Source organism: Dasypus novemcinctus, chromosome 2 (assembly GCF_030445035.2).
Source record: "Dasypus novemcinctus isolate mDasNov1 chromosome 2, mDasNov1.1.hap2, whole genome shotgun sequence".
NCBI classification, from domain to species: Eukaryota; Metazoa; Chordata; class Mammalia; order Cingulata; family Dasypodidae; genus Dasypus; species Dasypus novemcinctus.
The window spans coordinates 86,541,314-86,685,492 of NC_080674.1; the positions used below are offsets into that span (position 1 = coordinate 86,541,314).

General features: G+C 36.7%; 1 long non-coding RNA gene across 3 annotated transcripts; it reads right to left on the reverse strand.

Annotated features, from left to right (window-relative positions):
* Positions 1-18,832: 18,832 nt before the first annotated feature.
* Positions 18,833-97,450, reverse strand: LOC131273270 (uncharacterized). 3 transcript variants are annotated; one of them, XR_009180440.1, is made up of 3 exons: positions 97,219-97,450; positions 47,035-47,163; positions 18,833-25,128 (listed from the first exon to the last, which is right to left on the reverse strand). It is a non-coding gene; the product is annotated as an uncharacterized lncRNA (long non-coding RNA). The 3 variants fall into 3 exon arrangements; XR_009180439.1 differs by lacking the exon at positions 18,833-25,128 and adding an exon at positions 44,958-46,352; XR_009180437.1 differs by lacking the exons at positions 18,833-25,128; positions 47,035-47,163 and adding exons at positions 88,776-89,882; positions 93,256-93,373.
* Between the last annotated feature and the right edge of the window lie 46,729 nt (positions 97,451-144,179).

Genomic DNA, 144,179 nt, shown 5'->3' on the forward strand with positions numbered 1-144,179 from the left:
AGCCTCTCTCTCCTGCCTTTTCTTTTCAGGCTGTAACCCTCCCTTTAGTATTTCCTGTAAAGTTGATCTTTTTGTTATAAATTTTCTGTTTCTGCTTCTCAGTGAATATTCTAATCTTGCCTTCATTTTTTGAAAGATAATCTTGCCAGGTATAAAATTCTTAGCTGGCAGTTTTTCTCTTGCAGTATCTTAAATATATCATACCACTACCTTCTTGTCTGCATAGTTTCTGATGAGAAATTGGCACTTAATCTTATTGTGTATCTCTAATATGTTCTGCATTGCTTTTCTCTTGCTACTCTCAGAATTCTGTCTTTGTCTTTGGCATTTGACATTCTGATTAGTATGTGTGTCAGACTTGGTCTATTTGAATTTATTCAGATGGGAGTACATTTTGCTTCTTGAACATGGATATCTATGTTCTTCAGTAGGGTTGGGAAAATCCCCACCATTATTTCTTCAAATATTCCTTCTGTCCTTTTTCCCTTCTCTTCACCTTCTGGGACACCGATGACACATATGTTTGTATGTCTCTTGCTGTCATTTAGTTTTCTGTGACCCTGTTCCATTTTTTCCATTTTTTCTTCATCTGTTCTTGTGTGTATTTGCTTTCAGAGGCCATGTCTTTGAGCTCACTGATCATTTCTTTTGCTTCCTCAAATCTGCACTTACATGCCTTCAATGCATTTTTTATTTCATTTATTGGACCTTTCATTCCCACAAGGTTTGTTATTTTTCTATATATGCTGTCAAATTCTTTTTTATGCTCCCAAAGTGTCTTATTAATATCCTTAATTTCTTTAGCCATCTCATTGAATTTATTAGGGAGATTTGTTTGAACATCTATGATTAGTTGTCTCAACTCCTTTATGTCATCTGTAAGCTTATCTTATTCTTTTAACTGGGCCATATCTTCCTGTTTCTTGGTATGGATTGTAATTTTTGGTTGGTATTTTTGCGTCTGGTTTGCTAGATGTATTTACCTGAGTTCAGTTTCTCCCTTTAATTTAGGATTTTCTAGGAGTGGAGGATGTAGATGGAGGTGATGCTAAGGAGGCTGAGGCTACCTATGTTGCCACAGGAATTGATAAAGCTTCTTCCACTTTTTTCCTCTGCCAGGGGTAGGAACAGAGTTGCAGCCATGTATAACGATCCAAGTTGGGCAGGACAATATTGTCTGTAATTGCCTGAAGAGACTGATGAAGCTTCATACCCCTTCCTTGCCTACCTTGGGTGGAGATGGAGCTATAGTTGTGGGCAGCAATCTATGCCATGTGGGTCCAAAATGAACACCGTTGCCCAGATAAACTGACATAGCACCAGACTCCTTCCCTGCCAGGGGTGGGAATGGGCATTCTGGAGTGCCCACCAATCTAATCTTTGTGGGACCAATATGCCTGCAGCTGTCCTGAGAGGCCGAGGGAGAACTGACCATTTTTCCCTTTTGGGGGTGGGAACAGAATAACCAACACCCAACAGTTTAGTCCCTGTAGGCTGAATGCACCTGCAGTTGCTCAAAGAGGCTGAGGAAGCACTATCCTGCTCTTATCCTATTGGGTGGTGAGGATGGTTCTACAGATGCCCAACAGTTCAGTCACTTTAGGCTGAAAATACCTGCCATTGCCCAGACAGGTTGAGGGATCAATAACCCCCTCCTATCCTAAGAGGGGACAGAGGTGAATATAGACTTGAAGGCACTCAGTAAACCAGTTTGTGTGGGCTGAAAATGCCTGACATTGCCTGGAGAGGTTGAGGATACCCAGCTCCTCTCCTATCCTGTTGTCATGTAAGGATGCAGCCCCAGGTGCCTGAGTATTCAGTCTGTGCCATCAGAGATCATTTGCAGCTGCCTGGAGAGCCTGGTGCTGGTCCTGCCAGCTTCCTCTTTGCTGGAATTGGGGCTAGAGCCTAGGCTAAGGCTGCAGTCCAATCTTGGTGGAAAGAAGCCAGTTTCCTTACTTCACTGGATTTTCAGTCACCGAGGCTTCCACTCATGCTGGGGGTGGCATCAAAATGGCAGCTACTTTTCAACTTGGACAGGCTCAAACCCTAGCTGTTTCTAGTATTATACTTTAGGCAGTCGACTTTACTAATCAGTAGCTGAAGTCAGTGCTACACCATGTCTTTCTCCCCTGCTTGTTGGGAGATGGAGCTTCCAACTCCAGCCATGGAATAACTCTCAAGGCAGCTTGTGCCATTGGCACTGACCTCTGTGGCATAGAGGGCTCTACACATGATAGTCTCCTCCTTCCATACTTTCAAGGATGTTGCAGGATACTCTTCTGGTTTCCTGGGGCCCCCAAACAGGTGCTTTAGATAGCTTTGGGTGATTACTAACTGCCCTGTAGCATGAGCTGACTCCAGGAGCTCCTTACTCTGCTACCATCTTGCCTTCCCCCTGCTATGATTACATTTTGAAATGGTATTTTGTTTTTACATAAAACAATATTAAAAGATTTTCACTTATTTACTGTTTACTTTTTATAGCGTGGCTTCAAAGAATTTAAAATTACATATGTAATTTTACATATGTATGGCTCACATGATATTTCTAATAGATGGTGCTGCTTTAAGTGCAGTAAGAGCTCAGAGAAGGGCTAGGCTCACATCTAGGCAGAGTAAAATCCAGCAGGAAATTCATAATTGAAAATTATTCAGGATAAGAGGTTGAGAAGAGAACAAGGTATTCAGAAGGCAGGGAATGTGACGTCAGAAATTAGGATATAAGAAAGCCTCATATAAGTTACACTGGAGGTTGGTTAGAGCACATAGTTAATGCTAAGATTTGGTGTCTGACCAAAAACTTTTTGTTTGTTTCAAGTAACATGGATTCCCAGAACACTGGGTAAATCCATATTCAAATGTGAACATAAATACTTTGCAATGAGGCACTGGGAAACTGTGTCGCTTTTTTTGTGGTATCATCTTGCTGTATTAGCTCTCTGTATGGGCAGTGCCACTCCTGGGTGGGCTACCCTTTTTCTGCATGGGGCGGTTCTCCTTGCAGGGCACACTCCTTGTGTATGGGGCATCCCTACGCAGGGAAGACACCGGCATGGCACGGCACTCTTTGTGCATGGCAGCACTGTGTGTGGACCAGCTCACCGCATGGGTCAGGAGGCCCTGGGGATCAAACCCTGGAGCCTCCATATGGTAGGTGTATGCTCTATCAGTTGAGTCACAACTGCTTCCCTGAAATATTATTTCAAAGGGGGAAAAAACCACATTGCTAAGTGGTATCCCAACATAAAACATTTCAAGTGCTGTTCTCTGGTAATTAGTAATAGAATGATAGCTGTTCTCTACTTCAATTTAAAATAACTATCTGTTGAAGCTGACTTTGACCTTACAAACTGATGCATAAGTTTCTTCTGGTGTGGGCTTTGCAATTTGAAGACAAAAAAACTTTGGAATTCAATCAATATTATGAGGGTCCATTTTGACCAGAACTCTTTATTAGTACCCAGAAAAGAGAAGAATGAAATGGTAAGTTAAGGCTTAGCCCACCTAATTTTGTAATAGGTCAACTAATTTATGAATTTCTTATGAAAAGAACAGAAGAGGGAATAAAGTTATGTGGATGAATGAGAAAGAAGGGGTATATGTGGCTCCAGAGCCATTACCATAAATAAGAGAAATGCCTTTTAGAGTTCTTATTACTAAAATGTGGATTGCATAATAAATGGAGTTAGCACTGAAATAGTAGCAACGGATTGGGCTGAAGTCAAGGTTCATCAGGCCCTAGTAACAAATGGCAGGAAGGGCCAGAACAGCTTGGCCTTCGATCTTGCTGTGGAACTGGAGAGTTTTTATAACTTCCTTGTGCAAGATTCTGTACCCACTGTTCAACCTAAGCAGGGGCGTTTGTACCATAAAAAGAGAGGGAGATCCAAACTGATAAGGCAAAGTGATTTATCTTCATCATAGATGTGTTTTCAGTTTTCTCAAAGTGTCTGATCCACAGAAGGATTGGTGTCCTAAAGAGAGTAAGAATTCCAACTAAAATTATAGCAAGAACTTGCCGAATGCCTTCAGCAGCCATTTCTCAACTTGTCCAACCTTAAAATATGCACCTTTAAAATGTGTGACAATCTTTAAGTGTTGCTTTGAGGATAAATAGAATGTGAATATAATGTGTAAACTTTTAAGTATTATATAAATGAAAGGAATGAAAATGATAAATCTAAGTGTGTTACCACTTCTCATATATGCAAATATAGTATCTTATATGGCTAAAGTAGTATTGCTGAATATCTCATTCATAATCTTCTATTCATAAAATAGCATGTGAAATAAATGTAAAGGAACCTATGCTTTAGTATGGAAAAGGCTGATTTCATTTTGGTTGAAAAAAAGTGGCATAAAATATTTTTCTTTTCCAAAGCAGCCCATGTTCCCCACATTTTTTACAGCAGTTCCTGGTAGATTTTATCAATGCTTCACAATGATGTATCTTACTATGTTAAAGATTGGTAAAATAATCTAAAGTTGAATTTGAGATTCCTTGTGCTATCCTTAGGTTTAATGGCATAAAAAAATAATAAAACTTAATCTATGGATTTATCTATGAATAAATAATGGGATCTTCAAAATGGCTGCATATGGTGAAGTTTTTAGTGACTTTTATGGTTAATTTAACTTGGTGTAGCCCTACTGCTTACATGGAATGTGTGTGTGTGTTTGCTGCAGATATTTTTAAATAAAGAAAACATTACAAATTCTGTTGAGGCCTTTTTTTAACCCTTCATGATCACATCTTCTTGAGAGAAATTTATTTTATCACTTTCCAAAAAAATACTTTGGTGTTCTTGATATTCTGTATTAATTCTACTTATTATTTTATATATTTGTAACTTATTTCAAAATATCTTATATGCTGTGTATGTAGAATAGGTAATACCTGAAAATTATATAAAATTCAAAAGGTACACAATGGTATTCGGTTAAATGTGTGCTTTCTTTTTTCCCTCTCCCCAGCTACTAAATTCCCTCTTCAAAGGCAATCAGTTACTCGTTTCTTGTTTACCTTTCTAGAGTTATTTAATACATATGCAAACATGTATTTTTTCTTTAATTTTTACACAAATGGCATCATAATTATGTCCCTTATTCTGTACCTTGACTTTATCTCTTAACTGTACAGCTATACTTAGTACACTAAAGCCCACAGGTCAAATTTAGCCCATCTCTGTTTTACTGGAATATAACCCACTCTCATTTGTTTCCATGTTATTTAGTTTATGATTGCTTTCTTGCTACAATAGCAGAGTTGAATAGCTTCTTCAGAGACACTATTGTCTCTTGAAACTAAAATATTTAACATTTGTCCCTCTACAGAAAAAGTTAGCATATCCATGATCTAGAAGGTCTGTCAGTATCCTCATGTTTTGAGGTACTTTTAAAAACAGGCTTATGGGGCATTTTTAAACAAATTTGTAATAACCCAGTGGGAGAAGATAGACAAGGGAATCTAAAGCCACCTTTGTGGCTGTGGTGGTTTGAAGCTGAATTTACCCCTGAAAAACATGATCTTAAATTTAATCCATTCCTGTGCGTGTAAACCCATTATAAGGAGGACTTTTTGATGAAGCTACTTCAGTTAAGGTGTGACCCACCTCATTCAGGACAAGTCTCAATCTTCTTACTTGAGACCTTTATAAATGGAATGAACATAGAGATAGAAAAAACAAAATTGTGGAAGCAAGAAACTGAAATCAACAAAACCTAGAAGAGAAAGGAGAAACAAACAGACGTTGCTGTATTAGTCAGCCAAAGGTGTGCTGATGCAAAATACCAGAAATCTGCTGGGTGTTATTGAGGATATTTATTTGGGGTAGGAGCTTACAGACACCAGGCCATAAAGCATAAGTTACTTCCCTCACCGAAGTTTATTTGAAGCAAAATGGCTGCTGACATCTGTGAAGGTTCAGGCTTCCTGGGTTCCTACGTTCCTGGGGCTTGCTTTTCTCTGGGTTCAAGATTCCTTTTTTCCAGGGTCTTGCTTCTCTTTTCTCTGCGTGCTGACTTCCTGGGGCTCCAGCTTAAATCTTCAGTATCAAACGCCAACATCAAAACTCCAACATTAAAAGCCCTCAACTCTGTTCTTGGCCAGGCCTTTTATCTGTGAGTTCCCACCCACCAAGGGGTGGGGACTGAACACCCTAAACATTACTCAGTCATGCCCAGGTACAGATCAGATTACAAACATAATCCAAAATTTCTTTTTGGAATTCATCAATTATATCAAACTGCTACAGTTGCCATGTGTGTTGGCATGTCACAGAGGGGCTGAAGCTCACCAGTAGCTGGTCTTTGGGAAGAAACATTACCTTGATGATGCCTGGATTTGGACATCTTCCTCAATTGTAACCATATGTGAGTAAATTCCCATTGCTTAAGCCAAACCATTTCATGGTATTGCTTTAAGCAGCTTAGGAAACTAAAACATTGGCTATAATATTATATAACACCCTTAATAATATTTCTTTAGACTGTATCAGTTGGCAGTTCTTTATGAACAATAATGGAAGTAGTATAGACCCTGACCCTTGCTTCTTAACTCTTTCCTTCTACCACCCTATTTTAATTGATTGTATTTTTCCAAAGGTTTTTCATTAGAACTTAATGTCTATATTTTACTACATTTGTTACCAGCATATGAGAACATTTGACTCCAAGTTAAAAAGTATACATATATTGGTGTGTTTAACTATCTTCTACCTTCTATTCCAAATCTCTTTATAAAATTTCTAATTGTATAATATATATATATAGTCTGGATTTATAGCACTTGCATTCTTCTTTGAAAACATACTCCTCCATTGCCATACATTTAGCCTTACAGTAAATGTGAATTAGTGCTTATTTGTCAGTATGTTGCAATAGTACCTTCCTCTGGAGTTTCCTTCAAAAAAACCAATAATTACATTCTCTGGTATCTTACGTGTTACAATAAGTTTCCAAAAAAATAAAGATGGCAAATAAACTTATGAAAGGTTGCTCAATATCACTTTATTTATGAAATGCAAATTAAAGCAACAATGATATCATGCTATTTACCCTATTAGAATGGCTAAAATACAAGACACTGACAATACCAAAATGCTGGTGAGGATGCCAGACAATAGGAACTCTCACTTATTGCTGATGGGAATGCAAAATGGTATAGCCACTTTGGAAGACAGTTTGGCAATTGTTTACTATATGATCCAGCAATCACACTGCTAGGTGTTTATTCAAACAGTTGGAACCTCATGCCCACACAAAACCTGCACATGAATGTTTATAGCAGTTTTATTCATATTTCCCCAAAATTGAAGCAACCAAGATGTTCTTTCATAGGTGAATGAGTGAACAAAGTATAGTACATCCGTACACTGGAGTATTAGCAATAAAAAGAGATGAGCTATTAAGACATGGAGGAAACTTAAATGAATATTGTCTCATGAAAAAAGCCAGTCTAAAAGGCCAAATTCTTTATGATTTCACCTGTATTCCATATTAGAAAAGACAAGACTTACAGAAACAGTGAAAAGTTCACCAGTTACCTAGAATTCAGGAGAAAGGGAGAAGAATGAGTAAGTGGAGCATAGGGAATTTTTAGGGCAGTGAAGCTATTGCGTATGATCATGTAATAGGAGCTACATGACATTAAGCATTTGTCAAAACCTACAGTACTGTAAAATACCCAGAGTGAACCCTCAAGTAAGCTATGGACTTTAGTCAATAATAATATTATGATACTAATTCATGAATTTTGACAAATGAACCACACTAATGTAACATGTTAATACTAGAAGAAATTACATATGTGTTGGGAGAGTATTTAGGAACTCTGAAAAATTTTTCTGAAAAGCTAAAACTGCTCTAACAAAGTCTATTGAAAGAAAGGTTTCTTGTTGCTTTTATAACTTAATTAGAATTAAGTATAAATTAAGGAATTTCCAGTGTGGCTGCACCATTTTACTTCCCATCAGCAGTGTATAAGTGTTCCCCTTTTTCCACCAATAGTCAGCTATTATCTGACTTTTTGATTATTGCCATGCTAGTCAATGTGAAGTGCTATATCATTGTGACTTGATTTGTACTTCCCTTAAGACTAACGATGTGGAGTATCTTTTCATGTGCTTATGGGTCACTTGGATATCTTTGGAGAAGTCTTTGTTCAAGTCTTTTCCCATTTTTAAGTTGGGTTTTGTGATTTTTGTTGTTGAGGTGTAAGAATTGACCTATATATTCTGGATACTAGATTGACCAGATTTATGATTTGCTAATCCTTGTTTCTATTCTGTGAATTGTGTTTTGACTTTCTTGGTATTGTCCTTTGATGCAGAATGGCTTTTAATTTTTATGAATTCCAACTTATCTATTTTTTTCTTTTGTTGCTTTTGTTTTTGGTATCATATCAACGTATTCATTATCAAATCCATAATCACAAAAATTTACCACTAGGTTTTCTTCTAAGATATTTATAGTTTTAGATCTTACATGTAAGACTTGATCCATTTTGAGTTTATTTTTATATATTTTGGGAGTTAAGGGCTCAACTTCATTCTTTTGAATGTGGATATCCAGTTGGCCCATACAGTTTGTTGGATAAAATATTCTTTCCTCAAGGAATAGTATTGCCAACCTTGTCGAAAATCAGTTGATGATAGATTATATGGATTTATTTCTGGACTTTCAATTCTATTCTATTGACCTGTATATTTCTCTTTATGACAGTATAACAGTGTCATGATTATTGTAGCTATTTATTAGGTTTTGAAATTGAGAAATGTGTGTCCTCCAGTTTTGTTTTGTTTTCCCAAGATTGCTTAGCCTATCAGGTTCCCTTGGAATTCTATAAGAATTTTAAGATCAGCTTTTGTATATTTCTGCAAAAAGACATTTGGAATTTTAATAAAGATTATATTAAATGCATATATCAATATGGGGAGTATTATCGTTTTATAAGATATCTTCTAATCTATGATCTCAGATTCCTTTTTATAGTTTATCTCTCCTTATTGATACTCTCTATTTGGTAAGATTTGTTCTTTTTTGCTTCAGTTCTTTGTACTTCATTTCTGTTAGCTACCACATATTTAAAATAACTGATTTAAAGTCTTCGTCTCTTAAGTCCAACAGTTGGCCTTTTTCTTATTCCCATGTATGGGCCATACTTTGTTTCTTTGCATACCTCAGAATTTTTTAAACATTGGACATTTTGAATATTATAATGAAACAACTGGAAAATTAGATTCTTTTCTTCAAGGTTTATTCTTGGTGTGTTTGCAGTTGTTGCTTGTTTGTTTAGTTATGACTTTTCTGAAGAATTTTTAAATGTCTCTCTCTTCATTATGTATGTAGCTGCTAAAGTTTATTCTATTAGCTTAGTCATCAACAAGTTATTTGAAAGGTATTCCTTTGTTTATCACTTTGTGCCTTAAGTATTAATACATATTTTTAAAATTTTAACAAAATTTCTAAGATTTTTAAAAAGATTTATTTATTTATTTCTCTCCCCTTCCCCCCACCCAGGTTGTCTGTTCTCTGTGTCTATTTGCTGCATCTTCTTCTTTTGTCCACTTTTGTTATTGTCAGCGGCATGGGAATCTTTGTTTCTTTTTGTTGTGTCATCTTGTTGTGTCAGCTCTCCATGTGTGTGGCGCCATTCCTGGGCAGGCTGCACTTTCTTTTGCGCTGGGTGGCTCTCCTTACGGGGCACACTCCTTGTGCGTGGGGCTCCCCTACGTGGGGGACACCCCTGCGTGGCACAGCACTCCTTGCACACATCAGCACTATGCATGGGCCAGCTCCACATGGGTCAAGGAAGCCCGGGGTTTGAACTGTGGACCTCCCATGTGGTAGATGAATGCCCTAACCACTGGGCCAAGTCTGCTTCCCAATTTCTAAGATTTTAATTTCATCTGGAATTAATTGTTCTGTGTATTGGTTTAATTTTTTTGTCTTTCAAGACATTATATTTCTTCTTGAGTTTTAATTTCTGTTTATAGGCTTGTCTCTCTCATTCTTTCTACAGAGAGACTCAACATACCCTCTGTTGGTTCTACCATTATTCTTAACTGCTCCTTTTGTACCCCAACCCCCTACCGGATATTTTGTTGACAGATTAGTGCTCCTGCACTGCAATGAAATTGGAGAATTTTCTCACTTGATTACTCATCTCTGTTTGATGTTCAGTGGTCATGAGACTGTCCTTTCCCTCTTGTCTTCCTAGGCCAGCAACCTCTTATAAGATATATTTTCAGGCAGAGGTTTGCAGCAAATTTCATTACCCTTCTTTCTTGAACCCTAGATCCCCATTACCTTGGCTTTAATCTCAACTTAACTCTGAACTCTTGACTTGCAGAGAGAAGATTTTATTACTATTACTCAGAGAAATCTTCAGCCTGAGTCCCTCTACCTGCTTCCAAACAACCACCAGCACAACAGGCCTTCCATTTTATCATTCAAAACTCACGCTTGGTATTTCTGTTCCATTTCTGGACTACTGAGAGATGAATATTTTATAAACTTTTCATTAAAAAAAATAACTATTACTGCTTTGTATCTAGGAACAGAAGAAGTTGTTTAAAAGAAAGACCTTGTAAAAACAAACTTCAATTCTGCAATAAGAAATATTATTAATATTATGTAGAAAATTTGCTAAACCAGGGAGGTCAAGCATACTGTCCCTGCCATCTCTTTTATTAATGAAACTCTACCATCTCTTTTATTAATGAAACTCAATAATTTATTATTCTACTCTTTTCTGTTCTATATGAATGTGGGATTAGAGTATTTCTTAAATAAAAATCAGGGTTAATAAAATAAACAAAATTTATTAGACATCCAAATAAATTAATATTTTTGTGTAATACATAATTTCAATGCCCATTCTTAATTTTATTTTCTTTAAAATTTCTACCTCTTCAGGCCTAATGCTTGACAATAGGTCAAGAGCCTACCTGAGCCTACCTTTCCCAGCCAAATTTTATGTTTTCCTGTTGGAAAAAAATGGTGTTCACTGGGACACGGACACTGTTATGACCACAGGCAGAGAAAGAATTTATTGAGAAGCTCTCCCAATGAAGGGGGTTGGAAGCATATACTTCAGTGCCCCCACACCAGCATGGTGGGGTTCTGAAGAGAGACTTCAGCCCACTCCTGGAAGGGGGGAATTTGAGTTTATACAGTACATTCCTAGGTAGGGAAATGATAGTTAGTGGGAGGAAGGTTGAGGGTCCAGGTGAGGTACAGAGACCAATAGGAAGCCCTAGAGGTGAAAATTTTCCCTGATTATGACTAGAGAATAGTGGATTAGGGAGTTATGGTTTCTTGGAATGCTGCAGGAGCAGATGTTTCTTTTGATCTGTAGTGATTAAAAGGTTTATCTCCCTTTGATATGTAAATAGAGAAGGTTTCTATCACCCTCTGATATGCAGGTAGAGGTAGTAAAGATCTCTATCTCCTTCTGCTATGCAGATGGTGAAGACCTCTATCCCCCTACTCCTGTCTCTATGTGGTTTCTTTGTTTAACCTGTGGGAATTGCCATGCCCTCAGACACAGGGAAGGGGATTCACCTTTTCCCAATGTGTATTAGGAGAAACTGAACTACAGCTTGTTAATTATTGCAAACCTCTAACACCTTCTACAACTCCCCCTGCTCTAATCTATCAAAATCTAGTTATTTCCTATTGTATTTCCCTGGAATTTACCTTTAAAATCTGCCAACTAAATAAAGTAATCTATAAACAAAATTAGGTAAAATAGAAAAATATGCCATCCTCTCAAGATAACATATTTATGAAATAGGTATCATTTGAAGATAATGCTCTGAACTAGGTAGTTGAAGAAGGAGCCATTATTTTGAAAGAATGTATCTTTTTTTGCCCCTAGTATCAAGATATTTATAAAATTCTTTCTATATGTATATACATTAATATTTAAATCTATTCCCAATTAAGCATTCAAATTCAAATTCTGTGATTTCCCCTCAACATCACAGCAAAACACAAAGCAATTTTTAAAAAATTTATTTACAAATATTGTGATTCCCAGTAATTGTGGAGAAGCAACATTATTTACCTATTTAATAATGGTTAGCTATTTAATGCTGATATATATGAATACTGACACTGTTTACTGATATGTATTAGTAGAAATCTGAAGAAAAGGCATTTGAATATTTTACAATATGTACATTGTTGCTCAGATTCTTAGTAAAATATTTCTTCTAGAAGATTAGACTCAAGATTCGTCATTTAAGTAAGATACTAAGAGGACTTAAAAAGCAATTTCAGTTAATTTTAATGTGCTATCTTCTACAAATAAATAAATTTAAAAAACCACAATTTATTTCTTGTGGACTAATTGATGCTTCCTAGTTTACCCTAGTCTGAGGGTAAAAGGTTTATCAACCACATCACTAATAACCCTCATGGACCTGTTAGAGACTCTACTTTCATGGAAATTTTTCACAGGTAGGTCTTAGGCTCTCCTGTGAGTAATTCTCTTAAGTAAACCAAGGGAACTCAATCTGTAACCTACAAGGATGGGGTTTTATATTCCTCTTTATTAAAATCTGTGCCTATCTTTAAATATTGTCGATGCAGTGGCAGATTGTTCCCAACACCTTCTGAAACTTCCACTTTTTATGATATCCAGAGACCACGGCTGCCACTCCTGATGCTGCCAGTGCCCAGGGTCCCTAACAGTGAAGTTAGAAGCAGTTGAAATACCATGATTAAAGCTGTGTTCATTATCAGCAGCATACTTACTCACTCTGAGTTGTAACGTCCTTTGGTGGTCAATATTCCACAGAAATTTGAAGAGAGAGAAAGAATGATTTTTTAGTTCATTAAATCCAAATTCCTGGTTTAGACTCAAATTTATAGCACCTATTGGTAACAACGCTGAGAGATGATAAAATCAACTTTCTCTTCTGATGAGTTCCTCACTTGCTTAAACCAAACCCAGGAGTCTTTCTTCTTTTCTGCTTTACCGCTTTACTTTCTCCGCTAGCTGATTAGATGTATTCACACATCTAGGTCTCAGTCTGGGACGACTGATTGGTTTGCTATGTGGTGTCAAAAGTTTAATAGACATTATTTGGAGACAATTTCATATTATTGGACAAAGACAAAATGGTTTTATGTCAAAAATTCGTTCTTATATTTCATGCTAAAAAAATAAAAATATAGTTGGGTCCTCTACAAAATGATTATTGAGAGAACACTATTCTGGTTTTGATTTAGTGGACTTTATTCTTTAAATTATTGAAATGGATATTACACTAAGGTAGATAAATTATTGACTATAAAAGCAAAGATAATGATTTGAAAATGCATAATGCTTGTCAGTCTAAGGAGTGTGAACGATAAGTAGGAACAATTACTTTTTCTCATAAATTTTAATGGTATTAAAGTTAATTTCTTTTCAAATTTTGTATCTGTTTAGAACTGAAATGTTTTTATTGGTAAATCATCATTGGAGACTGCAGCTGCTGAATAGAAAGTTATTCAGAAAGTGGGTATAATGATGTGTATTTTCTAATTTCTGAAAATAAATGCCTTGAATGTAAAATGAGGGGTAGTGTGTTTAACTACAAATCATTGACATCACTCCCAGAAGAAGGTGCTTCTCAGTGACAAGGGCCACTGTAGAATATAAAGTATGCATTTCACAAAAGCTATTGGGTGGATAACCTGGTGCTGCTTATCTAGATGATCTGGAAGAGCTCATTAAATTATGAGTTTCACATTTTATACTATGCTTGATTTCTGAAATGTTAGAGAATTAAATTCCAGTAGTCCACTGCTTGTCCACCTCATTTGATTCTGTCATCTTGGCTTTGAGTGGTTGATATAAATCAGTACCTTGACAGATAAATGGCATTTGTTTAATTTAAACGACACTTGTCATGATGCCTTTTGTTTTAAAGCACTCTAAGGTTAACTGAGCAGGTATGAAAAATTAGCCAGGCTAAAAATTCCTCTGCTCTAAATCAGAATTATTAATCCACTGGCCTTAATTTAGAGCTTCTCCATTTTCTATAATTGACTGAATCATGTGCACTGTTTAAAGGAAAATGTTAAAGTTAAATTTTAATTTTGATGTGATTAGGAATTTCAGCCTAGCCAAACAACAGATTTCAAATTCTAGCCATGGGAATATGGCTTTTATATCTAAACTATTTATGCCATTATGTAGGAGAGGAAATATTTGAGAGTAGGTCTTATCAGTAACTTTTAATTTGCAAGTTAGTTTATCACTTCAAAACCATTTCAAACTAACGCTAATCTTAGATTTTAAAAATGCACAGGGCTTTTCCATTTTATGTAGATAACAATGTGCTTCAGTCTTCGTATATTCAGTGAAACAATAAAGGCCACATGTATTGTGTTTTTACACAATTAGTAATTACAGAGATGATTTGAGCGTTTCTGTATAGGATTAACTTAATTTATCAAACAGTGATTTATAGAATAAATGGTGCAGAGGCATCTATCCGCTCTGTAGTCTATCCTCCTCTACCTATAGGGCATAAATGGTATGCATAGGGTGATTTACATAGGACAGTGCACTCCATGCCCCATAGTTTATTGCAGTCCTTAACGCAGCAACAACCAGGGAAGACTAGGAGTCATTGTGGGGAGAGAAAACCACCTTCTATTGCATCTCCTCCAAGTGAAACCACTTCTTTCCCTTCCAATATCCGGTTTTCACGTACAATAGAAACATCTTTAGATATCTTTTGTAGTCAGGATTCATCATTAAAATCCCTTAAATTTAGGGATATGGGACATAGATTCTTGAATGCTCAAAAAGCAAAGTTTAACCTCTTACGGTGTTAATATGCATAATTTAATTTATTTATATTAATGTATTTTTATAGTTATAATTATACTTTTTTTCCGGTGAAAATTTTTTTCTCAGTACCAGAGTTAATGATTTCTGCAAGATAAGAAATCTGGTACTTATTTCCTTTGTAATTATAACATAGGTAACTCCTACCTCACCTTTTTAATTACATCTTTAGTACTATAGAGTTCTATTTTTAATGTATATTTGCTTATGATCATCTGCATTTGTAGGTTACCGATAGGAATGGCACAGATCCTCAAAAATATGGGTTGGCTCCTTATCTCTGTCCATTCAGTTGGGGCTACTTTAGAAAACAATCATGCATATGACTCATGAACAGTTATGTTAATTCAGCTACAGACAATTTGAGCTTACTGTAGGTATTATGAAAAAAAGTGCATAGTGAGTTCTGTTTACAGGTGCTAAGTGACATTCAGGAAGTATTTATAGTGAATATTCCTATAAGGACACCTAGGCTTCTTTGAAGCTATTGGTATGAATTCATACAGACAATTAAAATGAGTGGGGACAAAAAGAACACTGGATAGAGGGAAAGAATGACATATGTGTCGTTTGTACAGATATCCTTTCTAACAGTATTAATTTCTTCACTCGTTGGAAGTTTAAAAAAAAATAAAGCAAAATCAATGTTTTCCTTATCCAAGGACTTATTTTAATTTTGATTAGCAATTGTCAGGCCTTTAAAGCCAACCAACCCAGTCAACTGTTCTTTTCTTAAATTCTGGTTTAGTTTGTGTTTGTGAGTCCTAATTAATTGTCTACATTGTGTATTTAGACAATTATCTTGTAATTAGAAATTATCAGTGGTACCCAATAGGTGAAAATTGTAGAACTATGGGAATATTTTCCTTCTTCTTTATTTATTTATTTTTTAATATTTATTTAATACTATGGTAATTTGATTCAACCAATGTCTATAAAAAATCACTATGATAGATATGGTAATAGAGACAGAAGTAAATCATGAACTCTTTCCTCTTGAAGCTCACGATCCAGTAACAAATGAGGTAGTGATAAAGCTAGCACTGACCATTTCTTTAAGATGTCCTATCAATAAATGAAAAGTGTCACTATTTTTAAAGATTTGCCTCTATTTATAGAATCAGTGGTCATTTATTTACGCTGTATCTAGTAGGCAGAAAATCATAAGCACAAGTTCTACTAAAATGATTTCAAAACCCATGTGAAAATATGCTAAAACTAAATTCCTAGATCAGATAATTATGGTTAAAATAAACAATACAAGAACTTTTTCCAGCTCCAAAACATTTATCCTCCCACATTAAACAACTAGAAAACCAGACAAAATATATAAAACAAGGGCTTCCCGGCATTGGATACCAGGCAGACTAGGACCACGATAGCTAAGGAAAAGAAACACACACATGATAAACCCTGCAAGAGCATCAGCTTCCATGTCGACGTAGGCAAGGAGAACCCAAACAAAGCCCGGTAGTCTCTTTGAATTGAAGATATAGAGAAGATAAAATTTGTAGGCTAGAGTACAAAGAAGAAGAGAGTGGCAAAGTGAGAGAACTCTGGAGATCAACAAAAAGGTCCCCTCAAGTCCTTGGCTTGATTTGCATATGATTTGCATACGAGGGAGAGAAATCTACCCAAGGTCAGAGTTAAAAACCACCAGGAAGGAGTATATAGAACAATTACCAGAGGTCACACAGGGCTGGGAATAGTTCATAATCCCATACCCCAGTTAAAAAAAAAAAAAAAATCTAACAATATACAATATATTGTATGGGTCTCAGAAGGGTACTACTCCCTTGTAGTGCAGCAAAATTAGCTCCAAACTAATGGCTGCTCTGGACTTACCCTAACAAAACAGTCCTCAAAAGGATCCAAACTGATTTCGACTAATTTAACTCTGTGCTAGAACAAAATGCAACACTATAAAGAAATACAAAAAATTTAAGCAGCCAGCAATGCCCACAATGGCCTGTGTTGCAAATTCTTAGTTGCAAAAAGCAAGTAACATACAATAGATAGGCTTAAACTCTGGACATTTATTGGCTCACAGTTTTGAGGCTAGGAGAAGTCCAAAATAATGGCATCAGCAACAGGGTGCCTTCTTCCTGAAGACTGCAGTGTTCTAGGGCTGCCTTCTTTTAAATACATTTTAATCTTTTCCATGTGAAAAAGAGAATTCAAACATGTAATCCATTTTAATACACTATATCAACTTTAGAACTTTGTTAAAAGTATCAACAAAGAATTTATTGATCCTCTTTTCATAGAATTTGATATTTTTTTATCCCTACGTATTCAAGGGTATATGAATACACACCTGTATATTAAAGGAAGAGTCAAAATATTTTTGTTTGGGAAATTTTTGAAATTATTCACCTTGTAGAAAAAAATAACGAAATCAGAAACACTTAATTCTATAAACTGAATAAAAGTTAAGCCATTCTCTAAAAGTTGAAAACAAACTGAGTAAAATTAATTTAATTATATATCAAAGTGGCATATTGCAAGAGATTTTGAATATAAAAGTTTGTTCAAAGTGCAATAACCATAAGAAAAAAATATGAACAAAGAACCCCTAGATTATATTCACTGCCAAAATTAGAAATCTTGGAAATGCTATTACAGGGTAAAACAAATAAGCAACTATATAATTAAATGAATGTTGTTATGAACCAAGATTAATGCATAACAGGAAAGAACTAAGCATTTATTTTACTTCTCTTATACAGACTATACTTTAGAGTTATGGAATGGAGTTGATATGGGAAAGCTCTTATTTATTAAAAAATGGTTAGCAAATGCAGATGAAATTATAGTAGTAAAAATAATAACTTTGCAATTCATGGAAATTATAATGGACAGATTAGATTGACAACACCTAACCCACTGATCAATTTTAACATCTATAAATATAGGACAGTCAGACATATGTATCTCCTGATATGAGGTAGTGCCTATAAAACACTTTTGCCAAACAAATTCAGTTTGAATATTACAATGCCACTAGATCTAATGATCAGTTTACAGACAATGTAGAGGCTAAAGAACATTGTAACTGGAGACATGAGAATACTCTGCCAAGTTCAGAATGTGAAGGAGCCTACAGGACTAATGAGCTAGTTTTTAACAAATAAATGCTGTGAAAAATAGACTGGTGGGCATTACAATTTTAAAGAAACTCAAGGACAAATGCAATATGTGGATGTGATGTGGATTTGAACAAAACGAAAGTAAAAGAAAAAATTGAGATAATCAAGGACATTTGGACACAGGTATTAATTAGCGTTAGGGAATTACTGTTAATTTTGTTAAGTCTAATATTGATGTTATGGTTAGTTAAAACAAGAAATCCTTATTTGTTAGTGAAGTATTATATATATAGGAGGAATGATATGATGTCAGAGTCTTGCATTAAAATACTGAAACAAAATGGTAGGAATTAGATTAAATAAGATTGACAAATATTGATATATGCTGAACCTAGTAGGTGCTCAATGTATGGGGAGTTCATTACACTATTTTCTTTATGTTTTGTATATTTGAGCATTTCCATTTTATTATAAAGATGCAGATAAGTGCTTTTATTATAGAAATGTTCAAATATACACCTAAAACGCAGTGCTGTTGAGTCATAACGTCATCATTGTAGGCCAGAGTTAGGAATGATGTGACTAATCAGAAACAGCAGAGTCTACACAGCTGCAGAATATGCCTGTGCTATGAAAAGCAAAGGCAAGCCCATGAGAAAGCACTTTTATTTTCCTTCTAGTTGCTTGAAAGAGTTGATTAGAAGTGTGGACAAGAGATGCTATTCTAAGAAGAAAGTTATTGTTGGAAGGCAGAGCAGTGGGAACACTGATTAGAAACGGGCAACTCTGAGAACAGAAGCAAACCAGGTAGATTCAAGACCTAGTTCCAACCGAGTTAAATCATGGCAAAGAGAATAAATGTGTGAAAACAAGAATGGACAGCAGTGTCTTAATTTTCATATTAATCCCACTTTTATTTTTGAATCTGCTACACAATGACCAGCATTTCATAGATTTTTAACAAAAGAATATCCATACTCATATAGGACATGTCCAATTGCTATTGGATAGTGTAAACATAATTTTCAACACAATTTTTCACATACATATCCATCTATATTCCATTACAATTACATATGTATAAGTTGACGCTTCATGTCAATAAGTCTGCTGATTGATGTTCAAAATTTTAAATCTTCCTAAAGTAAATAGATTGTTCATTCTTAAATATCTACTATATTAGGGGTACTTGGCTTAGAAAAATAAATATTGCATCTAAACACTTCCAATACCTGTAGCAAATTAAGATGCTCAGCCTTGGAAAAGGCAGGGAGACTGAGACAGACTGTGAACTTGCAGTCTCAAGGCCCCTTCTCATTTCTGAATGTCATCACAGGCAAAATTACCAGCACTTAATTATTTAAATTATTTCTTTCTTTTTGCTTCCTCTATCCAACTCTTCTCTGTTCTTCATCCACATTTCCTCTCTCTCTCTTTCTCTCTCAGAGTATTAGAAATCTCCTGATGAAATTTCTTATATGCAACTCTTATTTCTTCTACTATCCTTCAGTCTTGAAGATCAAGGCTTGATCTGAACTATATCTTTATTTTCCCAAATGCTTAGCAAAGTGCTTAGCAGCAAAGATACTCAAAAGATAGCTGTAGAGTAAATTCATACTTTCTGATTGTTAAAACAATAGTGGTGAAGTTATTTGCATTAAAATTTTACTTGGAGTAATTTTAGCCTCAGAGTTCTTAAAATTAAATCTTAAAAGAAAATATTAAAACACAGATGGAAGTAGATCTGTAAGGGTTAAAAGAAGTTTGGGATGGGTACTGGAGCCCAGCATGATTGTTCCTGATCTCATTTTACTCTCATTTGGAGGCCCTTAAAGGGGAACTGCAGAACTCTTAAATGTCAGGAGAGAAAGTTTGAGAGTCACTGTCTTAAAGTATTTACTTGTCTGTATACTAAGTATTAGAATATTGCAAGAGTACAGAGAAATGTGAAGCCTTAAGACTCCATTTGAGGAATCAATAAAAGGTAAGGGGAAGGGAAGCGGCTGTGGCTCAGTCAGTTGGGCTCCCGTCTACCATATGGGAGGTCCTGGGTTCGCATCCTGGGGCCTCCTTGTGAAGGCAGGCTCGCCCGCACACCGTGGAGAGTGTTGGTGTCAAGCACCATGGAGAGCCGACTCAGCAAGGTGGTGCAACAAAAAGTAAAAATAGAGAAGAGCAAGCAGTGAATGGACACGGAGAGCAGACCATAAGCAAGCCACAAGGGGGAAATAAATAAAAATAAATACAGACACACAAGAGAACGCAGAGTGAATGGACACAGAGAGCAGACAGCAAGCAAGCCGCAGGGGTGGGGGTGGGGAATAAAAAAAAAGGTTAGGAGAAGCATTTTTAAAATTATAAGAGATGAAAGTGAAAAAATAATCTATTTTCTAATTCAATTTTCTATTACTCATCTTATATTTGTTCTATCACCACAATTTCAAATGGTACATTAGTGTTTTTTAGCCTAAATTCCCAAACAAATATCTGTGACGTGCTTTATACATAATCCGTGTAGAAATGCCTGAGATTTGAATGATTTGGGAATGTATCAACTATAGCAAAAAAAAAAAAAAGATGCTATTCTAGGAATAACAGAATATAAGAAGTTTCCTATTGCATTGCATGTATTTATAAAATAATAATTGTAGGACATATTAGAGTAACATATCTCCTATAGAAAATATTATTGTTTAACATCTCTAAGCCTCAAGTTTTCTTAGAAAAAAATAAGGAAAATGGTATCTATTCTGAAGTATTTCTATGAGCATGAATAGAATGCAGAACAGCTGATCTATTACTTAGCATTCACTGTATAAGTGAAATTGTATATTTTAAGTGACACCATCATTTTGTGTATGTGTGCCCTGGCTGGTGAGGCAGTTGAATGTGCATTCCCAATACAGAGGTAAAAGGTGAACTGAACAAAATATATTATTAGGTGAGGAAATCTTGACAGTTCAATGCTGTATGTAACAAAATGCTTAAGGAAGAAATTTCTTCTATTGGGAAAAACATCTTCATATGACTTAAAAAGTCATGGTCAGAGCAGTCCTTTATTTTTCTTCCTGGTCAGAAAATAAAATAAAATCTAATAAAACAGAAAATTAAGCAATTCTGTCCCAGGTTGCCCTTCCCTTTAGGAATTTAGTAAAAAGCATTAAGAGACCAGGTAAAGTGAGTAAATATAAGTTGTTCATTGTCCTGAGGTACAGCGTTTCTTGCTACCCATATTAGTTTTGCTAAACTGATGCTTGGGATTAGATGTATGTGGGACAGCCAAGTTGAGTTATGCTTCACTTGTAGATTGGGAGCTGGCTAGTTTGACAAATTCCTCAGCACAATGAAAAGTGTTTCTCTTCTACAATTGCATATTTGGTGCTGAAGAGCTATGCAAATAAGAAACCTAGCTCAATGAATAAGGATCAGAAAAACTGAAAAAGAAGATGTTGCAAATAAGAAGCCAGTTTATTCAAGAAAAAAGGCAGCCTGAGAAATTCAACACAAACACGTTAGTAAGAGAAAAGTCTGAAAGAACATCAGAGATGAAGTGTTTTTTCCAGATAATGTGACATTTGTTCTTAAGCAAGGGAAAAGCTTAATATATATGCAATATGTTGAGAGAGCAGGGCTGATACAGTGCCATCATAAAGCAAATAGATTTCTCCCATACCAGTTTTTGAAATCTGCTCTGTGGGGATAGATTTATCCTGCCCTGGGATAAAATCCCCAGTTAGCTCCTATACTTTCTTATTCATATAAGTTGTCAGGTCACTTTAGTCACAAAAAAGTTTCGGTTCTACAATTAATATTTCCTGTCCAGTATAATAATCAAAATTCTTCAAAGATAAAGTTTTTCAATTATTCAAAGATAAAGTTTCTCCCCTCACCCAGCTCAAGTCTGGAAGTGTTTGGAAGTGGGAAAGTGAGGAAGGGGCTGTGCTCAACTTTTTTTGTCTCCTTATAATCAGGAAAGGAAGGTCTACTTTATTGTTTTGAGCTAGCGTCACTGTTCAGTGGGACTGAAGTACATTTAAACCTTTTTCTTTTGTGAAGCGCACAATCACTGGAGTAGCCTATTGAAGCTATTCTCATTAAACCAGAAGTCAGATATTAGAATTTGCCACCCTCCTCCATGATGACAAGGGAGGGTGGAACTTCCTCTAAATTCCCTTTGTTGTCTCCAATGAAACTCTTTTATATTTTAGACATCTCCTTTGCATGCCCCAGATAAATGGTTTAGAACCTTAGTTGGAAATTGGTAGTATTTTCCACAAGCTGGTCATTTACAAAATACTCACCCCTTACTGTCTGACATTGCTCAAAGATCACCCTTAAAATATATAGGCTTTCTGATTACACTGTGCCATCAATTACATTTTTTTTTCATTTTAGATATTTCTGTTTCTCATTCTCTATTACAATGATTAGGACAATAATGAAGTGATGAATTCTCCTTCCTTCTGTGCTCTACAAAATGCTTGCTCCATCTGCTTATAAGAAAATCTTCGAAATACCTGTTACAGCTGGTGTCAAAGTGACTTTTGAGACCCCCTTTAATTGAGTGAAAAAAAGAAAACCAAAATTTTTCAAGCTGATTTTTACCTAGAAAATTCTCCTGGTCTATGGTTGTTTCTTTTCTTCTTGTATCAGATACCACCCTTCTGAAAAAGTTGGGAATAAAAGTTTTTCTCTCTCCTGCATTGTTTGGATTTTGTTTTCTTACTTAGGATTGTTTAAACTTTAGGTTCGGGTATGTGCAGAGTGAATAACTTGCTTTGAAATTCTCTAAGACATAGAGAAACAGTCAATTATCAGTTTTTGTTATTATTTGTGAAATAAAAGGAAAATTAATCCCTATGCCTCATTCACCCCTCAACTCACTGCAATCTCTTTTCTGTTTCTACAGGTTCCAGAAACTGTTCTCATCCACACAAGTTGCTCTCAACATTTCTGAATCTTACCCTCCTTGGTTTCTCTATGCCAGGTGACACATTTGGCAAGTTGACCATCCTCAATACCATTATTCTCTTGACTTCCATGCCATATACTCTTCTCAGATTTGTCTTGAAGATTCTCTTTAAAAACATAAATTGTGTCCCTGTTCTCTGTTCACCTTGATTTATCACTGTTACTCAGGGAGCTATTCTGAACAATGTTCCTCTTTCTTTCTTTGATTCAAGAAAAGTTATGGGTGAATTCCTGTTCCATCTTAATTTGTATCCATGCTGTCCCAACCATCACTTTAGAGTGATGACCATTCTGATGCTCTTGTGGAGTGGAATTGCAGCATCTTTTGAACTCTAATTTAGTAAGCCTTCCTGTATTGTAGATATTACAAGTTAAATGCTACATTTCTTGCAGCTAGATATATGAATGTGACTAGGGATCTATCAAATAGTTGTATACACAGACGATCTAAAACAGACTGAAAGTATTAGTTTTATATTGCCACCACAACAAATTACCAACAAATTTGGCGGCCAAAATAACATGAATTTATTATATTACAGTTCTATGGATTGCAAGGCCAACATGGGTCTTATTGGGAAAAATCAAGGTGTCAGCAGGACTGTGTAATTTCTGGATGATCTGGAAGAGAATCCTTTTCCTCTTGAAACAGCTTCTAGAGACCAACCTGCCTTCCTTTGTTCATGGACCCTTTCCATCATCTTCACAGCCATTAATGGCAGGTAGTACCTTTTTCACATTGCATCTCTCTGATCTACCACAGCTGGAAAATTTTTCTTTATTTTTAAGGACTGCAGTGATTAGATTGGGCCCACCTGGATAACCCAGGGTACTCTCCCCATCTCAAGGTCCTTGCCCTTAATAGCAAAGATCCTTTTGCCATGTAAGATAACATATTCACTGGTTATGGGGATTAGAGTATGGGCAAATGTGGGAGATAATAATTCTCCCTACCACAATAAGTTAAGAGGCAGGCTGGGTAATAGGCATCTGTTTGGTTTCTCTGAGTGGTGGCTAAAATAGCACGGTTTTATAGTTGGTAATCATGGTGACAGCACCTTAATCAATGCAGAGGTAATGTGGTTTTATTGTTAGCAGTGGTAAAAGTAGCTTCCTAGTTCAGCTGTTTCCTGATCTAATAACGTAACAATTTCCTTTCCATAGAAGTCAACAATTCTAGTCTATTGCCTGAAACCAAGCTCGATTATTTTAACTCCCAAATCTATATTTCCAGCCAGGGAACTTCCTGAGAAACATTGAAAGTCTGCTTATCTAGGGAATATCTACTTTTGAGATTTCCCCAGGGACCTCAAAATCAGTATGCAAAAAACTAAATTCATAATTTTATCCTCAACTCCTCCTTCTTGTTCCCTATATCAGACAAAATCTTGATCCAATTTTCCAGTTAAAACCTTGGGATTTATACAAGAGTAAATTTCTGACACTTCTTATTCACTTAAGAATCAAATACTATTGAGTTCTCTTCTCCACATCCTTCAAATCCATCTCTGCCTATTTATTTCTTCTGTTCATGCTTTATCAACACTTAACTAGATTACTACTGACACTTCTGAACTAATCTCTCAATCACTAACAATCACCAAAGGTTCTTTCTGAAATGCACATCAGATGTCATTCTTTTGTTAGAAATCTTTCAAAGGCATTATTTCCTTATACCAATTTATCTACTTGTTGCTTATTTTTTGACCCTTGCTGACTTCAACATTTAATTTTCATCATGGTTCCAAAGGCAGCCCATGCTCAAGAGACTCTAAACCATATTTAGTTTCCTGAAATGCCATGCTCCCTTTTATGAGTTTAGACAGGCTATCCCCTTTATTGTAACTTTACTCATACATGCTCCAGCTCTCTGACTCTTCAGATTTCAGGCATCAAGTTCTTATTGATGTATAGCAGAATCACTTGTTGAGTTGTTGCTGTGTTGTTGGTTTGGATTTGTTTTTCACTATCTCAAGCCCAAGCACAATCTCTGAGAGCTTTCATTCAGTTGACTTAGGTCTAGGTAATTATTACATCTGTACTAAATCTCCCAAAAGTGGTTTTGATTCACAGCTATGGCAGTGGATTAATACTAGGGTGGTCAAATAGATCAGATTATGGACTAGACAGAATTGAGTTCAAATTGAATCTGACACTTCTTAACTCCATGATTTTGGACAAGTGGCTTCATCTCCAGAACTTTAATTTCTACATCTGCAAAAGGAGAAAATGGTCTATCACAAGTTTATCTAAGAATAAAATAGATATTGCATTATTATCATAATAATCACTTAATACTGAATGCTATTTTAGAATTCTGCAGGTTAAAGTGCAAGACCTGCTTCTGATTTTGAAAAATAACCCAGAATCTCTGTTAACATTCCCTAGTATAAGTAAAATATTTGGTACTCTATATTGTGAGCTTTTTTTCTTTTTTCAAAAATAAACCTTTATTTAAACAAGACTCAGCTTTACCTAAAAATTTAGGAGCCATTTCAGAGAGTTCCATGTACCCTGTGCTCAGTTTCCCTTTTTATTACCTACTTATTTTGGTATGGTGTTTTTGTTACAATTAATGAACCATTACTGATACACTATTTTAAAATAAAGTCTATACTTTAGTCTGATTTCCTCAGTTTTACCCATTGCTCTTTTTCTGTTCAGGACCTAAGATACCACATTACATTTAGTCATTGTGTTTCTAAGCTTCTCTTGGCTGTGATAGTTTCTCAGACTTTCCTTGTTTTTGGTGACCTAGACAATTTTGAGGAGTACTGGTCATATATTTTGAAAACTGTCACTCAAATGGGATGTGTGTGTTGAAGTTACGGATTTTTGGAAGAAAAACCACAAGATAAAAAGTCTTTCTCATATCATATCAAGATGCATACCATCAACATTACTTAGCATTGCTGATGTTGACCTCGATCATCTGGCTGAAGTAGTATTTATCATGCTTTTACATCATAAAGTCAGCTTTTTTACCGTTTTTCTACACTGTTCCCTTTGGAAGTAAGTTGCTATACACATCCCACACTTAAATAGGTAGTTATTCTCCATCTCCTTCAGTGTAGAATATCTACATAAATTATTTGGAATTATTCTGCCTAGGAGATTTGTCTCTTCTTCCCAAAATATTTAGTCAGTGATTAATTTATATTGGTATGGACACATGAATATTCATATTATACTTTATTGTATAATCCAGTACTACTTTATATATTTTTGTTTGCTCAAATGATTCTGGCTTTGACTATTGGGAACTCTTTCAATTGGTTCTTGTGTCCTATTGAGCTCTTTCTTACTTTCTGGCACTGTAAAATGCTTGAAACTCATCTTCGCAGAGGCTTCACATTCCCTAGTGTTATTCTTATTTTCCTCCCCTGTTACTTTGGACATCTCTAAGTACGTCTCCTCAGAGAGTCTGTGTCTTCCTACTCTTTCAGCTGCAATCCACTGCTATTACACAGAAGTGCTGTTGTGGTGGTAAAAAGGTACAGAGAGGGGAAACTTTATATAAATTTGTGATTAAATCTCAGTATGTATCCCTGGGATGTAAACTTCACAACCATTTGTTATCTTCACCACTCCTCAGGTGAGACAGACAGGCTAGAAGGGCATAAGGGGATGGGGGTAGCAGGGAAGAGAGGAAGGGATGCCCTTCTCCCAGGTCAGAGAAAGCTTTGGTAGTCTTTTCACCTGGAAAATTCGTCTTTGTTTTGGAGAATATTCTGGGAAATTTTCACATTTACTCTCCCCCCTCCCTCTGCCAAAAGCACAGATTATCTTTCTTGGTGCTTCATCATGAGAACTTTGCGGAACTGTTGAAGGTAAAACCCATGAAAACATAGGGAGCCTCCTTAAAATTGTGTTCCCAATAGTGTTCACTCTTATGGAAGTCAACAATCAACCTCCAGCAATTTAAAAAATTGTTATGTAATAGTATTCCTACCAGTTAAAGGCTCCACTGGTTTGTGCTCCAAGTAAGCAGATCTTATCCATGATCTCAGGCTGACAACTTGTCCTGCAACCTCAGTGCTATGATGGTCCACAAAAATTGTTGATTTTTAGTTTGTTCTGGTTTATCTCCTTCTAAGAACAAGAATGATGACTTCCAAGGTTTGTTATGTTAGAGCTAAACTAGAAGTCTAAATATAGAATTATAGAATTTATGTCCCTTTTCTCATCTCCTGTACTTTACACAGTGTTTAGCATGTTCTTGGAGTTTAGTTAATTTTTGGTAAATAAATGAATGAACTTTGGAATCATAAGTAAACATAAAAATCATATGGTCTGTACTTCAATTTATGGATTTCTGACAATGTGACAGAACATACACCATAAAGGAAGATCCAAATATAAACAATTAAAACTCTGTGCAAACTGCACAGAATTTGTAAATAAATAATGAATCCTCAGAATATACAAGTAAAAGCAGCTACTGAGAGAGATACCCTTAGTTTTTATCCTAAAACCATTTACACTTGAATTTCAGGTTTTAATGATATTACAGTTTTTAATGTGACTCTAATATGGAAAATACCTCAGACTATGCCCAGAACCCAAAGCCTTCAGAGTAAGCACACATTAAAATAAGTACAAATTTTGAAACCGTAATAATTTGAATCCAAATGCAAATATTCATACAATTTGAGTTCTGAATTCAGATCTCCAATAGAGTCTAAGTAAAATAAGTGAGAATTTATTTTTAAAGTGGTGTTAAGTAAGTTTAGTATAGGAGCCTGGCAAAAACAAAAATTAACCAGGTATAAAATTACAAATAACATGATCTCATAGTTAAAAAAAAAACACAAAAAACAACCACAACTCACCAAAGAAATAAAGCAATATGAGGGAGAATGAGCAGAAAACAAGTTCAAAGTTTAGATTTACCAGATGCAGAATATGAAATTTGCCTTTTTGAAAGCTTGAAAGACATAAAATGCTGGTAAAAGCCAAACTTGGTCATTCAGACCAATCCTCCCAAGAAGGAAATCTAGAAATTCTGAAAATTGTATTTTGAAAATTTAAGGTATTGGATAGTTAGCCAATTATTTAATAATTTTAAGGTTGGGGTATAGAACACAATGAATATTTCAAAATTTATAGTCAATATTTGCCATGAAATACTTGCCACTTTCTAAAAGGTCAGCTGAGAGGCTGAGATATTTTCTTTGTAGCTGGCAAAATTGGAGTCCAGAATGAGTCAAAGATTAGGATTTAGGGTTGCTGGTTGATGAAGTGTAACTTGGGAGTAGGTATAAAATTGGGCAAGATACCCTTAGAATCTCTGAAACTAGTTTCAAATAATTTCTTTCACTAAGATAGGACTATGATGATCCCAAGTTTCCAGTGAATCCAGGAATCTTGCATAAACTAGTTATACACACATGCGTGTGCTCCCCCATTCCAACATCTCTGGAGTAAGCTGGCATAATTCTAGGCATTGCATTACAAATTTCTAAAAATAATTTTAAAAATTCGGCACCAAACATAACAACAAAACTAAGCAGTCACATAAAGAGACAATATAAAATACATAAAAACAATGGAAACAATAAACAGCAGAACTTATCCACAGGGAATCTAGATATTAGCATTTTTCAGATGCAAATTGTGAAATGAATGCTTCAATTGTATTAAAGGAGACAAAAGACATATTTATAATTTAAGAAAAGTCCTGGAAAAATAAAAATAAAAATAAAAAAGACATCAAATGGAAATTTTGAAAAGTAAAGAAAAATTAAACTAAGCCTATGGCTATAACAGAAGATTAGGCACTGCTGAAAAGAAAATTAGTAAGCCAGTTGTTGTTAGAAAATATCCATAATGAAGAAAGAAGAAAATAAAGGGAGAAAATTACAGAATCCATGGTGAGATAGAGATGGAGGATAGTATGAGAAAGCTAAGTTTCATGTTTAACTGGAGGACTTGAAAAAGGGAGAAAAGAAGAGAAAATGGGGTTACACATTAATCGAATAGATGGTGCCTGAAAACTTTGCAAATTTTTTAAAAGGTATCCAAACCACAGATTCAGGAAGCTCTGACTGAGCATCCAATAAGATGGTAGTTTTAATTTAATATATATATAATTATATTAAAAATAAGTGAAGTCTCCAATGAGAGATGGAGTCTGTCACACTGTATGTAAACCTTAAACCAAACAAAAATAATGTGTTATTTACAAGAAAGTAATTAAAAGACAAGCGTACAGAAAGATAAGTGTAGATGGATGGAAATAATGTTTGCAATACTATCCAAAAGATGCCAATAAAGCTATATTATTAATAAGGTAGAATTCAAAAATAAAAATATACCACATATGAAAATGAACACTTCCTTTTGATAACGAATTAATTAAGAATGATATATAACAATTCAAAAGCTATATGCATTTATACCATAATATCAAAATGTGTAAAGTAAAAACTGGTAGATCTAAAAGGAAAAACAGATAAACTCACAATGTACAGAAGAGTTTAGTTATTTATAATATACATAGATATATCTTCAAAAATAATGTATGCATTTTGAACAGCATCATTAATAAGTGACCTAATTTATGTATATAATAGAATTCTATATCTAACAACAGCAAAATGAACATTTTTTCTAAGCACTAATACATTCTTTACAGAAATGACCCCATGCTAGCAAATTTCTGCAAAATTTAAAAGACTTAATTTAAACAGAGTATGTTCTCTGAATGCATGGATGGACATTAATCTAGAAATAAATTTCTCTTATGTTTTGAAGTAAAAAAATTATACTTTATATTTCATATAGGTAAAAGAAGAAATCATAGTGACGATTAAAAACTGTTTTTCCCCAGCAGAACACCAGTAAGTCCACTCTGCTGGGGAAATATTGTGATTAGTAAGGGAGGAAATTTTATGTAGCGATGTGGAGAGGGTGGCCACAGTAGCTGCTGATGGTAGGGAGTCTGAAGACAAGATATGGGCGTGGGGGCATTTTCAGGATTTGGAGTTGTCCTGGATGGTGCTGCAGGGATGGATGCTGGATGTTGTGTGTCCTGTCATGGTCCACTGGGTGGACTGGGGGAGAGTATAGACTACAATGTGGACCACTGTCCTTGTGGTGCAACGGTGCTCCAGAATGTATTCACCAGGTGCAGTGGATGTGCCGCGATGATGGAAGAGGTTGTTGATGTGGGAAGGGTGGGTTGGTGCGGTCACCAGTCGGGCTGAAGTGTGGTTTGCTGGCCTGGCGGGGGAGCAGCCGCGGTAGGCCAAGCCGCTGCCCCCATAATAGGGTGGCTGGTCGGACTCACCGCCACCCCTGAAGGGAGCTCGGCATGGGCGCAGAGTGCCCTCGGGTCTCCCCTTCTCGGCAGCCATGCTTCCGCGGCCGCCCCTCCTCCCGGATGGCGCCACCCGATGCCTGTGGGGCAGCACCCTTCTTCTTCTTTCTCCCTGCGCAGGCGCAGGGCAGAAAATTCCAGTCTGCCCTTTTCCCCTCCCCCGACAGCAGCAACAGCCAGGTGTGGGCGGAAAAATCCAGCCCGCCCTTTTCCCTTCCCCCGACAGCAGCAACAGCCAGGCGTGGGCGGGAAACTCAAGTCTGCCCTCCACCCCAGCAACAGCAGCCACCAATCCCTAAACCCTGCCCCTTCCCCCAGCAACAGCGACAGCCAATCCCTAACCACCACCCCTCCTCCGTCCAGTACCGCCCACTGACCTTTCACCGGCAACCAATCAGAACAGGGCGTGGCTTCGACCAATCAGCCTTCCCCAGCCCCTATAAAACTGTTGCCTCTCCCTCAATAAAGTTGGACTTGCGTGTTTACCTTGTCTCCGCGGTAGTTCTTCTGCCGTGCGCCCTCCAGTCCTGAGAGCCCCCGACAAGGGCCTGGCCTCCCTTGTCCCCAGTTCGTCGCCGGCTTCGCCGGGCGACCCCGTCAGCCGAACCGCGCAACCCCTTGTGAGACCGATCCCTCGTCTGCTGCCGGACCGACCCCTCGTCCCAAGTGGGACCGACCCCTCGTCCCAAGCGGGACCGACCCCTCGTCCAGAGCTGGACCGACCCCTCGTCCGCAGCCAGACCCCACCTCTACCGACCGAGCAAGCCGCCGCAGGTTGGGTGGGTGGGGACCCATATTTTTTTAATGTAACATTTAAAAGAAAATAAAGAAGGAAAAACAACAACAACAACAAAGAAAAAATTGTTTTGAACTGAATGATAATGAAAATCAATCATTTGTGATACAGCTGATGCATCCTAAGATGGAAATTTATAGTCCTGACTATATTAGGAAATAAAAAGGATAAAATAAATGTGCCAGCTCAGGAAAACAGATGAACAAAAATGAATACTATTCAAGGAATGTAGTGGTAGGAAAATAATGAAGAGTAGAGGCTAATGAAATAGAAAACAAATATACAACAGAAAAGAGTGGTCAAGACAAAAGAGATCCTCTTGACATAGAGATGCAACGGACACAACCAATCCAAGGTCCACAGAGAAAAGGTGGCATTGGAGTGAGAAAAGTGGACATGGTGGCTGATGGGTATGGGGAATGGCAGGAAGAGATGAGATGTGGAGGTGCCTTTGGGACTTGGAGTTGCCCTGGACGGTGCTTCAGGGCAATCACCGGACATTGTAAATCCTCCCAGGGACCACTGGATGGAATGGGGGAGAGTATGGGCCATGATGTGGACCATTGATCATGAGGTGCAGAGATGCCCAGAGATGTACTTACCAAATGCAATGGATGTGTCATGATGATGGGAGTGAATGTTGCTGGGGGGGTCGTGGTGGGGTGGGGGTGGTGGGGTTGAATGGGACCTCATATATATTTTTTTAATGTAATATTTTTACAAAATCAATAAAAAAAATAAAATAAATAAAAATAAATAAATAAATAAAAAAGACAAAAGAGATAAGGCACAAATAGCAATTTTAGGAATGAGAAGAGAAATATTACTACAGATTCTACTTATTTTTTAAATTCTTAGACAATATCTGTTTTAAGACAATAAATTTAAAAATATACATGAAATAGGTTAAACACAAGAAATGTTAAGCTTTAGAAAAACAGATAAAGATATAATAGAAATGTATATTACCCTATTACTATTAAATAAATTAATTGTTATTTTAAAAAGTCATCTCTACCATAGAACCTCTAAGTTTAGATGGTTTCATTAGCAAATTCAAACAAAAATTTGGAAGAAAATGTCAAAACGTACCATAACTTTCTGAAAATAAAATAAGAAGAAACTTTAAAAAGTGCACCCAGCAAAATCTTTATGTCAATACTTGAAAGGAACATTTCCAAAAAGGAAAATTATAGTGCAATGTCATTAACGAATACAGATGAACAGATCTTAAAATATTAGGAACCCAAATCCAGAAAAGATAATATATGAGAAGCAAATTGGAATTATTTTACTAAATTCAATTTAACATTAAAAGATCAATTAATGTAACTTTCAATATTGACTGTTATAGAAAAAAACAACATATGACCAATTTAATAGAGGCAAAAAGCTTTTGATAAAAATAAACATGTAAAAAAATAAACACACATTTATGCTTACAAATTAAAAAAAAAAACCTTTGTAAAATAAGAGTAAAAGAGACTTCCTTAATCTTAAAAAAGTAATCCACAAAAAAGGTACCAAAAGCATCTATTAATTTAATGATAAAATCTTGAAAAATTTTCCTTTGGAACGGAATAGAAGAAAATCCTGCTTTCTCTCACCACTTTTATTCAAAATTGTTGTTATTAGTCAGCACAGTAAGACAAGAAAAATAAATGTGGTAAATATGCTAAAGATTAGAAAGGAAAAAGTTACCAGAAAGACTAAATTTAAAAAATTGAAAAAATGTGTAGGCAAGAATGTAGCAGAATGCAAGTCCTCATCCACTGTTGATAGGAATGACAATACAAGTAATTTGAAGAATAGTTTGGCATCATTTAGAAAATTGAAGGACCATATATCCCATAAACAAGCAATTTTACTCTTGGAATTTAACAAAAGGATTAATTATGCCATCTGTTTTAAGTGGTATAACAAGAATTTTCATTTTGATATTTTTGTAATAGCCCCCATACTGGAAAAAAATGCAATGTCCAAAGAGAATAAAATGTATAAATGAAATGTTATATTTGCACCATATTCTTAATCATAATTCAGTAAAAATGAAAATATTCCAAATAAACACAACAAATGGATAAATACATTTTTGAGTGAAAGAACATGAAACCAAAAAGAATCAGTCTGTGTATGTTCAAAAACAATACTAATTTATACTCCTTGTGGGGGTAAAAATATAGTCTGTGAGGAAGTTATTTTTATAAAATTCAGAATAGAATAGCCATCACTTTAAAAAAATATTTTAATAAGATATTTAGATTGCATAAATGTTACATAAAAAAATATAGGGGATTCCCATATGCCCCGCACCCCACACTGCCCACATTTACTCACATTAAAAACATCCTTAATTAGTGTGGTACATTCATTGCAACTGATGAACACATTTTGGAGCATTGCCACTAAGCACGGATTATAGTTTACATTGTAGTTCACAATCCCACACAATTTTGTAGATTTTGGCAAGATATATAATAGCCCGTATCTGTCATTGCAATGTCATTCAGGGCAATTCCCAAGTTCCAAAAATGCCCCCATATTACACCTGTTTTCCCTCTCCCTGACTTTAGAACTTCCAGTGGCCACCACCCCCACATAAATAATATAAGATGTTCCCTTGCCAGAATCATAATTAGTCAATAGTAGAAAACCAGTAAGTCCACTCTAGTCCATAGTTTATTCCCCAATCCTAAGGATTCTGGGATAGTGAAGCCCACTTCACCTCTAATTAAGAGAGGGCTTCAGTCCTATATGAGTGATGGATGGGACTTTCTTATTTGCATTAGTAGATTACCTCAGTTCCTTGGTGTCGGGGTTGTCTATCATTACCTTCTCATTAGTTGTCCTGGGTGAGTCCAATGAACTGGAGAGTAGGTACTGCAAGTCCATTAAGGCTCAGGGTGCAGCTGGCACATGGATAGCCCAAAGATTCAAGTCTCTTGGACGTACACATACCAACTCCAACACCAATTTATAGGTTCAAATAGAAGGGACAGAAGAGTCATGTGCAGGGAAATCACAATTGAATCCAATTCTGTCACACTGGGGAGTACAGACCCCAAAGTAGGGCCAGTTGGCAAGGTAACAAATTCATTAGCTATCTGCCCTGACCATAGTGCCTGGATATCTCCAAAGCCCCTAGGAGCCCCACTATTTGGGGTAGTGTCTAATTTGGCAGTGAATGAGAAACTGCAGAGATGTGCATAAGCATAACATCTGTAATGACCTCCTGACTCACTTTGAAGTCTCTTAGCCATATAAATTCATTTGTCTTTACCTTTTCCCTCTTTTGGCCAAGGTCTTTTTCCAGTTGCAGTGCTAGCTGATGCTTGGTAGTAAACCCTGTCTGCCAGAGAGGCTCATCGCTGAGAGTTATGTCCCATGCTGGGGGGAAGTTATTGCATTTATATGCTAAATTTGGTTTAGAGAGAGGCCACATTTGAGCAATGAGGAGGCTCTCATGAGGTAGTGCTTAGGCACATTATGATACTAGGGTGTATTTCAATTTCAGGAGTATAGGTTCATACGCAGTCATCAGTATCAAGGGTCCATCAACGGACCATCCTCCTTCACTAGCCATTGCCTCTGTCCTTGGAGGATTCTTGCTGTTCCATTAGAGAATGTGGCAGAGCTCCCCAGGGTGAGAATTCAATATTCTTTCAATTATTGTGTGAATCTTCACCCACTGTGACAATGCCCCATGAGCATTTGAACACCTTTATTTGCCCTCTATATATGCCCAGGTTAACCTCCTCCCATGTATCATGCATCACTGACACCCCACACCAGTCATCCTCCCCTGCCACAGTTGTAACCCTTCTGTTATCCAAAATTTCTTCAAAAGTGAAGCCATTAAAATAGCCATTATACACTTAACAAGTAAATGAAATAATAATGGTAGTTTTAAAAAGAAATAAAATACACAAAAATTTAAAAATTAAAAAATTAAAAACTTTAGGGTATAAAAATAATGAAAAAAATATAAATTTTTTTGACAGTTTGCCTTTCATCACTGTAACATTTGTTGTCTTTTATATACAGTGACATTTTCTTCCACTTATCCCCCAATGACTTACTTTTTTCATTTTGTCTTAAAAGAAATTTTAGGTCACTGTAAAGTCACATACAGAATGTAGTTGACTCCCATATATCCAATATCTTCTCCCTTTTTCCCCCTTCCCCTATTATTAACATTTTATGTGTGGTTGGCACATTTGTTACAACCCATGTACAAATATTGAAACATAGCTACCAACCATGGTCAATGGTTTACATTATGGTTTACATTTTGGACCATTCACTTTTATAAGTTTTGATGAAACTGAACATGGCCTGTATCCATCATTGCAAGGTCATGTAGAACACTTCCATCACCCTCAAAATACCACTTGTTTCATCCTGAATAGCCTTTACTTTTAGAGGGTAGGGAGGAAGTTATGATTTGAAAAGGCTCTCTCTTTGGTCTCTGCCTCAGTGGAAATTATGCAGATGTTTACTCTTTTTTTAAAATTTTTTTATTAACAACTATATTTCAAATTCACAAAAATAAAAGAACAGAAAAAGGAAGCTTAACAAATATGGAAACATTACTCCTAAAAAAGTTCTGTCAAAGCACTTTTATGTCATCCAATTCCAATTCCTAACTCAGTCCTCTAGTGTTGAGAAAGATAAGTAAAGGAGCACAGATTAGTTAAATTACAGTCAAGTTCTCCTTACTAATGAAAAAAAATTAAGAAGAGAGGGAAAATTCTTAATCATACTCATATTTCACAAAATCAAATCTACATTCTGCATCTTATCCCCCTTCTCATCCTACATTCCACCTCCCACCAACTTGTATTTCATTGTCCAACTCCATAAGTCTACTCATTGTATTTAGTTCACATCATTGATACCATACGATATTCATCTTTTTGTATCTGGCTTATTTCACTCAATATAATATCCTCAAGGATCTTCCATTCTTTCATGTGCTTCCCCAAATGGGTTCTTCTTAGAGCTGAGTAAAGTTCATCACATGAATATACCATATCTTGTTTATCCATTCATCAGTTGACAGACACTTAGGTTGTTTCCATCTTCTAGCAACTTTAGTTAATGCCACTATGAACATAAGTGTGCAGGTATCTATTCACATTCTTGCTCTCAGTTCTCCTGAATATACTCTAGTAGCTGGATTGCTGGATCATATGACAGTTTCATATTTAGTTTCCCGAGGAACTGCCAGATTCAGATAGTCTTTCACAGAGGTTGCATCATTTTACAGTACCACCAACAGTAAAAGACTGTTCCTATTTCTCGATATCCTCTCCCACACTTGAAGTTTCCTGTTCATTTAATAATGGCCACCTTATATGTTGTGAAATGATACCTCATTGTAGTTTTGATCTGCATTTCCCTAATAGGTTGTGATGTTGAACAAAGTTTCATGTGCCTTTTAGCCATTTGTATTTCCACTTCAGAAAAATATCTGTTCAATTCTTTTGCCCATTTTTAAAAATGAGGTTGCTTTCATTTTGTTATTAAGTTGTGTGATCTCTTTATATAGCATGGATATCAATCTCCCATCAGATAAACAGCTTTGAAGATTTTTTCCCATTGAATAGGCTGCCTTTTAACTTTCTTGACAATGTCTTTTGAAAAACAAAATAGTTATCTTTGAGGAAGTTCCATTTATTTATTTTTTCCTTTGTTGCTCATGTTTTGGGTGTAAGGTCCAAGAAACCACCACCAAGCATAAGATCTTGAAGATATTTCCTTACATTTTCTTTTAAGAGTTTTATGGTTCTTGAATTTATATTTAGGTCCTTGATTCATTTTGTATAAATCTTTGCATAAAGTATGAAATAAGTGTATTCTTTCGTTCTTTTTGATATGGACAATCTCTTTAAAATATTATATGAGGATACTATGAACAACTGTATGCCAACAATCTAGACAAAATTGATGGACACATTTCTGGAAACACAGAACAAACTACACTGCCCCTTGAAAAAATAGAAGAATTATACAAACTAAACACAAGTAAAGAAATTGAAACAGTCATCAAAAATCTCCCCAAAATGAAAAGTGCAGGATCAGATTACGTTAAATATGAATTCTACCAATCATTTAAAGATCTAATACAAATCTTGCTCATACTCTTCCAAAATCTTGAACAGGAAGGAAGGCTAACAAACTCATTCTATGAAGCCAACATAACCCTAATACCAAAGCCAAATAAAGATTTTATGAAAAATGAAAATTGCAGACCAATTTCTTTAATGAGTATTGATTCAAAAATCCTCAACAAAACACTTACTGACTGAATCCATAAATACATAAAAAATTTATCATCATGATCTAGTGGACTTTATGCACAGTATGCAAGTATGGTTCAACATAAGAAAATCAATCATTGTAATATATCACATTAATAAACTGAAGAAGATTAATCACAAGATACTTTCAGTTGATGCAGAAAAGGTATTTGACAAACTACAATATCCTTTCTTGATAAAAAACACTCCAAAGGATAGGAAAAGAAATTTTCTCAATATGATAAAGTACATAAATGAAAAACCTACACCTAACATTGTACTTAATGGTGAAAGACTGAAAACTTTCCTACTGAGATCAGGAACAAGATAAGGATACCCAATCTCCCCACAGTTATTCAATATTATTCTAGAAGTTCTAGTTAGAATAATTAGACTAGAAAAAGAAATAAAAGCCACCCAAATATTAAAGAAGAAATGCTACCTTCATTATTCACTGCTGAAGGATCCTATGCTTAGAAAATCCAAAAAAATACGCAGCAAATCTATTCGAATTTATAGACAATTTCAACAATGTGTTTGATACAAGATTAATATACAAAAATCAATAACATTTCTATATACTACTAATGAGCAATCTAAGGAGGAGGTCAGAAAAAAATTCCCATTATAATAGGAACTAAAAGAATAAAATATTTAGGAATAAATTTAACCAAGGATATAAAGGAGATACATTCAGAAAACATAAAAAACCTTGCTAAAAGAAACCAGTGATGATCTAAATAAATGGAAGGATATTCTGTGTTCATGGGTTGGAAGACTAAATATCATTAAGACATCAGTTCTACACAAACTGACCTACAGATTTAACACAATCCCAATAAAAATTCCAATATACTTCTTCGTAGAATTGGAAAAGCCAATTATCAAATTTATATGTTAGGGGAATGACCCTGGTATAGCCAAAAATATCTTAAAAGAGAAGAACGAAGCTGCAAGACTCTCACTTCCTGACTTTAACATGTATTATCTAGCTACAGTTATAAAAACAGAATGGCACTTGCATAAAGAATGCTCGGAGGGGAGGGTCTGATGCAGGACGGGCTCCTGGGGAATGTCTAAATGCTCATTCTGCCAGAGTGGGTGACACCATGGGGTAGAAACCCAAGTAGTGAGAGTGGGGGTGGACCCACATCCTGGGGAGGACTAATGCCATCAAATAGAGGGAACTGTATCCCTCGAGAGAAAGGGTAGCTCCCAGGGCATTGGGGCAGTTGAGCAAGTTAGGCCCTGAACACTATTCCATCTATCTCTGGAAGTGGCTCCTCAGGAAACGGAGGTTGGCTGTCACTGTGGGCACCAAGGTGGAAGGGAAAATGGACGTTAAATGTGTGGAACCAAAGTAAATGGGGGGTAAGAGAGGAGTTTCTTGAGAGTACACAAGGATGGATATAAAACATGCAATATTACACCATAACATATAGGAGATGACAGACTGATAATGTAAACCATAATGTAAAACATAGGATAACTAAGAATGTAAAGAACTGTGTATCCTAAAGTATGCACCATAATGTAAGCACAGATGTCACCTTGTTAGAAAGCTAATGTCTCAGACTCTGTACATCACTTTAAGTAAATATGATATGAATAGGGCGTAAGAGTATCACTGTGGAAGGGAAAAGGTTTTCTGGTGGATGTGTGGGAGTGCTTTATATTATATATATACATTGCTGTGGTCTAGGACTCCTGTGAAGAAAAGCTGAATAATTAGGGGGGGAAAAAAAAAAAAAAAAGAAAAAGATAGGGTGTGGAATTTTTTCAAGTCAACATTCTTTATCTAAGCTCTTTATCTAACTTTATCCAAGTTCTTTATCTATCCTTTAAACCCATCGCTATATGCCATTCCCTAGTAAGGGGCCATGACATTATATTGGGCTTCAAATTTCGGGGAGTTCTGGATCACAGAGTGTTTCAACAATGGCAATGGAGGGATACTGGTATGGGATACCAATGACAGGTGATATATGGCTGACAGGGAGCTGTACAGAACATATGTCCAGGGTGCATGGTAATGTTTGGATATACTCATAGTGGCAACAATTAAAAACCACAGCAGGGGGGGTACTGGGTTCCTGGCCAGTGGTGCTCTGTCGTGGTCCCTAGGGGAGCAGCGACAGTCTCCCAGGTACAGTGGCGGGGACCGGGAGGGAGAGAGGGTTCAACAGTGAGCCCCTGATGCTAATGACTATGCTTGTGAGCTGATAAACCTAAAATAAGAACAAGGCCTAGAGCAACATTGTGCCTGGGAATTTCCTCCTGTCAGCCTTCATGTTACTCAAATGTGGCCAGTCTCGAAGCCAAACTCAGCATGTAAATGCAATGCCTTCCCCCCAGCGTGGGACATGACACCCGGGGATGAGCCTCCCTGGTAACGAGGGACCACTATCAACTACCAACTGATGATGCAACTGGAAAATGACCTTATACGGAAGGTTCAATGAGGATCAGCAGAATATCCATGTCTACATAAAATACCATGACTTTAAAATGCTGTTTGACCTAAAGTAAGGGGGAAATGGAAAGGAGAAATGAGTTTATATGGCTACGAGTTTCTAAAAAAGAGTCTGGAGGCTGGCAGAAGGATTGCCCTCATGCACAACTGAGCAGAGTCAGAGAGACAGATAAAGCAGATACAACCCCCAGATATTGGTTCCTTTGAGGGCTAAAGAAACCCATGGGAGTTATGGTCATGGCCGATGGGGTTAACTACCAGGTCAGATGGCCCCTCTTTGGAAATGGTGTTTATGTGTGATGAATCTGGACTCAAATGGGATCTCCCTTCATAAGACTTTCATGCTAATGTGCTGGAGGTGCAGTTAATGTTGGGGTTTAAGATATATTTAGGGGATTTGAATCTCTGGACTGACAATGTGATAGCCAGGTCCTGAGCCTCAACAGACTCCAGCACCTACAATCTGATCTATTGGACTTACCACACTCAGCTAAGATGGAGTTGAAGAAGGACAACCACCACACCATGGAGCCTAGAGTGATTACAACTGAAAATGGGAGGATTGCATCCAGCATCCATGTGGAATCTGAGCCTCCTCTTGACATAGAGGTGCAATGGACACAACCAATCCAATGTCCACATAGAAGAGGTGGCATTGGATTGGGAAAAGTGGACATGGTGGACGATGGGTATGGGGAAAGGCAGGAAGAGATGAGAGGTGGAGGCTTCTTTGGGACATGGAGCTGCCCTGGATGGTGCTTCAGAGGTAATCACCGGACATTGTAAATCCTCACAGGGCCCACTGGATGGAATGGAGGAGAGTATGGGCCATGATGTGAATCATTGTCTATGAGGTGCAGAGGTGCCCAAAGATGTACTTACCAAATCCAATGGATGTGTCATGATGATGGGAATGAGTGTTGTTGGGGGGGGCAGAGGGGGGGTGAGGGGGTGGGGTTGAATGGGACCTCACATATATATTTTTAATGTAATATTATTACAAAGTCAATAAAAAAAAAAGATTGATAGGTTGACCAATGGAATAGGATCAAGAGCTTGGAAATAGATGCTCTCATCTATGGTCAAGTGATTTTGACAATGCTGTCAAACCCACTCAGTTTGGTCAGAATAGCTTATTCAACAAATGATGCTGGGAAAACCAGATTCTCACTCTTTGATAACTTATCAAGCATTACATTTATATTTTCATCACTTTTCTTCACATGTATTAAATTGCACAATAAGGAAATCTTAAAGCACTTAAGATGGGGGATTTCCAATGGAAATAAAGATCAAAAAACAATGAACTACAGAAAATGACAAGATAAATTTGGAAAAACATTACTTCAAGAAATGAAAATGATAACAATATTTTAAGTTTATATGTAATTACAATAATAATGAAGAAACTGTAAAACAGATCCTGAAGAATCTGTCCATAATGCAGCACTGAGTAAGATAGAGATGAAAAATATGCAAGACAGATTAAAAGAATACTATGGGAAGAATAGGAGAAAACAGGGAATATATGAACTAAAAATTGCCAAAAATAATTAATGAAATGAACATTACTTTCCCAGTACAGGAATCCCAAGTCGTTAAATAAAAAAGAAATCCACATTTAGGCACATTATCATGAAATCTTAGTATATTACTGACAAAGAGAAAAATCCTAAAACTGTCCAAAAATAAGGGGAATCACAACTATTACTATACACTTATTGTTTATGTATGTTTATATATAAGCGATATACTGCAATAAATTAAAAAAAATAAGAGTGTTTCACCTACCTCTTCCTTGCTCTCTCACTCTTATATATGTATATATAGAGAGACTGATAACCAATTTCTTAATAGCTAATGATTATTTTACAGGAAACATTCAAACGTGTGTCATTATAAGTATAAAGAAATGAATGCAAAAAATATACACAAATCTCTGTATAATCATATTCTCTCAAAAGTGAGTGAATGGATGTCCAAGGGGCTCACAGGCAATGGGTATGATCTATTTCTTAACTTATGCTAGTACATGAACATTTATTCCAATGTTTTCTTGGCATGCAAATATATTTTAAAATACTCTTGAATTATGCAATAATTAACTAAAATAAGTATCATCTGGTCTGATGTCTTCATTTTTAAAAGATTTCGAAGCTGTGAAACATTGAAAAATCTGATTTGTGACAGGCTCAAATGTGAATTCAGGGATTGTGACCCAAAGGTCAATACTCTTAACACTCCATGGTGTCTCTTTTAATGTAGTCTCAACCTAAATTATGTAGAAAGACTGAATTTGAAGATTTCAGTGGAACTTGTCTGTTCTCAAATTATCAAAGGTAAACATCAAAAAGAACAAATATGACACCAGTAGTAATTAGAAGCTCTTTCTTGAGGGAACATGGTAAGAAATCAATTAAAGTATTTCTAGTATTAGAAGTAATCTGAGCTATTCGTAGCAAAGTAATCGTTTCTACAGATACAGAAAGCAAATAAAAAATGATTGTGTAATAAGAGGCAAGTTGTGTTACAATTTAACCAATAAGTATTTCTTAGAAGTAATGCATTAAAAAGGCTGGAAAAGCTGAGAGAATATATTGTCTTCAGGAAATTTTCTACTTTCTAGCCATCTCTGTTGACCTTAGAGTCACTATTCATGTTAGCGATATTAGTTTTCTTTTTCCTTTTAACTTCCTTTTATCACAGTTTGAAAATAACTAATACATTCCTCAAATTTAACTTTTGCTGTTTTCAGTGTTTATTTATTACTATAGTAGGCCTGTAGAGTGAAGAATTTTTCTTCTAACAGCTAAATATTTACATATGAAGTTTCTAAATAGAAGTGGGAAAAGTGTTTGGGGGAAAATTTGTAAGTACAAAAATATTAAAAGAATGTATTCTAGTTCTTCAACATACAAGGGAAGGGGGCAGTTTTTCATTTTAATGTATTAAGGAGATTAGTCAGAAGACCAAAGGCAGTGGACAATAGGGCTAAAGGGAAATTGATAATTAGAGAAAATTCTGAAACTCTGCAGGAGTTTGTGGAGCTTGCTAATTACCCAAATTCAGGATTGAATAAATTCAAATTAATTATCTGGATTTATCAGATAAATACTATTGATTTGTTAATCACAGGTTTATATACCATTATGATGAAGCCAAAATGTTTGTGGAATGAATGAGAGGGTTTATCCCTTTCATGCGATCTAGGCCATGCTGTCACTCAGGAACCAAGATTACTTCCATTTCAGTGCTCTGCCATTCAGTAAGACGTTTTCTCTTTTCTACATGATAAAGGCTGTTCATTGCCATGCCCATGACTCACCCTTCAGGAAAAGGAAAGGAAAAGTAGGTTTTTATTAAGAGCACCTAGAAGTTTCAAATGTTTTCTGCTGACAATGCATGGCAGACACTTAGATACATGGCCACAACCAGCCACAAGAAATGCTGAGAAAATTTTGCTATCCACCAGCTGCTAGCCAAAATTTGACATGGGGGGTAAATATTGCTAAAGGAAAATAGGGAAAACTTATATGGGCTCAGATAGCAGCAGTTGTCACAAAGGGAAAATATTTAAAAGGAATGTGAGCCTAAACATTATAGGCTTATTTCTCTCACCACATGTGACCTGAGCAGAATCTTATATCTCCAACCATATTTGTTACCATAATAAACTTTATCTCCTGTAACAAACTCAAAATCTCAGTGTCTTATAAAGCTTTACTTCAGGTTTACTTCATAGTCTAATGCAAATCAGTAGGAGAGCGGACCGGTGGTGATTCTCTTCCATGTAGTCATTCAGGGGTCTAGGCTACCACCATCAAATGGCTTTCTCATACTTAAAATGTAGGAGTTTCCTGCTTAATCTTCTATATCCATTTTGCAGCAAAAGAAGAGAGAAGGTGTGGTGATTTACACGGACATTTTTGTGTGTTAGTTTTAAAGGTGTTATATATCATGACCACCCTTATTTCATGGGCCAGCACTCTGTTGTATGATTCCACTTGCAAGGCAGGCTAGGAAACATAGCTGTGTGTATACAATTAAAACAGAAACAGCTTACTGCCCAGCTGGTCAGTTTTTATTATATCCACATTTCAATAGTGCATAGTTTTCAAACTATGCTAATAGTGCTGGAGTTGCAATATCATAGTCTTGCTTGGGGTTTACATAATAAGTAATAATATCTTAAAATTAAATTAGTCCCACTTTATACTGAGGTAGACTTTAAATCTAAGAATTTTACACTGTGCCTTTTACAGCTACCAGTGTTATTTCTAAAAGGTAAATGTTTAAGAAATGATAATTATCTCTTTAATTTAATTCACTCTAAATAAAGTGAAGTTAGGAGAGCAAAATCATACCTACTATAGCCAAAATGAAAATAAATTCAACTACTATCACCAACAATATGCTATAAAAACAAGTTTTGTTTGATTATGTTCATGTATTCTTTTACCTACTAATTAATTGAAATGTATTACAGGTATTTAATAACCTAGGAGAATTTATTCCATTTAAAATATTCAATATAGCCTTAAAATTGCAAAATGTATGTCCTTATCAAATACAATTCCACTACTACAGAGAGTAAAAAATTTCATTAAATGAGATGACATTGTGCCTCTTCCATTTAATTTAATAAAACTTTGACAATAAATGTCACTCTGAAAAATGTTTTCCCAATAATTAGTAATATTGCATATAATTATCAGAACATTGAGGTTCCCAAATGATAAACAAAAATCATTAGAATATGAAAAGTAATATATAAGAAGCAAATAAACTGTGTTTTTGATTGCTGAAATATAAGCTAAAATATGATTATCCCATTTTCTGAGCTTCCAAAAAATAAAAGCATAATAAAAGGAAAGATAGTTACAATAACTTTACTGTATTCTTTCCTTATAGGAAAACTTGTTGAGTTTCCTTTTGAATTGATGTACAATATTTACTTCTATTGCTGACTCCAGCAGTTTGTTCCATCTCATTAATTCAAAGAGTAAGAAACATCAAGGAACATCAGGAACATCATTAATCCAAAGACCATTTCTGCCCATGCCTAAGTGAAGCTATTAAAGATATTTCAAGATCTGACTAAAATGGTTATTAAAAAGCCTAACCACTATGTCTCAATTTATTTTCCTAGATAATTGTAACATCTTTGTCTTGGGTCATGGGTTGATATATGATTTGGGTTTCATTCACTTCATTATTTTCAGACCAAGGTGAACAGAAAATCTGAGCTGCAACCAAAAACATTTTTTTAAAATTTCAAGCTAAGCATAAGTATCCTTTCATATATCATGTTGCAGTTCTGGGAGAAGGCATACATGCTTTACTAGCTTCATTAGATAGCCTGGTGTACTCTTTCCTCTTTTCTAGACTATATTAAGCAGAAAATTGAGTTGTCCTTTCATATATTCTTTTTTTAAGATCATACTTATATATCATAACTTGAATAAAAAATTCAACAATGAACCAAAGCTATATATGGTTGCAAACAGCACCTACTTCTGAATCAACTTTTCTTGAACTGCCTGTTATGTTTTGTTTTAGGTATATTACTTTACACCTCATTGGCAATTTTACATTTAAAAGTGTGATTGTTTCAATACTTGTCTATCTTTCAAGACTAACAGTTCATGAGAGCCAAAGACTTTAGGTCCATTTCTCCACTTTTGCCCAAACAACTAAACTAATCCTTGGTAAACACTTGTTAAATATTCAATGAATTTAAAATAAGTCAATCAAATATACTGATAGCAGTTTTTTTTTTTTTGGTTTTATCCCAGAAAACATCTTTTCTGTCCATCAATGACTAATTTTGCATGGTAGTAAATGAAGGTACACACCCACGCCCACACAGGCAGCAAATATATACATACATACCCTTAAAAACTTATCAGTTGTGGAAAGAGTCGGAAATAATTAGGTTTATAATAATGGCTCTTACCCCATCCACCAGTTATTACAGCACACTGACATTTAAGTCAAATGGATTCCTTTTTTACATTTAGAGTTTCTGAAAATCCTTTTTCCTTTTGTTTAAAGTAACTTCCCTTATATGGCTCAAAGCATGAGCATTGCCAGGGAATCACCAACGGCTGTATAAATTATGTCTATAAACTAGACAGATATTTTGGTTGCTACTAAGTAATTAGCCACTTTGAGATGGAATGGATGCTTGTATTACTAAATTTAGATCCTAGACTTTCAGTCCATTATTTCTCCCCTTAGGAATTCTTAGCGCAGTTGTAATTGCCATCTCATATTTTCCCAAATCTTCATCATAAAAATCACTGAAGCTCATTTCCCACTAAGGACTTCACAGACCCTACATCTAAAATATTGTTCATGGATCCATCCTGGCGGGGGTAGAAGCCATCAAAGGCACTTTGAATCTGGAGGCAGCATGTTATAGAAGAAAGGGAAACATCGACTGCAGTTGTTGTAACACCTGGAGTTCATTTCAAATTTTGACCTTGAGAAGCTGTGGAATAACCATGCATGGTCTCCTGACTTTTTGTTCCTGGGATTTCTCATCTGTAAGTGATGATAATTCCATATTAAGAAACATAATAATGCTTACTTTACTGATAATTACATGCTATGTGCATGTAAGTTATTATTCACAAAAGTCCATTTCTGCCTATAACATTAGAAGGGTTAATTATTAGCTGAATGCAAGACTGTTTTTAAATGTAACATAAGTACAGAGTTACCTGGAGAAGAAGATATTAAAAGAAGATGAAAAATGTTACCAAAAAAAATGTTTTGCTTAATCAAAATTTTCTAAGAGATTATTCTGGTTATAAAAATGTCACCACAGCATAACCTTGCATTAGATTTACTTATTTAAAAATACAGCTGGGGTTGATATATCATGTTCTTCTCAAAGACAGGAGAGTTCCTGTTATTTCTAAACACATAGTTCCTAATTTAGGGCATAAAAACACACTCAAAATATATTAATAAAATCCAGAGGTGAAAGAAATATTATAGAACACCTAGTTCCAAACATTTTTTAAAAATTAATGATGTAACTGATAGAGATTAGGAAACTTTTTCTCACAGTCTTAGTCTAAGAAAATAAATCTCAAAAACGCGTCAACACTTTGAGCCGGCTAATACTAACCACAATATAGGAGCTAAGGTCTCGCTTCCTTCCACTGTCCAACTTCTGTTAAAAAATCCCAAACTCTCAGTTCTATCACCAAAATAATACCTTGCAACATTCCAGCGACTTGGTCTTTTCCAAATTCAGAATCTTCTTGCAGTGGAAGTACCTACATTTCGATCTAGTGCTGTGTGTTTTCTGCTTTATCAAGACATTTGCATAAGCTTTGTCTTTGATCTGCAAAGACCAAGAAAGAAAGTGTGAGTATTAATAATTGCTGGAAGAATTTGCATATAGCCTCTGGTGTGAAAGGACTGGAGTAGATGAGAAGTCCTCTGACAAGTAGAAGTCAGAAAGTGGGTAGAGACTCCACTATCCGCCAGCAGTTCCCACTAGTTTAGTATTTATAATCCAATCTACTGAAGTTTATGAAGCAGAAGAGTGAAAACAGTAAGTCTCTGCTTAAGGCGAAAAAAAGAATAGTTCCTCATTCAAACTTGTAAGACTTATAGGCCAATAAAGCTAATATGAGAAATACCATCCTTTAAAAATGAATACATGTTCTATGAGTTTGAGCTCCAAAAATGATCTTGCTTTGAGAGATAGATTTGTCATTTTCAGTTACTTGTATTTGGTTACATTCTCTACAATATATTTATTTGATGTTGGGAAGTATAAAATAACCATCAAACTAGTCATCAAATCTAACGGATTTTAGATATTGAAAGGCAATGTCATTTAGCACTGACATGTTACTGATGAGATGACTCTAAAAAACAAATACCATATCACCCCTGAAGGGCAGTCTTTAGAATTACTGAATTTCTTTTGAATTGTGTCCAGTAAGAGATTCTAGAAATGAGTCAACACTCCTTTCTCCATTGCAGAAAAAAATGATAGAGATTGATTGCAAAATGAGACCAGTTTGGCTTGAAAATGTTGTGATCATATCAACATTCTTATTTTAGCAAGAAACTTTTGAAAATTTGACAGACTTTTTTCCTGATAAAAATGCATGTGTTTATGAAATATTTAAAAACTTTGAAAAATTCTGGAAATTACTTTTGGAGAATCAGATCTTAATTTCATGTAGTTATGTTTATGTGTGTGTGTGTTTTATATATATGTATGTATATATATATGTATTTATGTGTGTGTAGGATTATATATAGTATAAAAAAACTGGATGGCTTAAAGCAACAGAAATTTATTGTTGCACAGTTTTGAAGGCTCTAAGTTTGAAATAAAGGTGTTGGCAGTGTCATGCTTCTCTGAAATCTGTAGGGAAGAATCTTCCATGCCTCTTCAAACTTTTCGTGTTGGTTTGCCAGCAATCCATGATGTTCTCTGTCCTAGTCTGTTTGTGCCCAAATTTCTTCTTAGAAGGACAGCATTCCAATTGGATTAAAGGCCCATCCTCTTCAGTATGAACTCATTTTAACTTGTCTGATTCTATTTGTAAAATCTTTATTTCTAAGCAAATTTCCTTTCTGGATTAGGACTTCAACATGTTTTTGTAGGGAACACAATTCAATATATAATAATACATTAAATAAGTAATAAATAATAAATAGAGGGAAAGGAGAGAAAGAGAAATAAATAAATAAATAGAGGGAAAGGAGAGAAAGAGAAAGGAAGATTCTACAGTGCATTTAATATTTGACAAGAAATAAAATATACCAAAATTTCTGCCCTTGTGAAACTTTTATTCTGCTGCATACAATAAAAAATAAATACGTGAAATAATAAATATAATACATTATTAAATGTATGGTTATTTTGAAAGTGATAAATGCTATGCAACAAAAGAAAAAAATAAAGCAAGGAAGGATTTGGGAGCAGTGGCCTTCTGAAGCCAGACTCTCTTAATTTACAAGAACCCATGGTTAAATTTTCAGGATTTTGTGAGCTCTTTGTTAAAAACTGACATTATTAAAATTTAAATTATATAAACTTGCAATTGAATAAATTTTATTAAAAACAAAGAAAATAAGTATTTAAAACTCATCACTTCCTCAGTATTTAACTACATTTTACTATTATACATGGTCTTGGAATTATTTTTGGCTACTGAATCAGTATGGTCAGCATATTATGTAATGGTGTGTTATTTCACATACCTTCCTTTCAATATCAATTCAATGGTGTCCTTTTAATGATTTGAGATAGGGCATGGAAATTGGTGAATATTACACATCAGTGACTGTTTTGTTGATTGTCTCCATTTAAGAAAGTGATGGAGATCATTTGATAATGCACATAAAATTTAAAACGTCTTTAGTTCTCATAGCATGAAAGGCCAAAAACATTGAGGATATTTTCTTCCAGTATTCCAAAACTATTATTTGATTTACCAAAGAAATCACTTATACCTTTGACCAATGACAGAAGCTCTGATGTATCTTGTTTCACTTTTGTCTTATTCATAAACATAAACAAAAATATCAGTCTGTATTCATGTTGGAACTGTACTTGGCTGTCAAAGATGTGAATGTCTACTTGGCTGATTTGGACAGTGAGTAAACTTTTAACTTTGAGATTTTATTATTGGCAAAAGAAATATTAAAATATTGGATTTGGGAGAAAGTGTCAAGTCAACCTGAAATTATAAATGTGTGATATTTTCAACAAGAAAATAGCATACTTTATTATTTTTTTGCAAATTGCATATTGTTATTAATAGCAGTAAAATTTGCAATAAACCAATATATGTATGAAATCATGTACCTTTTTTTCCTCAGAGACCCAATTTTTAAACATTTATTAGGCCACAATATTCGTGAAATGTTTAAAGCTTTAAAACTTCTGGAGACTTGCCTTTGGTGGAAAGGAAATGGAAAATGTTCAAATAGTTCAATTTGAGAGGAAGAGAGAGAGAAAGATAGTGAGAAAATGTAATACCTTAGACATTATAGAGTTCATATTCTGGTTGGGGACTTGCCAGACAATAAACAACAAACATGATATCTATTGAAGTATGTGGCATATTTGATGGTGATAACTAATATCTATGCAAACAAGAAAATTGTAGAATCTATAAGAAGTTCGGTAGTGATGGGGGTTTGCATTATTAAATAGCATGATCAGAGTAGACCTCATCAAGTAGGTGACATTTGAGCAAAGACTAGAAGGATGTGAAAGATTAGTCATTTTGATATCTGAGGAAAGTACAAGGCAGGAAACACAGCGAATAAAGGCAGGACAGTGTCTGGCATGCGTAAAGAATACCAAGGATCCTCCCGTGCCTGAGGGAGTAAGCACTGGGAGAGCAGTAGGCACAAGGTTAGACAGGAATAGGTCAGAAACTGTACTCCATATAGGCCAATGGGAGGGCTCTGGCTTTTCTGTTTAATTGAAATTTTTATGGATATAACTATAGGTTCACTTGTAATTGTAAGAAATAACACATAAGTTTTTTCCCCAATTGTAACCTTTTGCAAAACTATAGTACAATATCACTCTCGGGATATTGAGACTGATATCACACAGCAATCTTGCCCAGATTTCTTGGGTTTTACTTGAAGTCATGTGTGTGTGTGTGTGTGTGTGTCTTTAGTTCTGAACAGCTGTATCACTTGTGGTTCATCTGTCCACCTCCATGATAAGATACAGGACGTTCCCCACTAGCATCCCTTGTGTTGCCCTTTCCTAGCCTCACCCACTTCCTTCCTGTTCCCCACCTCATTCCTAACCCCTGGCAACCACTAATCTGGTCCTCTCTTCTAAAATGTTATTAATTTTAAAATGTTAAATAAATGGAATTATGCAGATATATCCTTTTAGGAGTAGTGCTTTTCATTCAGCATAATTCCCTGGAGACTCATACAAGTTGTTTCACAAAGCAACAAGAAACATGTTTTTTTATTGTTAAGTGGTATACCATGGTATGGTTATATCACAGTTTGTTTAAAAATTCACCTCTTGAAGGGCATCCGAGGTGTTTCCTTTTTTCTTTTTTTTTACTATAATGACTAAAACTGCTATGAACATTTATGTACAAGTATTTATATGAACATAAATTATCCTATCTGGGATAAATATCTACAAGGGCAATTACTGACTCAAATGGTATATGTTTAGTTTTATAAGAACTTGCCAAACTATTTTCTAGAGTTGTCTTATCATTTTTTATTCTCACCAGCAATGTATGCGTGATTTAATTTCTTCACATTCTTTCCAGCATATGGTTTTATCAATATTTTTAGGTTCAGTCATTCTGATAGTTGTGTAGTGATATATAATTGTGGTTTTAATTTGTGTTTCCCAGATGACCAGTGCTGTTGAGCATTTTTCACGTGCTATATTTCCATGATTTTATCTTATTCCATGAAATGTCCCTTTGTATCTTTTGACCATTTTCTAATGTAATTGTTTGTTTTTATACTAAGTTTGAGAGTTATTTATATATTCTACATTCTAGTCCTTTGTCAGATATGTGGATCACAAATATTTTCCCACTCTGTGGCTTGTCCTTTCATCTTCCTAATGGGGTCATCACAGAGCAAATGTTTTTAATTTTCACTAGGACCAGTTGATAAATTTCTCCTTTTATGGATCATACTTTTGGTATTAATTCTGATAATTCATTGTCTAGTCTTAGATCCTGAAGATTTTCTTCTACATTTTTTCTAAAAATGTTATAGTGTTATGTTTTCATTTAAGTCTGTTATCCATTTTGTCTTAATTTTTGTATAAGTTGTGAGATTTAGGGAGAAGTTCATTTTTTGGCTATGGATGTCCATTTTTTGAAAAGGCTATCCTTCCTCAGTTGAATTGCTTTTGCATCATTGTTATATATGGGGTTCCATTTCTGTTTTTCCTATTCTCTGCTATTGATCTGTGTGCCCATCCCTCTGCTAATAACATACTGTCTTGGTTACTGCAGTTGTCTGGAAAGCCTTAATATTAAGTTGAGTGATTCCTGCCAGGGTTTTGGCTTTGATCTGAATGAAATGGGAGCTATTACAGTTTTGAATAGAGGAATTGCAGGTCTGTCCTACAGTTTAAAAGAACCATTCACTTCTACCATGCTGAGAATAGACAGGCAGTTCTCACCAAATATCCCTTACCCCTGATTTTTAGATAGGCACATATGGCAACAAAAAAGTACATTCCCAGACAGTGTAAGTAGTTGTCTTTGGACATATGATTAAAATCTGACCAATGGTTATGAATGTAAGTAATGAGCACAGTATCCATATCATGACCTTAAAAAGGAGATGGATTTTAATATATCTCTGTTTTGCAGATGGGAAAACTGAAAAAGATGAGTTTAAGGAACTCGCCAAGTTTCACAAGTCATAAGTGTATCTATGTATCATTGATAAACTTGAAAATTTAAAAATATATATGCCCACATGATGATTTTCCTGCTTACATTTAGTTTGCCTAATTCTCATTCAGCATTTTTTAAATGGTTATTCAAAGTCTCAAGAATATTATTCAAAATCATAAGCAAATAACTTAGTTGGCTTTGTTTATGGAAAAATATAAAAGGATGTTTGGAACTATTCAGTTAATAAAAACTATTAGAGTACATGAATTTTTCCCCAAAACATAGAAAACAGAAACAAACATGGATCTTGACTTCTTGGATGATAATAAGTGTCTCTGAATTCTAATTTCTTTACATTTGCTTTCTATAGCTTCAGCATAATCACTGTCAACATTTTGAAAACATAAAATATGTCAAGAAACTTTCACAAACACTGTCAATAATTAAATTTGTAGATAAGATGAAACCAGAACAGTTATACTTGACATTTTAAAAATAATTCTATATTGTTATGTAATGACAAACTCTAAAACTTAAAATATACATTAGGAGAAAGTTTTAAAATTACTATGGGTATCATACTTTATTTTATTTTATTTTATTATCATTATTATTTTTAAAGATTTTATTTATTTATTTAATTCTGCCCCCCCTCCCCTGGTTGTCTGTTCTCTGTGTCTATTTGCTGCGTCTTGTTTCTTTGTCCACTTCTGTTGTCATCAGCGGCACGGGAAGTGTGGGAGGCGCCATTCCTGGACAGGCTGCACTTTCTTTCGCGCTGGGCGGCTCTCCTTATGGGTGCACTCCTTGCGCGTGGGGCTCCCCTACGCGGGGACGCCCTTGCGTGGCACGGCACTCCTTGCGCACATCAGCACTGCACATGGGCCAGCTCCACACGGATCAAGGAGGCCCGGGGTTTGAACCGCGGACCTCTCATGTGGTAGACGGACGCCCTAACCACTGGGCCAAGTCCGTTTCTCCATACTTTATTTTAATGTGTACCTCTGCTGCCACAAATGATTTGACAGGGTAGACATAGATTTGCAAGCCTCTTTTAGCATCAGAATATCAGTGAAGAATAACTCACATCAGCGAAAGTGTTATTGAAGTACCCTCTTTGTAAAATTTAAAATTGGATGGAAAAATTTGAGGGAAGAAGAATTCATTATTTCTCTAAAGCACTGAAACTGTTTTTATAAAATCAATGAAAAAGTGGAGCACAGGTCCTATGAAATATAGTAATGGGAAAATACGTGAATTCCTATGGAAGCTGGAAAGCAATCTTTGCAAGACAGGGCTATTATGGTATAGGGTTTTAGGAAGTTGCTTCGGGAGTCAGATCCCATTAAAATCTTGAATCAGTAATTGGAAATAGGGCAAATTGCTTAGTCCTCCTAAGTTTTATCTAGGTAATTTTAAGTATTGATACAAATTACAAGCAAAGTAATTAACAAGTCTTCCAATACATAGCCAAAAAGCCCACCATGCTGAAATTAGTTAAATTTGATATGGTACTGTTGAAATATTGTTTTTGAGTTTATTGAGAAATAAAGAAGCTCTTTGAGAAATAATTTCTTCAAGAAATACTAATAGTTGGGGATCTTCATATATCTATTAACATAAAGCACATTTTATTTCAGGATGCCATTTGGGCTCAAATATAGAATACACTAAAGATTCAAAAGCCTTAGTAATCACTGCAGTTGAATCATAAAGCCTACTCAAACGGTTATGAGATTCTAGGTTTAGGTCTACTATACAAATATAGGTGAAATGATAATATGATCATTTATTAAATATTTTTATTCTCAATTCATATTTCTACATGTCCTATGGCTACTGACCTGAACGTTAGAAATATGGGCCAGGCTCATAGAACTGAGTTTGTCCAGGCAGTATTTTAGAATTCATTAGAGTCCTGGTGTGTGGAGAAAGAATCTCAGGCCTACAGGACTGGGCATGAGGGAAGCATCAGTGTCCAGGGATGTCATCCTTACGGTTGACTTCAATATGACCGGTTTTGCTTGCCCTTATAGTTTTCCAAATAATATCCTTATATGACTGTCTTTTTTTAGGAAGTTTTCACAAAAATATTTGGATATATAGCCCTATCTTGCAAAGATTGTTTTCCAACTTCCATAGGAATTCACATATTTTACCATTACTATATTTCATAGGACCTGTGCCCCACTTTTTCAATGATTTTATAAAAACAGTTTCAGTGCTTTAGAGAAATAATGAATTCTTCTTCCCTCAATTTTTTCCATCCAATATAAAAAATGTGGACTTCTTTTTTGTTTGTTTTTGTAACTTACTTGTTTCTCTAGCAATTTCACATAATTCTGTAAATATATGCCTGTGTGCAGGCACACACACACACATACACACACACAGATGGAATACGTGGGAAATGCCAAAGAAATAAATGAAAAAAATATCGGAAGTGTATTCTGATGCAAGCAAAAGGGAACATAAGAATATAAATAAGGGATTTATTTATCTCACACAAGAAGAACAGAGATATTAGAAGTCCAGTGTTAGGAGAGTGAATTAATTTCTCAGGACCCAGGTCCTTTCCTTCTTCTGCTCTGCTACCTTTAACATGTGACATTAATATTTATGGTCTACTAAAGTAAGGGGGAAATGGAAAGGAGAAATGAGTTTATATGACTACGAGTTTCTAAAAAAAAGAGTATGGAGGCTGGCAGAAGGATTGCCCTCATGCACAACTGAGCAGAGTCAGAGAGACAGATAAAGCAGATACAATCCCCAGATATTGGTTCCTTTGAAGGCTAAAGAGACCCATGGGAGTTATGGTCATGGCCGATGGGGTTAACTACCAGGTCAGATGGCCCCTCTTTGGAAATGGTGTTTATGTGTGATGAATCTGGACTCAGATGGGATCTCCCATCATAAGACTTTCATGCTAATGTGCTGGAGGTGCAGTTAATGTTGGGGTTTAAGATATATTTAGGGGATTTGAATCTCTGGACTGACAATGTGATAGCCAGGTCCTGAGCCTCAACAGACTCCAGCACCTACAATCTGATTTATTGGACTTACCACACTCAGCTAAGATGGAGTTGAAGAAGGACAACCACCACACCATGGAGCCTAGAATGATTACAACTGAAAATGGGAGGATTGCATCCAGCATCCAGGTGGAATCTGAGCCTCCTCTTGACATAGAGGTGCAATGGACACAACCAATCCAATGCCCACATAGAAGAGGTGGCATTGGATTGGGAAAAGTGGACATGGTGGACAATGGGTATGGGGAAAGGCAGGAAGAGATGAGAGGTGGAGGCGTCTTTGGGACATGGAGCTGCCCTGGATGGTGCTTCAGAGGTAATCACCGGACATTGTAAATCCTCACAGGGCCCACTGGATGGAATGGAGGAGAGTGTGGGCCATGATGTGGACCATTGTCTATGAGGTGCAGAGGTGCCCAAAGATGTACTTACCAAATCCAATGGATGTGTCATGATGATGGGAACGAGTGTTGTTGGGGGGGGGAGAGGTGGGGTGGGGGGGTGGGGTTGAATGGGACCTCACATATATATTTTTAATGTAATATTATTACAAAGTCAATAAAAAATAAAAAAAATAAATAAATCTTTAAAAAAAACAAAAAAAACACAAAAACAAAACAAAACAAAAAAAAAATATTTATGGTCTAAAGTGGGCCACCTCCAGGCAACAGATTCTCTAATCCAGGCAGGACAAAGAGGGAAGGATAAAGAGGGGTAGAAAAAAAGGCATGCTTGTTACCTCTGTCTACTTTTAAAATATTTTCCCAGGAGAACCACCTAGCAATTTCTGTTATGGTTCACTTTCTAGAATTTAGGTCCTAGGTTACCTGCACTGCAAGAGCATGTGAAGGTTAGTATCTTAGCTATTTGCAACCTTACAATAGAGGAATCCAGGGCTAACATGGGCTGTGAATGATTTTGGATGGCCAGTCATGGTGTCTGCAACCATAAATTCCTAATTTATTTTTTTTTACTTTTTTTTTTTACGTAAGTTACATCTTTTGGTAACTTTTTTTTCTATTATTTTTTCTTCTTCTTTATTTTCTTTTAAATGTTACATTAAAGAAATATGAGGTCCTCATATACCCCCCACCCCTTCCACATCAAGAACCTCTTCCATCATTGCAGCACACCCACTGCACCTGGCCAATACATTCTGGAGCACTGCTGCACCACATGGACAGTGGTCCACGCTCTCCCCCAGTCCACCCAGTGGGCCATGACAGGACACACAACGTCCAGCATCTGTCCCTGCAGCACTACCTAGGACAACTCCAAATCCTGAAAATGCCTCCACAGCATATCTCTTCTTCTGTCTCCCTACCATCAGCAGCTACTGTGGCCACCCTCTCCACATCACTACTACAATTTTTTCCCTTACTGATCAGAATAGTTCCCCAATAGATCACCAGTAAGTCCATTCTAATCCATACTCTATTCCTCTATCCTGTGGACCCTGAGATGGTTATGTTCAGTCCCCCTCTATATCAAGAGGGGGTTTAGATTCCACATGGATGATGGATGCAATTCTCCTGCTTGTAGTGGTAGGCACTCTTGACTTCCTGGTGTGGTGGTTGACTCTCTTCACCTCTCTGTCAGCTGGCCAGGGTAAGTCCAAGAAACCAGAGGGTAGGAGCCACAAGTCTGCTGAGGGCCAGGGCCTGCCTGTCACATGGACAGTTCAGAGATTCAGGTCTCCTGAGTATACACTAACCCAAACGCCAACCACAGGTCCAGTAAAAGTAATAGAAGAGACGTGTAGAGAGGTCATATCTGAGTCCAACTCCATCACACTCAGGAAAACAAACTCCAAAGTAGAGCCAACTGACATGACCCTGAACTCCAGAGCCATCTGCCATGACCATAGAACCTGTGGGTCTCTGTAGCCCTCAGGAGAACCAGCACCTGGGTTTCCATCTACCTTGGCTGTCTCTGGTACCCTGCTGAGGCATGCATAAGCATCATCCCTCTGATGACCTCCCAACTCTTTTTTTGGAGACTCATAGCCATATAAACTCACTTGCCTTTCCATTTCCCCCTTTTATCCAAAGTCAAAAGTATTTTTCCACACCTGATATTACACATAGGCTGAGATATTTTGTCAGTCTGAGTTGACCTCTTTATTCAAGGTCTTTTTCTAGTTACATCATCAGCTGGTGCTTGGTAGTTATCTCTTGGCACCAGGAAAGCTCATCCCCAGGCATCATGTCCCACGCTGGGGGAAAGGCAATGCATCTGCATGCTGAGTTTGTCTTAGACAGTGGCCACATTTGAGCAACATGGAGGCTCTCAGGAGGCAACTCTTAGGCACCCCACAGCTCTAGGCCTAGTTCATATTTTGGGCACACAGGCCCATAATTGTAACCATCAGTATCAAGGGCTCATCGTTGGACCATCCATCTTTGTTGGTCTTTGCCATTGCCCTTGGGGGATTGTTGCTGTTCCATTGGAGAATGTGATAGAGCTCCCCTGGCCAGGAACTCAGCACTCTCTCATCTGTTGTTTCCAACTGAAACCACTATGAAAATATCCAGACATTTCTACGTTCCCTCTATACATGCCCTGGAGAACTCCTTCCCAACCGTTTGTCCCCTACCAATAATACCACACACAAGTACTCCTCCCCCACCATAGTTGAACCTCACTATAATCTAAAACTTCTTCAAAAAGGAAGCCCAATATATTGCCAGGTTCCATTAATAGTAAAATGGAATATAGTGATGGGTTTAAAGGTTTGATATAGAATACATAGTAATTTAGAAAAATTAAATAAAAGAAAAATAAATTGGGGTATCACAAAAATGAAAAAATGGAAAAGCTTTGTTTTTGACATTTTGCCTTTCATCCCTGCTATAGGTGTTGCCCTGTATGTATAGTGGCAAGACAATTTCTTCTATTTCTTCCTCAGTGTCTACCTCCTTTCTTTTTTTTTTCTCTAATTATTAAGTTTGTCTTCACATAAGTTTTAGATCACAGTAATTCATATATACACTATATGGCACTCCCAAATATCAAGCATCAAACCCTATGTCCCTTCCCCAACAATGATCTTTTTACATGTTCATATTATATTTGCTGCAACTAATGTACAGATATTGAAACAATATCTTTCAAACATGGTTCCATTTGGGTTTACATTATGGTTTATATTTTAGGCTATATAATTTTCTAAATTTTTAGTTATCTTATGTTTTACATTATAGTTTACATTTTAGCCTATAGACTTTTATACACTTTTGGTGTAATTTAACATGTCCTATATCCATCATTGCATGATCTTGTGGAACATTTCCAGCCCCACAGTTACACTGATTCTATGTATTCAACATCTCTTTCCCCCTCCCCTTAGGACCCACCATGACAATCAATCTTCATTACTTGAAGGACCATATTCAGAGATAGTTGTAAAAATGTTGAAGACTTGACAAATACTTAAAGGTTTTCATGAAAGTGTGTCATTACATATTCCTTGAGAAATGATGTACACAAACTGTTTTATAATAGTTTTTAGCACTAGTATAATTTTTATATTGAATAAAGCATAAAATTAAATGAAAGGAAGAAAATAGATAAGGGTATTTTCTTGTTTGTAAAGTGATTCTAATTCCCAAGGGCCATTTGTAAGAAACTTTAATATTTGTGAAGTAAGCTGATTGTAATATATTTTTTTAGAAAATTAAAAAACAACTTTTATTTTTCGTTATTTTTTTAGTAATTCTATAGTCCAGTTAAAGAAGATCCTTAACACTTATCTTTGGATAACTTATAGTAATTGTTCAATTTCTTTACTGTACTTGCATCTGTCAAAATATTTAATAATGTAGAAAACGTTAAATGCTGATCTTTTCATCCAGTGTGGTTCATGGCTAAAAGTTCCCATCTATGGCATCTCCAATCATTTATATACACTTCTCCCAATTACTCAGGAAAATTATGAAGTTCTTGAATTCTCTTTGAGACTGACTAGGTCACTGATAATATCACCACTGCTAGCATTTACTATTTTTAACATTACATTTAAAGTTTACAAGATGAAGAAATAAATAGTGAGTATTTTATGGTTTTCTCATTTGCTCCTTTCATTAATAAATAAATTGACTATATTTTATGAAAAGTGGTGGAGAAAAGGTTATTTAACCAACCTAATTCTTTGGAATAAAAACTTGATAAATTCAACTAATTGTTATGAAAAATAGCTTCTAAACTTCTGTGCAGAAGGACATGGGAGAGGATGTGTTGCTTTTGAGAGGGCATGGGGAGACACATGAAAAGATAATGAAAATAAATTAATTTGAGAATGATATATTTTCTTACCCATGTGATAAGCTGAATAATGATTCCTCAAAGATGTCCATGTCCTAATCCCTGGACCCCATGAATATGTTACTTTACATGATTTTGTACATGTGGTTCAGTTAAAATCTTGAGATGGTGAGATTATCCTGAATTATCCATGTAGTACAACATAATCACAAGAATCCTTGTAGATGGGATGCAGGAAAGTCAGAGTCTGAGAGAAGATGTGAGAATGGAAGCTGAGGTCAGAGAGGAGAGAAGATCCTACAAAGGCAGCTTTGAAGATGGAGGAAGAGACCACAAATCAAGGAATGTGGGTGGGTAGGTCTCGTGGAAAAGGCAAAGAAATGGGTTCTCTCCTGGAGCCTCCACAAGGAACACAGACCTGCCTCTTACTTGATTTTAAGACTTCTGGCATGTAGAAGTATAAGATGAACTTGTGGTATTTTAAGCCACTAAGTTTGTGGTAATTTGTCATAGCAGCAATTGGAAATTAATACACATAGTGCCTTGAGACTATGTAGAACAGTAAGAACTAAGTTCTGGGTGTAGTCGTCTTAGATCTCAAAATTTATTTATTTTCTTTACAACTCTAGGTGCACATGAATTATGTAACATTTAGAAGAAGGGTTTTCTTACCAACATAAAACATTCGCTTCCCTCAAAACATGTACTTATTGTCATGATGTGGCAAATCATTTGCTTTTGTTTTTAAGGACGTACCAAGGATTGAATTTAGGACCTTGTACATGGGAAGCAGGCGCTCTACCACTGAGCTTCATCCACTCCTCAGTAAGAGCTGGGTTTTTTGCTGTTTGTTTTTAGGAGGTACCGGAGAATAGAACCTGGAACCTCATATGTGGGAAGAAAGAGCTCAACCACTTGAGCTATATCTTCTCCCCAGCATTTTCTTTTCAGGAGTAACTGAATCCTTTCTTAATTCTTATTCCTTGTTTTGCTTCCTAACTACTACAAGTACCCTATTTTGAATACCAATGGTCATAAGTCTGTAGGAAGTATTACTCTGTTTTTTATGGACTAGCCAAACACGGGTTTATTGTATTTGAAAGGTTAGTGCACAATTCTTGGAGTTACTAATTGACTTTAATTTTTTTATGGGAATTTCAAAAACTCATCGTATTTGTTCAGTCTACATGTGCTATAAAAATAATTTAACAATTGGCAGAATTTCAAAACTTTTAAAGAAAATGCTGCCAGGAAGAAAACAGTGGTGAACTGTGAAATGTTCTGTCATGATTAGGTTTCATCTAGAAAGTGATGAGGAATTTATATGTTGTAGAACAACTCTGTTCCAGAACTAAATAGAAACAAAGGAACAGTATGTGTAGTTGCTGTAATCTCTGAACAAAAGGTTTCTTTGGTGATTTTATTTCTGCCATTTGTTTGTCTTTAAATAAATTAAAAATATAACAGAGGAACTATACCACTCTAAATTAATGTATATACTATATTCTTTATTATTTATTGATAAAACATAGATGTAGCAAAATTACATTATATCAAAATATGTTTTATGAAAGTATTTCTCTCATTTTCTTCTGTCCTCTACCTACAGTTATTATTATTTTTTCTCAACAGCTTTTATTATTTACAAACTTCATATGAGATTCTAGCCAGGAAAACTTTTTTTCAAGTTAAGAGATACATACATCATTTCTCACCATCATGAAGATACTTGTAATTACTTCACTATTGTATTTGTGAGTGTTTTTCTTCTTTCGTGACCACAAATAACTAAATTTATAAAAGAATAATTTATTTTAGCATTTAGGGTCCAGATTTTTGAAGTGATTTGGAATCTATTAGTTACTTCCTGCATAAATGTCTATACTTTTCCCACTGGTGTTGTGTCTGATCTTTAATTTCATTGCTATATCATTACTGAGGTAAAATTAAATTTAATCTGGGCAACATTTTAATTTTATGGCATGGTATTTGATCAAGAAATTTTGTATTTATTTTAATATATAGAAACAGTTCTATATGCATGTATACATAGATGTAATATAGCCTATTGTGCTTCAAATTTTCAATCTAAAGTCCATATATTTGTATGAACAAACCCACAAACTATAAATATGTTATTTTCACTAATGACCTGTAAGTCGGTTAATGACATATATATATATATCACAATAATTTCTAAATAACATTCTCTAATGTTTTGTTTTTATATAATTATAAGAAATTAAGTTAAATAATAAGTAGTAACTACTTTTTAGGCTGCTCTTTCAGTAATTTAGAGATTATAAAATTCAAAGATTCTGTATTTATGAGGGCCAAAATCACTTCACCCATCCACTGCAAGCTCAACAAATAATTAGTAGCAGGAATAAATAAGCCCTCTGTTGTTTTTGATAGGAAGCAATCAGAATATTTGCACTCGTTTCACTCTTAGAGAGGCAAAGTAAATTAGGCATATGCAGTATTGTGGTAAAAACCAAGGTGAAGGAGGTCATTGGGGTTTATTGATACAAATAAAAAGTATTAAGTGTGGTACATCCAGTCATGAAAAACGAATCTGCTCATGAAAATATACAGTACAAGAGGGAAGTAATGATAATTTTTCAACTCTATTCTTAGTAATTTAAAAAGCATTTTATTTACATTGCCATGTTTAATGTTCAACAACAGCCCTATGAAGTTCATTATCTAACTTAATGGCTTGGAGAGGTTAAGTGCATTTTCTCAGTTCACTGATCCATTAATTGGAGAAGTATAAACTTTTTTATGCTGGTGCTAAGACCCTTGTTCTTTCTGGCTCTACATTACTGACCCAGATGCTCTATTGAACACTGGGCTTTTCTTTTACTTGGACTTTCTTCCAAATCAAGACATGATCTTCTACGCTCCAAAAAAGTCATGGGCCCACATATTCAGATTATCCTTTTGCTTTTCAGTCTTTGTTAGCTCCTTCGAAGACTCTCTACTAGTGAACTCACTCCCTCTGTACATGTGTATATAACAAAATCAAATGAACCGTGACTCAGCACTGCTTATTAGAATGGTTTGCTGAGGCCAAAACTACAAGATCCATCCAGATGTGCTTAGCCAAATTGTGCACTAACTTACATCGTCATTAAAATGTCATTAAGAAACTCTCTATACTATACTAATTTGTTTACTTAGACCCATGGAGATAAGAACCTAAAATGTGTTCGTTACAGGCAAATATGTAATTTCATTAAGCAAATTATATGAAATGTAATAAGAAAGGATAGGGACATAGATAAGGAAAAAGTTGGTACTGGTAAGTCTAAGTAAGCCTGAGGGTATTGGGGTATTTGTTGTGGAGAATGGCTGGATTCTCACCATACCAGTTTATTTGGTTCAGAGTTAAGCTTTATTTCCCAGCCCCTCTTGTGGTTGGCTGTGGCCAGAGAACTGAGTTCTGGCCAGGGTTAGGTGAGCAGAAGCGATGTGCAGCCCTTCTATGTGTAATTGTCTCTTAGAAGATAATGTGACAGAAAACAGCTTCTTTCAGTTTTAGATCCTTAGTAACTGAAAGAGGCAGAGTACTCTTCCCTTTCCTCCCTGACAAGAATTGTACATACTATGAACTAGAAAGAAAATTTTAATATGTAAAACTCCAAGACTTCAAGGTGTTTATTATAATTGCTAGCTCCCTTAATTATACATGTAACATATCAGAATTACTGAACCCTCTACTTTGAACAGAATTTGAATTGGTTCTGGAACATCATACCCTCCTTGTTTTCATTGTAAATCTTTGGCCATCACTTCTTGGCTGACTTTGATAACTCCCACTACACTTTCTGTAGTGTTAACTGTTAACTGTTGGAGTTCTATAATGTTTAATCCTTGAACACAAACTCCCTAAATGAGCTCATCTGATTCCAAGGCTTTAAATACTATCTATATATTTTTCACTTCTGACATTTTATCTCCCATTTTAATCATTCTGCTAAAATCTAAACTCATGCATCCAACTTCCTAGTCATCATATTCACTTGGAAGCTTAATAGGCCTCTCAAAATAATATAACCACAAAAAGAAAAAACACACCCTTCCCTTCCTTTCCCCACATAACTGCTTCTGATCAGTTATTCTCCTTTTTAGTAATATCACCACTCACCCAGGAGCGCAGGTGAAACTTCAGGAAATCTTGATTCATGTCTTTTCCTCATATCCTATATCAACTTTATTAGCAATTTCAATTGTGTTATTCTTTAAAATATATCTTATAGTTCACCACTTCATATAACCTCCACTGCTAAAAGCACGGTCTAAGTTAATGTAAGGATGGATATTCCCAAAGACTCCTTTTTATTTTTTCATTTTTATAGAAATATATACTGGGTAAAAAGCATAAACCTTAAGAATAAAACTTGATACATTTACACACACACACACATATACACATCAGATGAATATACAGAACATTACCAGTCCTAAATGTTTCCTGTGGATTCTTTATTACTCATTATTCTTTCTGAAGAAATAATCATTATTATTATTATTTTTTATCACCATAGATGATTAGTCTTGTGTGTTTTATCTCTGTATTTTCAGCTTTATTGAAGTATAATCGATGAGTGCTAAAGTTCACATATTTAAATTGTACAATTTTGTTAGATTTGGCAAAGATATACTCCTGTGAAATCGTCCGCTCAACAAGCTAGCAAATATTTCCATTATCCAATTTTGCCTGTTTTTCAACTATAAAATTAAAAAAATATATAAAATAAAATAAAACAATGCAGTGTATACATTTTTGGGAATGTATGTTTTCTTTAATTCTTCATTATATCTGTTAAAATCACCCTTGTTGTGTCCAACAGTAATTTTTTTACACAGTTTCCTAAAGTGATTGCAATAATTTACAGTGCAGGAATGTTCTAATTACTCCACCTCCTTGCCGGGATTTGATACTTTAATTTTTCACAATCATACCCAGTCTGATGGTTGTATAGTGTTATCACATTGTGACATTAATTTGCTTTATCTTGATGGTTCATGATGTTGAAAACTTCTATATATACTTATTGGTCTTTTCATTCCCCACCTACTTAATATCTTTAGTTTATATCTAGAAATGCCATATATTTACATTAACATCTATATAAATACTAATACTATATATTAAATACTTAATAACTTGCAAAGATTTTCTTTCTGTAAGCACAAACTTTTTCAGCATCCTTTTTTTTCCCCTGTGTCTAGAGGCTACAATTTTACTTCTAGAAGATAATATATTGCTAGATCATTAATGCCACATAATTTGTAAGGACAACAGAAATTTAATTATTTATGTCTATGGAGATACTTTAGTTTGGTATTATAAATAACACTAAGCACTCACTTGAATCCTAATCTCTTGCATTTGTGATTTCTAGTCCAAAATATATGTTTTCCAGTGTGACCTAGATTCTGCTCTAATTGCATTTGGTGACCTCAAAACCTACTGAGGACACCGAAAAATCTAATCAAACTAATTCTATTAAGATATAACTTCTTTCATTGACTAAACACCAAGGAAGATCTAGCCCCCAAAATGATTACATCTCAGAAGAGAACTTGGACCTAGAATTATTGTGAGGTTATTGAATATACCCACCCTGGAACATTCAAGTAAGGAAACGCCAGTCATGGGTAGGTTCTTTGCCCTTCCCTTAATTAAAAAAGCACAGGGCTGTGGTTGATTTAATCTTACTGCTTTCTATTCTATACTTTGTCTATACCAGCTGACCAGAAGAAATACAAATGCCCATCTGCTATTTGTGTCTCAGTAGTCTCAGCACTGACAATGCTTTAGAATCACTTGGGGAGTTTTTAATATGTATAAGATCCTTTGCCCCATGCCTAAATTATTAAATAAATTTTATAGGGAAGGGACTCTATCCAGGCTTTTTTTTTTAAGTTACTCTATTGCTTGAGAACCATAGCAAAATTGGTGAAACTAATTAAGTTTAAGGGTATTTCTCCTCCAAGACACCATCAATACTAAATAAACCCTATCTCTCATTCCTGTTTCCTTCCTCTCCAGGCAATGACCAAGGCTTTAGTATCATTTATATACTCCCACAGTCCATATTTCACAAAGTGTTGCACTTTTGTTCCATTGCCCTAAATTCCTATGATTCCTTTCCTCCCAAATATTTTGCTGTAAGCCCTAAAATTCCTATTATGTGAGGAGCAAATTACTCTCTACTTTAAACTCCTTCTCTGAATAAATTCTTTCTTTAAAATAAATATGACTGTCTCATATTGATACAACTTGGCCCATCGCTGCACTTCATTGGCTGTGAAACAAATTTTTCGATCAGAAGCAATGCCATGTAAAATACCATGATGGTGTATAAGGCATTCTGTAATTCCACGTATGGTAGCTTAGGCGTAAGTATTGTGGACAGGAAAGAAAATCCACATCCAGAGTAAATATCTATTCAGTTCAGGAAGAACAAAGCACTGCCCCTTCTGTGTTGGAAGCACTCCAAAGTAATCAACCTGCCACCAGGTAGCTGGCTATTCACCTTGGTGCCATATCTTGGGGACTCAGAATTAGTTTCTGTGGCTGTCAGATTTGGTATATAGTCACTATAGCTAGGTCAGCCTTGGTGAATGGGAGTCCATGTTGCAGAGTCCATGTATCACTCCCATCCTTGCTACTGTGGCCATTTTGTTCATAAGCCCTTTGGGTAATGCCAGGAGGGGCTGGAGAAAAGGTTTACTAGTATCCAGATAAGAGATCATTTTATCCACTTGATTACTAAAATCTTCCTCTGCTTAGGTCATCCTTTGGTAAGCATTTGCATGGGATAAAAATATCTCTAGATTCTTTGTCCTTTCAGATGTCTATCCATATTCCTGCTACGCAAATGTCCTTGTCACCAAATTTCCAATCATATTCCCACCATGACTTTTTTAACTATCTAGCCAAAATATTGGCCACAGCCAATGAACTGGAATATAATCTCACATCTGGCCTGTCACTTTCTGAGTAAAATGAACAACCAGTTGCACTGTTCAAAGTTCTGCCTCTGAGAGGAATTCTCTTCACCCCCATCTTTCAGGGATGTCCTAGAAAAGGACTATAGTGCTGAAGCTATTTGGATCAGGTCTAAATTATCAAGGATTATCCCCATCGCTTAAATTAATTTCATTCTATATGTTAATTACATCTACAAAATAATTTCACAGTAATACCTAGATTAGTGTTTGATTGAATAACTGGGGACTAGAAGCTTAACCAATTGACATATAAAACTATTACAACAATTTTAAGGAACATAAGCAAATATGGTGATTCTTACAGACTTCACTTTGGTTTAAAATTAAACTTCATACAAGATATATAATATAAAATGCAAGTATAATAAAATGTGTGACATTTATTTAAAAGCTGTGCATTGTGTTTGGCACTGTGTCAACTACAATATGTTTTAGGCAGAGTCCATGTGGTTGTTTAAGGAAAAAGAAATGTATTACAAGTAGTCAGAATAACTGGACTCTAAAGCCATTAGAATCCAAGATAAACTCTTCCATTAAAATCTAAGATAATACTCTTATGTTTTATTGGGATTGATTACCATACTCCACTAAAGGCTTGCTCAGGTCCCAACCCCTGATTTTGTGGGTGTGAGCCATTATGTGAATAAGACCTTTGAAGATATTATTAATTAAGGAGTGCTCAAACTAAGTGAGGGTGAGCCTTTATGTAACATGGCTGATGGCCTATAAGTAAAGAAAATTGGATACAGAGTAAACAACCACAAGAATCAAGAAAATGGAAAGCCTGAAAGAGAAAGATGCATCTGCCATGTACATTGCTATATGAAGGAAAAGCCAAGGTCCAAGGGCTATCAGCAGCCAGCCCCAGAACTCCACAGTTTTCTAGGAGAAAGGAAAGCCTTGCTAACACCTCGATTTTGGACTTCTAGCCTCAAAACCATCAGCCAATAAATTCGCATTGTTTAAACCGAACCATTGTTTGGTATTTGTTTCAACAGCGGGAAAGAAACACTTGGCATTATATGGTCTTTCATCTTTGTTCACATTAAATGTTCCTTTGGTGTTTATCTGTGCCCTTTGGTTCTCTTCGTTTAACTAACAGCACACATGGTCTCCTAAAGTTTGTTGAATTAATTTTTGTCCTCCCAAAAGATTTGTTCAAGTCCTTACCTCTGTTCCTATTAGTGTGATCCTACTTGAAAATAAGATCCTGGAAGATGTTACTAGTTAAGATGAGGCCAAACTGATTTGGGTTGGCCTTAATACAATATGACTCATGTCCTTATAAGAAGAGGAAATTTGGACATAGGAAAAGAGAGAGACAGGGGAGAATGCCATGTGATCACTGAGGCAAATAGCTCTATGCAAGCCATGACAAATGCCAGCAGAGAGGCCTGGAACAGATTTTCCCATACAGACTTTGAAAGAAGCATGGCCTTGTAGAAAGAGTAATTTCATAATTCTTGCTTCCAAAATTGTGTGACAGAAAATTTCTATTGTTTTAAGCCACCTAATTTGTGGTACTTTGTTATGAAACTAAGACACTCGCCACCTTAAGTTATATGCCCTTAGAAATACAAAGTCTACTCCTGAGTCCTCTGTTCAAATTTTTAGCCAGATTCACCCAACATCAGCCAAGTGTCTGCTCCTCTATACAGTTTGTTGTGTCCAACCTGTCATGTGGCTCACTGTCCAGCCAGGAGTGACTGTGAAAGCAAATTCTTTGAGGAGAGGCATTGGGATGGCAGGTAAGGTAAAATTACATGCAGAGTTTGCATACAGAATGTAAATAAGGTATTTACTGCTCCCAAACTCTAGACTATCTCAGAAAGAAACTGAAAATCATGTTTATAAATTAATATTTTATTCATGTATAATAAATTTCCCAAGAAAGACATTAAATGGTTACAGGGGTTAATAGGACAAAGGGAGAAACATCCCTTTAACAATATGTTCTGGATAGAGCACAATTTAAACTGATAAATGCAGCTATTGCTTTTGGCCATAATCAAGACCTCAAGACTATATACTCTCCAAGTATTTTGAAATTAAGTGGGGTTGAGCATTTCTTTTTATTCTCTTCCTTTTGTGTTGGACACAATTTGACCAAATATTGTGTAGTTAACATCATATAGATCCTGAAAAAAGTAGCAAGAATTGAAAATCATTGGTTCCTAATTTTATTAAAGTAATTTTTCAGTTTGAGAATTATTCCATTCAACCTGCTGAAACAGTTAGGCAGGCTTCATGTTAAAAAAAATTCTTTCCCTTCATGACAGTTTTATTAGAAAAAGACTTATGTCCAAAGCAAAATCTTGCACCAATGATCATATCTTCCTATTTGCAATTGACCCAATATGAGGTGGCCAATTAATAAATTTTGGTATCTTTAACAATTAAAATGGATCATCACAATATCGCTTCAATATCATTTTCATGGCTGTAAAATGAGTTATTAGGATCTACTTGAAATAGATATAGCCTTTTTGCTACTATTGAGAGGTGGAGGTTTTGAACCAATAAAGAAAAGTGAATAATTCGAAATTATCTTACAATATTACTTTTATTTGCACTATAGTGATTCACAATAGTGACAAAAAATTCTTTAAAACATTTCATGCACTTCATACTTACACAGTAATTTTGAAAATGATGTAGGAAAAATATAGAATGGACAAAACTGATAGGGAATACACTTGTGTAAGGTAAAAATATATCATATATCAAACCTCATGATTTTCATTGTTCCAATAAAAAGACACGTTTACAGAGTACAGCAAGTTACATAGGAAGTTAAGGGGAATGATTTATTATGAGTCTCTTACCAGCCTTTTTTCTCCTCCTGCCTATCTTCACATTTTTTTCTCTTAATGTAGTAAAATGATAAAGAAAAAAAAGAAGCTAAAAGCTAACATATACTATAATCCTAAAGTAGCAACCACTTAATTCTGTTTATTGCATTCCAGTCTTTTTCCACATGCAATCTATATTTTATGTAATTGAAATTTTGCATTCCCCATTTTTTAATATCATAAGGCTTGCAATTGGAATAGCTTATCAGATATATGGAGGTGTGATAATGTTCTTAGTTTTGAGGCACTGAAGTGAATCACCAAGCAAATGATGGAATTGATCTTTATCAGAAAAAACAAAAGAAGAGAATCTGTAAGAAGACTTTCATGCAAAAGGGAAGTAAGTCCAGGAAGTTCACACTGGGGCATTTTAAACTGTTGCAATCACCTTGTTAAAATCAGTGCCAAAGGAACATCATTCATTCAGGGTCTATTTAATCACCCTGCATCTTTTGCATCCTTTTAGGGTTTGGGGGAAGTAAAAGCACACATATGGCAATTTCTTTCAGGATTGCATCTTCTCCTGCTGAGGTAGCAAAGAATCTAACCACATGCAGATGAAAATACTGTATTGCATTTGTGACAGCTGAGGTATATAAATGCCTGCATTTAAATTCTGTGCCTCACACTTAGTAAATGAGTGATATTGGACAATTAATATCTTTTTTGATGGTCTATTTCATCATCTGACCAATGAAACAGTGTCAGCAGTTTATACTCAATTTAACTTTCCTTATTTAATCTTCAGAAGAATTCTTTTGGGATAGGATTGTTCTTGATTTTTCCACACTAGAAACCCAAGCATAAGAGTTGCCTAAGCTATGTATGAGACCCCTGTGTGATGTTATGTATGTTTATTTTGTAAGATCACAATCTTTACTATATACTTATTGTTTATGTGTGTTCATGTATGAATGATATTCTTTAATAAAATAATAATAATAAAAGAATTGCCTAAGGTTACACAGCTTATAACGTAAGACTGAGGTTGGAATCCTGCTGGTTTGCTCTTAGGGCTAAAGCTGTTATGTTAACCTCTATACTATTTCACTCTTGACTATTTTATATGGCTGCCTAAGAATCAGATGTGATCAATGAAATCACCTTAAAAATAGTGAAGTTTTTACAAATATTAGTCATTTTACTTTTTATATAGAGTTGAGAGTAATTACTTGAAAAACTTGCATACTATTTTTATTAAACTGATACCAAAGTTGAATTGGTCACACCCTTATTGGAGACATTGTTGTATTGTTTTGCTTAGCTTTTAGACTTTTATTATGAGATTATCTTATTATTATGTATGTGGATACATAGAAGCTTCAGTTTGTTTTTCTTCAGTTGAATTATTTACTTCAGATCAATTCCAATGTCAAATGATATGAATATTTAAATTCTCTTCATATATATTGACAGAGTATTTCACAAAATATCTACAAGCATTTACAGTATTGTTTTCTGTGTTTAAATGTGCTGGTTTCATCACATTCTGAGCAACATTGTATACTACACAATTTAAATTTTTTTATTTTTAGGGGCAGCCTATTTAAATATATTTTTATAATATAAATTGTATTTAAAGCCTACTATATTTTAATTTCCTTGATTATGACTGTGTATTTAATTGTGTATATATGTATTTATTTTATGCTTTTTCAGTTTATATCTATGTACATATTTTCTTTTTTTTTTTGTGCGCAAGTCTGATTTATTCAGGAAGTACAATATTTTCTTTTTTTAAAAGATTTATTTATTTATTTATTTATTTCTAACCTCCTTCCCTCCCCTCCGCCCTGGTTGTCTGGTCTCTGTGTTCTCTGTGTCTATTTGCTGCACCTTCCTCTTTGTCCACCTCTGTTGTTGTCAGTGGCACGGGAATCTGTGTTTCTTTTTGTTGCGTCATCTTGCTGCGTCAGGTCTCCATGTGTGCGGCGCCATTCCTGGGCAGGCGGCACTTTCTTTCGCGCTGGGCGGCTCTCCTTACAGGGCGCACTCCTTGCGTGTGGGGCTCCCCTACGTGGGGGACACCCCTGTGTGGCAGGGCACTCCTTGCGAGCATCAGCACTGCGCATGGGCCAGCTCCACACTGGTCAAGGAGGCCCGGGGTTTGAACCGCAGACCTCCCATGTGGTAGACGGACACCCTAACCACTGGGCCAAGTCTGCTTCCCTATGTACATATTTAGTTCTTTATTCCTTATAGGTATTGACTCTCTCATATCTGAGGTTAACATACCTGAGTGAGTGTTCTGTTAAATTTAGTTTTGTTATTTTCATTATACAAAATTAAAGCTTTTTATTTATTTGAATTTGTCAATATTTTTTTTGCAGAGTTCATTTAATTGCATCAAATGTGAGAATGTTATCAAGTTGTAACTCCTCCACTTATATTACAATTAGTCTATAATATTTTATGCTTAACTTGATAGTCCATTTGGAACTTTTGTAACAGTGTAATTCATTATCTAATTTATCATGTATATGTACTATTTTCTAGTTTGAAACACATTAAATAAAATAATGCAAAATCTTTTCCTAATTGGGGGCAGGTGGTACTTTCCCTTTTTATTCTATTCTTTTGTGCTATTCTTGCTTGCTCCTTTTCTTTTTTGCATTGATTTAATTATATTTATTTATATTAATTTAATTTATATTTAATTATATTTATTTAATTATACATAGATAAAATTTGTTTTAATTTGTACAGTTAGATATGGCTAGAGCACCCTCTTTTGTCCTGCTTAAAACTGTTACTGGTTCTGATTACCTGTACGTGCTAAGAAAAAGTTGGTTCTAGGAAAAATGGGCAAAACTTTTTAAAAAGTAACACATGGTTTCTCTTCCACAGACTGATTTTGTGGGAGTGAAGGCCTTGTGGATCAATGAGTCCTGTGACAGTTGGTGACTAACAAAGGCTTGTGTTCTCCTAAGTCAATGAAGTAAAGTATGGCAGACAAGGTGGATAATTGAAAGAAGATCTTGTTATAAAAATGAGCAGGATATGTTCACATTTGGATGAGAAACCAGAATATGTATATGCTGGTTTAAACAGCTTAGAGGAAAACAATTTTCAACTACTTTATAAGGACCCTAGAGTTTAAGAAATAGCCTTTGTTAAAATGAAGAACATGTGTTCTTTCAACAACTGCTATGAAAATGAAAAAGAAAGCACAGAGTAGGGGAAAATATTTGAAATGATTATCTTACAAAGGAATTGCATTCCGAATATATAAAAATGTCTTATAGTTCAATAATAATGAAAATAACCAAATTTTAAAATGAACAAAATATTAAACAGATATTTCACAAAAGAAGATATATAGCTGTCCAAGAAGCACAGGAAAAGTGCTCAACATCATTAGTCATCAGGAAAATGCAAATTAAAGCGTACCCCTTAGAATGGATAGAATTAATGAGACTGACAATGCAAAATGATGATGAAGATTGGGAGCAACTGTTAATCTCATACTCATTGGTGGAAATTTAATTGGAATAAACATTTTGGCAAACTATTTAGCAATATTTTAAAATGTTGAACACACACCTACAGTATGGATCAGTCATTTGACATCTACCTATTTACCCAAGATAAATAAAAACGTACTTCAATGCAAAGACCTATTCATGAATGTGCATTTGCTGCTTTAGTCACAATAGCTCAAAACTGGAAACAAACAAAATATCCATTAGTAGATAATTTAAATGGTGTAATTTTATCTAAATAAAGTTGATAAAAAATATACTGAGCACATTCTGGCTTGTGCTATATTAAAATGAATTGAGAACCAAACTCTACTCATACGATCCCAGTGAAAAGGATGAAGTAAAGGAACAATGTTTTTCCTCCGGTTTCTCTTATTAAAAATATTTCATAGCATAATCCCAAAAGACCATGCTTAATAGTCTCTCTGCACAGACTCAGACAATATGCATGCCAAAATAGGTGAAAAGTTTTCCAAATACAATTGGCTCACAGTTCGTGATTCAGTACATGAATTCAATTTGATTATATATCTCAACATATGATTGTGCAAAAAGCTGTAAGAACTCAATTTGTATGTAAGATAATATACACGCTTATACTACAAAGACCTGAAATGACTGAAATGTCTATTTACCTATGTCTAAATAACTTGTTTTCATACACAGTGAGATTCCTATTAAGTTCTTTTCCTAAAAGAAGTTATATTTTGATGCAACAATTTCCTGCTGCTTTCTCATATAGCTCACTTTCCTGTACCATTCTATTTGAAACTGCATCATTACTGTTGCAGAACATGAACTTATGATATGTGATGATGCTTTGAGGTAGAAGCACTGCAAATGAGAATTGTAAGTCATAATACTTCTTTATCTTTGTTTTCAGTTTCAAGCATGAACATATTCTTTCTCTCTTCCCTTCCATTTGTATGTGGCTATAAAGCACCTCTGTGTTTGGGGCTGGGATCTTTATTTTTTTCCTAAGAACTGATAATTGGAAATACTATATTTTCTTTTCTACTTCATTTTCAAGGTTTTTCTCTGCTGTAAAAATTCAGGGTTAAAATTTTGGTTGAATGCAGAGTATTTTACAGACAAAAGAATGAAGTAATATAAGTATCTCACATGAAAAATAGTCAGCAATTTCTTCATAGCTTTCCTGAGAGAAAGGAGCATTTCCATAAAGGGAGAAATACTAGAGAAAATTTCAATAAAGGCCATATCAGAAAATAAAATTGATATCTATAGTAAATCACTTTCAGTACTCCAGTGCCAAAAACTGCCTTGACTAAAACTGGAAGGAATATTACCAGAGTGCTCCAGCGTATAATAATTTTGGTATTTTTGCTCCATGTATAGCACTAAAATCCTACTGGTATTTGAAATTGTACTCTACATTTTTCCATGTGAGATAATGTAGTCTGAGCTTTTAAAAAGTCAAACAAGATTTTATTTTCTTTGCACTCATCAAAATAGAATAAAAAAGAATAGTAAAATTACTAGTTATTTGATTGGTATCAAAACAATTTCACAATAGAACAATTTTCTTTTTAGGCTTCCATGTATCTAATAAGATGTAGAAGTACAACTTTCTGATTTTGTAGCTTTTGGAATGGCTAAGGTATATAGAGTTGCTTACTATTGGATGTGCATAGTTTTAATTAACAAATAATGCTAATTGGACTTTTTGGTAAAAAGTGAATCAGCTTTCACAAACTAAAGGAATTCAATCTGGACACATATGACAGATATTTAGATTGAATTGTTAACATTTATAATATCTAAATTAATCATGAATTTGATAATTACACATTGCTATTACTAATACCGTTTATAGTGGTAGAAATTGATGCTTAAAGAGATGCCTAATGAACTTGGACACAATCATAGATAATGTATGAGGTGGAGCTAAAATTGAAATCCTAGTTTTATCTGATTCTAGGACTCAGAAAATTTTTGGTTGCTAATTTTATGTGCAAGGTTTCATTTGTCCCTTGAGATCAATACACTTCTTTCCAGATTTATGTGGCTTCCAAGAAATCCTCTGGCTGCCTATGTCCCTGAATGAAGTACTTCTCAAGAGTGTCTTTCTCAAGGACATGGACATGGCTGTGGAGACATGCCTCCTTCTATGGGGAGAATATCATTGATAGCCTCTGATTTCCCTCTATTTCTCAGATTCCCATTCTCCATGGATATCACTCCAAACTAGTCATGCATTTATATGGACTGGTCACTATAAGATGAGGACAAAATGTCTCCATTTTCTTCATCTATCAAAGTTTCTGAGGTAAAAATAAATGCAACTGCTATTTAGAGAGTATTACTGTGTGTAAACTGAGGCATTTGGGTTCTCTTGGTATTTAAATAATGTCTGTAATTGCTGTCCTTATAACTGATGCTTTAAGATGAATGAATTCATCAGACTATTCAGTTCATCACTGCATAAAGCTGTGAGGCATCAGGATATTAAGGATAAAGTTGCCTAGTACTGAAGTTCTTAGTTTACCATGCAGAAGACAGTGACATTATTTCTGCCAAATATCCAAATTCTGTGAATTTATTAATGCAGACAAAATTTTCTTAACATTTTTTAGTTAAGTTGTTTTATCCAATATATATTTAAATAAATTACTTTCATAAACACTGTAAGATCTGGCATGCATGACCGAATTGTAATTTGATCATGTTTACATCTTATCATCCTTGTCTTTATTATTTCTATGATCACAAGTTTTCACTTTTGTTCATCATCTTTACCAATTTCTTACATTCTGGTTTTATCTTTCAGGTCATGAAGTACATCTGTTACTTAAATAATGTAACAAAAACCACAATAACACATTAATATTTATTTGAATCTGCTAAATGCTTTAAAGATATATTATATTTAATTTGGTTCTCAAAACTATCTTATTATTTCCAATTTAATAATAAGAAAACCGAGGTTTTGATAGGTGAAACACCCCAGGCAACATCACACAAAGGGGAAATGTTATAGCTGGGAAGTCATTTGAGTTTATAAGATGCAAAACCTTAGCCAGCTTTCAATCTGTAAGTCTCTGTTACCACAGGCAGTTATCTGGTGAAACTCTTCATCCCACCTTTTCCCCATTAAATGCTGTGGATGAGAGACTCCACTCTCAGTCTGACATCCATGTTTTTACTTCTGCTAGAAGACCATTCAGGTATATGCCTACAATTTTGTTTTCAAGAGGCAGTATAATATAGCCCATAAAGAATGTGGGTCAGGTAGGATCAGATGGACTTGGGGTTGAATCCCATCTTCCCCTACTAGCTAATTATTCACTGGAAGTCATAAAATTGGCTTATCTATATCCCGGTGTTCTCATTCATAAAAGGGAATCATAATTGTTCAATCTAACTTAGGATTTTAGAATTAACAGCAATAATGCATAAAAAATCCAATGATAGTGCCTGGTGCCTAGTAAGATTTGCATCTTTAATTCTCTATTCCCTATTTTCTTCCACCCTGACTTTCCATATCATTTTCTTTTAAGGGTAACCACTTCCAAACTTCAGACATTTGACACAGGAACTAATGAAATTTTAAGTGTGTGGGATTATATAGACAATTTGTGTGGACACTAGACATAAATATTCCCTTTCACAGTCAAATTAATGTGGGTTTATTTTGGGGGACGTTTTTGTTTATCACGTTAACTTTTATTTTACTTACAACGGCAGCTATCATTTACTGAGAGGTTATAATTTTCCTGACTCTGGGCTAAGAATGTATAATCTTTATCATTTGCTCTTAACATACCTAAAACCCACATATGAAGGTGCAATCATTACTTCCATTTTTCAGATGAGGAAGCTTAAGCTTCGAAATGTTAAGTAGTTTTGTTTTGTTTTTTTAATCTCTCCTCCTTTTGCAGCTTGCTTGCTGTCTGCTCTCTGTGTCCATTCACTGTGCATTCTTCTATGTGTCTGTATTTATTTTTTATTAATTCCCGCCCATCCTCCTCACAGCTTGCTTGTTGTTTGCTCTCTGTGTCCATTCGCTGTGCACTCCTCTGTGTCTTTACTTGTCTTTCTTTTTGTTGGGTCACCTTGCTGTGTCAGCTCTCTGTGGTGTGCGGGCGAGCCTTCCTTCACAAGGAGGCCCTGGGACATGAACCCAGGGCCTCCCATATGGTAGATGGGAACCCAACTGATTGAGCCACAGCTGCTTCCCTGTTAAGTAGTTTTTTCAGGGTTTCATACCTCCTATGTGGTGGAACCCTGATTCAAACTGAGGCCACCTGAGTCTTCATTTTAAACCACTATAATATATACCTGTTCAACTTTCTCATTCATATGTCATGTTCTAAGAGTTTGGAGGTTCTATTTACTTTGAAATTTTGTATGTAAAGTCTTAACATATAGAATCAGAATGAACTCCACTGATATTATAGGTCACCTACAAAAATTCAATTTTGCGTGTAAAAGCTAAAGATGATATGGTTCATTCAAAGGTGTAAACTTGGACAAGAGCCTAAATGAGATGCCTACAAATTAAACATTTGGCAAAATTCCTTAGATAAATGGAAAGGTCATTTTGAAAATTTGGTTTGGTGGATTTTAACAGCTGCACTATAAACTGTAATTGCAATTTAAACAACTTTCAATGCCCCTCTGGAAAGATCTTAACCTGCTTAACCTGCCACCCCTCATTGCTTTCAAGTAAGACACAGATATAATTTTATGGTTGCTGAAAAAATCTCCCCAATTGTTGCTTTACTCCACAGTCATTGTTACATGTAACTGACTTAGAAATGAAATATGACCTGTGGTTCTGTGAAAATAAATAAAAGTCCTTAAGAAGGGAAAAAAGCTAGGTATATTTCAACATTAAAATAAATCTTTTCAGGTTAATTTTCTATTTTTTTTTTTTAGAAAACTCTGAAATTAGCTTGCATTTTGAGAGCAATTTAAAAAATAAAAATAATATATATTTCAGCAGTTTTATATCAAAGCTGTAACTTTTAGAACGATGATGTTTATAATATTAGATTTCATTTTCATTGGGAAATTCAGAAGCATTCTTTTGGAAAGAATTCAGAACTCTGAACATAGTAATCATTATCATGTGTGAAAATTGAAATAAAAATAAAAAATGCATACTGATTTTTTACATAGTATTAACAGCATTTCAAATGTGTTAAAATATAGAATTATAGAAATTTTGAACAATTGGGCTACTCAATGGGATATGAATACATGCATATTATGCCCTTAGTTTACAATTTGGCCAATTCAAAATTTTAAACTGTCTTAATAACTCCAATTATACTATCATGGTATCTTTTCCCCCTTTTCAATGATGTGCCATCATGCTTCATTTTCCAAACAATCTTGTCCATACAGGAGATATCAGACAATCCATACTTGTTGAAAAGTTGTTTTTGCTTCTTTTTTAAATTAAAAAAAATACTGCCACATTTTGCACTTTTAGTTTTCCTACAATGTGGGGATATGCTCCATCTGTATTACAGTAGATAATTAGTTTAGTACGCTGTGCTAAAACTATTTGAGAAAACACCAATACAATGAATACCAAGACAATTCAGTACAAATTCTTGAGTCATCAAATAATAAATTATAAGAAATCAATTTACTATAAAACAGGTATATTTGCATCAGATAGTAATGTCCAATCTTAAGTTGTCTTATGAATGATCAATTTACATTTCTAAGTGAATGCTATACATAATGAATCCAGTGTTCAAGGAAATGTTTTTTTATGGTTTGAAATCTATGATATTTAAAATTAAATAATGTCATGTATATTTTCAATGGGCTTTACTTACAAGGAAATAATTCTTAGATTAGTGTCTAATTAAATAGATACTTTATGTGAGTAAAACTTTAGAAAAGACACTGAAAATGTCTACTGCAGTTCAATATACATTCAATAGTTATATAGTGAGAGCATTTTGAAACATTAATTTACTTTGCTTTCAAAATGCTCACCTAGGACATATATCATAATAGTAATGACCTCCATTTCACTATGACAGCCACTATACTCTTTTTATGTATTTATTATTTTATAAATAAGAAAATAAAAACAGACATTTGTGATGAATTTTAGTGTTTTTAAATGCTTTCAAATATGCCATATATTTATATTCTAATAATAATTTCAGCTAGGGATTCTTATCTTTGTTTTACAGATGAAGAAACTATGACACAGAAAATTTTCAAGACTTGATCAATTTCATTCCAATATTAGGGGAAAAGAACTGAAACTAAAACCCAGACTATTCAACCTCAATTTCTTGGTCTCTTTATTAGGCAACAAGACTTCCTTTTAAGTGGTTAATTCAGTTCATTAATCTCCTTCATAAGATTTATATGACAAATAAAACAATAAATGGAGATTAAATTAGAATAAACTCTATATATAGAAAAAGGATGTGGATCATTAAAGTCAATAAATTATGACAAGCAAAAATAAACATCAGCATATGCAACTTCGCCAGCACCACTCAGGGATATAATAGCTATCTGACAAAAGTCCTATATGCTTTCAACTTACGAAGATGGATAAAATGACAGCACATACATTTCATTGTAATCTCAAATTCTGTGATGCAATTATTCCTTAAAGGCAGAAAGAAATTTAGCTTATAAGAGCAAGAAAAAATGATTGCCAGAAAGATAAAGAAAAAAATCACCAGTATTTCTTCCTAACCCAAAGCTCTTGGCTTGTGTGGTGATTTAAGTTTAAGCTTGGTGTTGACCCTCTCTTACACTCTGAAGGGATGAGCCAAATCTTTATAGATGTTACATTTTTGACATTTTATTGGCTCCAGATCTTCCTTTTCTTATCAGTGGAGTGAAGTTGCAGTTATGAATCCCATGACTCAATTCAAAATCAGTCAGAGGTAACCTAGATGCCCTAGCCAATATCTCCTTTGTCAATAACACAACTTATGATTAAGTGGAGCCTAACATTTCTCATAGGAAATAGAAAAGATTGAAACTTGTGAGGTTTTTTGTTTGTTTGTTTGTTTTATCAGAATTAGATGAATATAAAAGGTTTTTGAAGTTTATTTCAGGACAGGTAAATTAACTTCTTCAGCTCCTCTTTGCACTTAGCACTGCCTATTGCAGCTTCAACAGAGGCATACTAGATGGTGCCATGAACTGTTCCTGTAACTCCTAAGGTTCTACAAAATTTTCAATACTGTGTGAGACATTGTGTCGACTCAGCTTCATTACCCACTTCACAGGACATATAACTATTCTTCTTGGATACTCACTAGGGAAGTGCAAAACAGGGACTTCAGAGGGAAAGTCTGCCTGGCATACTTTCACTAAAAAAGTAGTGCTCTTTAGTATATTGAAAGAAAATGAAGAAGTGTGAAAATAGCATTATACAAATTTTAGTATTTTACAGTTAAGTAATTCAACCATAAACCACACAAAGTACAATGACTTTGAATGCACAAGTCTAAATTTGAGGACTTCTTGAATATGAGGCTCAGGCTAAATGGCTCTTTTGACCTCTCCATAATTATTTTTGGTATAAACTCCTAAAATATTCTGGAATGTGGAAAGACACAAACTGTAGCTCCAACAAATGAAAATGCTTTAGAAGAATACTTCAATTCAGGTAGTAGCTAAAATCTAAGAGCAGAAACTCTGCAATCTGGGTGTAAAACTTGGCTCTGCAACTTGCTAGCTGTTTAAACATATATCTCTCTACTCCTTTGTATGCTGAGAATAATGAAATTACTTATATCATGGCTTCTTTTAAGGATCTAAAGATTTCATATTCATAAAGTGCTTAGGATAACTCCTTGGCACACTTACCTATAAGTTTTTAAAAATATATAAATACAAAAAAAAAAAAGGCAGTGTTATGGATTGAATCATATCCTCCACAAAGACATGTTCAAGTCTTAACCTCCAGTACAAATTTGTGGATGTGAATTAATTTGTAAGTAGGATATTCAATGATCGTATTAGTTAAGATAAGGCCAAACAGAGTCAGGGTAGGCCTTAATCCAATATGACTGGAGTCCTTATAGGCAGAGGGATTTTGTATACAGTGAATAAGTTTCAATAGGAGACAGATGCGGTGTGAGATGGCAGAGACTGAGTGATGGATTACCAGAAAACCACCACTAGAACACTAAAGACTTCAGAAAAAACATGATCCTGCTGCCACCTTTATTTTGGACATCCAGCCTCCAAAACTGTGAGACAACAAATTCCTGTTTTTTAAGCAAACCAGTCTGTGGTGTTTGTTAAAGCAGCCCTGGCAAATAGAAATAGGCAGTATCATATATTGTGTTGCTCAGCTCCTGTAACAAGCAACCCCAAAGTGTAAGTAGCTTGATTGAATGGTATTTTATTTCTTGCTTACATTAGTCCTATGTGCTTTAGGAGGCTCTCCTGAAAACTCCTACCCATCGGAGTGAAACAGGGACCTGGGCCTGTTTTAGTTATGTAGCTCTCCCATCCCCTATGACTCCAGGGTATCCTTAGCTTTCAGCTGGCTGGCTGGCAAATGAATGAAGAGAGTTCATGGAGGCTCACTTTGGATGTTTTATAACAGTCATAGATGGGTATACATACTTTTTACCCATATTCTATTGTCACTTTTATTCTTTGGTTTGGGTGGATTTAAGGATGAAGAAATGCAACCTCAGTACAAACTTTATTTGATCAGCTCAGTATTGAACTCAAACCTGGTCAGGGTGATGATGGAAATGCCCCCTGGTGTTGCTGTACAAGCCCAGCCAAGGCACAAGCCTGCTGAGGCACCAATGGAAGTGCATTCAGTGTTATAGCTCAACATGGGCCAAGGCACAAGCCTGGCTGAGGTGCCAGTGGAAGTGTACAGCTCAGCATTGCAGCTCAACTTGCCACTTGATGTTCATTGTTGCAGCTTGGCTTGGTGTTCTCAGCTTATTGTCATGTCTCACAGCTTGGCATTTGGCTCAGCTTGGCATTTGTAGTTCAGCTCAGTGTTCACAGCTTGGCACTCACAGCTTGACATTCATCTGGCTGGGATGAAGATGGAATGTGTGCTCAGGGCTTAGAGCTGTTCTTAATATAGTCTAGCTGTGTGACTGTCCCTGGGGGTGGAGTCCCAGTTGGATGTTCTAATTGGTCAATCACTGGTTCTGAGCAAGGACATTGGTTAGGGTTTGAAAACTAGATTTGCATATGTTGCATTTTGGGGGGTGGGAATACCAAATACCTTATTTGAAGGAATGGTACCAATGAAAAAACTTGGTGGACATTGATACAACTTATAGAAAAGGTAAACCCAACACATATGCACTGCCCTGTGGCTCTGGGGAAGCCGACATAAGGTTTAGCTCTCATCATCACTGCTTCCCCAGAATGTGCTTGTCAAAGAGATACTCTGCCAAGCCAGAATCCAGGGTCCCCATCTTGCACAAGTTGTTTACATAGTCACCTAGTTCTTTGAAGGACTTCACCTGCTCATTCAGGTAATGGGTCTCAATGAAGTCACACAAGTGGGGGTTGTTTTTTTGTCAGTGGCCAGTTTGTACAGTTCCAGTAGTGACTGATTCACCCTTTTTTCCAATTGTAATGCACACTCCATTACATTCATCCCACTTTCCCAGTCATCTCATTATGGTTTCTTGATATCCTGAAGGAAGATTCAGCCACCTCATTGGTTCTGCAGCTTCATTAATTTCTCAGCACATTCCCTCTTCTCATGAGATTGGTGGAGAAAATATTTGGCAAAATTTTTCAAAGTCACATCATCACAGTCAAGTAGTAAGACATTGACAAATGTAAGAGCCGTAGAGTTCCAGGTTGTTCTGGTGGTTGATGGCAACCTCTGACTCCTGGTTGTAGTTCTGGCACACCTGCCCACACGTGGGATGTGGTCATTATGGCAGGCAGTTGAGAAGCAGTGGCGGCTGCGCAACACTGGAAGGATGGTGGAAGGCAGCTGGGGGTGGCTGGCAAACAGGGTGAGTGCTGGGTTCTGTTCAAGCAGGAAACCATGGCCACTCTCTGGGAGGACATCTCTATGTAAACAGGGCATCCTAAATGGGAGATGCTGATTGACTGACTGCAAGAGGTGCTTATTGGCTGACTATTAATTAAAGCAATGGGTTCTATTGGTTGAAAATTCTCTTACCCTATTGGTTGATTCAAGATCCCTTTTCCTATTGGTTAGTTCAGGATCCCTCTTCCTATGCGTCCTAGGGTCAGTTACCCTGCTCGCTCCTTCACATTCAATTGGCCAGATCTTAATTATATGCACAGACCCAGCTGTAAGGGAAATTGGGAATCATAATCTTTTTATATGTTTAGGATGAGGAGAAAGGATTGATGTGCACCTGATGAACTAGCAACATGCATGATAAATATCACGTTAACATTTTAGCTACTCCAAAAGAGTTTGAAAAGTCATAGAATACATTGTTACTTAAAATTCATGAAGAATTTTAAGTGGATCTTTGGCTTCAATCTTCTTTCCAAATCCAAGATAGAGATGTCAATCTTACAAAGATGGTAAATAATTTTACCAATTATTATTATTTTAATTCCATTAGAAGTTACTGTTAGGTTGGGCAATGTAAACACAGCATCTCTGTTTAAAATAGAAGACTTAGTCTATGGAAATATGATTCCTGTACTGGCACTCTATGCTCTTAAACTACAATCTCAAGTCTCAAACTTGCTCATCATTACCCTGGTGTAGCAGTTTGATATGGTTATGAATTCCAAAAATAGCTATTGGATTATGTTTGTAATCTGGTCTGTACTGGGGCATGATTAAGTTATGATTAGGGCTTTGATTGTGCCACATCATTAGGGTGTTGAGTTCCTTGGTGGGTGGGGACTTAGAGATAAAAGGCATGGCAAAGGACAGAGTTAAGGGATTTTGATGTTGGAGTTTTGATGCTGAAACCTTAAGCTGGAGTCCCAGGAAGTAAATACTCAGAGGAAAGAAAAGGAAGCCACAGGAAGAGAGGAACCCTGAGCCCAGGAAGAAGCAAGCCCTGGGAAGAGAGGAACCCTGAACCCAGAATGAAGAAAGACCCTGGAAGGGAGGAACCCAGGAAGCCAAGTACCCATATGAGTGCCCACACAGCGAGCTGAGTGTCCACGTGGTGAGCTGAGTACCTGTGCGAGTGCCCACATGGCAAGCCGAGTACCCATGTGAATGCCTGAATAGTAAGTCAGTGCCCATGTGGTGAGCCAGTGCCCATGTGGTGAGCTGAATTCCTGCATGAGAGCCCACGTGGCAAGCTGAGTGCCCGTGTGGTGAGCCAAGTGCCCACATGGTGAGCCAGTGCCTGAACAAGTGAGTCACGCAGCAGGACGATGATGCAACAAAAGAGAGATGAAGGGGAGAGTCAAGGTGAAGTGCAGCAGAGACCAGGAATGAGGTGGTGCAATTGACAAGGAACCCCTCTCCACATCAGAGGTCTCCAGTATTGAATCCTGGTAAATCCTAAAGGAGAAAGATGAGAAGAGAAGACAAAAAGAGAAACAGATACAGAAGATCACAAGTACATGCACACAGAAAGCAAAGTCAGCAGGGTGGGGGAGGGGGAAGGAGAAAAGAAAACATGGGACATGGTTTTTTGGCTCTACAGGAAATCAGATAATTTGGTAATATTTCTGCTACAAAACAACAATAATTCTCCATATAATATTAAATCCATGGTTATAAAATATAGATGAACTGGTAGTAAGTAAATGAAATTCATAGGTTCCATATGGAAGGAAACCAAAAAAAATAGCACATTTAGGAAGGTGACTATTCTCTGCAAAGGTTTTTTTTATTTTGATAAGTATTCAGACTTAAAAATTTGCAAGAATATTTTATGGAATTCCCATATACACTTTTCACAGATTCTCATGACATTGACATTTTGCTACATATACTTCTTCATTTCTTCAATCTTTGTCTTTCTCTCATGGTATCCACTTCATAGTCATATGTGAGGATTAATTTAATGAAATTAAAGTAATAAATAGTGAACCACTTATAAATCTAATTTAAAAAACCTAGTGTAATAAAACTGAAAAATGTGCAGAAGTGTTTTCAGTTCCTAGTTGTTAAAAAATAACCATACAGTAGGGTGGCTTAAATAATGAGGATATATTGGTTTTTGGGTTTGAGAGTAGAAGAAATCCAAAATTGAGGTGTTAGCGGGGCAATGCTTCCTCCCTGAAGACTTTGATGTTCTGGGGCTGGCTGTTGGCAATCCTTGGACTTCCTTGACTTTTCTGTCACATAGCAATGCACAAGGCAATGTCTTCTTTCTTTTCTGGGTTCCAATAACTTAGACCTTCTGATTATTCCCCATGGCTTCTCTTAGCTTTCTCTGTAAAGACTTCAGTAATAGGGCAAAAACCCTTACTGATTCAATTGGGTCACATCCTAACTAAAGTAATCTCATCAAAAGGTCCTATTTACAATGGGTTCACATCCACAGGAATGGATTGAGTTTAGAACATGGTTTTATTCTGGGGTATATACCTCCAATCTACCAGAAGAAAGAATTAAGAAATTCTCTAAATTTCATTATGCATATTATTTTTTCAAAAAGATTTATTTATTTATTTCTCTTCCCTTCCGCCACCCAGTCATCTGCTCTCTGTGTCCATTTGTTGTGTGTTCTTATGTGACTGTGTCTATCCTTATCAGTGGCATGGGAATCTGTGTCTCTTTTTTTGCATCATCTTGCTGCATCAGCTCTCCATGTGGGCGGCGCCATTCCTGGGCAGGCTGAACTTTCTTTCGCACTGGGCAGCCCTCCTTATGGGGCTCATTCCTTGTGCATGGGGCTCCCCTACACAGGGGAATCCCTGCGTGGCAGGGCACTCCTTGCGCACATCAGCACTGCACATGGGCCAGCTCCACACAGGTCAAGGAGGCCCGGGGTTTGATCTGCAGAACTGCCACGTGGTAGGCGGATGCCCTATCCATTGGGCCAAGTCCGCTTCTCATGAATATTATTTACACACAAGTCTTGCAATCAATTTATCTAAAACTTATGGAGATATATATATATATATATATTATTTTTTGAATGAAGAGATTGTATTGGCTAGTCCCTTTGAAACTGGGTACCCAAAGCTTCAAGCATATGGATATTTGATTATACATTCCAAAATTGTACATTTCAAAATTGTGAGAATTATTTTTATGGTATATTAAATTTTTTAAATATGTAAAAATATATATATATAAAGAAGATTAATTTAATGAAATTAAAATAAAAATAATGAACCAATTGTTACTCTAATAAAAAAGCTTATATATCTATATATTGCAGCATTAGCTGTTTTGGTTTGTGCGTGCCTGCAGATCCATTTCTAACATCTTTTGGGTGCAATAAGAGTGAAATGCAATCATTAATATGAAATTTAGAAAGAAATATGGTCTCTATTTAATTATTAACTTAGGAAGGAATGATTGAATATATAATATAAGAAATCCCTGCTCAAATTCAATGCTTGATTTCATTATCATCAAAGCTTCAACTAGTTTGAGGTCATTTATCAGCTTAAAAAGATCTCTTAGGACCTATCCTGTGGAACAATACATTTTCTGAAGTTGTTCTCTGTGATTAGTTGCTTCTTATACAGAATTCATACTGAGAAAAACTCCCTAAAAAGTGTTTCTTGTAAACATACAGATTAGTTTAGCAAGAATAGCTATTTACTTACCTTCATTCATCTTCTGCATATGTATACATTTCCCCATTTTCATCTATTGTTTATATACTACCTGGAAATTTATTAAAGTCTATTGATTCACTTGTTACCCACAAAATAACTTATATAGAATATTTCACATATCATTTTATGCTGTGTTTTATTAATAATTTATATTTCAGACTCCTGCTAGGTGATGAATCCAAAAATAATTGAAGGTACTATATGTTTCCAAAGTAGATGTTCTTCTTAAGTGAAAAACAATAAAGGAGAACTTTAGAATTACAGTTCTAACTTCAATGCTTGTAACTTTGGGGTGCAGAAGCTGTGTCTATGCAGGTAATGCTAAGGAAGTATGCAGTTAATTATCCAACTGGTTGCCAAAAATGAGTTTAGATTAAATTGTGTAAGTAGATTTCAAAGAAATGTGCATTTATTAGAAAACTATTCAACATTTCACTTAATTTTACCTACAAATATACCATCTGATGTTAGTATTCTGTCAGGCCTTTGAACTCTACATGATATTTATATGCAATTTTCTGTGAGTAAATTCTTTCTGAAGAGCCTACACACTTTTTTTTTTTTTTCTCTGTAGGGAAAAAGAACTACAAATGGTGAAACTGGTGAAACAGAACATTCTAGCTTGAATGAACATTTTTTTTAAAGCGTTATCAGAAGGTACTTATGTCATAACCTATGTATGTAAAGTTTAAAAAGCAAGTTTCAGAAAGCTCCTTGTATTTGTTTCCTGAGATGCTATAATAAAGTAACAAAAACTTGGGGACATAAAAGCAAGAAAAATAAATTCTTTCACAGTTTTGGAGGCCAAAAGTCTGAAGTCAGTATCACTGAGTTAAAATCAATGACAGAGCGGTGTTCCCATTGGAGCCCCTAAGGAAGAATCCATTCTTTGCTTCTTATAGCTTCTGGGGGCCACCAAAGTTCCTTGGTTTGTGGTTGCATCTCTCAGATCTCTGTATGTCGTTGCATCACCTTCTCTTCCGCCTGTCAAGTCTCCCTCTGCCTCCTTCTTAAAAGGATATATGTGACTGTGTTTAAGGCTCATCCAGATAATTCAGGATAATCTTACCATCACAAAATCTCTAAATTAATAACATCAGAAAAGCACTTGTTTGTCACTTAAGGTAATATTTATAGGTTCCAGGGATTAGAATGTAGATATCTTTTGGGGACCAATTTTCTGCCTATCTACCATACTCCTTAATAGCAACCTTAAGATGTGGTAAAGAAAAAAGCAGAACCAGATCCAGGACAGCTGTATTACGTTCTTATTTAGCTTGACATAGTTTGCTGTAACCACAGATAGATCATTTAACTTGTCAAAGCCTCTAATTCCTTATTCATAAATGAAGATCCAAAATACTTGTTTACCTGCTTAATGAATCTGAAGTCTAATATAGTATAGCTTCTGAGGATCTAAAACATTGCTAGGTGATACCCTATAGGGTTTTAAATACTATTTTACATACAACGCAAATTTCTTCTTCTAGCTTCTCTGTTTCTGAGAATGGTTTCTTCTGTCTCTGAGGATAGTGCCATCCCTCCATCTAAAATTAGATACTGAACAGACATCCCTTGGCCTCAATGCCCATGGTCGAATCCATTTCTTTTAAATCTTCCCTTCTTCCCCCATTTCCTAGCCCTTACTATCGCTATAGCTTACCTGAAATCGGCAATAGCCTCTTTATTGTTCTTAACCAAGTCCGCCTTAATGTTCCTTTAGTTTGACTCTGGGCTGCTGACCTCAGCTCAGACATTCCCCTATTTAGACACCTGAAAGGAGCTTAACAAGGAGTTCCTTATCCCCCACTTCCTCTCTCAGGCCCTTACAAGCTCCAGGTGGCCTAATCACAGCCAAAGAAAACATTCCAAACCAAATAGCCATTGCGAACTCAGTAAATCACTCACCCATCCCAGTGATCAACTCCCTTCCCCCAGTAAAGTCTTCCAGTACTTTTCCACAGCCTCACTCCCTGCCTTAAAAAAAACCCTGCCACTCTGACTTGGTAAGTTGAATTCTAGTTTCTTTTCCCTGCTTCAGTTGTCTTTAAATTAAGTCACTCTTGTCTGTTTAACATTGACAGTGCATTTTTTTCTTTGCCAGTCTCAAGTTATTATCTTTGCTTTCAAATTCATTCTCAACCCAGCTCAGAATTACCATGTTAAAGCACAAATATATGTTTAGGTATAGAATAAATTTCTTCTCAGATTTTAGGATGAAGAACAAAATTTATTATTTCATATTTTGATCAATTTTTTAGCAATTTTATTGATATATATTCATATAACATACAATCTATCCAAAGTGCACAGTTAATGGGTTTTATTATAACTACAGAGTTATGCATTCATAACCATAATCAATATTAGAGCATTTTTTATTACTCTAAAAAGAAAAACTCTCACCCATTAGCAGTATCTTTCAATCCTTCTGGCCATCCTCTTCCAGACATATCTGCTAGTCCAATTCTATCTTTATAAATTTGTCTATGTTTACATTTTATATAAATGGCATCAAACAACATGCATTGCTTTGTGTCTAGTTTTTATAATTTATGATAATTCTCTTTTTTCACAATTGATGAAAAACATTAATATATTACCATTTGCTACAGTCAATAGTTTGCTTTAGGTGCATTTTAGCTCAGATGCCGCCCTATTATTAACATTTTGTAGTATTCATGTACACTTGCTCTACTTCATTGAAGAATATCCTTAACTTTGTAATATTAAATATACTCATCATCTGCAACAGGGCTCACTATGCTGTAGAGTCTTGTGTTTCATTCTTTATCTTTTCTTCTAGTGACATACACAACTCTAAATTTTCCTTTCAACCGTAATCATACCCACATACTGGCACTGGTAATTCCTTCACTCTAGTAGGCTATGATCACCTCTATTCAATTCCAAGCATTTAAAATCAATTACCAATTGTGTACAAATTAAGCCACTGCTCTCCACTGTCTATCCTCATTTTATCTTCTGGTTAGCACTCTTCTAGCTATTAACTCCATGACTTTACTCATCATATTTAGTTAATATTAGTGAAATCATACAGTATTTGTCCTTTCATGTCTGCTTGTTTCACTCAAAGTAACCTCCTCAAGGTTCATCCGTGTTGTCACGTGCATCACGACTTCACTTCTTCTTACAGCTGAGTAATTTTCATCCAATGCATATACCACATTATGTTTATCCATTCATCTGTTGATAAAGGCTTTGGTTGTTTCCATCTTTTGGCAATTGTGAATAATGCCTCTATGAACATTGGTTCAAATGTCTGTTTGCATTCCTATTTTCAGTTCTTCTGACTATATTCCTAGAAGTGAGATTTAAAGAGGGCACAGCAGCTCTATATTTATTTATTTATTTATTTATTTTAAGTATTTATTTATTTTTAAAAATTTACATTCAAAAAATATGAGGTCCCATTCAACCCCACTGCCCCCACCCCCCACTCCCCCCACAGCAACACTCTCTCCGATCATCGTGACACATCCATTGCACCTGGTAAGTACATCTCTGAGCATCACTGCACCCCATAGTCAGTGGTCCACATCATAGCCCACACTCTCCCACATTCCATCCAGTGGGCCCTGGGGGGATCTACAATGTCCCGTAATTGTCCATGAAACACCACACAGGACATCTCCTCGTCCCAAAAACGCCTCCACATCTCATCTCTTCCTCCCATTCCCCAAACCCAGCAGCCACCATGGCTACCCTTCCCACACCCATTCCACATTTTCTCTGTGGACATTGGATTGGTTGTGTCCATTGCACATCTATGTCAGGTGGGGGCTTAGATTCCACATGGATACTGGATGCACTCCTCCTGCTTTCAGTTGTAGACACTCTAGGCTCCATGGTGTGGTGGTTGACCTTCTTCAACTCGATGTTAGCTGAGTGGGGTAAGTCCAATAAATCAAAGTGTAGGAGCTGAAGTCTGTGGAGGCTCTGGGCCTGGGTGTCATATTATCAGTCCAGAGATTCAAATCCCCTAAATATATCTAAAACCCCAGCACCAACTACAATTCCAATAAAGTAGCATGCAAGTCTTGTGAAAAGAGATCCCCTCTGAGTCCAATTCCATCACGCAGAAATACCAGCTCCAAAGAAGGGCCATTCTGCCATGGCAGTGAACCCCATCTGCCATGACCATAGAACCCGTGGGTCTCTTTATTCCTCAAAAGAACCAATAACTGGGGTTGTATCTACTTTATCTGTCTCTCAGACTCTGCTCAGTTGTGCATAAGGGCATTCCTTCTGACAACCTCCAGACTCTTTTTTAGATACTCATAGCCTTATATTCTCAGTTCTCCTTTCCATTTCCCCCTTACATTAGGTCAAACAGCATTTTGAAGTCATGTTATTATATGTAGACAGGGATATTCTGCTGATCCGTATTGAACCTTTAATTCAAGGTCCTTTTCTAGTTGCATCTTCAGCTGGTATGTGGTAGTGATCCCTCTGTGCCAGGGAGGCTCATCCCCGGGTGTCATGTCCCACGCTGGGGGGAATGCACTGCATCTACATGCTGAGTTTGGCTGTGAGAGTGGCAGCTCTATATTTAACTTCCTATGGAACTGCCAAATAGGAACACCAAAATTCTTAATGTGATCAAAATGTCATGATCACTGATTACCTCTCAAGTTGGCTAGCAAGACTGTCTCCTTGGTTTTCTGCGATTTTGTCCATAGCTAAGTGCTGCAAGAGCTGCTCCTACCACAGCCCCATTCACCATATGGTCCCCCTAGTCATACAAGGTGGACTAGGAGAGGCAAAGTCCCTAGGCACCCAAATACTAAATTGGAACTTTATTATTTCTATAGAGTGGCATTACTTCACACTCTGATTTAAAAGGAAAAACAAAAACAAAAACAAAAACACATGCTCTAAGTCTGTGAGATGAGCTGAGGAAACAGAGAAGACAGTCACAGAAGGAAGTAGAAGGGTTGGGAAAGAGGATTAGGAATGAGGCCCCCTAAATCAAGGGACGAGGAGGTTTGCCTTGTGCTTCTGTCTGGGCTCTCCCAGACATCAAGCTACTACTTTTCTGGTTCTTCAATGCTATGAGATCTTACTGACCTTACAATAAACTTTCTCCCTATTCTGACCCCCTTTTATTCTTTTTTTTCCCTGAAACTTAAATGGGCTTTTGTTTATTGTCAAAAGAGCGGTGGATAGGCCAAGAAATTAGTGTTAATAAAAAGAGGAATTCTGTGGTCAACTACATGGCTTAATGGGAACAAATACTTTTTACAAGGTAGATAGTGTCAATTTCCAATTTCCCAATTCCTAAATAATGCAAAAATAGAAAACCTTAAGATTAAGCAGTTAAAGGTCATTTTACAGACAAAATAATTGTGGGAGTGATTTGTAAATGTTTAAACTATTTGTTGATGTGTACTATCTCAGAGACTGTTGGGAACGTTTAGCTAATATTACCTGGTTTGGTTAAGATGTTATTGATGCTAATAATTACATCTTTCCTCAATATAATTTATGAGGGCAGGGGATAAATGATATTATAGTTATAGACCCAATAGTTAGCTCCATTATATTTAAATGACCACAGATTGCCTTCTAACCCCAATAAATTATCAAAACTATATATCATTAACTGCAATTGGGACTAAATTAAAGTGTGAGAGTATATCTCTGTAAAACAATGACTACTTTGGCAAAATAATTCAAACCTTCTGCTTTACTTATTATGGGTCACTAATTTCATCTTCATATATGAAAACTAGGATACTTTGAATCTTTGATGATGAATCAGAGCAAAAAAAAAACCCTTTTCTCTTTCTTTTACTTTTTATTCTGTGCATATTCATGTATAGATTTTTTTTTAGTGTATCTTGGAATAGAAATTAAGCCTTGCTTACAATTCTGAAGATGAATTTCAATTCTTCAGCAATTACATTGACCATTTTAATTGTTCTGATTATCTGATATCATTTTTCCATACAATTGCCCAAAGGAGAGATACCAAACTAACAACTAAAGTTGCTCATGCAATTAGAACAATTACCTTAATGTTATAAACTTGTAGCATATCCCCTGGAAATTATTAGTGACAGCAATCAAATATTATATGTGATGTTAAATTTTTGCCTCCTCTGATTTGATTTGTGTTAAATAGGTGTATTAAATAAAGGAAAGCAACGAGCAGATGTTACGATGAGTTACAGAGTCACTCTGAGTCTTGTAAACAGCTGTGGTCACATGCAAGAATTTGGAAGTCTTTATACTCTTCAAAAATGAACATATAATGAACAGCTGATCTCAGGATAATTTCAGAATTCTTTATAAAATAGCTAGAGTTTGCCCATCAAGGCTTTACTTAGCGTTGGTTTCAGAGGGCTGCAGATCATAACCTGGGGCCAGTTTGACTATATGCTTCATAGGTGAAATTCTTGAATGTTCACCTGAAGCTAATTAAGTGAATTGGTGTCCTTTTCCTACTTCTTGACTTTAAAAACAGGGTAGCAGGGCAGGCAGACCAGCTTCTCAGGGGTCAGGGGCATTTGGGCAGATGCACTTGAGTGGGGGTCACCCTCTGAGTCCAGACTTTTATATCTACATACCATTTTGCCCAGAGAAAAGATGTTCTACATTTTTATTTTCTCAACCACTGCACACAATTCTTGAGCTTGTCTCCGATTCACACATTTAATTCACAAGCTCACCTCAGAACCAGTCTCTGACCAAGAGGAAAACAACAATTGGAACTGGCTTATCAGCTTATTCGGTGACGTGCTGACCACTCTACTAATAACAATGGCAAAGCAGTTGTTATCAGTCCACCTGGAATTAGAGGAAAAGTAAATCCTAATCAAATTTTCTGCCCTTTTCACAAGGGAGAACATTATCATGTGAAATAATATATTTGCCCTATACTTAAATGCATCTATTTTCTTCTCACAATGAGGGGAAAGATGTAGTGGGCCTGATACACATTTATTTTCTTTGTAGGAGATGAATTCAGACACTTATTGGCAAGTTACTTTATCCTCAAAATTTTCTTCATATTCACTGTATCTAACTAAAACTCTATTTTATAAAACATGTTCAAGGAGATGATCTTTTAATGACACAATATGGTCTTTGTAGAGTTCAGGAATTTTTTTTTTTTATAAATTGCATACGTTTTCTTGTTCTAATTGGTCTTATTTCTTTTTAAAGAACAGGTTGTTTATTTGTAGGAACTCCATTTGCTCTTAATCTCTCTGTGTATCTTTATATATATTCTGATGACTATTTACTCTTCATCCTTTTTCATTGCAGTGGTATGACTGTGTGACAGTTTGAGATGATCTTGAGTCCCAAAAAGAGAAAGATTATGTTCGTAAACTAATCTGTTCCTCTGGGTATAATACCCTATGATTGCATTAAATTCAGCTGAGGCTTCTTTGATTAGATTACCCAGTTAGGGCTTTGGATTGTACTACATCAATGGATGTAACTGAGGTTGAGTCTCTGCCCCTTGCTGTGTCTGATATAAATGAACACTCATACAGATAGACACACAGGAAGAGAGAGTGCTATCATTTTTTATTCTGCCATGTGACAGAAAGGAGAAGGCTCAAACAGCTGAAGTCCTGGGAAGAGATGAGACATTTTGCCTGATAGTTTACAACTGAGACTGGGAAGAAACCAGAACAACCCAGACTAATAAAGGAGGCCCAGAAAAAAGCAAGCCCTATGCAGGAAAGAAAGGACAACAGGGTCACTTAAGTGTGAAGCTTCTAGAGGCTGGAACCATGAAACCTCAAGAGGAAGAGGAAGCCCAGAGGGGAAGGCAGAGGTGAGGGACCATCTTGTTTCAACACCTGTTAACTGACTTTGGGGAGAAAGCAACCTTGAGTTGGACTATTTTTTTAATTTTTTTTATGGCCTTTTAACTGTAAGCTTTTACCCCAAATAAATACCCTTTATAAAGCCAACAGATTTCTGGTACTTTGCATCAGCACCCTTTAGCAGACTAATACAGACTGCTTTTAGCTTTTATGGGAATAATGTACTTTCTAAAATAATATGCAATCATTGGGTTCTTACTTATAGTCTAGTGTAATATTGTTATAAGGAAAATTCCATAGTTCCACAATCACCTATCTAAAGTCATTGTAATAATACTGTTCATTTTTAATTAAATGGTTATACAGTTTGTTTTAATGCAGATGTCTGTATTCTCACCTGCACTTACATTTGAATCACATAAACAGGCACTCATATACGTGCCAATTCATTGCACCTTAACAATTATATATTCTTTCATTTTGAAAAGTTTAATCCTGTAAATACTTGATATTTCTGATAAATTCATATTTTCTTGTACAAACAGTCTTTCATTTAAGAAGAATCATCTCAAATAAAAGTTTGAGGGATTTATAAAACAATCATTCTACCAAATTGTCTAGTTGAATGCAGATTTATGAGAAAGATGTTCCTCGGATGAATAAAGGAAGGGAACTACTCAACTAATACGATCCATAAAACTCTGTGTGGAGTCTATTAGGGCCTGAAGACTTTTTACTAGTTTGGAAATTGAAGCAGATGTTTCACTGAATAGGCGACAATAAAGAGTCTACTAAAAATATGTGGCAGCACAGCTGCATCTGCACTAGGTTTTCTGACCTGGTATTGTTAGGAAAATTAAGTCAACTTTTATTTTCCACTTTCTTTAATTATGCTTTCTGTACTTATGACATTGATTTCATTCTTTAAATAATAAACATTAGACTTAGGTGCATATTTAAAACAAAAGTGATAACTTAGATTCTATACCTTAGTTAATTAACCAAACAAACAAAGAGGCAAATGAGTATAAAAATGACAAAATCAACTTAGATACTTCTGGAAAGTAGTGACATATCTTTTTTTTTTTTTTTTTTTTTAAGATTTCTCTATTTATTTATTTCTGTCCCCTTTACCCCCACCCCGGTTGTCTGTTCTCTGTGTCTGTTTGCTGCGTCTTCTTTGTCCGCTTCTGTTGTTGCCAGCGGCACGAGAATCTGTGTTTCTTTTCATTGTGTCTTATTGTTGTGTCAGCGCTCTGTGCGTGCAGCGCCATTCCTGGGCAGGCTGCACTTTCTTTTGTGCTGGGCGGCTCTCCTTACGGTATACAATCCTTGCGAGTGGGGCTCCCCTACTTGGGGGACACCCCTGCGTGGCACAGTACTCCTTGCGTGCATCAGCACTGAGCATGGGCCAGCTCCACACGGGTCAAGGAGGCCCGGGGTTTGCACCGTGGACCTCCCATGTGGTAGACGGATGCCCTAGCTACTGGGCCAAGTCCGCTTCCCTATAATCTTCTTATTAATAGAAGGATCTCTAAACTTGAGTAATTTAAACTACGGCAATTTAGTATTCTGGACGTAATCCATGACTTAAATTTCCCTTGAAATGAGAGCTGTAGTTAGTTGTGAAGTAAGTGTACCAATTAATCATTCCTTTTAAAATTCCATGTGAAATAATATGTTAAATTTTAAATAAAGAATCAGGTTGGTTGCTTTTATATAAACTCATTACCATCATTTAAATATTCATATCTTTATGCTTATGAATTCTGATAGGGTATATGAATTACATTTCTAAGATAGTCATATACAGACATGCAAATATATTATGATATTTTCTAATTTTTCTTAAAAATTTTCACAGAAAAATAGTTCTAAAAATGTGTCCAGTGATTAAAATTATTTAGAATAAGATAATGCTTTTCAGTGAAATCTTTTCATTGGGTATATAATTTGGAGATAAATCAAAGAATTTTATTTTTTTTAACTTTTTAAAAATTTATTTATTGAAGTATATCACTAACACATAAACATACATAAACAATAAGTGTATGGTAATCGTTGTGAACTTATAAAACAAACATACATAACATCATTCAGGGCTCTCATACTTCCCCTACCACCAATACCTTGCATGGTTGTAAAACGTTTTTAACTAATAAGTAAAGAGCATCCACAAAATATTACTACCAACCAAACTATCTTACATTTGGTATATATTTCCCCCAACCTGCCCTATTATTTTTTTATGTCATTTATATATAAACATACATAATCAATAAGTGTATAGTAGAAGTTGTGAACTTACAAAGCAAACATGGATAACATCATACAGGGGTCCCAGACGACAACCCACTACCAACACCTTACAGTGGTGAAACAAAGAATTTTAAATGATCAGAAACTACTCTAGAGGAGCTTATAATTCAAGGTAGGAGAAAACCAAAATATTTAATTAATATTTTGTTATGTAATTAAGTAGTCATCAAGTTATTACATGTAATAAAATTAGATTCAGTAATTTGAATTCAAAATGAAAATATAACTTAAGGATAAATTCCCTAATTTAACACAGATGGCATGTAAAGAAGAGCTAGGGAGATAAAAATAACTTGCTGTGAAATACGGTCCAGTCTATCATCCCTCATTTAAAGCCCAGGAGCCTGAAGTAATCTGGAATTCATATTTATTAGAATTTTTGAAAAGGTAGAGATTTGCATATATCTTGTATTATGTAACAGCCCAGTAGGGCCTGGGATTGCACCTTGCAGTCAAATATGTTAATACTCCTAAAGAAAAAAAAACACAGAAATATAAACATTCAATTTAAATACAAAATTTAAAAATAATTACCTTTTCTTTTCCCTCAATGCCTGCTCATTGTTTTCTTCTTTAGGAGGCACTGGGAACTGAACCCAGAACCTCCCATGTGGGAGTTGGGCACCCAAGTGCTTGAGCAGCATTCATTCACTATCACATATCTTGATAATATCTTGAGAGAGTGAATTTGTCATTAAACGAAAAAAAACACAACTTTTGTTACCAGAGCCGTTTGGATACTGGAACTGCTGTTAAAGGTTGAGAGTCCGGATTATAACATACACTAATTTCCCTGTGCAATGGTTTTCTCTGACTTGTTTTTCTGAACTATGTAAATTTTCCTGGGCCCCAGCCCATTTGGCTACCGCCGTGAAGCACTTAACAACATTTGATGATCAAGGTGGAATTTGGACTCTCCCAAGCGCTTAACCATTGCCAAAATATTAGAAACTGTCATTAAAAGGTTCTAAGAGTGTGAAAAATATTATGAAGTAGAAAATATTCCTTATTGTGCTAGAGAGAGTTGAAGCCTGACAGAACCTGATCTGATGCATTTACATTCATTTCCATTGCAATAATCTCATAATGATTTAATTTCTCTGGTAGAAGTCTTTTCTGTTTTCAATTACTTTCTTGAAGTTGATGGTATTATTGCTTCTATCTATATGGTTACATGTTTTTCTGTACATTTCTGTACTGCCTTGTAACAAGTGTTTCTGAATCTATAGATTAAATAAAATTGCTTTCATTTTCTTTTATTTTTTTCCCCATTGCATAAACAGTCTTATCATTCCAGATATGAGGAGACCTGGTTAGAAAATTGCTTTTTTCCCCTATCTGGTTTGTCTTCAGAGGATTGAAACATCCTAAAGTATTCTCATTTAGGTGAATAAAACACAATTGAAAATTAAAATGTGTTCTGTGGGTTAAACTCCATATTATCAAATTTGGGTAGTGAAAAATAGAACAAAATAGTTACTGACTCCAAGATACAATACAATATAATTTGATTATGAGTCTCAGGATAATTCACCAAGACAGAGTACTTCTGTCCAGCTAGCCTAAAGGGGTTCATCAGGACACTTCCAAGAAGAAAGAAGCTAGAGAATTGTAGAGAATTGCAGTCTGGGCAAAACACCTTGAAGAGAATATGGGCCTCAGAAGTAGAATTTTTTTCCCACCCATGGCAGATTTTCAGAGCTCCAGACCTATTCAGGGCAGAAAGCTGTCATTGTACTTGCTTTCAAAATGATACTTTTCTAGCACATGTGACCCAAATCTGAATCTTCTTATATATCCTTGGGTCATTCATGTGCCCAGATGTCAACTTTCAGCCAAGCAAACCAACTCTGAAACATATCATTTCTATATTTGAAAACATATCATTTCTATATTTACAAAGCTGATACACGTTTTCATTTAAGGTTCATTATAACCTGTGAGTATTCTCATTCTATTGTGGAGAAAATGTAAGCATAGATAAGTTAAGTAAATTGCCCAAGGTCACACAAATTTTAAGTGGTGGAATAAGAACCTGAAGGCAAATTCTTGATGTCAAGTACACAGCTCTCTCTTTCAGGGAGCCCATAGCTATTTAAAAAGGTAAAATTTTGAAGGGTAGGGTCTTTTATTAGGTTCAAAATAATTATTGTTCCATGAACTGAAGAATTATATATTATTAAAGCTGGCCAGTATTTTAGATATTATTTTGCTCTACCTCTGCTGGCCAATAATTAGATTAGAATCATATTATTGTTTATTGCTATAAAAAGGTTAAGGGGTTCTTAATCTTTTTTCTTCCATGGACCCTTTTGCCAGTCAGGTGAAAACTATGGACCCCTAGTAAGTCCACACTATACTGTGTATTATTAATCCGTGTATCATACCTGCACCAACATGTCCTGACAAGAATGGTTTTTTGAATTTCAATTCAAACTCATAGAACCTTGGTTAATTCCTGGATTAGATAGGTAGGTAGGTAGGTAGGTAGGTAGGTAGGTAGGTAGGTAGGTAGGTAGATAGATAGATAGATAGATAGATAGATAGATAGATAGATAGATAGACAGAGAAAGGTAGAGATAGAGAGGTATGAAAATGAAATGGCTTAACTGCAATTATGGACCTAATATGAAACAAGAGTAAAAAGATCCTCTGTGCTTAGTTCCAGTACTTTTACAGGAAGCTGGCTTTTAATATGTATTCATGAACTGTTTGTAAATGTTGACCTTAAAGGAATACCTTTCAATTCTTTTAGAATTCTGCTAACTGGTATGAAAAGAATAACTGTATATCCTGTTATCTCTACTTCACTTGGAGGAGGGGACTGACTCCTTATTGCAAGAGGGGACAGAAAAAATGAGAGGGGTGCAATTTAACAATATCCATAAGGAGAAAAGTGACTTGTATGACCCCAGAAGAAGAGTAGGAAGTGTTTTAAAATTGCTAGAATCATTCGTTTATTGTTATCAACACTAAAGCAAAACCTCTGTCAGATAAACAGTAGGTGTGACTGAATTGCTTTTTAATGACTCTTTTTTGAGATGAAGCATTAGAATGATTTTATAATTTATAAAATTTTATTTTCTTTTGTTTTGTCTGCCTGTCACTTGAGATGACTGATGAAAAGAATGTGTAAAAAAATTTTTGCTATTGAAATTTAGAGGTATGTAGGTATTAGCTAGTCTTCTATAGATATAACTTTGGTCTCTATTTTCTTAAAGTTTAAAATCTTTTTAAAAATAAAATGCTCAAAATCCATGATGTTTCTATTAGATAATATGGTGAATTTATCAAAAGGTTAAAGTGTTTGAACAGATAATAGGAAATATTCTGGGTAAATTTTATAATATTATGTTTGTCCTGGGACCAGATATAGCACAAGTGGTTGAACGCCTCCTTCCCATGTATGAGGTTCTGGGTTCAATCCCTGGTGCCTCCTAAAAGAAAAAAAAAAAAAAAAGAATTACTGAATTACTTCAAATTTCATAGTAAGTAGAATAAAATTTGAAATAGATAATTTAGAAGATTTTATATTAAAATTGAAAAATAATCCCATAATCTTGCACTTCTCAGAACTTCTTTTATTGAAAACTCAATGGTTTTAAAGAAAAAATAAAAAATGAAGTGACCTAAAATTTAGCAAATTGTATGCTTGAAATAGATCATACAGTTCTAAACATAAAATGCCCACTTTACTTGATTTACACACCACCATCAAAATAGCAAGCAAAGAAACACAAAACAAAACAATTTATATAATTGCTTTTTTTAAATTTTTAAATTATTTTTTTGAGGTAGAAAGGCCAGGGATTGAACCCACGACCTCATATGTGGGGAAGCCAGTGCTCAACCACTGAGCCACATCTATTCCCTAATAATTCCTATTTATTTCAAGTCTGAAAAAATCAATGTGGTTATTTACATAAAAACAGCAAAACTTACATTTAAATATTACAAAGCTTAGTTTTTAAAGTTTATTGGCCACTATTCTCCATAACTTCTTGGATACCATGTTTTTCTAGGTTTTATCTGCCAATGTTCCCCATTCCCTCTCTTTTCTCTGCTTTTCTTCACCACCAGATTGATTTTATTTAATGTAATTCTATTGATTATCTTTCCGTCTGCTTTAAGTTTGTCTTCTCAGAGTCTCATCACGATCTTTTATGATTTCCCAATATATTCCTGAAAAAAAAATTCCCAATTGTAACTATAGTTTCAGCTAGTTAGTAGTAGTTTTTCAACCAGTGTGGTGATTTGGAGCTGTGTACCCCAGAAAAAATATATTCCTAAATTTAAACCATTCCTGTCAGTTTGAGCTCTTATAAACAGACCATTTTGGTGATGTTTGCTTTGGCAGACAGGAAATAAAACAAGCAGCTCAACTTTTCCTCTAGTTATCTTTTGTGGAAACTGCAAAGGGTGGCTGTGAAATTAAAATAATGTAGTGAAGACAAAATGCATTCATTATGCAGCTGAATCTTCCAGATAGTCTCCCTACTTGTTTCCTGAGGGTGGCTGATCCCATAAACAAAATGGCATTGAACAATGAGGATGCTTTTTCCATTGTATCCTAGAGATAAGGTAGGTAAGTGTGAGGTAAAAATTTTTCCCCCTTCAGGGAGTTATATGTTATGCTATGTTTTATATGGTGTGATGTGATGTTATTGCTTCCTCCTAGAAGCATAGCTTCCTGTTCTATGAAGCCCTCTATAGGTAAACTAGTTAGCTTAAAGTGGTCTGGAGTTGGAATAAGTTATGAAGTAAAGAAGCCTGTTCTACTCTAGGATATCCAGCTCTGCAACCTTCACCTCTGATTCAAATCTCTACACTCCTCTATCTTCCAGTTGGTCATGAATGATGTTCAGGTTCAAAGATATAGGGAATGTTACTCATTCTTCCCAATAGGATATTAAATGTCAGCTCTGTTGCAGCCTTCTCTAAATCTGGGTTCACTGTGCCAGGCAAAACTTCTATGCATCAGAGAAATTCTCTGGTAAGCACTGGGAAACTGGAGGGTGAAGAACAGACATTGTCATGATATTTTCAGCATAAGAGGTTAAACCTGACCAGAAGCCAGACTGAACCAGTGGACTTTGCCTGTGTGCTCAATTCCACCCACCTACACATATAAGGAAGTATAGTTAAATTATCACTTTGACTCCTTTAGGTTCTGATGTAAAAGTTTCTGCTTTTTGTGAAGAGGATAGATGAGGCTAGATATTGAACATGTTTGCTCATGGGATCAGGGTTGTTAAATCTTTCCACTCTCTTCCTTAGCACTTCTACATAAGCGTAAAGCGTGAGAGGCCCAGGGCTGAATCTAAGATGATGTGGAAGTTTGAAATTATTTTATGAATCCCCCAAAAAGGAAGACTGTTGTGGACCTGTTGGTATGAGACCCTTCAAATTGGACTGTGTCAGTGAGGCTGATTCAGGCTGATTTAGGCTGAGACTCTGCCCTCTTGGAGGGTCAAGACAAACAGAGACATACAGACAAAGTGAGCTTCTGCCATATTTGACCCTGCCATGTAAGAGACAGGAGAGGCTCAAAGAGTTGAGGACCAGGGAAAGATAAACCATGTGCCTGAGAGCTGGCCACTGAACTCAGGAATAAAGCAGAACAGCTGAGCCTGAGAGAGGAGGACCAGTAAGACAAGCCCTATGCCTGGTTGCCTACATCTGAACTCCAGGAGATAGTATAGCCCGGAGGAGAAAGCAGAGACCAGGCAGAGATGGCCCGCCATCTTACTTCAAGACATGACAGTGACTTTAAAGAGAAAGCACCTCTTAACGGTGACTTGAGTTGCACTCTTGACAACCTTGAACGTATATGCATTTATCCCAAATAAATCCCTTTTATAAAAGCCAAACCATTTCTGGTACTTTGCATTGGCAGCCCGTTGGCAAACTAAAAAAGATGACATATATTATTTGTGCACCATTATTCTTTGTACCATGAAAAGAAAGAAGGGGGAAAAAAAAGAAAAAACAACCTCTGTCATTTGACTATTTCACATTTTTTTTTCACTGATGGTTTTTGTTTTCTTATTAAAATAATTCTTTCTATATCACTCTTGTACAAATACAAAAAAGAAAACAAGATAAATAAATTAGTTAGGTAGTTCTAGAACTAAAACTTCCTTACTTTCAGAGTCCAACTTTATAGCTTGGAATAATCAATGTCTTTGTTTTCTCAACACATGACCATCTTCTTTGCCAACATGAACATGATGATTCAGCATTTCTTAAAAGAATGCTGTACTATTTTCTCTGAATTTTCATCCAAGTTGCTGATATCTGTTCTATAAATTTTGACAAACAGGGGCAAGTTATTGACAACTATATCACATCCACTCCCGGAAGACAGCAATTATAAGTCACCTAATGTCAGATATGTTAAAGTCTGAAGAAAAAATTTGTATCCATGAAATAACGTAGTTGCATTTTATCTAAAAACTGCAGCTTCTTCATCAATATAATAAAAGGATGGGCATTTCTGCTTCTTTCTTGACAGCATTCAGCCCCATAAATGCTCCTGATCTAGAGTTGGCACATTAAAGGTGGTCAATGAGAAAATTCCCCATGCTAGTGAGTCCCTGGTGGCACAGGCCACTGAAGTCTTTGCTTGTGTCTCCCTACTTCCCCCTCACACAAGTTTACAAATATCCTGCAGGATTTTTTTTTTTTTTTTCTTGATCATGGAGAGATTTGTCAACCTGTTTGTGGCCTATTGCTCACACTAGTAGCAAATTAAGGTGTTTGATCATTATCCAGGATCCAGGGCCTATTCTAGGCTGCCTGTGAAAACAGGTAGGGAACTTCCTATCCCCACTTCTAGAGCCTCTGAGGCTAGGAACACCCCTGATGAATTTACCACTTTCTCAGTTTTATTGCTCTACATACGGAGCATGGTCTCCTCTCCTTGATATTCACAGGAAGAGACATTTACTCAAAGGTGCCTGTATGGTCAACTTGAATGAAAATTTGTGGAGACACAGTAAACATTTCATCAAATTGAAGCTAACAGACTTCTGCTCCTAGGTAAGATGGAGAGTTCATGGCAGACCAATGGTGCCAATGAAAATGACTGGCCATCTAAACAATTTACAAACATTAGAGTGTAAAGGCATTAGCGAGCAATGGAAGCAACAGGAATCAGAAGCATAAAATTCTAGAGTGAGGAAAATCTTTTAGAGTGAGCTCTGGGAGTTTATTTACTTTTTATTGGTGATATTTTCATATTCTGAGTGTGAGCTAGTGACCAAATATCTGGGTTTTTCCATACAAAGGAAAACAACCAGAAGACAGAGAAATCAGCAGAGATTTAGGCAGCCGTCTAGGAGTAAAATGGTGAAGTAGAAGACTTGAAAGACCTCAAATTCATGGGTGATCCCTCTCAAGACATCTGCTATTGTGAAAACCAGGGTCCAAATGGGACTGGAAATTGAACCTATTTGTTTACATGAACTATACTGCTTAATTCTCTCATTTGTGTGTGTCCATTTTTATATAAGCCTTAACATCTGCATACTGGGGCCAAATTTTCATTATAGTGTATTTAATGAAATTTTATACACTGTCTATAAGATATATCAATAAAAGACAAGAAAAAGATGGTCAGTTAAAGAAAGGAAAAAAAAACTGGAAAATATTAGGCAATATTCAGATTGATGTAAAAGTAAAATACAGTTTTAGAATTTAGGATTTATTATATTCTTAATAAAATAGCTCTTTATGTTTTTAATGATACATTATGCCTTGACAAACTCAGAAAAGAAAATACAAATAAAATATATCTGTTAATAAATGTTAAACAATGAACTTCCTCATGTTAAGAATCCATATTTTTACTCAGAACTGTCGATTTCTATTACTTCTCAACATACACCATCATTTTCTATGGCAACATGAGGATCATTTCCTGAAAGTATACTCCACTGTTTTCCTTAGGATTTTCTTCCAAGTTGCTGAAACTTATTTTGCAAGTTTTTATAGGTAATGCTACCTATATCACAACTGTTGCCTCATTGGCAAGATGTATTCCTATTTCAGAGGTATTAAAGTTTAAGAAAATATGCCTCTAAAACTCTGTGTAATGCATTGGTGTATTTTGTCTAGGAAATCTCCCTTCTCTATATCGTAACAAGAAGATGAGAATTTTGTCTTTTTCCATCCTGGAATGTGCCTCAATAGGTAGTCCTGACCAGGGCTGGGCAATGTTACATAAAACAATAGTATAATGCCTTGTGTCACTGAGTGAGTGGTAACACAGTCCACTATAATCTTATGCATCTTCTTGGATACCCTCTCCCCTACACTCATACAACCTCACAATTATTCCTATATTTTCTATTTTCAATGGAGAGATTTCTCAGCAGATTATGGGGGAGTAATATCTTATTTGTGGGTCTACTGTTTACACTGGTAGAAAACCCAGAGGGTTAATAATTGACTAAGATCTTATGACAGGAGAAGGGAAACTCTATTATTCACAATAACTCTGATTCCCCAAGTTTGACCCTTCATTTATTTGATTTCCCCAAAAAAGATTTACATTATTTGTGCATGTGACCAACTTTACTAGAGATTTGAGAAGATAGATGTAAAACATCAAAATGTAACAATTTTTAATTGAATATTCTTCATTGTTCTCAGGGAAATTTTCCTTGAGGCCTTCTCTCTTTTTGATCCCCACATACTGCTCCCTTCTTCCTTGGCCCTCTCCCACTCCATAATTCCTATGTCTTTCTTACCTAGAGAAATCTCCTGACCTCCTCTTTATTTCCACAAGCCTTACTGAACTAGAATTTGTAGTACAAAAATAAAGAAAAGAAGTAGGGAAGTTATTCTAGGCAATGAAGTCAGAAAATGTAAAAGAAGTTGTTAGGTCCTGGTTCAATGAGGCTTGGAGATAGACCACAATTCAAGCAGAGGAATTTATGAGATCACCAGCATGGTGGGAGTCTGAAGTGACACTTTAGCCCGCCTGCCCAGGTTGGGATTGCTTCTTTTGATCTAGGGTAACTGGGCAGGTTTACAGAAGGGGTGCGTGGATGTGATGCACAGATATGGGGGCGGGGGGGGTGGGAAGATTACTGACTTTTGTCCTGTTGGGAGGAGGTCTTATGGAGGGGGAGATGGTTGTATTGGAATGTTAAACAGGATGTTTGATCATCTCATGATATTCTCATGGTTGATTTTGAGATTAGTACATCCTTGTTATATTAGCAGTGGGTTTGGTGGTTTTGGGTCATCTGTTACCCCAGCAGGGAAGACTTGCTGGCACCCCAACTCTTTGTGATATAGAGAGGGAGAGTGAGAATGAGGGCTACTTCCTGCTGTTGTGGAACTGTAGAGGGGGATGGTGCTAGGCGTAGGGGTGGGGTTCTTGAGAATTTGGAGTTAGGGGCACATAGGTGACTTGTCTCATCAGTAGAACATTTCTGACTTGAGTCTCAGTCTGCACAGGATTCTTTGGATGGAATTGCAGAAGGTTCTGAAGAGGCAAGGGCCAAAGATTAATAGAGTGATGGCTATGATGATAAAGGGAACAGAAAGCCTGAAAAGAGATAGGATTCAGTGTGCCCAGCATCCTGTGGAATTGGGATTTTTCAGGTTTTGATTTATTTATTGGATTTTGTTATAACTGTCTGGACTCGTCCTGACACGTTGATGTACAAGCAACACTCTTCTCCCAGAAAGGCACAAATGCTATCATGGGTGGCTGTTAAAGCATCGAGTACATTCCTATTCTGCAGGACTACTTAGGCTAGGGACTGTTACTGGGTGCCCAACACCCTTAAACCTGCTGATATATTTTCTGTGAGTTTGGTGAGGGTTGTGGCTAGCTGGGAATATTGATGTTGGGAGACCCCTACCAAGATGGCTCCTGCAGTGGTTCCAAGAAGGACAAGTGTGATCATTATAGGAATGTGTATTGCACATTTAGATTTTGAAGTGAAAGGTCTTAGAAGGGAGGTAGGGGTGGCTGTGATGTTGGTATACCCCGTCCAGGGAAAAGCATAGGTTAATGTGCAAGTGCCCTGCCATTCAGTGGGCAGCAAAGTTACCGCATAGGAATGACAATCCAGATTCATTTCCTGAGGCTATGTAGAAGGACCTGGCCCAGTTACTATTGGGTGTGGTTCTGCTTTGGCATGTACTGTAATTAGCATGACCATTTTATGAGATTTAAACAAGGCCATAGTTGGATTTGGGGCTGGGTTTGGTGTGGATGCATTGTAGAATGCCCAAAGGTATCCTCTAACAGAATCCCAAAGCATACGGAAGGCAATATTTGAGGACAGACAGTTGTCGAGTTGTCCGGCAGGTGAATAAGAGGTATTGATGAGGTGATAGGAGTCTGCAAATTGTGATGAGGGTCTACCTTGGCAGGATATTCCATCGTTTTCCCAGTTATATTGTGAGAGATTGTGGGAAGGATTATAGCTGTGTGAAATGTTGCATAGTAGCAACCGGGCTAACATTACTCAAGTGGTTGAAGAGCAGAAGCCCTGCATAGTGGTTGGTTTAGGATTATTTTCTCTGATCATGTAGAATGTATGCTTACCTTGGATTGGGGGAATTAGATGGAGAGTTTTAGCTTAGTGGTGTTGACTGTGATGCAAAACAGAAGTATAAACATGAGATATTTAGATTGGAGTAAAAGGGTCCAACCTAGTTTGTTGCTTAGGTGTTGGACTGATTTATCTATCTGTGGCCAGATTGTGTTTATGATAGGTCCACTGTCTAGGGCTGTAGTCTTTGATCCAGGTGATCTGGGATATATTCTTCCAGGTAACTTTGTATAAATGTTATGGTATCTTCCCACTCCCTTTCTGAAGCAAGGATTATTATAGGTGGTTTGGATGGATTGAGACAAAGCCAGCAGGAGGAAAGTGTAAGGTATTGTGCCATTTGGTTGGCAAGGAAGAGTAAGGTATTTTGAGGAGTGTATGTACACAGGGTGAGGGGTAGCTATAGAATGAAAATAAGGAGGAGGTGATCATTTTAATTTTGATGGGCAATTATGAGAATGATAAAAGTGAAGAAATATATTGGCCCAGGAGTATATGATATAAAATCTCCTTGGAGCCAGAGATCAGAGATGCACAGCAACAGTTGGGAAACATAAATGGGGGTCTGATAGGAAGTTTGAAATTTCTGGAGTAGAATTGACAAATTTTTGAAGAGCAATGTGAACATGAGCCTTAAGGTTTTGGGTGCCACCAGATCAAGGAGCAGTTGTAGGGTGGACACAATATGGGGTGGGCACACTCTGCTATAGCTGAAAGAACCAGAGGAGGAAGGAAGGTAAAGGTTAGCACAAAGAAAACAATTACAGCCACTTGACAGGCTGTGGACCTATCACAGATTTGAAATAGGATTGGTCTCACCTGGAAGTTAGCGAAATAATAGCTTCAAGTTCTCTTGAGGCTCACATGAGTAGGGGTCAGCAGTGGGTGTTTCTTTGCTGCTTAGGGTCTGGGAAAGAAAAGAAGGTGGGGTTGGATCAGTTTCTGGAGGTTGTGGCACAGGTTTGAGTAGGGAAAGTGAATCCAAGATGAGACGTCAGCCAATTTAGCTGCTGTGGGGGTATTGAGTAATATTAGATAGGGTCCAGTCCATGGGAGTTGGAGAGGTTTAGGGTGTAAGACTTTTAGGTAGACCCTTTGTAGGTGTAGCCAGATCCCAAGAGTTAAATGGCTTACACATCCTGGATAGTTCTTTGCTACATTCAGATTGCAATGACACAGCAAAACTGCACTCAGCTTCCAGGGGGATGAACTTGATCCTACTGACCCATGCACCAGTTAATCAGTATACGTAACATGATAGGTATGCCACTGTAAAAGCCAATAATTTATTTTGATAGTAGTAAACATAAAGCAGCTTCTATGTAAACAGAGGTGCAAAGAGAACAAAGAAAGCTTAAAGGAGCAGGAGGATGGAATAAACTCAATATGCATGAACTCCCTGTGGCTCCATGTGCCTTTTACTTTGCTAACAGCCCTGACTCCCCCACTCTGACTGAGGGGCTGAGCTTGGACCCAACATTTGGTGTAGGCAGCAGGACTCTCTGGGTATAGTGAGTGTATCTTCAGCCCCAGTAGACCCAGAAGCGCATGATGGGGTCAGGATGTAACCCCCTTTGGGTTTTTGGTATCTGGTGGCAGTGATTCTTCTGTAATGGGCCCCTCTGGAGAGCTGGGATATGGTTCATCCCACTCTGGAGTTTATTGTGAAGGCACTGGAATCTTTGGGAGCTGTGTTAACCCTTTCCCAGAAGGAACGAGCTGGGAAAGTGGACTGGTTGTTCCTGACTATGATGCAGGAATAGCACAAGGAAATTTCGGCTGGTCAAGCCCACATTCAGAGACTTACAGGGTAGCAGGAGGGACTGGAAGCCTGCCTGAATGCATTGACGAAAGAGATGGCTCTAGGGAAGGCCAAAGATGCTGTCAGTACTCATAATGAGATGAGCCCCAGGCTGTTTCCCCACACCATCCCTAGGACTCAGTGGTGTCGGATGACATGGCACAATGCTGGGGAGCTCCCAGAGACTGTTTGGAACAGCAGTACACAAAATTACAGGGGAAAAGGCCCCCTCTAAAGAGACATCCTCTCCATTTACAAGATGCTTTACAGGCAGAACCAGAGGACAGTGTCTATGAAAATTGGTAAGTGGGCCAAGAAACCTGATTAGGGAGGTTGGAGGACTTGAGGTGGCATATAGTTCCTCCATGTGGCCTGTCCAGAAGCCCAACAGAATGTGGTGCATGATAGTAGATTACTGTGAACTGAATAAGTGACTCCACCTTTACATGCAACATTCCAATCAGTGACTGAGATCATGAACCAGCCATCACGTGTTAAGACAACATCATTATATGGTGGATTTGGCTAATGCTTTTTTTCTCTGTAGATATTGCATCAGAGAGTCAAGAACAATTTGCCTTTATGTGGGAAGGATGCCAGTAAACCTTTTTGGTGCTTTCTCAAGGTTATATGCACAGTCCAACCATCTGTCATGGTTTGATTGGATCTCTCTACTTGGATGCATAGACCCTCTGTGATGTCATGCTAACCTCTGATTCTCTTTAAGATTTAGAAGAAGCAGCCAAGGACTTACAAGATAGGCTGATGACATGGGTTTGGGTAGTCAACAAAAGAAAAGTCCAAGGGCCTAGAGTATCTGTCAAATTCTTGAGAGTTGTTTGGTTGGGTAAGACAAATTTATCCCTGAGGCAGTCATAGATAAGGTACAAGTGCACCGCCCCCCCCAACCTAGTACTACTGTAAAAACAGTTATAAGTCTTTACTGGCCTATTAGGATATCATAAGTTGTTTACACTTCATTTGGGACAGATTCTCTGTCCCTTGTATGCCCTCCAGAAGAAGGGATATGCTTGCTATTGGACTGATATCCATGAACACGCTTTTCAAGCTGCCAAGTGGCAGTTGGTCAGGCTCAGGCCTTGCAAATTATTGATCATTCCCTGCATTTCCAACTTGATGTCACTTGTCTTGTCTTGATGCTGGTTATGGCTGGGGACTCTGGCAAACAGAAGGGAAATTCAGGGTGCCCATAGCTTCCTGGTCTTAACTATGGAAAAGGACAGAACCTCGCTATTCTCTCATTGAGTGCCAGTTACCATCAGTGTATGCCACCCTTCAGGGATGTGAAGTGCTTACAGGACCACAACAAGTCCTAGTACAAACCTCCCTCTCTGTGGCAGGATAAGTACATTTATAGTTGAATGCCTCCAGGATTGAGATAGCTCAGATGCCCACATTAGCCAGATGGGGCACATATCTGAAATAATGGGCAATGTTGAGTACTAGCCCCCAGTCTGTACAGTTGCAGTAAATATTAGGACCAGTAGAGTGTTGGGTTGACCCCTCAGGCAGAGGGCTTCCTGGTCCCCAGACTTTAGAGCCTAGTCCATACAAGATGGAACAGACACTATACTAGCTGATGCCTGGTATACAGATGGGTCCAGCAAAGGTATGGTGGTGTCTTGATCATTGTAGGCATCCAAGTGGATACAGAGGATATCTGGGTTGAAACCAGATTTGGTCAAAGCAGCCAGTGGGCTGAACTGAGCCATGTGGCTAGTGATAATGCATGAACATGGCCTCCTTACTTTGTGTACAGATGGTTGGATCATGTACAAAGGACTAACTTTATGGCTACCCAGTAGGAGCAGCAAGAAAGGATGATTTGTAAAAGACCTCTCTGAGGACAAAATTTGTGAAAGAACTTGTGGTTCAAAGAACAAGAGTACAGCATAATTGTTTATCATATTGCAGGGCATAAACCTCTCATAAACTCAGTAAATGACACTGCAGACAGTCTAGCACTAGTAAGAGCTCTATACCATCTGATGGATGGACGGGCCACCTGGTTATATAAGCACATGGGACATGTGGGGGCTCTAGCCCTCCTGCAGATAGCCAGGCAATACGGTATCCCATTAACAACTGCAGATTCAATGAACACAGTAACAGCCTGTGAGTTATGTGCTAAACAATACCTATGTAAATGTCAGGTGCCCATGAAAGAAGGGGTTTAAAGCAAGGAGATAGACCCCTACAGTTATGACAGGTAGATTATAATGGACCCCTGCCCTCTGATAAAGAATATAAGTTCCTGTTCACAGCTGTGGATACTAATACAGGTTTGGTTTTTGCTTTTGCATTCTGAATAGCCATCCAAAAAAGTACCATTGTGGCATTGACTATTTTGAGTGCCCAGTATGGGCATCCCTTTGAAGTGTGAAGTGACAGAGGCACCCATTTCATAGGTTCCAAAGTGCAAAACTGGGCAAAAAAATGAAGACATTGATTGGCACTTACATGTTCCATATCAACCACAGGTTGCAGTCATGATTGAATGGTATAATGGTTTGTTAAAGGACAAATTATGCATGATGTCTCCAAAGGAGCCAATCATGCAGGGGTGGGCTACCTACCTGCCACAGGCAGTATGCCTTCTAAATGAGCAGCCATGACAAACAGGGCCTTCACCTCTACACTTGGTTATACAAGGACGTGCTTTACACTTATATGGATTAATGAATACCTCAGAATCTCTTGCATTTCCTAAACTTTCAGAAGGAATTTTGATATTGCCTGCCTCCACTGCCTTGGAGTCAGGACAAACAGTGGTGTGGATATGGACATGGATTGTTGTAACTGAAGTCTCCACTTGGAGAGCCGTCCTGTTACAATATGGAGATGGCATAAAGAGAGGATTGCCTGTGATGCTGTGGGTTTGTAATTGGCCATCTGAGGTACGAGTTGCATTGCCTGAAAACTCAGGTGGAACCTGCCTGAGGGGAACTTTTGTCTTGCAAATGTGGCCCATATCATTGCTCTCAGTGGAGCTATCCCATTTGTCATCAACTTTAGTGCAGGGAGACAAGGTATGGTGTTCCAGACTAGGGTGGCCACTACTGTCTGTCACCATTCTGTCCCAAGATGAACAGGTCACACATATATTGCTTGAGGGACATGATTTACCTCTCATGGTGTCTTTAGCCCTATTGTTTTACCGCTCAGGTTGACAGCTGCCAACGCTGTACTGTCAGGGGCTCATAGCTATGCCCATGTTCACAACATAACCCAGGGTTGGGTATGCACTGACCTGCCAGCAGAAGAAGCAGAAGGCCTTCCATGAACCACTGCCTCAACAACTTAGGCTAATTGGACATGGCTTCAGACAACTGACCAGTTGTGGACAACTGGTCCACACCAGAATGGGAGACAATACAAAAACAAGTAGAAGCACTACTCCACAGAGATATGGACACTACCTGCCCCCCAGTGGGTTATGCTATCTATAATGGGTTGGGGGTAGCTTCCAGCTGAACATGTAACATTAAGGGAACTAGTGCTCCAGTGTATTGAACAACATGCCAATGATTCCCAGAAAATAGCAAGATGGACCCCCCTATTTCTTTGTAATTGTACTGTAGTCAATAGTCGAACCAGGTATTGGTGGGAACATCTAAGATCCATTTGGAAATGGGTTGTGTTAATTGTCATTGGTTTTGTAGCTTTCTTAGTCATGTTTTATTGTGCCTTATGTTGTTGTGGTGGCTCCTTGGCCCATGGTGTGGCCCTGCAGCAGCAAGCCCTTAAGACATGAGCAGTTTAAAGGGTGGAATGTAGGGTAGCTAGAGCCCAATAGTTAAATGGCCTATGGTCCTGGATACTTCTTTGCTATATCCTGGATGCAGTGACACAGCATGACTGCACTCAGCTTCTGGGGCATGAACTTCATCTGATTGACCCATGCACCAGCTAATCAGTATATGTAACATGATATATATGCCACTGTAAGAGCCAATCATATATTTTGATAGTAGTAATATAAAGCAGCTTCCATGAAAACAGAAGAGCAGAGAGAAGAAAGAAAGCTTAAAGGAGCAGGAGCATGAAATAAACTCAATATGCATAAACTCCCTGTGGCTCCACATATTTTTTTCTTTGCTAATGGCCCTGACTCTTCCACTCTGACTGAGGGACCCAACACCCTCTCTCCTGGAGTAAAGTGTGGGGATGTGGGCCCTTTTTATGGTTGAGGTAGATTTTCTTGGAAATGCTAAGCATGTGTCAGGTTTGGTCTAAAATGGAGAGGTAGTAACTTAAGAGTGAAGTAGGAGGGGAAAAAGTTCCTAATTCATGTAGGGTTGACCATACATGATCTCAAAGGGGCCAAAGAGGTGGGGTTTATGAGGAACAGAGTGGAGTTTGAGGAGTGTACTAGGTAAAGTTCTATCCAGGTGGTTTGAGTTTGAATCATGAGTTTAGGGAGGTGCATTTTGATTAGGTTGTTCATGCATTCTACTTTGCCTGATGACTGGGGCTGATATGGAATGCGTAATTTCCAAGTAATGTTAACAGCAGTGTATGCTCCCTGAATTACCTGGGATATGAAGGCTGCACCATTATCTGATTGTAATGGTGTGGGAAGGCCAAACCGGGGGACGATTTCACATACTAGGGCTTTGGTTTCGGCATTGGCCTTTTCAGAGGTGCGAGAGAAGGCTTCCGCCCAACTTGAAAAGGTATCAACAAAGACTAAAGTATTTTACCCATTTTACTGGGGGCATGTGGGTGAAACTCAGCCCTGGTGTTTGCCTGTGTGCTTGATGAGTAAGAATGTGGGGTTTTTGAGGTGACTTTCAGGGTGAAGTTGCTTGGCAAATGTAGTAGAAATTAGATACAGAGAGATGGGAGAAGGTAGAAAGCCCTAGAAAGGATATTAATTCATACTTAGCTGTAGGCAAGGGAGTTTCAGAGATAACTTTTTTTTTCCATTTCTGAGTTAGACCTTTGTGAGTAGGGGTTAGGTATAGTCTGAGATAAGTGACCAAGTTGGAGGACTGGCCCATATCAGGGAAAACTTGATACCCTTTGTCTGCGAGAAAGTTGAGAATAAAGATGGCATGTTTGATGGAAAATTCCAATGAAGGGTTGCTTAGGAGGAGGTCACCAATGTATTGCAAGAGAATGCTGGGGTTTAACAACAGGGTAAAGAGATCATGGGCTAAAGCCTGACCGAATAAATAGGGACTGTTGGAAACCCTTAGGGAGGGCAGTCCACGTGAGTTGTTGAGAAATTTTGGTAGTTCTGTTTGTCCAGGTAAACGTAAACAGGTTCTGGGAGGAATGATCAAGAGGGATAGTAAAGAAGACATCTTTAAAACCCAGGACTGTGAAGTGAGAGGTGTTGGAAGGTGTTTGGGAAAGCAGTTTATATGGATTGGGAATAATGCGAGTAAGAGGCTGAATGGCATCATTAACCACTCATAGGTCCTGAACTAAATGATGAGTGCCATTGGGTTTCTTTATGGCTAATATGGGAGTTTTGGCTGGTGAGCTGGTTGGCTGTAAGAGGCCTGCCAAAAGGAGATGGTTGCTGATGGGCTGTAACCAAAGTATTGCTTGGGGGGAAAAAGATGTTGAGGTTTGTTCAGAAGGTATTAGGGGTTAAAAAGGATCACTTTAACATGGTTATGATGTTTAGCAATCGAGGCATGTTCTGTGTCCCAAGCCTTTTGGGTTGACCTGCTCTTTAAGGATGGTGGGGAGATTTGAGAGTGGGGATGGGAGTCTATGTAGGAGGAAAGGAGTGTCTGTTGTAGGCATACTTAGAGCTGGGAAGTTGCATGTAGCTTGTCTGACAGATCTCACCCTATCAAGAAAGTGGGGTAGTGGGTATGGTTAGGAATGAGTGTGTGAAGGAAGCTTTTCCACTGAAGCATGTTAGTGGTTGTATTTGGAAAGGATTCAGTACCTGGTTATTAACACCCACAATAGAGATTGAGGAATAGATTAAAGGTCCGACATTTTCTGGTAAGACCAAATAAATGGCCGCATGTCTAATAAAAAGGAGATCAGCTTACTTGTCACCATTATGACTACTCTGGGTTCAGTTCCAGCATTGGAGATGATGGGGTCTTTTGAGCCCAGGCAGCATCAGTCTTCAGTGGCTAAGCCCAGTAGTTCTGGAGGCACAATCCTGGCTCTGGATTAGGGGCTGATTTTGGAACAGCTGGATCTTGACTAGCTGTCAAAGGGCAGTCTGATTTCCAATGTCCTTTAACCAGACACACTGGACAGGGTCCCAGTGGAGATTCAGAACTAGAGCACACTTTTGTCCAATGTCCTTCCTTGCCACACTTGAAGTGGAGTTTGCAAAGAGCCCAAGGGTTTTCTTTGACTGTCTTAAATGGAGGCTGCAATTAAATGGTATTTAGCCTGATCTTGCTTGAGTTTTTGTTGTTTAATTTCCTCATCTCTATTGTTAAAGACCCTGAATGTGATTTTATTTAGGTCTTTTTAAGGGGTTTGTGGCCTATCCTCTAATTTTTGTAGTTTTTTTCTTTATATCAGAGCTTGACTGAGAAAAAAAGTGGGTATGAAGATATAATTTTCCTGCTCCAGAATTGGGGTCTAGGTTGGTATATTTTTAAAAGGCTTCTGTAAGCCAATTCATAAAGGTTGCTGGGTTTTCATCAAGTTTTTGGGTAATTTCCTGAAACTTGTCATAATTTATAGCCTTTAGGGAGGCCTTCTTTAACCCTTCTATTATGCAGGTAAGGAAGTGAAGCAGGCTGGGTGCCGACTTGGGTCTCGGGTGTGAAGGGTGTCTACAAAGGCTGTGGCTGCAGCCCAAATACAGGCCTTTTCTTAGGGAATAGTGGAGGAGGAGATAATGACATAGCCATCCTGGACAGTGAGATCATAGGATTGAGTGATGTATTGGAATTCTTTGGTGTATTGTGCAGGGTCAGTAGAAAAGAGCCTAGGCACTTCTCAATATGTGAGAGATCAGAGAGTGAAAAAGGGACACGTACACACATGATACCTTCTGCTCCAGCTATCTCTTGAAGAGGGAGGACAGGAGCTAGGGAAGGAGGATTGAGAGGGGGTGGTGGACTCAAAAATGGGTGGTGGGTGGGGAGAAGGGAGCAGGTTCATGGGGAGGTACGAGGAAATGGGAGAAGGATGGAGAAGGCTCATGGGGCACTGATGAGGCATATGGTGGTTGAGGAGGGATGTGATTGGAGAGATCAAAGTTGGAAGAAGGGTTTCCTGTGTCTGGAAGGGGAGTTGGTAGGTGGTACAGGATTGCAGTGGGAGGGACAGTTACAAAGGAAAAGGAAAGCCTTAATTAAGGAACCTCCAACCATTTGCCACTGAGTTGAATAAAGTTCTCGAGGTCTTGGAGAACTTGAATGACAAAGGTGCCATGTTCAGGCCATTGGCTTTTGTTATCTAATTTATATTGAGGCCAAAAAGTAGTAGTAGAGTAAAGAATATGTCATTTTGGTTTGATTTCTCCTCTGGGATAGAGGGTTTTAAGGTTGCAGACGAGACACCCCAAAGGGCTTTCTTTTGGAGGAAGTGAATGGAAATTTCCCATGGTTTGTGGAGCATGGGTGAGTGTCATGTAAGGTGGTGTGAAAGGAAAGAAGCAAGCATCCTTGAATTTTTTGTTTCCAGACCAGTTAGGGGCCAAAGGGCCAGTGACCAGACAGGGAACTGGTCATTCCTGGAGCCAGGAAGGACAGGCAGAGGTCAGTAATGGCTGGAGGCAAGTAATGGCCGGTGATGTAACTCAGGGCCAGGCATCCCTGAGCTGAGAAGGTCAGGCAGTGGGGACAGTTCCCTAATGACGGGGAGGATCACTGACCTGATGCTAGGATTTCCAGGCAGAAAGGATCTTCCAGAGAGGTTCTGAGATTCACCCGAAGACGAATCAGTGCCTGCTGTTGGGTGGGAAAGCAGCTGTGATGAGGTGGAGATTGCTACAGATTTGGCCTGCCTCAATGAGGCCTGCTGGGTTTCATCACCAAAATGTTAGGTCCCAGTTCAATGAGGCTTGGAGACAGACCAAAATTCAAGCAGAGAAATTTATTAGATCACCAGCCTGGAGGATATCTGGAGTGAAACTTCAGTCCACCTGCCCAGATTTGGGATTGCTTCTTTTGAGCTGGGATAACTGGGCAAGTTTACAGAAGGGGCACATGGATGTGGCATGTGGATATGGGGTGTAAGATTATTGACTTTTGCCCTGTTGGGAGGAGGTCTTGTGGAGGGGGAGGTTGACATGTTGCAATGTTAAACAGGATGATTGATCATCTCATGATATTCTCATGGTTGGTTTTGAGATTAGTACATCCTGTTGTATTAGGGGCAGGGATGGGGGTCTCAAACTATCTGTTTTCGGAGCAGGGGAGACTTCCTGGCAGTCACCAGGGTCATGGGTGGGCTATTTTGCAAAATGAGGCTATCAGAAGTGTGAGGGAGAATTGTGCCTCTGTTATTTAGCATAATTAGCTCTCTATAGTTAGTTTCTATCTAGTCAGAAACTTTAGAAATTTCCTTTCTGTTTCACCTTGGCACTCTTGCTCCTGCCATTAGTCCTTAATAGGGAGACAGATGCTCACTAAAATCAATTCATGGGCCAGCCGCACTACAGAGTAGCTTTTTCATCCTTGATTTTCCAAGTTCTATCCTCTGAGTGTGAGGTTGATGGCTGTAAAATATATAATATTCATATTCATTTTAAAGTTTCCAGATTTCTTAGTAATCATCCAGATTAGTGTTTTACTATATGTTAAATGATTTATTTTAATTAAATGATCTAATATTCAAATCAGTCCTTCTGAGGAAGAGAAAAGATTTTCACAGAGGAACAATTAATAGTGTAAGAGAAATATTTTGAAAGAGTGCCAAGGTAGTACCTCAATGTAGTTACTTGGAGAGTCTGAATGTGGCATGAAGTTAAGTGGTATTTTAATAATTGAGAAAAATAAATTTTGGGATATAGAAATTATTCCAAAGGAAAGGACCTGGGAGAGTATCTGTGATGCTTAATTTCACTTGTCACCTTGGCTGTTATGGTGTTCAGATGCTTGGTCAAGCATTGGCCGACCTACAAATGTGAAGGTATATCTCAGATAGGGATTGACATCTACAATTATTTGATTATATCTATAATCAATAAAAGAGATTGCTCTCATCAGTGTGGGCAGTATCCTCATTCAATCAGTTAGTAGCCTTCAAAACCAAAACTAAGTGTTTCAGAGGTCAGAGAATTTCTGCCTCAACTTCAGCATTCACTCTTATTGGAATTTCCCCCCAACTAGGTTTCCTTAGGGAGTTTGGGCTAGGCACTTCAACATTAACTTTATTAGAATTTCTAGTTTGCAGCCTGCCCTATGGAGTTTTAACTTGTCAGCACCAAAGGTTGTGTGAGCCAATTCCTTATAATATGTCCACTCATCTCTCTCCTCCTCCTTCTCTTTCTCCATATCATGTATACACACACACACACACCTGACTAATACAGTAGTGAAATAATATTTTTCATGTTTGCCATTGCATTCAGGATTCTCCCAGTAAATACAAATGTTTGAATATATCTGAATATCTCTGTCTCTGCCACTATTATGAATGGTAGGCTTGTAATGGCAGAGGGTATAGTTGAAGTTTGTCTGTTGCTATGGGTAGTAGATCACTCATGGATCTGTTGCAGCAAATAAAACACCTTTTCTGATAGAATCATACCATGCATGTTCCTACAAAAGATTTCTGGTCCCCCTTGTCTAGGGTACTCTATTTGGGGGAATTTTATCCTGCTATGTCTTAAAATCTCAGAATCTCTCTTTAAGAAATATTTTAATTTTGTAGGCATGTAATAGTGCTTGACACATAGCTGGTACACAATGAATATTTTTTTAATGCATCAATGATTAAAATAAATGATTGAATGTAGAACAAATTCACTCTGAAGAAGGAAAGAAAGAGAAATTCTCTTCTCCCATTTGGTGCACAAGAGGTATTTCAGAGGTCAAAAACAGATTTCTTATGCATGTAAGTATACCACTTGACTAATAAATGAAATAAAATACCTAACTTTCTCCATAAACCCTTGTACATACTAGATTCTCTTACATTCTTTATATAACATGAACATTCTTTAACAAAACACTAATGATAGTAATAGTTTCAGGCAATATTTCTATATGCCAGAGATTTGTAAGAGGAGAAAATTTGCCTTTTATTCTCACCATGTGAACTTCCTGAGGAAACTCCTTTCTAAGAAAGGGATGTTTGTAGACGATTTTTTGCTCTTCTCTGCATAATCCTCGCTTTCAGCAGTACTGAGGACCACCAGTGGTGGGTTAGTGTTCCCACAGGGTGCTGACCTTTTCCAAGGAATTTCAAGTAGGAACTTTCTCTAAAATGGAACTTCTTGAATTTTCCTCTGCTTAACCATCAGTTTGGCTACCTACTCTATTGAGAACTGAGTCTTATATTTGGGAACTGTCTAGCTGTCATTTAACAGCAACTAATTGGTAAGAATGACTCGACATTTTTCTAAATGTTAAATAACTCTTACAAATCCCACAATCTTTTGAACCATATATATTATGTGTACATTTAATCAGGGGAAGTATTTGGCAAAATTTAACTCTTTTCATCAATGAATGCACTTGGCTAAAATCAATTTTAATTCTTCCTTAAATTTGTTTTATTTATTTTTCTGTTGTCTGTGCTTCTGATTGTATACAAAAATAATATTTTATCATTGGGGGTAAAGACTTGAGCTGAAGCAATGGCTTCAATTCCAAATCTTATATGGATCAAAGAAACTATTTTACTCTTCTTGAACTGTCCTTTGGTGGAGATATTGCTGCTAACTCCATGTCCTAAACAACATATCATATGCAGATTTAAGCCACCATGACTAATCTATGATTAAGCAAGTGGCAGTTCCATTTCCTACTTTGACAGTTAATTCATGTATCCTGACTTTTAACAGGTTATGATTTTAAATATAGTAATATTAACATTTACTAGGGAACTCTCAGACACTCTGAGCAATTCAGCTACTTGACAAAAGAAGATCCAGTGTTTCATAACTCTTTACTTTAACTTTTTAGTAATTCCCTAGAAGTTCTTACATCCATCCATGCATTGTTCTCTTATGGCATCTGGACCAACAAACATTGTTTTACATAGCATAAAAAATTTTATGAACTTGTGATTATAATATACTTTGCCAATCTCTTACAATTACTATGTAAGTAATTTAGAGATTCCCTAAATTAAGTACAAATGCAAGGCTATCAGAAATCTTCATCTTGGATGGAAGTTTTTGGAAATGTTATTTTATCAATGTTCCCTTCCCATCTGACAAGTGACTGAATCTAGTCTTCATCTTTTCTATGTTCATCTGTTTCCTAATACTCCTGCTTGATCCTTTATTGTTTCCTTCATCTGCTTTGCCATCTCCTATGGTTTGGTTATACTCAATGACCCTCTTGTGCGACCTCAGTAGCGATATTGACTGGCTAACTATCCTGAGGTTCCATAGCATCTGTTTTATTTTTGAAGTTATCTTTTGGGATTCTTCACCAATTTTACTAAGGATATCAAGGTCATCTCTCCCCTGAATTCCAGATGCATATGTTACTTGGTATCATTTACATCTCTATTAGGACATTTAAAAGGCATCTCAGATTTTAATTTCAAAAACTGATGCCTCTCCCACCCATAACTTACTTCTACCTAAGTATTTACTAATGCAGTGACTTCTTTGAATGACAGCTCTCTCCTTGCAGATCTCCATGCCACAAACTTTGGATTTATCCTCGACTCCTTTTCCCACATACTTCACATTCTATTATCAAATTATTGCTATTATCCAAACTTTTGAAAAGTTATACAAAATTTGTCCATCTGTCACCTTTTAACATCAAACACTCTGGTCCTAGCTATCATGATTTTTCACCTGGATTTTTGCAATCCTCACCTAACTTACGAACCTGCCTCAGTACTTGCTCCCTCTATACTCTATTCTCAACACAGCACCAGTGTGATTCTGTAAAACTGTTAAAGCAAATCATTTCATGACCATTCTGAAAACTCAATTACTTCTCACTTCAAGAGTAGTAAAAGTCAAAGACCTGACAAAGGCTTATATGATCTCTGATGATTTGAGCCATTTTTCTTCTTACCTCATCTCCTACCATTCTGTACCTTTCCTGAACTGGGTCAACTTTACCATTTTTGTCGGTTTTTGCACATACCAAGCAATGTGCCCAATTTGGGGCTCTGCATTTACTGTTCAATCTGAATTGAATGTTCTCCCCCATTACATCCATATATCTCAATCCCACACTTCTTTTATAACTCTATTCATGGTGCCAATACTCTCTTGCTGGTGAATTAAATGCTTAACTCACAAATGAAAATTTGTTCTGGTACTAGGAAAAAGCAAAACTTCACAAGATTGTTACTAATAAAATTCTTGTAGCTTAATTAATAAAAGTATCTAATTCAATTTAAGGTTAAAAAAATTAATAAAAACTGTAACTAAGAGTTAAGATCATTTATAGATGCATTTATATTATAAAACAGTAGAAAGATAATTGAAATAACTGGGTGAATTTAGCCTGAAACTATTATTGTAAGTGTAAATTCTAAACTAACCTTACCATCATTTATGGTTACTTCAAGCCTAGCCTCACCCCTTGCCTTTGCCTATGGTTATTTCATAACAGCTTCTGCCCCTATAGTACAGGGAAAGTCAAACTTGGGGACATCCCTGTCTCCTGTCCTACTAATATTAGTAACCCTACTTTTTCTCATGAATCCAACTGTAAACTAAATTGCTGCCTGGTGAAATTCTTAGCCCTCGGAGTTAAATGACCACTAGAGTTTTATTATCTCCCAAGGACTATGGGAAAAAAAGGAAGGCTTCTCTCTTGACTGTCAGTGTTCCTAAAAGTGGCAATTCATGAGAGAAACCAGTCTCCCTGAAACTTCAAATAACCTCGATAAATATACACAGAATTAATCTCATTGCTTATCAAAATTCTGCTAAATTCAAGGTAAAATATAAGGTCTTGAAACAAAAGAAAATGGTGCTAAAGCATTGGAAACATTTTGTTTATAAGCCATTAGTTAAGAAACAAAATTCTTGTGTAAACTGCACATAGTGCAAATTTAAAAAAAAGTTTTAGGAGTCTTTGAAATGTTTTGCAGTCACACTTATTTTTTTTTTAATGGAAGTTTTAAGTAACTAAAGTTATGTTTTTGTGTCAAACTATTCATGTCTGCTTATTTGCTCAAATTGTTGAGGTTAAATATGCAGTTATGTAAGTAATATATATTTTTGAAACCCAAAATAAGGTAAACAGTGTATAAAATAATACAAATTATAAGTAACATCAATGAGTTGTGTTTCTGTGTCTAATTCTATTTGTGTCTGCCCATTTGCTTGGTGTATGTCTTCATACATCAGGATGATAATATCAAATTAACAAATGAAAATTCTTAAAAGGGCTCTATTCAGATTGTTAAAAATTAAATATGCAGTTATATATGTGAATAATATTCCTGGAGCCCAAATTAAACTAAGCAGAATGAAAAAGTCAAATAGAAATCTAATTATAGGAACTGTTGGAAAAAGGCCTCCTCTTTGCAAGAGCTTTGAGAGCAAGACTAGGTGTAGCAGATTAAACCTATCTACTAGGCTAGAGAATTAAGAATCAGTTTGCCCTGTAATTTCCCAGTTTAAACCTTTTGACAGCCATAAAATAAGGGTAATTAGTGGCTCGGTTGACAAATTTCAGTAAGTAAAGTCCATAAAAACTATGAGGAGAACTTTCCGGATTATGATTAAACAAATTAAGTAATTGTGTAATGTGTTTTCAAACCTGGTAGACAGTATGCTTTTAAAAATTATTCATTTTCATAACTTAAACCAAAGAAAGAAGTTTTTAGCTTCCTGTAAGGAAAAAAAGAGAACATTCCTTGCATAAACTATAATGGTTTCAATTTTATTTAGCTTGGGTGTAATCTCCCTTAGTTTATAAAATACTCATTAAATAAATTAACATTATATGTACAAAATCTTTAGAGTAATAAAAATTGTAAATTTACATTAATGAAATTAAGCTAGGAAAGAGTGTAGATATGCTCTCTTGAATAAATAAATTTCTTTGGTTAGTAATTGTAATTTAATAAGTTTATTTAAACATAAAGTAACTAGTCAGTGTGGTTGTAGTCAATTATAAAAAGTTTGTAAAACATTTTCCAAACTAAAAACATTTAAATAGTTCTAGTTCTAGAAGTCATTATTAACTAAAACTTGGATTAGTGTTGGTGGCAGAGAATAACTTCGTGATAATAAAACCTGTCTGAAGGCCACCACAAGGTGCATATTTAAGTAAATGATAATAAAAAGTTATCTTGATTCTATTGGGAATCTTCTGTTTTCATTTTAACAATGAAAAATAGTTTTTTCCCCCTCTATTACTAAAGTAAAATACCTACAGGTATCTTCGTGGTAAAATTGTATAAGTAAACAGTCATTTAATATATGATGTGCTCCATTAAATTGTTTAAAATATATATAAAAACAAAGAATAAGCTTTAACATTGTCAAACTCTTTTGTGCATTCAAACCAGGCCTTGAATACATTACAGGTTGCCTCTCCATGTGAGTTATTGGCTAGGCTGGTCACTGACCCCTCAATTAGAAATATTTGCTATGTCAGCCTCTGGGTCCGGTCCTGAAGTCGATGGGAACTACGTTGCAGTTTCAAGCTCCTGCAGCAGCCAATGATGACTCAGTACAGTGAAGAGTACAATAGATATTGCCTCCAGACTGGCACTGTTCCATAATGCCAGAGAGCACTATGCACCAGGCTGGTAGAATACTGGAAAATCTCTCTAGGATCAACGATGCTGCGACTTGCTCACTGTGTGAAAAACATGCAAGTGGAGTCATGATACCAAGATACTGTAAGTTAAACTTAAACACAGTTGGCATTATGGCCTGCTCTCATGGAGAGATAACATGTAAAGTATTACAATCCTGAAATTTAAAACTATTAATTGCAACTCAAAATCCTGATACATTAATTAATATTAAAGTGTTGTATTTTTATCCTGTACTAAATATATGCCTAATTATTATAATGTTATCTTTTCTATTCTACATCAAGTACAAAAGCATATTAAACATGTTAAATTCCTGGTAACTTTATTTTCTAAATAGTTAATAAACATGTCTATAAAGTAAGGCAACAGTCTTAGCCAAACTCAGCCAACTTACTATTCTACTGTACTCTACTGTATAGCAAAAATGAAGCTTGCTTGCTAATAATGGGTCACCTATTAAACAGTCAATATTACCAGAAATTGTACAGTTAAAACCAAAATGTAAAAAACTTTATTCTTTAGTTCTGATCCACTCTCACAGCTAAAAACTAAGAAAATTTCCATCTTAGTGCACTAATCCTGAATGAAACCAACTGTCCAAAAGGTGCCAGTTCACCAGGAGCATCTAACAGAACACATGAGTGCCAATTATTAAACAGCCTGAAATGCATCTTCAAAACAAAGCTAAGTATCTATTGCAATTTTTCTCTGAAAATAACTTAGAGAAATATATATATACTGTTCCCACCAGCTTTTAAAAAGGGGTGCCATCTTTATAAGCACCTAAACTTGTCTACCTTTGTAATCCAATGTCCTCTTTTAAAAATGAGTATTCCAAAATTTTAATTAAGTTTGTTTCTTTCAGAATGAACATCTTATTAACCATATGGAAACTTCATGCAACTTCGTACAGAATGACAGTTCCTACTTCTTCCAGTTAAAATAAGAGTTTTATACCTTGTTAGGCAATGACTATAGCCCATGGCCAGCAGGAAGCAGTTACAGAAGAAAGATCATCTCCCTTCAGCACTCCTTTAAGATTAAAGGTGTAAACTCTTTAAAGGTAAAACAAAATTAATAGATGGATCTGGAGCCAACTGGAAATCCACGTGAGCGCTGGTGGCCCCAGGATGACTGCAGGGGACCCCCGCCCCAGGATTCTGCTGTCCAGAATAAAAACTTCTAAACTTCTAAAAACAAAGTTCTGGATGCTACACTAAAAATTAATAAGTAAAGTAATCAATCAAAACAACAAACAGCCACCCACCCCTAGCTCCAACAAACATTATACCAAAGCTTAGCAAGTTAAGCTTCGGCATAAAGGGGGGAAATGATGTGGGCTATGGGTGGGAGGCTCTTTGTCTCTTCAGAGATAACCTAAGCGGTCTGTCCTGACTTGTGGGTGTGGGATGGTGAGAGGCTGCAGCCCTGCCCTTGGTAACCATGGCAACAATTCCAGTCCCAGGAAACAGTTTTATCAATGCAAACTCTATAAACTTTAAATATTCAGGGAAAATGCAAACCAAATGTGCTGAAAGCTTATCTAGAATGTATGAAGTCCATGCTAAAAATTTACCTAGGATGTGGAAGATATATATGCTAATTCAAACCTATTGAGCACTGAAACAAAGAATGATTTAGCCCTTCCTCTGTATAAAAAGAACTCAAAATTCTTGTTCGGGGCTCGGGCTTGAAACAGAAAGCTCCTGAGTCCGGCCAGCCATCAATAAACCATTTTTCCTTCTCAAAATCATTCCTGAGTCCTGGCTTTTTTTATATGCAAATAATTGAACCTCTCACAACTGCTACAACAATGGAAAGGAATTCTGGCCAAAGAATGTAAATAGCAATGTCATATAAACTCACTCCCTCTGCTTTAATTTCCTCTATATCATCTATCACCAGTTGTCACATACACATACACACACAAGTTATTTGCCTTTTATCTGTCTTTCTAAATACATATATAAAAGCCCTATGAAGGGTGGGTCTATATTTTCCCATTATTATATCTTTATTACCTTAGAAAGTTCTTGGCACAATGTAAAAGAAAAATAAATAGTTGCTAAATAAAATAAGAATATCCAAATCATTATGGATAAATAACTGGGAGAAAGGGGAAGCAGGTGTAATCAAGGGCTAAGAATTACCAAATGATTATGGTTACTGAATCACTATATAGATCCCATTTACTTCCAGTATATTATAAAATAGTCAAAGATTAATATCTGAAAGTACTCAAACTGGCTAGACCTACCTTACCCTTTGTAAATGGTCATTTCCATCTAAAAACCTGCCATTGTGATGATTATTTCAGAGTGATCTTACTTACCCCTACATATATATATACACATTTCTATTGAAATGGTAACTACTCCACCCTCTTGTTTGAAATCCATATAAAAACCTTGTAACTGACTGTAGCCCCCTATCCCTGGATGCCTTGATTTCTGATAAGGGCTGTCTTGTGATTATAATAACCTTGTGACTCATCCCTGTTTTGTACCCAACCCCCATCCTGTTCAGCTCCTTAATGTTTATTAATGAAGGAAACTGAGACAGTCCCATACCAATTACACATTAGGATAAATTGCTAAAGCAGATATTATAAAACCATCAAGATTACTTAGTTCCATAAGGCAGTTTTTGGGCTCCTAGGCCATTGACTTTCTATACTATACATAAGCAAATAAACTCTTTCTTTGAAAACCCAGTGTCTTAGGAATTGGTTTTCAAAATGCATCAGGTTGAGAGAGCCCACTTTTGCTAGGTATGGATGGAATGGGAACTTTTACCTCTTGTTTATTTGTCCATAGCATTGTTGCCAGATTTTCTCCAGGCTAAGCTACAAAAAATGAATTTTAAGAACAAGCCAGTTTAGTTAGGTCAGTAATTTATTAAGTAATGGAGAGAAGAGAAATGGGAGAAAATAACAGAATATTGGTTCCAGGTATAGAGGAAAGGGGCTGAAAAGAGATAAAGAGGGCTGATTTACAGATAATAATTCCCCATTACAGGATACAAAATGCCCAGGTTTACTCGTTTGCTATTCCAGGCAGGTGGAAAAAGGCAAGAACAGAGGGCTCGTTTGGCTTTGATGCTTGTCTTTTAAACCATTAATTATTCTGTCCCTTTGCTAATGGACTGGGGTGGAGTCACAGCTATTTGCTGTTTTAATTGATTACCCCATTCTTCAATCTCCCAGGAGAGCCTAATGGTAAGACACCCTAGAGAATATCTGGGGCTTCTTGATTCTTGAGGAAATCTCGTTCCAAAATACAAGTTCTTGCAAGGGTCTTCCAGTGGCCATCTTGTGGGTCATTCATGACCACGTGGGTTTCCTTCCAGGTTCCAGACCTGCCTATTGCTTCCCAATCTACTAGCCTGCCTCAACTACCCCCTCAGATAATTTACACCTTTATTCTTAAAGGGGTGTTGAAGGGAGATGGTCATTCTTCTATAGCTACTTCCTGCTGGCCAGGGGCAGTCGGCCCCTACCCAACAGGGTGTAAAACCCTTCTGCTCTTCTATCGTGGCTGGAGGAAGGTGAATCTGGCATGGGTAAGCTGGATGAAATCCCCTTATAGCTAACAAGATGTTTATTCTGGAAGAAATAAGTTTAATTAGAATTTTGAAGATATATGGTCCCACTAAGAGAATACTGGACCACAAAAGTAGAAAAGAACAGGTGCTTATAAAGGCTGCATCTCCCCAAAGTTGGTGGAATTTACTTTTCAGGTTTTGAATACTGTTTAGGACTATTTCAGAGTGATTTACATAGAGAAAGCATTCTTCCGTGAGGAAAAGAATGTTCCTCCCTATGCTGAAGTAATCATGTTAAATGCCCTGTGATTTTGCAGAACCACAGCAGCAAGCGAGTCTGTTTGCTGTTGTAGAGCTTCTAAGACATGACTGGTTTCTTTTATGTTGTTAGTTAGCTCTAGGGAGTCACTATAATAGATAATGTGGTTTGGTATAAATTGTCAATCTCAGTTTCTATGGTGGTCATTATACCTGAGACAACTAAGAGGTGGATGAAAAGAAATATTGCCCTTTTAGTTATTGTACAGGAAGAAACTAGAGGAATTGAAAACAGACAATTATCTTGAGGGGTGTCTGGTAATGTAATCATATTTCCACATCCAAAGCTGTATCTTGATAAATAGCATTTACGTTTCATGTAACAGTTTGTGATTGTTTTTTTTTTTTTGTATGTTCTTTTTTTTTTTTTATTGACTTTGTAATAATATTACATTAAAAATATATATGTGAGGTCCCATTCAACCCCACCCCCCCACCCCACCTCTCCCCCCCCCCCCAGCAACACTCATTCCCATCATCATGACACATCCATTGGATTTGGTAAGTACATCTTTGGGCACCTCTGCACCTTATAGTCAATGGTCCACATCATGGCCCATACTCTCCTCCATTCCATCCAGTGGGCCCTGTGAGGATTTACAATGTCCGGTGATTGCCTCTGAAGCACCATCCAGGGCAGCTCCATGTCCCAAAGACGCCTCCACCTCTCATCTCTTCCTGCCTTTCCCCATACCCATCAGCCACCATGTCCACTTTTCCCAATCCAATGCCACCTCTTCTATGTGGACATTGGATTGGTTGTGTCCATTGCACCTCTATGTCAAGAGGAGGCTCAGATTCCACATGGATGCTGGATGCAATCCTCCCACTTTCAGTTGTAATCACTCTAGGCTCCATGGTGTGGTGGTTGTCCTTCTTCAACTCCATCTTAGCTGAGTGTGGTAAGTCCAATAAATCAGATTGTAGGTGCTGGAGTCTGTTGAGGCTCAGGACCTGGCTATCACATTGTCAGTCCAGAGATTCAAATCCCCTAAATATATCTTAAACCCCAACATTAACTGCACCTCCAGCACATTAGCATGAAAGTCTTATGAAGGAAGATCCCATCTGAGTCCAGATTCATCACACATAAACACCATTTCCAAAGAGGGGCCATCTGACCTGGTAGTTAACCCCATCGGCCATGACCATAACTCCCATGGGTCTCTTTAGCCCTCAAAGGAATCAATATCTGGGGGTTGCATCTGCTTTATCTGTCTCTCTGACTCTGCTCAGTTGTGCATGAGGGCAATCCTTCTGCCAGCCTCCAGACTCTTTTTTAGAAACTCGTAGCCATATAAACTCATTTCTCCTTTCCATTTCCCCCTTACTTTAGGTCAAACAGCATTTTAAAGTCATGTTATTTTATGTAGACAGGGATATTCTGCTGATCCGCATTGAACCTTCCGTTTAAGGTCATTTTCCAGTTGCATCATCAGTTGGTAGTTGATAGTGGTCCCTCGGTGCCAGGGAGGCTCATCCCCGGGTGTCATGTCCCACGCTGGGGGAAAGGCATTGCATTTACATGCTGAGTTTGGCTTCGAGACTGGCCACATTTGAGTAACATGAAGGCTGACAGGAGGAAATTCCCAGGCACAATGTTGCTCTAGGCCTTGTTCTTATTTTAGGCTTATCAGCTCACAAGCATAGTCATTAGCATCAGGGGCTCACTGTTGAACCCTCACTCCCTCCCGGTCCCCACCGCTGTACCTGGGAGACTGTCACTGCTCCCCTAGGGACCACGACAGAGCACCACTGGCCAGGAACCCAGTACCCCCCCTGCTGTGGTTTTTAATTGTTGCCACTATGAGTATATCCAAACATTACCATGCACCCTGGACATATGTTCTGTACAGCTCCCTGTCAGTCATATATCACCTGTCATTGGTATCCCATACCAGTATCCCTCCATTGCCATTGTTGAAGAAACACTCTGTGATCCAGAACTCCCCGAAATTTGAAGCCCAATATAATGTCATGGTCCCTTACTAGGGAATGGCATATAGCGATGGGTTTAAAGGTTAGATAAAGAACTTGGATAAAGTTAGATAAAGAACTTAGATAAAGAATGTTGACTTGAAAAAATTCTACATCCTATCTTTTTCTTTTTTTTTTTTTCCCCCTAATTATTCAGCTTCTCTTCACAGGAGTCCTAGACCACAGCAATGCATATATATAATATACAGCACTCCCATACATCCACCACAAAACCTTTTTCCTTCCACAGCGATACTCTTACACCCTATTCACATCATATTTACTTAACGTGATGTACAGAGTCTGAGACATTAGCTTTCTAACAAGGTGACATCTGTGCTTACATTATGGTGCATACTTTAGGATACACAGTTCTTTACATTCTTAGTTATCCTATGTTTTACATTATGGTTTACATTATCAGTCTGTCATCTCCTATATGTTATGGTGTAATATTACATGTTTTATATCCATCCTTGTGTACTCTCAAGAAACTCCTCTCTTACCCCCCATTTACCTTGGTTCCACACATTTATCGTCCATTTTCCCTTCCACCTTGGTGCCCACAGCAGTGACAGCCAACCTCCGTTTCCTGAGGAGCCACTTCCAGAGATAGATGGAATAGTGTTCAGGGCCTAACTTGCTCAACTGCCCCAATGCCCTGGGAGCCACCCTTTCTCTCGAGGGATACAGTTCCCTCTATTTGATGGCATTAGTCCTCCCCAGGATGTGGGTCCACCCCCACTCTCACTACTTGGGTTTCTACTCCATGGTGTCACCCACTCTGGCAGAATGAGCATTTAGACATTCCCCAGGAGCCCTTCCTGCATCAGACCCTCCCCTCCGAGCCTTCTAAACAGGTAACCCTCTTTATTATATTTTGATATGATTTTCTCGGCATTTTACTCTCCACCAACACCTGACCCTCTCCTGTGTTCGTATGCTACCCCTCCCTCCCCCACTTTAGGGCAATGTTACCTATCTGTCCCTCCCCAGCCACCCTCAAACCCGCAAAGCCCCAACAAAAGGCAACCCCTTGCCCCCCTTTTATCTCTTCTTTGTGTTCATACTTACCACCATCTCGTCTAAAATTCCACCCCTGCAGACATCGGCTCATATCCTTCCTCCACCCTCCGATTTCCTGTAAGCCTATCATTCAGTCTCTTGCTATCTAGGGCAGCTTGTTTATTTCATATCATTGAGGTCATGTAGTATTTGTCCTTCAATGTCTGGGTTGCTTCACTCAACATAAGGTTCTCAAGATTCATCCATGTTATCACATGTGTTTGTAGTGTATTTGTTCTTACAGCCGAGTAGTATTCCATTGTGTGTATATACCACATTTTATTGATCCACTCATCTGTTGATGGGCATTTGGGTTGATTCCAACTTTTGGCAATAGTGAACAATGCTGCTATGAACATTGGTGTACATATATTGGTTTGTGTCCTTGTTTTCAGTTCTGCTGGGTATTTTCCCAGCAGTGGTATTGCTGGGTCATATGGCAAATCTATGGCTAGTTTTTTGAGAAACCGCCATACTGTCCTCCAGAATGGTTGGATCCTTCTGCATTCCCACCAGCAGTGGATGAGTGTTCCCCTTCCTTCACATCCTCTCCAGCACTTGTATTCTTCTGTTTTTTTCATAGCTGCCAATCTTATGGGTGTAAGATGGTATCTCATTGTAGTTTTGATTTGCATTTCCCTGATAGCTAGAGATTTGGAACATTTTTTCATGTGCTTTTTTGCCATTTGTATTTCTTCTTCGGAGAAGTGTCTGTTTAAGTCTTTTTCCCATTTTTTAAATGGGTTGTTTATCTTTTTATTTTCAAGATATAGAAGTTCTTTATATATGCAAGTTATAAGTTTCTTATCAGATATATGATTGCCAAAGATTTTTTCCCACTGTGTGGGCTCCCTTTTTACTTTCTTGACAAACTCCTTTGAGGTGCAGAAGGCTTTAATTTTGAGGAAGCCCCATTTATCTATTAGTTCTTTTGCTGCTCGTGCTTTTGGTGAGATATTCATAAATCCATTTCCTATTACAAGGTCCTGTAGATGTTTCCCTACACTGCTTTCTAAGGTTTTTATGGTCTTGGCTCTTATATTTAGGTCTTTGATCCATCTTAAGTTGATCTTTGTATAAGGTGTGAGATGGTAATCCTCTTTCATTCTTCTACATATGGCTATCCAGTTCTCCAGGCACCATTTGTTGAATAGGCCACTCTGTCCCAGTTGAGAGGGTTTGGTGGCTTTATCGAATATTATGTGGCTGTATATGTGAGGTTCTATATCAGAGCTTTCAATTCGATTCCATTGGTCTATGTGTCTCTCCTTATGCCAATACCATGCTGTTTTCACCACCATAGCTTTGTAGTATGTTTTGAAGTCAGGTAGTGTGATTCCTCCAATTTCGTTTTTCTTTTTCAGTATGTCTTTGGCTATTCGGGATCTCTTTCCTTTCCAAATAAATTTCATAGTTAGTTTTTCTAGTTCCTTAAAGAAGGCTGCGTTGATTTTTATTGGGATTGCATTGAATGTGTAGATCAGTTTTGGTAGGATAGACATCTTAATAATGTTCAGTCTTCCTATCCATGAACAAGGAATAGTCTTCCATTTATTCAGGTCTTCTTTGATTTCCTTGAACAATCTTGTATAGTTCTCGGTGTATAAGTTCTTTACCTCTTTAGTTAAATTTATTCCTAAGTATTTGATTTTTTAATTTACTATTGTGAATGGTATTTGTTTCTTGATTTCCTCCTGATCTTGCTCCTTATTGGTGTACAGAAATGCTACTGATTTTTGCGCATTGATCTTATAACCTGCGACTTTACTAAACTCATTTATGAGTTCTAGAATCTTCGTTGTAGATCTCTCAGGGTTTTCTATGTATAGGATCATGTCATCTGCAAATAATGAAATTTTGACTTCTTCCTTTCCAATTTAAATGCCTTTTATTTCTGGTTCTTGCCTCAGTGCTCGAGCAAGTACTTCTAAGACAATGTTAAATAGGAGTGGAGACAGTGGGCATCCTTGTCTTGTTCCTGAGTTTAGAGGGAAGGAGTCTAGGATTTCTCCATTGTAAACAATATTGGCTTTAGGTTTTTCATATATACTCTTTATCATTTTCAAAAAATTTCCTTGTATTCCAACCTTTTGGAGTGTTTTTATCAAGAAAGGGTGCTGTATTTTGTCAAATGCTTTTTCTGCATCAATAGATATAATCATGTGATTTTTTTCCTTCAATCTGTTTATATGGTGTATTACGTTGATTGATTTTCTTATGTTGAACCATCCTTGCATACCTGGGATGAATCCCACTTGGTCGTGGTGTATAATATGTTTAATGTGTTGTTGAATACGATTAGCAAGTATTTTGTTAAGTATTTTTGCATCTAGGTTCATTAGAGAAATTGGTCTGTAATTTTCCTTTCTTGTGATGTCTTTGTTTGGCTTTGGTACTAGGGTAATGTTGGCATCATAGAAGGAGTTGGGTAATGTTCTTTCTGTTTCGATTTTTTGGAATAGTTTCAGCAGGATTGGTGTCAGTTCTTTCCGGAATGTTTTGTAGAATTCACCTGTGAAGCCATCTGGCTCTGGGCTCTTCTTAGTTGGGAGATTTTTAATAACTGATTCTATCTCTCTGCTTGTGATTGGTTTGTTAAGATCATCAATTTCTTCTTTCGTCAATATGGGCTGCTTTTGTGTTTCTAGGAATTTGTCCATTTCCTCTAGATTGTCATTTTTGTTGGAATATAGTTTTTCAAAATATCCTCTTATGATAGTCTTTATTTCTGTGGGGTCAGTGGTGATATCGCCTTTCTCATTTCTTATTTTGTGTATTTGCATCTCTCTTTTTTTCTTTGTTAGTGTTGCTAAAGGTTTGTCAATTTTGTTAATCTTCTCAAAAAACCAGCTCTTGGTCTTGTTTATCTGTTCAAGTGCTTTCTTATTTTCTATTTCATTTAGTTCTGCTCTTATCTTTGTTATTTCCTTCCTTCTTCTTCCTATTGGGTTACTTTGTTGTTGTTTTTCTAGTTCCTTCAAATGTGCAGTTAGTTCTTCAATTTTTGCTCTTTCTTCTTTTTTGATATATGAATTTATGGCTATAAACTTCCCTCTCAGTACTGCTTTTGCTGCATCCCATAAATTTTGGTATGTTGTGTTATCATTATCATTTGTTTCAAGGTAGTCATTGATTTCTTTTGAGATTTCCTCTTTGACCCACTGTTTTTCTAAGAGTGTGCTGTTTAATTTCCAAATCGTGGTGTGAAATCTGGGCTTCTGTCCCTTGCAAATCTCCAGCTTGACTCCACTGTGGTCAGAGATAATGTTTTGTATGATTTCAATCTTTCTGAATTCGTTCAGCCTTTCTTTGTGGCCTAGCATATGATCTATCTTGGAGAATGATCCATGTGCGCTTGAGAAAAATGTATATCCTGCTGTGTTTGGGTGTAGCGATCTATATATATCTATTAGATCCAGCTCCTCTAATATACTATTCAGATGTTTTGTTTCTTTGGTGATTCTCTTTTGAGATGTTCTGTCCAGAGTTGATAGTGGTGTATTAAAATCCCCCACTATAATTGTAGATGTATCTATTCTTTCACTTAGTTTTTCCAGCGTTTGCCTGACGTATTTAGAGGCACCCTTGTTAGGGGCATAGATATTTAAGATTGTTCGATCTTCTTGACAGATTTTCCCTTTCACTAAAATGTAGTATCCTTCTTTGTCTCTCACAATTGTTTCACATTTAAAGTCTATTTTGTCTGATATTAATATAGCTACTCCTGCCTTTTTTTTGTTATTGTTAGCTTGTATGATTGTTTTCCAGCCATTCACTTTCAATCTCCATGCGTCTCTGGGTCTAAGATGTGTCTCTTGTAGACAGCATATGGATGGGTCATATTTCCTTATCCAATGTCCCAGTCTGAATCTTTTGATAGGTGAGTTTAATCCGTTGACATTCAGTGTTATTACTATCAAGGAATTATTTGTGTTAGCCATATTTTGATTGGATTTGTGTTTGTCATATTTTGTTTGTATAAATTTTTTTTGTCTTTTTTGTTGTTGTTGTTGGTCTTATACTCTCCTCCAACTCTGCCTTTCCTGTTTTTTCCTTTCTTCCTGCAGAACTCCCTTTAGAATTTCTTGAAGGGGAGGTTTCTTGTTGGTATACTCTTTCAGTTTCTGTTTGTCTGTGAATATTTTGAACTCTCCATCATGTTTGAATGCTAGTTTAGCTGGATAGAGTATTCTTGGTTGGAAATTTTTTTCCTTTAGTACCTTGACTATATCATACCACTGCCTTCTTGCCTCCATGGTTTCAGAAGAGAAATCAGCACTTAATCTAATTGAGTTCCCTTGCATATGATGGTTTTCTTTTCTCTTGCTGCTTTTAGGATTTTCTCTTTGTCTTGAGCATTGGATAATTTGACAAGTATATGTCTTGGGGTGGGCCTGTTGGGGTTTATGACTTGTGGAGTGCGCCGTGCTTCTTGGATATGCACATCTGTCTCTTTCAGTAATTTTGGGAAGTTTTCAGCCATTATTTCCTGCAACACTCCTTCTGACCCCTTTCCCTTCTCTTCACCTTCTGGAATGCCTATAATAAGTATGTTTGAGCGTTTTGCGTTGTCATTCAGGTCCCTAAATCCTAACTGGATTTTTTCTATCTTCTTATTGACCCCTTCTACTATCTGTTTGATTTCTGATGTACTGTCTTCCACATCACTAATTCTCTGCTCTGTCTCTTCTAGTCTGCCGATATTTGCTGCAAGTGTATTTTTGATTTCTTGAACTGTGGTGTTCATTCCCATCATATCTGTTATGTTTTTGTGTATGTCTGCAATTTCCCCTCCAAGTGATGTCTTCATGTTGTTAACCTCTTTCATTACTTCGTCAAATTTGTCGGTGATAAATGTTCTGAGATCTTTCATTGCTTGTGCCAAGTTTTGCTCCCCTTCGTGATTATTGGTTTGTTGATTGGATTCAGCCATGTTTTCCTGATTACTGGTTTTGTTTGTAGATTTTTGTTGCTTTCTGGTCATCTCTTTATTTTGACGGATTTAATCAGTTCCTTAGCTTCTTTGTCTGCTCTTGGAGGTTAATTAGCTGTTATTTTTGCATAAGTGTTATATCTTCTCTTTGTCACTTTTTTCTTCTTATTCTAGTTACTTGTTGTTGGTTAAGTTCACTTTAAAGGAAAGTATTAGTGTTGGGGAAAGGCAATTGTGTAAACAAGGGAATAGTATAAAGTAGTATTGGTGATATATGTTAACAAAGCAAGAATATGAGATCTGGGAGGATGGAGGTTAGATTCATGTAAATTGTGTAGAGTTATAGCTGTAGGTAGAGTACCTATTATGAGGTAGATGATTGAATATAGGAGGAATATGGTATGAGCTAAAAAGCTATTGATTTCGTGAGAGAGGGAAAGAGAAAAGAAAGGTAATAGTTTCAAGAGTGGATAACAGACAGAAAACAAAACATAGGTATTAGAAATTAAGACTTAGACCCTTTGTGGATCGAAGAAAGGGAGGTGGGAGGTGGAATATAGGAGAGCCAGTAGATGGTGGCGGATATCAAGATGTAGGGGAAAGAGGATAGTGTAGGTAGCCTAAATCAGTTCACACAGAAATGAGGCAGTGAAGGATGAGAAAACCCAGCGAATGTGAGGTGTTTCCTGCCGCACCTATTGTATAATTGAGTTAAAATAAACTAAGTAGAATATGAGGGACAAGAGGGAGAGAGACAACAGAATAAAAAGGGAAAAGAAAAAAGAAAAAAAAAGGGGGGGGAGGAAGGGACGAGAGGAAGAAAGGAAAAGAGTGTGGCCAGGGGTGGGGAACAGGTAGGGGAAAGAAAAAAAAAATTAAAAAAACCAGATATACACGAACCAGAATTAAAACACCCACTACACGCACCTACCACAAAAAAAAAAAAAAAAACAAAAAAACCTTAAATAACTGAGTAAAAAAAGACTTTGGGGGATACGCTGTGAGAGAAGATTAGGGGATAATGTGGTGTTAGCAATCAGTAAATTGAAAAAAGTAAAGAATAAGTCAAAATGAAAATAAAAACAAAACAAAATGAAACGATAAAGAAAAAACGCCAACGTTGAAGGCTAGGGCATTTAAGGACCTCAGATGGACCTCAGTGCGTGATGGATTCAGGGATGGAAAGTCTGAGATATTGAGGACTCAAGAGGTGTGAGTCTCTGTAGTGTGGGCCACCAGAATTTAGGGAATTCAGACCTGGCAGCCTCCAATCTCGTCAACAGGAAGCCTGGGAGCCCCGCAGTGTAACACAGCCCTCAGGGATCCCCACAGCTGGGTGCCAACCCTATGGGGGAAGTCAGATCCGCAAACTCTATATTGTGACTGAACCCTGCAATTCACTTTGCTGGGCTCATTAGTAGTTATCTTTCATTTGAGCTTTTGGACAGCTCCCGTCCTGTGATTCCAAACCACTGCCACTAGAGGGCGCCTCTACACCGCAGCCACTTTACTAGTACAGATCCAAAGCCCGGCCAGTGACGCGGAAAACAGATTCCAATACCAGAATTCTCAAACTTCGCAAAATATTCCCTAATCTGCTTCCAGACATGTCCCCCCACCTTGCCGCAGCCTAGATCAATTTTCCAATTACTTCTCTTTATTGCCTACAGCCTATTTGGGTTGGAGAACGGTTACCGGGCTTTTGGGGGCGGGGCTTCAGGCGGAAGCGCTATTGTTTATATTCGCACTCAAAAGTTTCTCCCACTTCACAACAAAACACCGTCTATCTTCCGAAATCGATCCACAAAGGCGTTCTGTCACATCAACCTGTCAACAGCTCACCCAGAGCTCCCGAACTCCTTAGCCCTTCAGAGTCATCTAAAAGCGGCGCCGCCGGGCTGGACCGCGGTTCCCCCCACCCCCAACAGGGAGGAGCCCGTGCGCGGGTCTCACCTGCGGGCAATAGAACCCAAATTATATCTACTAGACCAATCCTCTCCGTTACCTTTCCACCCAATCGGTGTCCCGACACTTCTGCCCTGCAAAAATCCCGAAAAAGCCTCGCCTTGGAGAACCTGCCACCGCGCCCAGCCGTCTCTTCCCGGGACAGACCACAAAGGCAAGTTTACTCAGCGACCATCTTGTCTCCACCCCGTGATTGTTTTGATATTTATGAAAGTCTAGCTACGTCTTCCTTTTCTAAAAATTTTCATTTCAGAAAATTAATTTTTTTATTTTTTTATTTTTAAAGAAATGTTAGACTAAAGAAAAGTAACATTGAAAATATAGGGCGTTCCAGAACATCCTACCCCTTCTACCTCTCACACCCTCCCCCACTAACAACATTCTACGTTAGTGTGGTACTATGGGAACTCTGCCCTCCCCACAGTCCTCAGCATGTAGCTGCCTGCAAGACTTAGACATAAGTTAAAGGTTAACAACCCTCCCCAGAGGGGAGAGAATGCACAGATGGTATCATGAACTATAATCTTCCCAAAGCAATAAACGTCTTCGGTAAACGTCTTTCCTAAGACTGTAGTGAAAACATCACTGTGCCCCTTGTCACACTAGCAGGAAGTCTGTTCTCATATCTTACGGAATGTCCTTGTTCTGAAATCCCTTCTCTATCACCCCTCATTTCTCATTTCTTTGCAGAGTGCTAACTTCATTCATTCTTTGAATGGCCACCATCAAAGAGTTTCTCCTGTTCTTAAGTCCCAATAGCTTATGCCAACTAAATGCCAGATGTGTTCTTGTCTCAAAGCCTCACCATCTCATGCCCTTCAGAAGTTTGGTTGTAACAGGTGTATTTGTTAGAAATGATGAACACAGATTGAACCTTTCCTCCTAACCATGGTTTACAGTTAACATTATGATTTGCATTCTGCACCATGCAATTATGGGTTTTGACAAAATGTATAATGGCCTGTATCTGTCATTGCAATATCATACAGAACAATTCCAATGCCCTAAAAATGTCCTATTTCCACCCATTCTTCCCTTACCTGCTCCTAAGAACTCCTGGCAACCACTATCTCTACATCAGTGCTACAAGTTCTTCTGTTACTACAATAATGAGTCTACTTTGGTCCATGATTGCATCCCCTACCCTACGTCCATTCATTCCTCAACCCTGAGGATTTTGGGATGGTGATGCCTTCTCTATTTCAGATTGAGAGGGAGCCTAGAACTTATGGGGCAAGAAAGAAGCTGCTTTGCATGCAGTTGTTGATACTCCTTGCTTTTTGGGATGGCCGTTGTCCATCATCATCATTTTGTTAGTTGTCTTCAAAGAGTCCAGTGAACTTGAGCATAGGGGTTGCCACAACTTTGCTGAGATTCCGGGCTCAACTGACATATGAACAGACATAAGGTTTAAGTCTCTGGGACATATATTTAATAGGTATAGTACTAATTATAGGTTCAAATAAAAGGGGTAGAAGAATCATGTGTAAAGAAACTATAAATGAGTCTTATCCAATTACATTGGGGAAATAGATGGTCATATTTTCCAAGGTAAGTCCTATTTATGGGGTGCTGATTTCATGGGGTTGTGTACCTTGCTTATATGGTCCAGATGTCTCTAGATCCCTTGGGAGCACCCCAGTTTGAGGCTTTGTTTGCTATGGCAGTTAGTGAGATCCACCTGAGATGTGCAGAAATATAACCTCTGGGATGACCTCCTGATTCTCTCTGAAATCTCTTAGCCATAAAAATTCTTCTGTAGTCCATCTTTCCCTCTTTTGGTCAAGGTCTTTTTCTAAACGCATTGTTGGTGCTTGATATGATCCCTCAGTGCTAGCAAGCTTCATCCCCAGGAGTCATGTCTCACATAGTGGTAGGGGAGAAGGTAGTGGTTTATTTGCTGAGTTTGGCTTAGAGAGATGACACATTTGAGCAATGAGGTTTTCAGGAGGTAACTCTTATGCAATACTATTATTAGGCTAAGCTTCAATTTTACAAAAATAAGGTACATAAGTACAAGCATTAACATTGAAGGGTTGGTATGTTGGTCTGTTTTCTTTCATTTAGGCACAGCCTTTCTACTCTAGAGATTCATGCCACTCTATTAGAGAATGTAGTAGGATTCTTAAGAATGAGAACTTAATTTTTTTTGGTTATTTTGTGGGTCTGTGCCCACTGAGATAACAGTCTATGACCACATGAACACATTCATATATCATAGAGGCATGCCCCAAATGCACCCTTCCCCACACATCCCTCTACCACTGACACCCTGTACCAGTGTCTCTCCCCTGCCATAGTTGCCAAAAGAACACTCTCTCAATTATATTCTTAACCCCAGTCTTCTACGTCCCCAAAATTCACCAGTTCCTTCCTCCAGCCCTCCCCTCAGCTCTATGGAAAGCCCAACCTGCTCCCCCCAACAACGCTCACACTCACACTCCAACATCATCATCCTTATTCACATTGCTGCACCACTCTCACCCTCATCCACTGCCAGACCTCTCCCTTCCGCCCTAGCGTAGATTCTACCCAGAATGAGCTTACACTCTCTACTCTCTATCCCCTTTCTATCTTCTGATAACCTGTTTTTCAGACTCTACTTCTGTGAGTCTGCTCAATATCCCTAGTTCATATCAGTGAGATCATGCAATATTTTTCCTTCAGTAAATGGCTTACTTCTTTCAACATAAGGTCTTCAAGATTCATCTATGTTGTCGTATGTGTCAATACTTCATTTCTTCTTACACCTGAGTACTATTCCATTGAATGTATATATCATGTTTTGTTTAGCAATTCATCTATTAATGAACACTTGGATTGCTTCCAAATTTTGGCAGTTGTGAACAATGCCACAATGAATATTGGTGGGCATATATCAATTTGTGTCCCTGCTTTCAATTCTTCTGGGTATATTCCTAGTCATGAGATTGCCTGATGATATGGCAATTCTGTACTTAACTTCCTGAGTAATGTCCAACTATCCCACACAGTGTCTACACCATACTATCTTGACCTATTAGACTGGCTGCTATTAAAAAAACAGAAAACTTTAAGCATTGGAGAGGATGGGGAGGAATAGGAACATTCATTTGTTACATCTTTCTATTATTCTAAAAGTATCTGTGTGAACCAAAAGAACAGTACCATTGTGAGCTGATTAAGATTAGTAAGTTTGATATGGTTTGTAATGAGTTACATTTCTTTCCTCATTGATCATAGGGTAAACCTTTATAAAAACAATAATAAATCTAGATTTTTTGATTTCTTATTTTGTAAAAAGAAAACTGGTCCTCCTGCAAAGTTGTAGTGGTAGTGAATGAATCTAGAATAAAAAAGATGACAGAATGATGTGATTGCTGTTCAGTGCAGACTCTAATATCAGTTTAAGATTCAATAATAAAACGGAGAATAAATGATGAGTAAATAAATCTTCTGTAGGAATAAAATGTACCATTTACATAACAAATATATGGTGTCAAACAAAAGGCAATGATGTAATCATCTTTATAGCTCTTTTTTGTCAAAGTGAATTTCTATCCTTATTCATTCATCTGAGTATTCATCTATTTAATCACTCATTCACTTAACAGTGTTTAATAATTACTTGTGCCAGTGAGAAAAATTTCCTTTGCTTTAGGGACTAAAATCATGTGGTACAGAAAGAAATATACTCAAGTAATTGCTAAATAGTGAGATAAGTGTTAATAGAGGTGTGTACAAAAGGCTAAAATAACACTTAGAATGTGCCTTTGGCTCTGTAGCATTTCAGTCAAGCAGAGAGTTAGAGAAGAGTGTGAATCTGCCAGGTTATTATAGTGAGAAAGAGGCAGGCACTGGGGGAGGAAGGAAAGTGGGAGAACATTCTCAGCTCTCCTAGCAGGCTGTAGTCAGTACCACCACATTATCGTAATGTTCTGTTAATATATACACAGTGACAATATGTTTATTTGCTTTTAGGAACTAAGTTGCTTTTTAAAAATTGCTTGTGCTAAAGTTATCTGGGTGGTTTAACATTAAGCTTTTCTCAATCAAATTTGTTCAAATTATTTTTTCCAAATAATTTGTTATTCAGCAAGAAGAACCCTGAATGAATATGACTTAAACTAGCTGAGGTTTTCAAAGGTGAAAGGTTTCAAAGAGAGCTCTGGTGGGACACCTTTCCTGAGAATGCAGCAGGAACTCCTGAATTTTGAGGTCAAAGATGCTTTATAAGGCAAAGTGAAGGTATACAATGGAAGAAGGAAAACTAAAACCTCAAACATATTTATCCCCTCTGCAGTGTTCTCTGAGCTAAGCCCACCATCTTGAAATTGTGCACCAGTGAATTTTACTTCTCGATGTCAGCTGTGCTTTGTTGCTTATTTTCCAATGCTACATTTAAAAGGTGGTGCTTAAGGAACCTGTAACTAAAAGTGCCAGAGAAGGTAGATATGATAGCTTCAATGCACAATGAAAAGAGAATACTGATGACTATGAATATCTCCAGGAAGAAATCAGAAACACACCGAAATAGAAGCAACAAAAATGGGGAGGACCAGAAACTCCGGGGGCAGGAAAGGCATTGGAAAGATCGGCTGGGTCACCTTAGGGCTTCCAATGCAGAACTCATGGAATCTTTTGATAATGGAGGAGCCTAACATAACCGGTAGCTACATGTGCTGCATAAGATCAATGCCATTTTTAAAGCAACAGGATAAATTGGACTGAGTTCAATCTTCTGCTGGGATTCTAAAACTCCCACCACTCAGCTCTGCCCAAGTGAAGCTTCAACCATTTTACAGAAACTTATTTGTATGCTGGTACCCAAAGAGGACTTTCTGTTTTGGACTGAAAATTCAAACAACAAACATAATTTAATTATTACCAGATCTCAGATTTATATCCATTGATTTTCCAGGATTTTTCTACTTTCATGAACATTAAATTCTGAAATTCCTGGCATTTGTTAATAATTTGTTAATAATACAATCAACAACACCCAAAACTAAATAGCACTTGTTATTAGATAAAGCTCTCTGTTCCTACTAAAATCTGAACAAATGGTAAAGACATTGGACTACTATATCAATCTTAATATTTCTAGAATTCATTTATGGGCTATATCATTACAGTTTTTAAGATAAATAATTTTCCACATATTTGACTATATTTTTGTTTCCTTTGGATTGGTAATTGTAAAATCATCCTTTTAAAATGCTTTATTTATTTTTTTAATTCTGGCTTTCTTTATTAATTAATTAGAATTTTGAAGTAGCATGATAAGAAAAAGAGAGAAACTACTGATACTTATGTCATGATTCAGAGAGTAAATTAAGGACAGAAGCTACAAGTAGAATTTTGCTAAGAAATTTGTACTCAAAGTTCTTTAGGTCTGTGAAAATACTGGTAAGTTTAGAATACAGCTTTAAACGTTTGTTTGGATGGACAGAATTTGGTATTCTGAAGCCAATCTGTATCATACTGGTTTATGATTTTGATAGTGCAGCCCAGATCTATCTTGGTGTAAAAGATAACATAGGCATCGATTGTTATTTAATTCACGTGAGCTTCAGAAATGTCTTCTTAAGCTCAGTGTTAAAAGTTCCTTTCTGCTTATAGGCAGAATTACTTTACTAGAAAAAGGTACTATGAAGGTAATATTTTATAAAATGACTATTAGTTTCATTTAAAGAGACAAAACCTTCATCATTATACTACAAATCAATTATTCAATGACATTAATAATCATTGATCAGAGTCAAGCACATACAATGTCTTTTATGTTTTTATTAATATGCAGTGGAGTTATGTGTTTGTATTACAAATTTTCTCATTAGACATTCTTAATGTGAATGTAAAGCTACAACAAAATTTTGGAAATGCTGGTCTTTCCTTGATACTTTGATCAATTAATATTTATGGGTAATAGCTAATTGTTGGATGTTGTTGAATATCTAAGCAGATATTTTCAAACAGTGTCCATCTTTCATTCAGTGGCAACTGATCATAATATTCCTCAAGTTTTATTAGTAAAATTTTAAACAAATATTTAATATTCTGCAGCCTGAATGGAGATCTTATTTTAACCAAAGAGCTAATCATTTTCATGGTTTTATTATCCTTTCATTTAAAAAAGATTTTTTAAAAAATTGAGCATGCTTTTAAAATTATTAATATCAAAATGTACTTTAGAAATGCTACCACAATAATAGATCCAGACAACAAGTCTCCAGTTACTAAACTAGTGCTTTTCTTTCATATACAGAAAATGAAAAATATTGATTCTTCAAAGGCCTCCTTAGTTTAGAAAAGGTCAGATATTGACCCTTCATAGTTTGAAGCTTTTTATTTTTTTGGTGTCCAGATGGCCTATTCCTTTAAATATCTATTTATAGGAAATAGTCCAATTATGAATTTCCCACTTCAGTTATGTAATCAAAATGAATTTGAGGTT